The sequence below is a fragment of the Gracilinanus agilis genome, chromosome 1 (genome assembly GCF_016433145.1).
Source record: "Gracilinanus agilis isolate LMUSP501 chromosome 1, AgileGrace, whole genome shotgun sequence".
Taxonomy (NCBI): domain Eukaryota; kingdom Metazoa; phylum Chordata; class Mammalia; order Didelphimorphia; family Didelphidae; genus Gracilinanus; species Gracilinanus agilis.
Window position 1 is genome coordinate 731,284,635 of NC_058130.1, and position 101,408 is coordinate 731,386,042.

The window sequence follows — 101,408 nt, forward strand, 5'->3', positions numbered from 1 at the left end:
GGGTCTAATTACTCAAATATACAAGGAGTTAAATCAATTGTATAAAAAATCAAGCCATTCCCCAATTGATAAATAGGCAAGAGACATGAATAGGCAATTTTCAGGTAAAGAAATCAAAAGTAACAATAAGCACATGAGAAAGTATTCTAAATCTCTAATAATTAGAGAAATGCAAATCAAAACAACTCTGAGGTATCACCTCACACCTAGCAGATTGGCTAAAATGAAAGAAGGGGAGAGTAATGAATGCTGGAGGGGATGTGGCAAAATTGGGACATTAATGCATTGCTGGTGTAGTTGTGAACTGATCCAACCATTCTGACTGGCAATTTGGAACTATGCTCAAAGGGCTATAAAAAAATGCCTGCCCTTTGATCCAGCCATACCATTGTTGGGTCTGTACCCCAAAGAGATCATAAATAAACAGACTTGTATGAAAATATTTATAGCTGCACTTTTTGTGGTGGCAAAAAACTGGAAAAGGAGAGTAGGCCCTTCAATTGGGGAATGACTGAACAAATTGTGGTATATGCTGGTGATGGAATACTATTGTGCTCAAAGGAATAATAAACTGGAGGAGTTCCAGGTGAACTGGAAAGACCTCCAGGAATTGATGCAGAGCGAAAGGAGCAGAGCCAGAAGAACACTGTACACAGAGACTGATACACTGTGGTAAAATCGAATGTAATGGACTTCTGTACCAACAGCAATGCAATGACACAGGACAGCTCTGAGGGATTTATGGAAAAGAACGCTACCCACATTCAGAGGAAGGACTGCAGGAGAGGAAACATATAAGAAAAACAACTGCTTGAATGCATGGGTTGGGGTGGACATGATTGGGGATGTAGACTCGAAACTACCACACCAATGCAACTATCAACAATTTGGAAATAGGTTTTGATGAATGACACATGATAAAACCAGTGGAAATGTGTGTTGGCAATGGGTGGGGGAAGTGCGGGGGGTGAAGGGGAAAGTAGGAGCATGAATCATGTAACCATGTTAAAAATGAATATTAATAAATGTTTAAAAAATTTATTAAATCACTTTTAAACTATTACCACCAAAGTATACTTATGATCCTTTATTTCCTAACTCTAGAACTAAGACTAATCAAATTACTCTTTAGCTCAAAGACCCTTAGTAGTTCTTTACAGTCTATAATATAAAACATAAAACTTTATTCTGTCAATAATACCTCTCTTCTATCTAGTCCCAATCTACCTTTCATCTACTATTTCAATCTACTATTTCATAGTGTTCCTTCTTGAACACTGTACTGGGACTCCCTGTTCCTTGATCTTGTCATATTCTTATGTATTAGTATCCTTTCTCCTATGCTTGGGATAGACTCTCTTCTGATCTCTGCTAATGAAATTCTTTTTGTTCAAGACCTAAAGGTGCCACTTCCTCAATGCAGCCCTTCCTTTAGACTTCAGCTAGATTGTGTACCTTTCCTCTCCCACATTTGCCCACTCTGATGCATTTATCACACTCCAATAACCATTATAATTATATGTGCTTATGTCATTCTGCTTGTAGCAGGTTGACAGAACATGTAGCAAATACAAAAGGACATGACCCTTTCATTTGTAGAAACATTAGATGGGAGTCTGCCCACATTCACTTGTAGGTCAGCTTATCACTGACTCACTCTTATTTACTTTTATCCTCCCAAGCTCTAGAATGAGCTGTGGCTATGTTTGGATGTTTTATTTCTTATGAATAAATATACAATCTCAGTAATATTAATCAGTTCAAACTCTTACCCCAGGTCATTAGATATTACTTAATAAACTGGAGAGTGCCCCCTTTCCAATGATAATTATTCTTACTCCTCTATGTTTAAATATAAAGTTAGACAATATATCCAATGTATAGATGAATGGACACAATAATAAACATAAGGACATATATGTATAATTAATTACAATATCTTGGCTATGACAAATGTCACAGACTAAATCACCTCAAATTCTTAATTGAATAGTAGCTGACTCCTCTTTACTTGTATTCAATTCATTTCAAAAATACTGATTTAAGTCTTGAAAGGATCTTATTGTTTCTTCTCAGGATGGTATTGCTATCTTCTCTTTTAGTAAACACAAGAATCAGTCTTTCAGCTTCTCCCAAGCATTTCTTTATGTGATTTCCTCATAAAATAACATAAGTTGGTTCTTACAAGACAAAAGCCAATTCTTACTGTCTTTCTCTCTTTTCTCTCTGTGGATTGCTCACAGATCCCCATGTTCACAGATGACACACACTCCATCACCCTAACTCTATAGAGATTGTCACACAGATATTTTTCAACTGACTTTTTCAAACTGTTCATACAAATTCTTCATAGAATTCTCTTTATGAGGTGTTTTTTTTAATAACATCTTACAGAAGATTAAGAAGTTTCACATTATTGTTCTCTGTGTGTTTTCCATTGATTCCTCATAGAGCCTCATAGATCTCAGATAAAATATTTACCTTTTCCTAACTCCTTAGGGTGGCATTTTCTCAATTGACTTTTCAAATTGTAAGCGCAAACTGCTTTTTTTCTTCAGTGTTTTCTTTGGCTCTTAAAGCAACAGTGATAACATCTACAGTATCTTAAAAATATAGAATTGAAACAAGGGATAAATTTGTCCCCAAAGCAAAAAATTTCCAGTTCCTTGAAAAATCACATTGGGAGCCTATAAAATTCTGCATGAATATTACATTACCATTAAGCTGCATGACATTATTGCAAAGCACCACTTAGCAGGCTGCTTTAAATCTTAAGATAATATAACAGCAATAATAATAGTAAGATAAAACAATATATGTTCATAAGACCATAAGCTCTCTGAGGACAACTACAATGTTATTTTTTACCTTGTATCTATAATGCATTGTTTAATATTTGGTTGTTGAAAAAAATGAACTGATAACCAAAGAAAAGTTGTGGGAAAAGGAAACAATATAACCAAGTTAAGGCTGATATATTGAAATAATATTACATTAATTTAAGCTAGCTAAAAGGGAAAACTTCCAAACAATTAGAGGTCTCCAAAAGTGAAAAAAGGCTAAGTCAGTAAGTTGTAAAGACTCTTGTCTTTTTTTTTTTTAAGAGAATTTTAAGCAAAGACTGAACCCTTTCTCAGGTTTATTCTTCAAGGGACTCTAATTTAGTTGAATTAAATGGTCTTTTAGGCCCCATCCAGCTTTGGAATTCTACAATACTAACTTCCACAAAGGTGTTAAAATGTTATTATTGGCAGCAGGACAGTATTAGGTAAAATTATGTGGACAAAATTTGTTTTCTGAATGCCCATAACTTCTAATGAGATCACCTTATCCCTCCTAACAAATATACCTTTTCCTTCTTGTCAATTGTCCTCACAAAACCAAAACATGTCTCCTGTTTCATAAGATCTTGTTAGGTTAACTAGTTTGATAAATGAGTTCACTGATAAAAATGTTTAATGGATAATATTGCCTTCAAATTCCAGGTCTACTATTTACCAGCTGTGTGATCCTTGGCAAGTTGCTTAAACCTCTGTGGCCTAGTTTCTTCATCTGTAAAATAGTGCTAATAAATCAATGAGCAACTATTAAGTGCTTACTATGTTCCAGGCAGTGTAGTAGCACTGATTTATGCTGTCTATTTCCTGGGATCATGAGGAAAATATTTTGCAAATCTGAAAGTTACATATAAATGTGAAGTATTATAAGATCTGTATCAATGACCAAGCCAATGGCTCATTCTACCATTGGCTCATTCGGCTTCCAGCCAGCTGTCTATAGTTCTTAAAATACAGTAAAGAAAGCAGAAGAAAAATCATTCCTAGCACAGCAATCTATTTGGCTCCAATCAATTTTTTCTCTGAGAATGCTATTGAAAACGGTGTCCTAAGTTTCTGAAAGAGAAACTCACCAATTTGACTCTTTAGGGAGAGTTACAGACTTAAGACAGAGTTTTTAACACCCAAATATCCAAAAGAAGGTTGGCCTTTTGCAATAGCCTGTTAATGGATCTTCCTCCCTCAAGGTTGCTCTTGTCACACATTGCCCCCCCATCCCAACTTCCAAACAACTCTAAGAATTCTCTATCACCCAAGATTATATAGAAAATGCTGTTTGCCATTTAAAGTCCTTCACAATGTGGCCCCTTCCTATCTTCTTGTGGCTTATTTCTCCTACAATTTAGTTGGCCTAGTTATGGTTCTACACATCCCATTTCCAGAGGCTGTGCCTTTATACTGGCTATCCTCCACACATGGATTTTTATCTCTCGTCTCCTCCACCCTCCTGACTTCTCTGACCTCTTTCTAGACTTGGCTCAAATCCCACTCAGTTGCTTCCACTGCTAGAGCCTTATTTCTGAAATTACTTTCCATAACACTGTATGTAATTTCTATTTTATTTTAAGTTGTCTTCTTCATTAGAATGTGAGCTATTTGAGGGCAGGGAAAGCCTTTCATCTTTCTTTGTTTTGTTTTTTCAACCCCTTACCTTCCATCTTCACATCAACACTGAGTATTGGTGCTAGTGCAGAAAAGCAGTAAGGGCTAAGTAACAGAGGTTAAGTGGCTTACCCAGGGTCATATAGCTAGGAAGTGCCTGAGGCTAGATTTGAACCCAAGACCTCCTGTCTCCAAGTGGTATTACTGTGTCAAAAGACAGGCATAGTTGTATAGCTCTTTGGGAATCGTTCCAAACTGTCCTCCAAAATGGTTGGATCAGTTCACAACTTTATGAAGAGTGCATTAGTGTCCCAATTTTTGGCCCTTTCTGACAATTATTATTAGCTAATTTGATAGATGTGAAGTGGTACCTCAGAGTTTTTTTAATTTGCATTTTTTAATCAATAGTTATTTAGGGTATTTTTTTCATATGACTATAGATAGCTTTGATTTCTTCTTCTGAAAACCATCTGTTCATATCCTTTGGTCATTTATCCAGTGGGGAATGATGTGTAGTCTTAGAAATTTGACTCATTTCTTTATATATTTGAGAAATGAAACCATTATAAAAAATAATACAAATGTTTTCCCCTGTTTCCCACTTTTCTTCTAATTTTGGCTGCAATAGGTTTTGGGGGGTAAAATCTTTTTAATTTAATGTAGTCAAAATTATCTATTTTATATCCCTTAATGCTCTCTCTTGTTTATTCATAAATTCTTTCCTTATCCATAGATCCACAGACAGGTAAACTATTATTGTTCCATGTCCTCTAAAAATTGCTTATGCCATCAACCTTTATTTCTAAATCATGTACCCATTTTGACCATATTTTGCTATACAGTGTGAGATGTTGGTGATATTCGTGTTATAAGATAAAAGGAAGAGGGCAGCTGGGTAGCTCAGTAGATTGAGAGCCAGACCTAGAGACAGGAAGTCCTAGGTTCAAATTTGACTTCTGACACTTCCCAGCTGTGTGACCCTGGTCAAGTCACTTAACCCCCATTGCCTAGCCCTTACCACTCTTCTGCCTTGGAATCAATACATAGTATTGATTCCCAGATGGAAGGTAAGGGTTTAAAAAAAAAGTTAAAAGGAAATTGCAACTAACTGGAAGAATGGCTTATAGACCCTACCTACCTGTGGAACCAAAGAAAGAAAGGGGAGAGGAAAGTAGAGCAATATGGCAGAGTGATAAGAAGCAGCACAGTAAGCTTTTCTTTACATGTTCTTCCTAGCAGATACAAAAAATACACTAGGTCAAATTCTGATGAGGAAATCCAGAAAAAATCCAGATTTAATAGCTACTACTATATAGGAGTGGATAATTTGGGATATTATATTTTAGAAGATGAAAGATACATACTTATAGCTAAGCAAAACTGAGTATAATGCTACAAAGGAAAAAATAGATTTTTAATAAAATAGAGCACTTTTCTACATTCCTGAAAAAAAAGATTAGAACTATGGAGAAGCTGAAGTACAAAAAAGAATGAAGAGAAACATAAAAAGGTAAACATGAATGAACAATGATGAATAACTAAATGGGAACAAACTGCCCACTTGTTCAAATATGAGGAAATGATATATGCATCCCTCCCATGATCAGGAGCCAAAGAAGGAATATAATTAGACAAGGCCTGACTTGATGATATTAAAAAAAGATTTAAAATAGAGGGGAAGAAAAATGGAAGGTGGGGGTAGGAGGGGAAAGAAAGATTAGGGAAAATCATCTCATAATAAGGATGCACAAGTAGATGTCTATACCAACAAGGAGGAGAGAATGATGGGAGTAGGCTGATATCTGAACCTCATTTTCATTCAAACTGGTCAAAAGAAGGAAAAATAAATACCCACACAATTGGTACAGAAATACATGTCATTCAACAGTGAAACAGAAGGGAGAAGGAGGACAGGGAATTAACAGAGTAGATTAAGGGAGGGATTAGTCCTAAATAAAATAAATTCTAAGGGTGTACAAAAATATTTTTAGCCCTTTTTGAATGGAAAATTCAAGCAAAGAATTGAAATCTGAGAGACTGTCCATAAATTGCAGAATGAACAAACAAATTATGGTATATAAAAGTGATGAAATACTATTGTGCAGAATTTTTATCATTATAGGGACTTACCATGATTCTAGAGGACTAATAAAGAAACATGGTACCTATCTCCTGATAGAAAGGTGAATGACTTTAGAATCCGGCATAAGAATATTTTTTTAGCACATGGCCAATGTGGAAATTTGTTTTGATTAACTATACTTGGTAATGAGTGTTATTTTTCTTGTATTCTCAGTGGGAGAGGTTGGAAGGTGAGAAAGCAGATCTTGATGACCATGATCATCATGATGACCAACTACAATTCCTAAGGACTCATGATAAAACATGCTGTTTACTTCCTGAGAGAGAGAGAGATATGATGATCTCAGAACATGAATTAAGATTTTTTTTTTAGACAGGACCAATAAGAAATTTTGTTTTGCTTGACTATACATGACTGTAACAGGGATTTTATTATTCGGGCTTTGTCAACAGGTAGGCTGGGGTTGGGAGGAGGGAAGTGAAAGGTTGATCTTTGTTTAAAAATGGAATAAAATTTTATTAAAAAGAAAAGAAGTAAAAGTTGTTTTTATTATATGTCCAAAGATAACAAGAACTTTTTTTGTGAAACATCTAGTCCTCGTGCTCATGATAAGCATTTACAGAAAGACCACTATAAAAATAATTAAATCTTATACATCAACATCTGTAGTAGAGAGAAGAAGTTTAGAAAACCTCCAGAGAACCTTGTAAGAGTCTCCAAATTAAGTCAATATATATTTTAATATTCATCAATTTTAATGCAAAGGTTGAGATAGAGAATGGTAATGCAAAAGGCATTAGAAAACATAGGTTAGAACTTAGAAATGAGAAAAACCAAAAGCTTTAAAACTATGCAAGAGGTCCTCAAACCATATCATAAATATTCAAAAAGAGAGTTTACAGCACTAGACATGGCAAGCACCAAATAATATCACCAAAAAAAAAATCAAAGAAAGGAAAGAATTAGTTACAAACTTTTCCAAAGCTATCTGCATAAAGTCAGACTAAGGATTTGTTAGAGCAAAGATCAAAATTACAACGAAAATGAGAAAACATTACCCAATGAAGCAATACCAATTTGAACTAAACAAGTTATAAACCAAAAGTACTATAAATGTTCAATAAGATATCACTACATTACTAATAAGCTGAAGGATTCAGTGTCATTGTACACATACATCTCCACCTTCTTCAGGAAGCCATAGCAAGCCAGGTTATCTGAAATACCATGCCCATGGAATTTGAAAGCTGTCTGTGGGGAGGGTATATCAAAATAATAATAGCTGGTATTTATATGGAGCTTTATAGTTTACAAGATTATTTCCTCAGGACACTAAAAATTAGGTAGTGTTTATTATTATGACCACTTTAAAGATGAGAAAACTGATGTTTACCTCAGGCTAAAATGACTTGCCCAAGGCCACAGAGCTAGTAAATGGAGGGGAGAGAATTCAAAGCCAAAAGCTCTTTCAAGTGGCCTCTCATAAATACCAACAACTCTCAAAGAACAAGAAGAAAGTGTTTCCAGAACCAGGAAAACAATTTCATGGTTGATAGACTTTATAGGTTGGTAGTGAAACTGATCTATCTCTATGACTACTCTATAAAAGGAAGCCAATAAACAACCTATTTGCTCATTGATAATTAATGTTTTCTTTTCTTTTCTTTTCTTTTTTTTTTTTAAGGAACAAAACTTAAGAGATTCAAAATACTCAACTGCCTTCATTCAACCCTTTCTGGCTCAAGCACTAGGAAAAATTTTCCCTACCTGAACATGTAGTTTGTTTTTATGTGTGGATTTTCAAAAGGCAGAACCTAAAAGATATGGTGCTCCACTGGAAGAGTTTTAGAAGGCCCAAGGGTCACCTCCACATCATATAGTCAGGAGATGAACATGAGCAGACTAATGCTTTTCACTACTTTGACACCCAAGGGGCATCTTATCTAAGTTCAGATAGGTTTATTTCCAAAAGGTTGATGATCACATTGGCATGGGCATTGTACCCCAAATTATAGAATTATTTTAGTCCAAACTTAAACAGGAAATTCCTTTGCTCCCTTACATTCTTGTGACTCCTGATAAGACCCTGAGAGGAATATTCTCCTTGCTTTGTCCTTTAGATTTGAGATGGACAGAGAGAGACACCTTGATACCATTGGGTTGTATCTCAGATATCCAACTGTCCCCTAAACTTATGAGGGTCACCCCCATGTCTTCAGGTAAACCTTCCCGTCACCCCACCACCACCACCCCACCCCTGCCCTCAGTGCATACCATCCCCAAGTGACATATCAACTTGTTGCAAAGAGGATAAAAACCCCAGACTTGATGTTCTCTAAAGGCAACTTTCCATCTGTGCTGTCCCAGCTAGGAAGCAGTTTTCTACCTATGCTGTCCTCCTGGCCAGATTCAACATTATCTTCTAAATTAATAAATTTCTCTTTTTATTCTTAAGCTAAGCTTCAGAGTCTTACATTCTTGCAAAAGGTACCCTTCCTGAACCCAGGGGGTTCACCTCAAGCCCCCCACAACAAGATGATGAATTTTATCATCTGCAATAACTCAAAAAACCTTCTTCTTAGATGTACGGGGGGTACAGTTTGCTTTGGGGAAAGTAGTACCCAGAATCAATAAAATTTTAGATAAAAAAACAACAACAACCCTTACCTTCTGTCTTAGAATGGATTATAAAGCAGAAGGGGGGTTAAGTGATTTGCCCAGAGTCACAATGCTAGAAAGTGTCTAAGGCCACATTTGAATCTGGGTCCTTCTGACTCCAGGCCTGCAGCTCCATCCATTGTGGATGGATGTTTAAAGTATCAAAGACAGTCATAAGAGGCAATCATATCCTGCAAATAAGTGTCATGTGTTCAAGCCTATTCACTCTACCTTCTAGTTATTTTTTTAAGGTGCTTAATCAATCAAGCAGCTACTATGTGCCAGGTACTGTGTTAAGCATTGGGGATACAAAGAAGTCTGAGTCCCTTCCCTAGAAGAATTTACATTCCAACAGGGGAAACAACCTAGAGGGGCAAGTTCATTGAGAATACCTATGGAATGAATACAGGAAAGTTTGAGGACAAAGGACACTAGGAACTGGAGGGAAGGAGGTCAGGAAAGGTTTCATGTGACCTTGGCAAGACAATTTCAATTACGTGACTAGGACTCAGTTTACTCATCTGTAAAACAGGGGGTTGGACTAGATTGCTCTGAGGCCCCTTTTAGCACTGCATCTATGATCCTAACACTTGAATTGAGACTTTAAGAAAACCAGAGATTCCAAGAAATATCATGAAACCCATATTTCAATAATGCTATATTACCCAAGTCTATATCCTCATATTGTTGTCCCTTATTGTTGAATTTAACGACACAAATAGATTGCTATTATTTATATTGGCTTAACTGAAAAATACTCATTCAAGTCTCCCTGTCCCCAATCCTTTTCCATCTTTTCAGAGGTAGGATTATTGCAAATGTCTTCTGTTTAGGTCTTTTGCTCCTTTCTCCAACTCTTTCCATATATTGTGAACAAAGATGATATAATATTAAAACATCATTTTCACCTAAATTCCCTACCAGCTCTAAAAATCTATGATTATGTTACTTCCCAACTCAAGGATCAATAATGGCTCCCTAGAATCTGGGAATGGTTTTCAATGTGGAAGTCATGACCTGTCACTGTGCCCCTTCTTCTTCCAGTGCTGACTCCTTAGGACAGTTATGATCTAAATGATACATACTTTCCAACATTCTCAGATCCTATACCCCAAATCATTATGTGGCTGTGAATACCCAACCTTACCCTCTTTGCATGTTTGGTGTAATAGTGTGACTTGCAGAGGCTGAGTAGGCATGGAAGAATTATTATTTACATCACTGATTGTATTACATTAGAAAAACCTAGGAGAGGCAGCTAGAGTATCAGGCCTGGAGTTAAGAGTTCCTGGGTTCAAATCTGTCCTCAGACACTTCCTAGCTCTGTGACCCTCAGCAATTTCCTTAACCCTAACAGCCAAACCCTTGCCACTCTTCTGTCTTAAAATTGATACTAAGAGAGAAGGAGGAGAAATAGAAGCAGCAACGACTAAGTAGAGAGTAGATAAAATATTGGACTTGAAGTTAGGAAGACAAGTTCAAATCCCACTTCAGACACTTATGTCTCTGAACAAGTCAATTAACCTCCTTTACCCTTAGTTGTGACAAATGTGAAATGAGATAACAGTAGTACCTACCACATTGGGAACTCCTCATAAGACTTTGGTAAAACCATCTCTCTTCCATATGGCCTCTGTCAAGGGAACTTTAATTCTTCCAGTTACTGAAGTTCAAAACCTTGGTGTCATCTTAGTGTAGTACTACACATTTAATTTATAAATAAGGAAAACTACATATTTTGGTATGAGTGTTGAATAATTTTTAACAAAGGGGAAAACAATTAAAAAATTTGGAGACTATTAAAAAATTAGGGACCAAATTTCTCAACCTTATCAAGCAACAAGTATATATTATACCCCTGTGTGCATGCTAATGTCTAAAGTCTTTCACTAACTTCAATCTCATCCTTTACTACTCTTCCACATGTGAATCATCTAGTAAAGAAGTCACAGATCAACGGCTGAAACAATGTTTAAAATTGACTTTCTGATCTAATATAAATGCTAAAGTAGCCTCTAAACTCTCAGAATCTCCAGAAGTATCTTGTATGAACCAATATGGATTATTTTTTCATAAGAAAACTACCATGTCTTTTTGACAACTATCCTTTCCTTATTTAATTGCTTGCCACTGGTACCTCCCTAGTCTGGACCCTTAATAGCTGAAAGCACTTGAATTTGCTTATTGAAAGGCAAAGTGGGGAAAAGTCCTGGCCACAAAGATCTACTTTCTCTCCCATCAGATATAGTATAACCATGAAATTAATGAATGTTAATCTCTCTGAGCCTCAAGTTCCTCATCTGTAAATTGGAGATAATACTTTTATTATTACCTGACAGGGTTATGAGTCCATGTCTGTAAGATGCTTGGTAATCTTTAAAGTGCTATGTAAATATTAGTTATCATTGCAATCACTTCCTAATGTAATTCCCATATGTCAGTCCCTCCCCCTTTAATACATTCTACACAATCTGATTCCGTCATTCCTCTACCATTGGTGGCTCCTGATCTTTCCAATTTAGTAGCAATCCTGGATTCTAGTCTTTGAGTCTACCATTAATTAGGTGTTTGGGTGACTTTTGACACATGCCTTTCTCTTGAAGCCTTAACTTCCACATTAGTAAAATAAGATGCTAGAGGCTGGGGGCAGCTGGGTGGCTCAGTGGATTGAGAGCCAGGCTTATCGATGGGGGTCCTGGGTTCAAAGCTGGCCTCAGACACTTCCTAGCTGTGTGACCCTGGGAAAGTCCCCCCATTGCCCAGCCCTTATCACTTTTCCACCTTGGAACCAATACACAGTATTGATTCTAAGACTGAAAGTAAGGGTTAAAAAAAAAAAAAGCTAGGGACTATGCACTTTTATTTATTAATCAAGTGTTTATTGAATACAGATTCTCTGCATCAATTTGTTTTGTTATTTCACTTTTCACATGCAGATTTCTTTTATTCTAAATAAATTAGAATAATTATGTAAAGATAAAGAGGAGGTAACTTTCCAGACCTAAAGGCAATCCTGTAGTGCCAGTAAAATACTGGGAATGTGCCTCTATGATGTTACTGGGTAGGAAAAAGTGATTAGGTTGAGGAAAAGCAACAGATGACTGATTGACCCTAAACAACAGTAGGCAAGGAGTGAGGAAAATTAATTCATTTCCTCATATAACAAATATTTATTAAGGACTGACAGAGCACAAAATACTGTACTCAACAGTGTTATATAGGTATTAGTAAAATTGTTTTAATGGAAGAATCTTCCCTCCTCTCTTAGAAATATTAAGAAAGGTTCAAATCTGGCCTCAGACACTTCCTAGCTGTGTGACCCTGGGCAAGTCACTTAACACCCATTGCCTAGCCCTTACCACTCTTCTGCCTTTGGCTCCAAGACAGAAGGTAAGGGTTTAAAAAAAAAAGAAATATTGAGAAAGCATTTTAAAATTATCCAAATCTGAAGTCTATACTAATCTGAAAGAAAAAATTATCAGTCTTGAACCATCCATTCAAAAGCAATATCTTGTTCCCTTCTTTCCAGAGCTGCCCAGAAAAGGATTCTTCCATGAAACAATTAAGGCAGTGACCAGAGAAGACAAGAATTCCTAGAAAGATCCAGCTTGACAAGATTACAGTAATGATCATCAGGAAGAAGACTCTCACCTTTGACAAAACTGGAAAGGGAAATTCTTAAAGAGTTTGATGAAAAACTGATTTTAGGAAAATAATTCTCCAAGAGTATGCTAAAAGTTAAGTGATGGGGGCAGCTGGGTAGCTCAGTGGATTGAGAGTCAGGCCTAGAGATGGGACGTCCTAGGTTCAAATCTTGCCTCAGACACTTCCCAGCTGTGTGACCCTGGGCAAGTCACTTGACCCCCATTGCCTACCCTTACCACTCTTCTGCCTAGGAGCCAATACACAGAAAGTTAAGGGTTTAAAATTTAAAATAATAATAATAATAATAATAAAAGTTAAGTGACTATTGTTCTGTTTGATGAAGTAAAATGTTAGCTGAACCTCACTTGTTACTTTGTAACTATGTTTTATCCTATTGGGGAAATTTTTCTATTGCGTGAGAGTGCTATGTTAACTGGAAAATGGCTTTGGAAGAAAGATTTTCGGAGCCATGGGATGACTCTTTCCATTTCTGGCATTTCTTTCCTAAGAAGAAATGCCTGGATTAGAACAATCTGAATTAACAATAATTTTTTGGTAGACTTGTGCCTAAAACCGAATTTTCTTCCAAATTATTCTCAAGCTTAGAGGAAGAGAGAACAGATTAAATTATTTCATGTTGAGGATATTGTGGTAAGGATTTTTGTTCAGGTAAGAGTCAATAAGGTAACCTCTTAGAAGGCATATCCTTCTAAGGTAAAAATAAGCCAATCATCTTGATCCCCAAAGAGCTTACATGCCCTCATAAGTAAAGCCTAAAGAATGTTGCTAGAGGAAGAACACTTAACCTAACAAATTGGAGGGATGTGAGAGACATTTTAGAATTAGAATCTAAAAGACTTGGCAACTTACTAGAAAAATGAGAAGACTAAGAGTAAAGATTAATGATTTCAAGGTTAGAAAGAATAGTGGTGTTTTTAAGAGAAAAAAATGAAACTTTTTTGGAGGGAAATGCAAGTTGATTTTGGGAAAAGTTATGTTCTACGTTGGACATGATAAATTTGAAATGTCTGTGATAATTAGTTAGAGAAATCCAGTAGATTTAGGACTGGAACTCAGACCAGGATGGAAATGAGATCTAGGGCGAAAGAATTTGGGAAGCATATCCATAGAAATAATTATTGAACCCATAGGGATTGAGGAGTTCACCAAGAATATGGAGAAAGAAGAGTATATTATAGGACAGAGTATGGTTAGGGGTGGAGGATGCAGACAAAAATTTAGTAAAGGAGACAGGATTGATCATACTTGGAAAAGAAAGTCGAGAATGAGAAATGACAAAAATCCAGAGAAGAGATATTAAGTAAGGGGTGGGGCAGTTTGATAGTGTCAGATGATATAGAGATGTCAAAAGGGAAATGAGTTAGTAAATATCACAGGATTTAACAATTAAGAAATCACTGGTAACCTTGTAAAGAGCAGTTTTAGTCAATAAGAAAGTCCCATGCCAGATTGAAGAAGGTTAATAAATGAGATAAAAGCACCTGGAAGCAATGAACATAGTCAACTTTTTCCAGGAGTTTGACTTGAAGGGATGGCAGGATCAAGTGAAAGTTTATTAAGGATAAAGGAGTCCTGGGCATGTTTTTAAGAAAGAGAGAATAGATCAGGATAAAGAAAAGATTGAAAATTAGAAACAGAAAGTGGATGATTGAAAGGGCAAGCTCCCAAAGAAAACAGGAAGGGATAGGATTAAGGGAACAAGTAGGACTGGCCTCAGAAGAAAAAAACTACCTTCTTTTCCCAAGACTGGAGCAAAGCAGAACTGAATTGGAGATGATGCCAAGGGGTATATGAGGTACAGAATTAAAGAGGAATCCACGAGAGACAGCTTCAATTTTCTGGGTGGATATAAAGTTCTCTGCTGACTGAAGGATAGAAAGGGTATGGTAAGTGGCTGAAGGAAAGAAGTTTAGAACAGTTAATTTGGGGAGTGACCAGGGGAAAACAGGGAAAGGTAAAAGGAACAGTGTGCAGCTATGAAGGAACAGAGCTGAGGCAAGATAAATTTGTACTGTACTCAGTATGGCTGTGTGATTTCTTACCACATTATTCATCAGCAGTCCATAGAAGCAAAGAAGGTGGATGGATGGTGGAGAGGGGTGGAGCAATTTAGGGTTGGGATTTGGAAAGGACTGAATGACAGGACGGGGTGGTGGTGGTGGGGGTGGTGGTGGTGGTAAAAGATTTCAAGGTAGAAATAAGTAAAACTGGAATGGTTATCTATAGCATCAAGATGTTAAAGGGAAGAAAGGAAAGCCAAAGCATGGCTGAGAAAGCAGGAAGGTGGGATGACTAGAGGCTCTGGTAAGGACAAAAAAATAGGTTTAGGAGGAGTGAAGTGAAGGGAGAAATGGAAGGAAATGAGAATACTGTTAGAAGACAAATTTCTGACTTCTGAATCATGGAGGTGGGGCATTTTGGGGTGATAAGATCAGGTGAGAGGGTTATGTGGAGGAGGCAGAATAAAGGAACAGATCATGGGAGTTTAAAAGGTTGATGAACTGGAAATCCAGTGAATCTGAAGCCAGGTCTTTCAGTACCTGAGGATGTAGTTAATCTGGCACTAGAGACCTGAATTCATCATGGGCAATGAGGTGCTCTTTTACTCCTATCTTCTTATTTATGTTAGTGTCAACTCCCTATTAGCCATTTTTTGTTCTATTCTTTCTAGTTCAAAGGTTATTCTCTTAGGCAAGTAAACAGAAGTAAAATAATAACTGAGTAGCTCTACCTTCTCTCTATTATGTTATCATCCCTTTAACCCTAGCAGTGGCCCTATTCTTTCTCTAATTTTTATTTTTAATGTTTAATATTTTAATAATTAATATTATGTATTAATATAGCTTAAAAATTCTTATTGTCTTAAATTTCCTCAACATCCAGTACTCATTATAAGCTTACTCATAAGTCTTGACTCTATAGTTACCATCATCTCTTATATCTGCTCCTGCCTTCAGAATACATATTTTTAAAATCTAATTTGGTTGGTGAGTTCTCTGCATATCAACATTGGTTCCTTGAGACAATTCCCCTTTTCCTCTCCACTGATGTAGGTCCAACTTCTGAAATGTACTAGGTGATTATTTTTTAATGCACCGAAGAGAACAGAAGGCCAGAAAGAATTATAGATAAGCAGGAAAGCTTTGAAAGTTACATGCTGAATTTACTGTATATTTTAAAAGAAAAAACAGGCTATACATAATAGAGATCTAAAGTTTCCACGTACAATTCCCTTTCTGCCCTGTTAAGTATTTGGAAATTCCCATTTCATTTGGTGTTTAAGTTTATTATAATAAAATATAAATTTTTAAAAAACATAATAGATGTGACTATGGGCAAAACAATTATGACTAATTACTCTTTAAGTGCTATGGAAAGAATAATGGATTTAGGTTTAGATTCCAGAAGACATGGAATCAAATCTTAGCTCTGCTATCTAGGAATTAAATGTACTTAGGCAAATCACAGCCTCTGGGGCTCAATTTCTTCAACAGAAAATGAAGGACTTAGACTAGATGATCTCTAAAGTCTCAAACTCTAAGTCACACAAGGATTCAATCAAACTTAGAGCTGAAGAGGTTAAATGACTTGCCAATGCGACACAGGTAATAAGTAGTAGATCTAAAATTTGAGCTCAGGCCTCTTTTACCTCTCAACAGTAAATGTAGTCTAGCTATTTATCAACACAATTTACTTAATTCTGAAAGTTATAAAAGAATAATTGGCCTCTAAGACTTCACTTTGGTGTTTTTTTCAAAATGCCTATCTCTAAACTTCTTTGGGTCCTCAGAATAACTTGATGAGGTACCACCACAATTTACTATAAAGGGAAACTAAGAGACTTTCTTTGGGACACAAAGGAAATTTCCTAATTTCTGGTCCACTATTTCTTCCACTACCTTAAGTTAAAAGAATTCAGCAAAACGTCTTCAATCAAATCTTCACAAGTATAGCCCAGTAAACAAGGCAGAGCAGGAGAAAAAGCTGATGTTCAATAACTGGATCCTCCAATAAATTTGAAAGCTAAGTCAAAAGCCTGGGGGAAAAAAATTTCAAGGTGACCCTGATGTACAGCTGGACAGAAAAGCCAGTGACATGATCTAAAGGACTACCCTTACACTACATCATTTGCCAGTAACAGACAAAGGAAAGTTAAAAGGAAGGGTTTTCTTTCATCCTATAGAAAATGAAATGTGATAGCTTCTTGCTAAAAAAAAAAAAAAAGGTATTGTAGTAAATGTTGCTGAGCTTTAAATGGTATGCACCTTTAAGTTAAAGGTAGTCTGGAAGACAAAAAAGTCAAAGGGGAAAAAACTACTAGCTAGAGAAACACAGCTGATTACACTATTCCTTACCGGGGCTAAGTAGCTGAAACATTAACTTTCAATCAGGAGAGTAGGCCCTTTTCTCCTAACTTCCCAGGTCCAAGGACCACAAACCCAAAGTTTGGAGCGGGGAAAGCAATTAAGCAAAGCTGAATAATCAAGGCTGGGGATACAAGTGCCCCTCACCTATCTACCCAAGAGTCACAACGACGAAGTGCAGTCCATATTCAAAATTCAAATCCAGTCAGTACTAACAGCGGTCAGCAGCAGTGAAATGACCCAAGTCTTCCCCCATCCCATGCCACCCCTAAGTTCCCCGCTATTCTGTGCAGTTTTTCTCTGACGCTCACCCTAGCATTTTATCAGTTGCCATTAGCAGTTTTACCCCATCTCTTCTACAGAATGACAGTGGCAATGTGTGTGTGCGTGTAGGCTGGGGGACACAAGGGATAAGAGATGAAGGAAGAAAGGGGAGGAGTGGAAAGTGTCCCAGGACATTTTTAGCAGTGGAGTAGGGTGGGAGGAGGTACCTGCGCGCTTGGTACAGTGCCAGGCATAGAATAGGTGCTTAATAAATACTTCTTCCCTTCCCCTCTCCTCCCCTCCCAAATAGGATTTCAGATGTTTGAGGTTAGGGAGAGAAAACTAGTAGGAGTAAATGAGTAGTAACAAATCAAAGTACTGAGGGGGCCTGTGAGGGCCCCTAGAAGTTTGGGGGGGAGGGGCGGAGCGGTTGAGTCGGATTGGAGGGCAGAGTGGCCACAGCTCTGGATGTCAGGGGAAGGATCCGAATTCGATGTAGTAGGACATTAGGGAGAAGCAACATCTGGATGGGGGGAGCGTGAGGGGCAAGAGATCTACGTTTGGGTGCGGAAAGCGCAGACGTCTGTTTACACTTAATTATTTGGGGGTGGGGCAAAGGAGGAGGCGGGACGCCCAGTGGTCTTTGGGCATTGACAGGCCGTCACCGAACTGGCTAGAGGGAGGAGGGTGAACAGGGCGCCGCAAGAACGCGCCGAAGGGGGGAGCGAGCTCCGGCTGTCAGGGAGGACGCGCCGCGGGCCACCTGCCTTGGGGTCGGAGGAGAGAAGAGACGCCGCGGCTCCCACCTCCCGCCTAAGGCCTGTCCCAGCCCCTCACACTCACCCCACGGCCGCTGCTCCCGCTACCCCCTCGACTCTGCTGGGCCTGTCACCCGCCTCAGGGCGCCAGTCGCTCCCTCCGCCTCACTGGCCGGGACCAGCCGCCACAGCCATCCAGCCCAACCCAGCCCAGCCCCGCCTCACGCACCCTGCGCCGGGGGCGGTGGTGGAAAGAGGGCACCCCCGCCGCCCAGCGTTCCTATTTGTTGGCTTTTCCAGCCGAATCCACCCATGAACCAGTGAGAAAGCCGCCTCCGTGGGGCGGGGTGTCGAGGTGGGGCTCGAGGCGGCAGCTTCTGGCTTGCGAGGGCGGGCACAGGAGAAGAGGGTGGTCATTGGTGAGAAAAACGCGGACGGCAACGGGCCGTTGACCAATTGCCGTGCTGTGGGCGGGGCTACTATCCAAGCCGCCCCAGGGTAGTGGGGAAAAGGTTAGTGGGTGCTGTAGCTAGTACTGGGCAGCGCACGTGTGCAGGTGCTTGGTGCACTCGGGGTGTTCTGCGCTCAGAACTGGGGTCGTCTCTCTCTTCTCCAGAGGAGAGCGGATTTCGTTCGGTTCATGTATCGAACCGGGTTCTGGATTGCGGCCTCCATTCTACTGGGAACAACACACTGCGTGGACACAGTTAAGTAACTATGAGATACGTAAGGAGTAAGAAACAGCATGCACCGGTACGTAGAGTAGTCGCCTTGGACTCCGGTAGACTTGAATTCAAATTCTGCCTCGGACACAATAGGTGGGTGATCCTGGGCAAGTCACTTCACTGCTCTCTGCCTCAGTTTCCCTATCCATATAAAAATGGGAATAATAATAGTGCATCTACTTTCTAGGGTTGTTGTGAGGATCAAACGATAACATTAATAAAACTCTTGGCTTAATATTAATAGTGCCAGGCGCATAGTGGGTGTTTAATAAATGCATGTTCCTTTGACCAAGTGTTCCAAAAGTCTTACATTTCCAGTAAGAATATACACCCTTCTGTTTGCTTCAAGCAGTTCCTCTGCCACTCTTCTCCCTATGTGACGTACAAACCACTTATTTCCAGGGGCAGCTGGGTGGCTAAGTGGATTGAGAGCCAGGCCTAGAGATAGTCCTAGGTTCAAATCTAGCCTCCGATACTTCCTAGCTGTGTGACCCTGGGTAAGTCACTTGACCCCCCATTGCCTACCCTTACCACTCTTCTGCTTTGGAGCCAATACACAGTATTGACTCCAAGACAGAAGGTAAGGTTTTTTAAAAAAAAAAAACACATTTCTCTGGGCTTCAGTTTCCTCCTCAGTAAAATAAGGGGGTTGGACTAGAAGACCTCTGAGGCTCCGAGGAGCTTTAAATCTGTCCTAAGAAATCTTAGATGTGCCACTCAAATGACAAAATCAGAGATATTTTTAGTGAGATATACTGAGTATGAAGGGCTAGCAGGGTTTTCAAGATGTCCCTGCATGCAGACAGGACTCTAGCCAGCCTCACTTTACATTTTGTCTCTCTGAGACTCCAGTAAAGCAGGTGGCTTTTTTCATTACAGCAAAAAAGCCAACTGTTTGATGGCCCACCATTTACCAATCTGTCAGGCCAAGGCAGACCCTCATTTTGAAAGTCTGGCCACTTACCCCTTCTCTGTACTTGCTTGACCCTCCAAACAGCCAGCCTCTCTATAGTCTTCACTCTCCTTCCTAAGTTCTCATGGTGCTGCATTCCTGGTTTTCTTACCACATGTCTGACCTATCCTTAGTCTTTTCTGTTCAATCTTCCTTCAGATCATGTCCACTAACCAAGTCTCCATCCTGTGCCCTTTCTCTTCTCCTTTATTCTATCTCTTAATGATCTCATCAGCTCCCATTGGCTCAGTGATCATCTATATACAGATGATTCTCCAATCTGTTTGTCCAGCCCTGACCCCTCTCCTAACTTTTCTCACTTTTATCTCTGGCTGCCTAGCAGACGTCTTGAACTGGATGTCCCACAGACACCTCAAACTCAACAGATTCTACACAGAACCCATTCTGTTTCTCACTAAACCTTCCCTTTCCCCAACTGCCCTATTGCTATTGAGCAATCTTGGTAAAATGAGGGATTTGGATTAGATCCTGCTTGAGATACTGGCTACCTCTAAATCTATGAGAATCCTATGTCCTCTGGAAGCTGATGAGTCCTCAAGCTTCTCTCCTTTTATAAATACAAAAAAAAAAAAAAAAAAAAAAAAAGATTTTAAAGGTATCCTAAGCAGACGTTCAATAAGTACTTACTATGTACCAAACACTAGTCTAAGTCTTAAGGATTCAAAAAAGGGCAAAAAACCAGTCCCTGCCTTTAGGGGATAGTATTAAGGGGGAAGATAACATACCAGCAAGAATGGAGATATAGAGTCCCAGCCCCTACATTAAATTCTTTCATGGGTTTAATCCCCTGTAGAGAGGAGCTAAGACTGGGAAAGCAATGGGTAAAGATTAAGGACTAGAGAGAATGATACATAGAAGGAGCAAAGAGACAAGGAACACAGAGAAAGAACTTTAGTGTTGTGTCAGCAGGTCAGCACTCAGAGAATCCGAGAGCTCCCTGACCACCCTGGACTTTTTTATTATAGGTTTCAAGGATTGGGGGTTTGCGGGATGTCAATCAAACAAGTAAAACAACAGAAGCATAACTGTAATATTGACAACCAATTATAAGATAGATCGGATAGCAACATAATTGTACAATAGGGTGCCCAGGAAAGACGCTCTTTTGAAGTTGCTTCTTGACTTTGATCAAACCTTCCTCCAGAAACACTGACATTACAAAGGACTTTTCAGACTGCAGATAATAGTAGAGGTTTAATTTTTAAGTTCCACAAAATTTAAGTCTCATCCAATTTAAGGATTCAGAAATCAATCATGTGAAATATTAGAAATATATCTGTAAATCTGGTCCATGAACTCTTTGCTCATCTTTTGAATACATCTTTAATATCTTCATGACTTGTTATAACTGAAACCCTTCAGGAGAAACAAGATAGAGACAAAATAAATGGGAGATAGTCAATTGAGGGAAGAAATTAACATTAAAAGACTAATTGGAAGTCTTTGAAAGAAATATTTATCAGTTGTTCTTTAACTATCTGTGCCCTACTCCTCTGCCATAAAAACAGCTGAAGAGTAGGAAGGAGTCCTCATTGAAGTAATTAAAGAAGTGACCAGGACTAGCTTCACCAGATTGATCCACAAGAAGGATTAGAGCCCAAAGTTTGAAACCACCTCACCCCATATTACCTTTTTTTAAAAACTTTTATCTTCCATATTGATTTTATGGCAGAAGAGTTGTAAAGGCTACACAATGGGAGTTAAGTGATTTGCCCAGGATCTGTATTAACTTTAATAATTTATCTAGATGAGAACAGGCATCAATCAGAAGACCCTAGATTAAGTGTGCAAAGGTCTTCCTACTAGAATGACTTTGTACAAGAATCATGTTCAGGGGGATAGCTCCATGGCAGGGGTAGGACAGCAGGCCTGGAGTTGGGAGGTCCTGGGTTCAAGTGTGGCCTCATACTTCCTAGTTGTGTGATCCTGGGAAAATCACTTAAACCAAGTTGCCTAGGCCTTACCCCTCTTCTATCTTATAACTGATACTAAGACAGAAGGTAAGGGTTAAAAAAAAATAGGAATCCTTTTCAACTAGGCCCAAGGATCATCAATAAATTATCAAATGAGTTGAGAAGAGAAGGAATCCCAGAAATCAGAATGTGGAGTTCTTTCAGAACCTTCTGAGAAAAAACTGCCTAAGGAGGAAGGAGAGGCTGAACCTGAGGCCAGCTCTTCTTCCCTGCCTCTTTCAACATGGGTAGGACTTTTGTTTCAAGGGTCCAGCAGAATGATGATGAAATAATAAGAATCATCTGTGGCAGACTTGTGCCAAGAACAGAGGGTAGTGTTAATATTGTTTCTTCAATATAGCGCTTTATTTGTACCTCTCTAGTGCACTGACATGTATTACTGTTTATTAGAGTTACACATGGTGTTTTTCCTTACCCCTCCCTCTACTAGAATGTGAGTCCTATAAGGGGAAGAAATATGTTTGATCAAAATTTTCTTTCTCCTCTAACACTTAGCTTCATGTTTTGCCTAAAAGCCCAAACAAAGTCCCATCACTCTTCACTGTCTCCCCTCCTTTCTTACCTCCAGGGAAGGAACTCAAATGTAGCTCAGACAACCTTGGCATAATCCCTGGGTGCCTCAGTCTCCTACTCACCTGGTGTGACCTGGATCTCATCTGTGGGAAAAACCGTTAGGATTGGAACTGTTCACATTCCTAAGACTTGATCATTCATTTCCATTTTTTCCCTTCCCTCTGATAGTACAGCAGAAGTTGAATTCAGACCTTCATCTTGGAAGACCTGGCAGAGTATCTGGGATATAATAGGTACTCAGTGAATATTTAGATTTGGCAAAATGAATTGCTCAAGGGGTGTAGGGGGAAAGAAGTAGCCAGGCCTAGTGAAGATTTGGATTAAGGAGACATAGGTTCTGACTCCAAAACTATTACTCACAGTTTTTGTGACCTTGGACAAGTAACTCATCTTCTTTGGGCCTCAGTTTCTTTATCTCTAAAATGGAGTTGGACTAGATCAAGGGGTTCATCACTTTTTTTGTGTGTGATAATTCCTTTTGGTGGCCTGGTAAAGCCTATGGACCCTTTTCAGAATAGTGTGGCTTTTAAAAAAACTTTATGGTATAAAGAAGTGCTGGGGCAGCTAGGTAGCTCAGTGGATAGAGTGCCAGGCCTGGAGATGGAAGGATCTGTGTTCAAATGTGGCTTCAGGCACTTCCTAGCTTTGTGATCTTGAGCAAGTCACTTAACCCTGATTGCCTTGCCCTTGCTGCTTTCTGTCTTAGAAGTGATACTAAGATAAGAAAGAAAGAAAAATGCTAATTTTCAGTTAGAGGGATATTTAATTTTTTTCCATCAAAGTTCATGGGACACCCCCCCCTGCTCCCCCACCCCCCCATCTGTCACAGCCTATGGATCAGAAAGCCTGGACTAATTGATCTTTAGGGCTCCATCTAGCTCTATCTATAAGCTTTGGCTACATGTAAACCCTGGAATTTACACCAAACTTTACAATTGACAAGTTTACTAAGCACTTTAGAGTTGGGTTTCCTAGATGAGGCAACAAAGACTTAGCCAAATGCAGTGATTTAGGCCAGATCTTACATTACCAAAGGAGGCTGCTGTACCTTTCTAACCATGGCTTCCACAGGGAAGCAGGTCTCTGGCAGGGCTCAGTGAGGTTCTCAGGGTGGCTGCCAACTAAGGGAAAGGTCAGGAACAGCCCTGCTGCCTTCCCTTTCTCCTCTGGCCCTGTCAGTCTATTCCTGGGTTTAATTTCCGTCATCCAGAATAGATCCTGACTGAGCAAGACCCTAGCGTGCCTGGCATGGGTAGGTAGGAGCAGGGGAGATGCTGAGAATGGGCCTCATGTTCCCTTCCTGCAGCCTCTGAAATAAATCCTTTTTTAAAAGATTCTCTTTTCTGAGAAAGGATTGAGAGGTTCCTCCCTTTGTCACCTAAGGACAAAATTCCCAACTTTTTCCTCCTTTTATCAGCCATTTAAAGCTAGGAAGAGTCTCAGATTCAAACAATCCATAAAATGTTAGAGTTCAAAAGGCTATTAGGACACAGAATGTCAGGGCTTGGAAGACCTTTAGAGCAGAGAATGTCAGAGCTGGGAGGGAGGTTAGAACAGAGAATGTCAGAGCTGGGAGGACCCTTACGACAGAATGTCAGGACTGGGAGGAATCTTAGAACACAATGTCAGAACTAGGCATGCTTCTACAACAGTGTCAGAGCTGGGAGGGCCCTTAGAGAATAGGATGCCAGGGCTGGCATAGTGGATAGAGCTGGACCTGGAGTCAAGAAGAATGAGTGTGAATCCTATCTCAGACCCTTACTAGCTGTGTGACCCAAGGTTTGTCATTTAATCTCTCTACCTTAGTTTCTTCATCTGTAAAATGAAGGAGTTGGAGTTGATGGCTTCCTAAGTTAGATCCCTTCCAGCTCTAAATATAGAGGGGCCCTTAGAATATGGAATATCAGCATTGGGGGATTCCAAGATCATTGCATTATTGAGAAGAGCTAGTTTTCACAGATAATCACTGTCCAATATTGCTGTTACTGTGTACAATTTTCTGCCATTTCTGCTTATTTTGCTCTGTACCTGTTCCTACAGATCTTTTCAGCTTTTCCTGAAATCATCTTATCAACCCCTCATTTTCTAATTTTTTGCCACCACAAAAAGCAAACTATAAATATTTTTGTACAAACAGATCCTTTCCCATTTTTTCTTATTTCTTTGGGGTACAAACCTAGCAGTGATATTGCTGGATCAAAGGGCATGCACCCTTTTAAAGCCCTTTGGGCATAATTCCAAATTGCCTTCCAGAATGTTTAGATCACTTCATCTCTACCAGCAATGCATTAGTGTCCCAATTTTGCCACATTACTTTCAACATTATTTTCCTATGCTGTCATATTGGCCAATCTGCTAGGTGTGAGGTAGTACCTCAGAGTTGTTTTGATTTGCATTTCTCTAATCAGGAGGGATTTAGAACAGTTTTTCATAATATTGTTGATAGCTTTTATTTCTTCATCTGAAAACTGCCTATTCATATCCCTTGACCATTTGTCAATTGGGGAATGATTAGATTTCTTATAAATTTGACTTAGTTCTTTGCATATTTGAGATATTAAACCTTTGTCAGAGTTTTGTTATAAAAACTTTTTCCCAATCTGTTGTTTCCACTCTAATTTTGGTTGCATTGGTTTTGTTTATACAAAGCTTCATCACCTTTTTATCATTCAGTACTTCCTGACTTAGCTCCTCCAGGTTCTGGTCCAATCAGGAAGTGCTGAATGATAAAAAGGTGATGAAACTTTGTTTGAGAAGTACCTACCCTTATTTTTTTTAGCAGCTTTTTGTAGTGGCAAAAAATTGGAAACTGAGGGAGTGTCCATCAGTTGGGGAATGGCTGAACAATTGTAGTATATGGTTGTAACAGAAAATGGCTGTGCCTAAGAAATGATGAACAGGATGAGTTCAGAAAAACCTAGAAAGACTTAGATGAACTGATACAAAGTGAAGTGAGCAGAACCAGAACAGTGCATAACAGAAATATTGTACAGTGATAACTGTGAAGGACTAAACTTATCAGCAAAACAAGGTTCTAAGATAACCTTAAGGGACTTATGAAAAAATAAAAAAAAAAAACCACAAAAAAAACCACCTCTATCCACAGTCAGAGAAAGAAGGGTTGGAATCTGACTGTAGATCAAGCATATCATCCTTCACTTTATTTCCTTAATGAGTTGTTTTTTTTAAACCCTTACTTTCCATCTTAGAATCAATACTGAATATTGGTTCCAAGACAGACTAATAAAGGTTAGGCAATGGGGTTTAAGTGACTTGTCCAGGGCTACACAGCTAGGAAGGATCTGAGGCCACATTTGAACCCAGGATTTCCCTTCTATAGGCTTGGCTTTCAGTCCAGAGCTACCTAGCTGCCCTCTCCTTCATAAGTTTTTTATTGTATGTGTGTTATGTCTTCAATCACAACATGGGGAATATGGAAAAATGTATTGCATGAAACCACTGTTATAACCTATGCCAACTATTTATTGCCTTGGGGAAGAGTTAGAGAATCTGAATCATAAAATGTCAGATAACAATTGTCAAAAATTGTTTCTACCAGTAATTGGAAAAAGTAAGGAAATTTTAAAAAAGAAGTATCTCACCTTTGGCTAGCTTGGAGGGCGAGATGTGGCCCATCTTCTAACTGGTTGGTTCCTCTCATCTTTATGACATGTCTTGTGTGTCTAACTTTGGAGACACTTCTCTAGAGTAATGAGAAAAAAAACACACTGCTTTTGGGGCTTTTGGATTTTCAGCACTTTTAAGCAGAGCTTAAAGCTAGAACTGTCCAGAGTTGGAAGGAGCCATCTTTTGTACTAGTAAACCCTCCATCACCCGAAGTATTAAGTATTCAAGCTGGAGGACCACTTGTCAAGAATATTTGTAGAGGTGACTTTACTTAGTGAATGAGATTCTGTGGTGATAGATTCTACCTAGTCTTCCCTTACCCTACCGACCACTACTAAAAATGAAAACTAAAATGAACAGAATTTATTGTTTTTGTTGAAGTGATTAAATTTTTTTTTTGGAGGGTGGGGGAAAAAGTATTTAAGTGCCTACTACGTGCAAGGCACTATGGCCAGCACTTTATAAATGTCTTATTTGATCCTTAAAACAGCCATGCAAAATAGGTACTTTTATGATCTCTGAACTACATTTGAGGAAACTGAGGCAGATAAGGTACTTGCCCATGGTCACATAGTCAATTTCTTGAGGCTAGATTTGAACTCAGGTCTTCTTAACTCTAGGGCCAGTACTCTATCCACAGTGGCACCTAATTATTCTGACACCTATCTACATAATTTATTAGTAGCTACTTTTGTTTCTCCTGTGAATCAAATTCCAGCAGACCAGTCCAACAATAGGATTTGAAGAACTAGTTCCTTGGTGCTAAATGGTTTAGAACTGCCACAAATGAGCTGGCATTTGCTTCTGATGCCATTGGTAATTGGTAGATGGTTAGTGAAGCATAAGTAGAGCTGGGAGGTGGTAGTGAAGGAAGAGGAAGAGTAGAGAAGCAGACTTGCCCAGCTCTCCACTTCATGACAATGCCATCAGAGAAGCCTAGTACCTATTGTGGGGACTGCTGTCCCAAGCTACTTTGCTTTCTCATGAATGAGGCATGGGGCACAGGACATAACTAAATCTGCAGCATTGACAGTCAATTAACATTTATTAAAACATCTACTTTGTGCACCAGGCACTGTTTCTAAATTCTGAGAATACAAAGAAAGGAAAAAAAACAGTCCCTGCCCTCAAGGAGCTCACAAGCTAAAAGAGATGATAACAAGCAAACAGCTAAGTGCATACAAACCCTATACAGGATAAATATGAAATACTCATCAGAGGGAAGGCACTGGAATTAAGAAGGGTTGGGGAAGGTTTCTAGTCAGGTGAAGATGAGAAGGGAAAACTTTCCATGCATGAGGAGACAGCCAGAGAAAATGCCTGGAGCCGAGAGATGGAGGGTCTCGTTCAAGGAACTGCAAGGGCATGTTAAAATTTTCTCCACCTTCATTCAGCAGCATGGCAGTGGATGGAGGGAGTGACCCAAAGGCTGAAGCTTGTTGGCAAGGCAAGACTGGTACCTCAGGAAGAGGGCAGCCAAGAGGTAAACAGTTTCCCCAAAGGGTGATTTTGAAATATCAAAAGAATGAATGGGCAAGCATGTTTTTACTAGTTATCCTTCAGTATCCACGAAACACTTCTCATATAACCTTCTTCACTATGCTTTACACAAGTGAAAGTTAAGTCAAGATGATAAGAACACCCTCATGGCATTCCATGGACCTGCTCTAGCTGTCCCACCTTCACAGGAATATGCATCTTGACCTAAAAACTATAAAGCAGAAAGACACACAGGGCCACCAAGAGACTGTCATATTAAAGCAAACAAGAGAGAATAGCCAACACCACTGCAGAAGGAAGGGAGCTCACTGCATCCAAACCAGAGCACACATCTCTGTCTGTTCCTGTATATGGCCTTCTGGAAGAGTATGCAGGACAGAAGTAGGGCCCAGGTTAAACCAAGGGGGCCAGTGTGTTCCCTGAGGCATCTCTGCCCTCAGGAGCCAGAGGTAGAAGACTTTACTTCTTGACCAGTAGAAGTAACAGACTCTTCCATGAGGCCTCTGAGCAATATGGTACCCCAACATTTTAGGGAACCCAAAGTTCCCAGCTCAGCTGCTTTCATGGACCCAGTGTGGGTTTTGGAATGTTCATGAAGCCTTCTGGGGTGGGGTGGGGGGACCCTCAGAGAGCCAGGTTTCCCTTTTCTCCTGTCCAGAGCTCCCGAAGCTCCACCTTACAGCCCAGGTCCCGCAGGGCAGCCTTGGCCACATCATCACATTCCCGGTGTTTGGTTCGAGCTTCAATGATGAGCCTCTCTGCCCCCATGTCCAGGATGGGTTGGGAGAAGGCCTGTGTGCGGGCTACAAGGTTACGGATCAGCAAGCAAGCCTGTTTCTGGGGAAGAAGCAAAAGTTATCATCAGAGAACATGGAGACAAATGTCAGAAACTAGGGGAGGAGGAAGATGGGAAGGAAAAGCCTAGCCCTTTTGCTCTACTTTTCAAAGCATCAGACTGATTTCCCCTGCTGTACAAGGCAATACAGATGTTATGCACTGTGCAAGATATAAGGAGAGTTCAAAGAAGGCAAAGTTCTGGGCCAACAGTAAATGAAACATTCTACATTTGTGTTTCTCTTCCAAGAAGGCAGGCTTCATCATTTGTTCTTTAGGTCTAAGTCCCTATTTCACACTTGTCCTATACCTCCTTCCTCCAAGTTCAGAGAAAGTCATGGCTTCTATGCCATGCACTTTTCTACTTAAACTAGTGAAGTATCTACCTGAATGCCATTTTAGAACACTGGACTAAATGTCCTGAAACATGGATTCAGATCCCAGCTCTACCATTTGTTAGCTTTGTGCTCTGACAAATCATTTACCTTTTTGGGTCTTGGTTTCCCCATAAGTAAAGTGAGGGGAAAGGGAAATTCAATGATTGGACTAGATTATCTTGAGGGTCTATGAATAAAAAAATTTAAAAAAAAAGAGCTTCAAAGCTTCTAAGAAAGTGATTTCTGAAATATTTTACTGCTTCCTCTACCTATAATCTGATATAATAGTAAATACACAAAGGAGCTTCATGAAGTTGGATGACATATATTATTTTATAAAACACTAAAGGGGCTTCACAGCACTGTTGAACTTAAAACTAGAACTAAAACTAGAACTTAAAAAGGCATTCCATTTGGGAGCTGGAAAAGAGGTAGCTCAAAGATCAAATCACAACTCCTTACCCTAGGTCAGCCCTGAACCCTGGGTTTTCTGGATTCTTCTAGCATTGGGGTGAAAGAGTTAGTGTCCAGAAACCAATCCAAAGGTTTTGATTAACCTGTGCTAAAGTGAGAGCCCACATTCTAGAGGAGTGCTGAGGGATTACTGAAGGAATCTGAGATGCTAAAGAATAAAATTTTGAGGAATCCCAGGAGGAAGAGGATCTCTAGAATCTCAGTGGTAGAAGAATGCTCAGAACCTTCTCAGCCTGGGCCCGAACAGTAGTAACCCTAGCAAGTAGTAATCCAGCCTCTGCTCTGCCACTGATTCCTCAGGTCTTCTAGGCCTTATCAGCTGCCCTGTCTCTATGTACTACAGACATTTGACATTGTCATCTGGCCAAGGGCCCCTAGGCTTTGACATCTGTCCTGCACTTCCCCTTTAGAGTCTCAGATCTCCAAGAGCAAGGACTTTCTCTATTTTTCTCTTTGTATCCTCAAGTCCTTAGCACAGCACTAAACTTAATCATCTGTTCACTCATTCATGTTATAAGGCAGCCCATTCAACTTTTAGACAATTCTTTTTTTAATATCACTGTTTTAATTTTTTTTTACTTAAAAAAATATATAATTTATTTTTCAGTTTCTCTTCCTACTCTCTAAACAATCCTAAAACATTATTAGGAAGTTTTCTCTTCCCTCAAATTTCCCTGAATTGCTTCTAGGGCTGTTCTTTGGGGATAGCCAGAATAAGAGTTAAGTATGCCTCCCCAGAAGAGCCTCTTCAGTATTTGAAGAGTATTTGAAGAGAACTATCATGGCCTCTTTCCTCTCCCCAACTTTCTTTTTTTCCAAGCCCAACCACTTAAGTTCCTTCAGTCCTCTCCAGACATGGTTTTCTGTCCCCTCATCATTCTAGTTACCTTCGTCAGGACTCCAGAGAAGGTCTGGCCAGGGTAGAGGACAGTAAAGCTTTCACATCTCCCAATAGGCAATCAGGGTTAAAATAACTTGCCCAAGGTCACATAGGTAGGAAGTGTCTGAGGCAAGATTTGAACCTAAGTCCTCTTGACTTAAGGCCTAGCACTCTATCCACTGTGATACCTAAACTGCTCCTACTCAGCCTCTCTTAAAAAGCAGCCTAAAACCATGTTAGCTTTCCTAAGAACTTGGCCTACACCTGACTTATTTGATTTCTGATCAAAATGTAGGTCTTGACCTTCACCCCTAATTATATTCCATCTTATTGACCTACATCCATTATTTTGATATGGAAAGATCAAAAGGATTGGTGTCATAGGAACTATTAATCCCTAAAAGTTACAGACTGGACATGCCCACCTTTGCCCTTTGGATAAGATTTTCAGCTATTCTGTCCCTTTACATAAGTCATAAGAGTGCAGCTTGTTCTAAGCTAACTGCTTCCTTTCTTTGAGTCTCTCCCTTCTCTAATTCATCTTTGTGTGGCTTCCTAAGTAATCTTCTTAATGTACTGCTCTAATCCCATCACTCCCCTGTTTTAAGAACAAAACCTCTCAGGAGCTCTTCGCTGGCTCCTTGGATAGACTAAGAACTTCTTGGCAGTATCCAAGGCCCTTCAGAATCTGGCTCTAATCTGCAAATCTGACTTCTCACAGGCCTCCCTTTCGGGCACTCAAGTTCAGCCAAAGTAGATGACTCATTGTTTTCATTGTGCCCTCTCCCATCTCTGCACATTTGTTCATGTCCATCCCTAGACTCCATCTCTGCCAGTTCAGAGCCCTTGGCCAAGGCGCCTCCCATCTCCTGCCTGACTGGAAGTGATTTTTCCCACTCCATACCTCTCTCACATAACAGTCTGTGTAGGTCCTCCTTGACACAAATATTGTTCTGTCTTTCATTATATACTTCCATTATTATAAACTCCTTCAGGGCAACTTGTGATTGGCAGTCCTAGTGCCAAACACAGGACCCTCTGACATATGAAACATTTAAGAGTCTGTTGTGTGGAAAGGAGGTAAAAGGGCTGGTTGGACTTGGAGTCATGAAGACTCCATACTGATGCAGTGCCCTTAGGTCAGTCACTGAACCTCTCATGTAGACATGTGGCTGATCTGCATTGCTGGAAATTCCAACATCCAGTGAAATCCCAGGCCCCTACCAATTGTTAGTTGACTTGAATCAAGCCTAAGCAGGCTGTTGTTTCTGAACATAATCCCAATAGTTGTGGGAATGAGTGAGGGAGAAAAGCCTCAAGAGACTGACCCAAACCTGCACTATGAGGTGCCGTTGGGCAGGCAGAAGTAACAAGCTAGCCTAAGACTGAGGAACTGACCATCTGGAGTGATGTGAATACTGAGATGTAGTCTGGGCCATAGTGAAGTGGACATGAAACTTTGGCTACCAATGTGGACTCCATGGAGTGGGGTAGGACTGGCAGAGGAAAGCTCCAGTCCCTTGCCAGAGAACTAGACTCACTGCCTCTTTGCTGTCACATTCCCCAGATCTTGGCTCCATTTGCTAGCACCAGTGAAGATGTAGATATGGGAGAAGTGAGGCTCTAGGGATGAGACTCTTTCCCTACATGTGGTGGTGGTATGATCAGGTCAGGAATATCATCCTAAGCAGGAAGGAACAGATCCTGGGGCCATCCCCACCCCTACAATCCCACAGGGATGAGAAAGAGAGGCAGAGGTCAGAGTCAGTATCCCTCTTCGTGCAAAACCACAAGAGTGACCCCTCGGAGATTGTGAGAACAGAAGCTGGCTGCCTACCTGAACACTGACTTGCTTCGGGTGGGTCTTCATGGCCTGCAGGGCTGCCAAGGCCCCTCCACCCTCGACTATCACCCGGCTGTTGTCTGGCTTACGAAGAGCCAGCATGCACAGGGCTGCACAACTCTGTTCACAAATCTGCAGGGATCAGCAGAGGACAAAGAAGTCACTTTTTCATTAGGTGACACACATAAACCAGACCAATGAAGACACACCCACGCCTTGGGAATTGAAGGCTTTTACTGTTAGCTCTTACAACAGTGATGGGCAACCTTCTGAGCTTGGTGTGTCAAGATTTGCCAAAAAAACGAGCATAACTCAAGAGGTGTGTCACTCGGAGAAAAAACACCATAATTTCACGATATTTATAGTTTAAATAACAAAAATGTATAATTGTAATATGTAACTGTATTTGGTAAACCAAAATAGGTAAATTAATATAGGTAGATTTGTCATCTATAGTGCAGAGTATCTACACTACAGCAAATATTTCATCCTTGGTATTCGGCCCCATACTTCTCTGTATGTGGCTGCGTGTCATCGAAAATGGCTACATGCATCAGTGGTGACATACTTGTCACAGGTTTGCCATCACCGTATTACATCCCAGTGAGGAAGGTGCTTCCGGTTTGAGATGACTGTCTCTATTTGACAGACCAGGGAGTGATTTGGAATCAAGCTCTGTGTTCTTCTACTCAACCATAATGGCACCCAGGCCTTTTTGGGCAGATGCTGTTCTGCTCCCAGTTCCTGGCTCAAGCATCCTGACCCCAGCGGGTTCAGCCTCATGCCTCAGAGACCTTAAACTTGGGTAAGGCCAAGGGACATGTGACTATCCCAGGTCAGAGACCAAGGTTTAACCATTCATAGAGCTAACCAGTGAGTCATTTCCCTTCTTTGGGACCATCCAGATCAAATTCAGACTGCCTAAGAACCAAAGAAACCCCATGAAGATGAGACAGAGAGCCTAGTTATCACAGCTGGTACCTGGGGACTGGAGAGATGTCTGGTCATCGCCATTACAATGAAGTCTGTTCCACCTGCACTGACGATAGCATCCTTTACATCATCATTACCTGCAATGGCTCGGAGGGCGCTCAGCACCTGCCATACCAGCTCCTGTATGGCCATCAAAATGAGCACATCAGAAAGTAGGAAACTGTGCTCAAGCTAGCCACCAAAGCACAGTGGTTCGATTCATTTCCAGAAACTACTTTCATGTTCTTGATTTCAGAATCCTAAATTTTTAATCAATCACCAAATTCTACCCTGCCACCCCAACCTGGGACATTTTACAGAAAGGAAACTCAAGCCCAGAACAGCAAAATAACTTCACTTGCCCAGGGTCATATAATTAGTAAATGGAAGAGTTAGGACTAGGACTCAAGAACTTTTCAGGACACTGTGCCCACTTCACCAAGAATATTCATCATTCCCTTTTGTGTAGGTACTCCCTCCCTCCATCAGTGTAGACTGTCTAGGGAAACATGGGGCTTCTAGAGTCACTGTAGCTCCATCCCCTCATCCCCACTCTTCCTAAGCCAAAACCACAGGACAATAGATTTAGAAGTGGCAAGGATATCAGTGGTTATTTAGAATCACTTCATTTTACAGAGGAGGAAACTGAGGCAGTCACACAAGAAGCAACTGACAGCTAGGGTTCATTATCAGATCCTGTGACTCTAGGCTTAGTGCTTCTGGAGACTGACTTTGTGTGGTGCACACTTCAGGGACCTTAGTCAGACTACATAATACCAGCGGCACATCCCCAAGCTGGGAGCCTTTCCTACTATTCAGACTTCCCAAAGCTTCAAGTCTGCTGCCACAGCCTTTGAGAACTCACAGATGCACCTTTTAAGAAAATCTGATTTTTAGCAATACCTTTTGTTTTTATCATCACCTTTATTTCTGCATAGAGCCCTCCTCCCTCCTATACTGTAAAGAAGTTATGTTAACCCAGAAAAGGATTTCAGTTTCCCTCCAATGCTTTTTAGAAAATATGTAACTGGGGTGGGGGGGAGGGGAAGGGAGCTGGATCTGTGATTTAAAGATGTAGGGGAACTCCTATTGAGAGAACTTCCCCAACCAATGCAGATCAGTAACAAGAAAGTTTCCTGGGGCAGTGGCAAGTTCTGCATCAGCCCAGGACCACAAAGCAGACTTTGAACCTCCATCTTCATAATTCCAAATCTAACTACTACTGCCTGTGCTGGGCTAAACTTTGAGCATAGAGAGCCTTGACAAGTCCCACTGGATTGAGGGCTTCCAGAGCCCTTCCTTCATGCACAACAACCCTGGGAAGGCAGTGCTCTAGAGTAGTTATCACTCTCTCTTTTACAGAGGAACTCAAGGATCCAGAAGGTGACATGCTTTGTCTAAGGTCTGCTGACCCAAATCCCAGGGCTCTGGGCACAGAAACTGGCACCTAAAGGGAATCCTTCTGAGACAGGGATGGTTTAGTTCCAGTCTGAGGGTCATATGAAGAGGGTATAAGGTGGAATGCATTCCTGCCCCTGGCCCCTTCCCTTCCCTAGGGGGCAGTAGGATGGGACAGTAAAGATCTCAATAGCACAGAATTCTCATAACATGTCCTCTGTAAAGAAGGACTTATTTGTCACAATGTCTTGATACCAGCAAGTGGCCCTTGGGTGAATTCTCTTTTTAATTTTTTGTTTTTGCCTTTTTATCCTTACATAAGTGAAACTATAACTGACATGAATTTGAATCCTCCCTGTTTCTTTGTGTGTGGTTCTCATTTCACTTCAAACTTTTCCAGAGGCAGCTAGGTAACAGAGTGGATAGAGCACCAGGCCTGGAGTTGGGAGAGCCTGGGTTCAAATTTGGCCTCAGACACTTCTGAGCTATGTGATCCTGGGGCAAGTCATTTGACCCTGATTGCCTAGCCCTCACTGCTCTTCTGTCTTAGAAATGATACTAAAGCATAAGGTAAGGGTTTTAAAGAGGAAAAAAAAATCTTTCCCATCATTCCCTGGGCTAAGATAAGGTTGTGCCTATTGCTTCACCCGTAATAAGGGATAGGAATTGGACCTTGACGACTTTAGCACAGGGAATCCAAAGTTAGGAAACCCCCCTTCCCTGCAAGGTCATTCTTAAGAGGCACGTGGGGCACTAGTGACCCACTGACTCAGGATCACTCTGCCAGAATGAGTGTCAGAGTCTGACTGTGAAGCCAGCTCTCCATGCAAGAGTTAACACTGCCTCTCATTATTCAGATTTCCAAGGCCAGATAGACAAAACCCAAAAGGCCCTCAGGAGACCCACCCATCCCTGGAAGGGGCTCCTCACCTGGTGGTCAATGTAGTCAGCCAGAAGGGTCACCATGATGTTGAGGCCCCCTAGGTCAACGATCTCCTGGCAGAATTCATTCCGAACAGCCAGGCGGGACAAAGTACCACACAGCTCACCAAGAAGAGCAGGGTTGTCTGGGAATGCTGCCAGAAGAACAAGCCCCAGTGGACAGGAGAGGGGGAACAAGGAATGAAAACCTCTCTGCTCAGAGAACAAATACCATTCAAAGCAGTCACTACCCAAACTGAGGGAAGTTGGCATTGGCCTAGTATCTCAAGAGGTAGGGTGTGTTTCAGGAAAAGCTAAAGTTTCCCTTTCCTGGGGTCCCTTCTAAAGAAAATTGGCACAGGATTTGTGGGATCCACTCAGGACTACCAATGACCTCCTAACTCAGCCCCAAGAATGGATTTCTAATCAGTACCTTTAATTAAAGTATGAAAAAGAGTTAATTCTCCCACTCAAGCTAACCAAGAGTCAACTTTGTTGTTTTTCAGTTGTTTTCAGTCATGTTTATTAACCTCTTTTGGAGTTTTCCTGGCATAGATACTGGAGTTGTTTGCCATTTCCTTCTCCAGGTCATTTTTATAGATGAGGAAAGTGAGGCAAACAAGGTTAAGTGAATTGTCCAGGGTCACACAGCTAGTGCCTGAGGCCTATTTGATTTCAGGTATTCTAGCCTCTAAGCCTGGCACTCTCACTTTGCCACCAAACTGTACCTTTCTCATTACTCTGGCTAAGGCAGAGTAAATACATGCCCATGGGCAAACTCTAAAGTCAACTATTCCTAGAGGCAAATTCCTCCAGTAAACAATCTGATACTCTGAACTAGGGACTCCCACAGTCCCATTTGGAGAGAATCAGGCTGCTTTTGCTTATTATCATGGTAGGGAACCAGAGAGCCACAAAACTCACATAGGGAAAAGAGGAATATGCCTGTTCCCATAGAGGGATGGCAATGACATTGATCTCTGGCCCAGTTCCTTCTGCTGGCTACTAGACATCTCCTATGTGATGCTCTCATTGGTCTGACTCTAGAAGCAATAGGCTGATTTACCAATAGGATTCATTACTTCCCCAAATTCAGGAGTTCCCAGTTGATTTCTATCAGTAAGATAGAGGCTGGAATCTGCTGTTTACTGACACTAAGAAATAAACTGTCTTCCTACCTTTGGCTGCTTCTATAAGAATCTTTAAGCCCTTATTCTCTTGTACTATCATCTTGGCATGATCATGTGCGTGGCCAAAGGGCACTCGAATGTCATCATCAAAGGTCATGATTCTCAGAGCGGAGCAGGCCTCCTTGACCACATCAGCTCGGCAGCTGTGCCTCTCGATGGCCCCAGTAAGCAGAGGCAGGATGCCAGCTCTTACCAAGTTCTGCCGGTTCTGCTCATGCTTGAGACAGACATACCGAATGCAACGGAGCCCAGAGCATGTCACTTCAGCCATTGCCACATGTTCCTTCAATGCGGCCACCAGTAGCTGCAGCCCCTTGGCATCCAGCAGGTCTGGCTGACCATCAGTCAGAGCAGCAAGGGCGTTCAGGGCCTTTACCAAGAATCCCTGGTCTTCTGTCATAGCTAGATGACAGGCTGAAAGCACAAGAGGGTATGCACCCTTCTGTGCAGCTAGGTAGCGGGTAGCAACCTGCCCCTGGCACTGCTCACTGAAGCTCACCAGGTGTTCAGCGGCCTCTTGGAGGGCTGCAGAGCCAACAGACTTCTGGAGGGCATCCAGCGTCTATAAAGCACAAGGGGAAACACAGTGTTACTGTCCTTTCCACTCAGGCCCCTAGATCTCTCAGTTGCTCATCTTTATGCCCTCTTAGAATTGCTTTGTTCTATTTGTTATTGACATTGTGTTTGCTTACTTGCACAGCTTCATGTCCCCCACCCCATTAGAATATAAACCCCATGAGGGCACGATTTGTGTTTTGTCATTGTATCCCAAGCCCCTATCTGTTAAGAAGGCACTTAATAAAAGTATCTTATGACTAGAGCAGCCTATTCTTCCAGATTTCATTTGTTGCTTATAAGCAAAGAAAATTTTGCCTAAATTCATTCATTTAAGATTAGATGCCTATACAAGGCAGTGTGCTCAGTGCTGAGACACAGAAATCCATCAGCTATGCCTAGGGTCAATTATACATTGATAAATACAATATCCACTTAGAGGTATGCAATAGACTATTAGATTATGAAGTGACCTTAGCTTCTCACTTAGCAGCTTCATGGAAATGCAAAGGCTCTTGCCTCTCTGATCAAACTTGCTTAGCATTTCTAGTCTTCCTTGAGGCCAGAAATATGAAAAGAAATTCCCAGGCTTGGCAAGTCCTCAGGTGCTCAACTTGGACTCCTTGAAAAATGGAGTCTATTGCCAACTTTTTTCCCCAAAGACATTCCAACAGATAATTTTTACTTTTAACTGCTGATTCAAACGGGCATACAGAATTCTGCAAAATCTATAAATCTTTTAACTAGAAACATACTCAGGAATACTGGACATAAATGAATGAAAAGAAAGTGGATTTATTTCCTACAATACCAAAGGAGGAAGGTACCTGACAAGCCCCATTTCCTACTGTCAAGTGAAAAGACTCTGGATCATTGTATGGCAGAACAAGGGGAAGTGTTAAGCTGCCCCTCTGCCTGGGGGAAAGATAAAACAGCCAGACAAGGCAGCTCTCCATCTAGAAGTATAGTTACTCAGATTTTTTTCTTCCAGGTAAAATGCAAGCCAGTTCAAGACTTTCCTGGACACCAATGTGTCAGAATCCATCTTATACACCATGGAAGAAGCCAGGAAAAAAAGACCATTCATGCACTTACACAGTCTGTTATCTGTGTCGGTATCTTGAGACCAAAAGCAGGCTTAGCTTCACTTTGTATAGCTGCCAACACCCAGTGCTTAAAAAATGTTTGCCTGGTGATGGAACCACTTCCAATTGCAGTATCAGGCTTCATAGAGGAAGAAGTTTTTGGACATTTTTTTGAAGAGATGGGAGAAAATGCATTTCAGGCACAGGTTGCTGTCTGAGCAAAAGTTTGAAGGGAACAAAGTTTAAGATGTGTTTGAGGGATGGTGAGGAATCCAGTTTGGCTGGAGCACAGGATGTGTGAAGAAGAGTGTGAACAAAAGCTCGGGGAAAAGAAGTTAATTCCCTGTTATGGAAGTCCTTTGAATGCCAGACCAAGGGCTTTAGATGGTCAAAATCTCATGGTCACCAACACTGCTGTTCCTTCCTAGGGTCATTTTTTTTTAACTTAAAAAACAGAGGAGGGAATTTTAATTAAATAAAAATCTATTTTTTCTCCCACTTTCCATTAAAGAAAGAAAAACAAAACCCTTTTAGCAAATATGCAGTTAAGCCAACAAATTCTTGTATTTGCAAAAAATGATGACTTGTTCTATACCCCTACCATCATTTCTTTCCATACTACTGCCTAACAATTTGGAACTATGTCCAAAGAGCACTAACAGACTGCCTGCCCTTTGATCCAGCCATACCATTGCTGGGTTTGTACCCCAAAGAGATCACAGGGAAAAAGATATGTACAAAAATATTTATAGCCACAATCTTTGTGGTGGCAAAAAGCTGGAAAACGAGGGTATGCCCTTCAATTGGGGAATGGCTGAACAAACTGGTATATGCTGGTGATGGAATACTATTGTGCCCAAAGGAATAATAACCTGGAGGAATTCCATGTGAACTGGAATGACCTCCAGGAATTGATGCAGAGTGAAAGGAGCAGAACCAGGAGAACATTATACAGAGACTGATACAATGTGGTACAATTGAATGCTGTACTAGCAGCAATTCAATGACCCAGGACAATTCTGAGGGATTTATGGAAAAGAACGCTGCCCACATTCAGAGGAAGAACTATAGGAATGGAAACACAGAAGAAAAACAAGTGCTTGAACACATGGGTTGATGAGGACACAATTAGGATGTAGACTCTTAATGACCACCCTAGAACAATTATCCATAAAATGGAAATAAGTCTTGATCAATGACACAGGAAGAAACCAGTGGAAATGTGCTTTGGCTACTGGGGGGGTTGGGGGGCTGTGGGGAGAGAGAGCAAGAACATGAATCATGTAACCATGGAAAAAATTTTTCTAAAAAATAAAACCATACTACTGCCTAGGTAGGGAAATGCTTTTATGCCTTTAAAAAGTACAAGATCTGGGGAACATCTAAGTAAACTCTGCTATGTGAATGAAACGAAATATTACTACACCAAGGAATGCCAAATATGAAGAATTCAAAGAAACACGAACATGAACTGCTGCAGAATGAACAAAGCAGAACCAGGAAAATAACATTCCCTATGTCCATGGAAGGAACAATAAAATATAACTGAGTATTATAAAGTGAAAATGACCAGGTGTGGCCCTAGAGAAGAGCTGAGAAAATGGACTACCCGCCTTCATTGCAAAGCCAGAGAACGTGGCTGTGAATATTGCATGTGCTGTCACATGTGGTCAACATGCTAATTTTGCTGAGCGGGGATATGTTTATAAATTAATCCAAAGCAAATCTAAAAGGCATCCATAAAATACAAAACAGAATGGGCCGGCTTTATCCTTTGGCTGTGCTTGATGAGGCCAGCTCCTGTGAATTCTCAGTTCCGGTCTTCTTAGACAGCATCATTCACATCACGGCCCAAGAATTTAAGAACTACTCCAACAACTCATAGCATATCCCAGGCTGGATATGAAAGGAAGGCTACTGATACTGTCCTGGGCTGCTAAAAGCAGGTATAACTTTATCATTTCCTGTAACCATCCATTGGCCCTACCTGCAAAATTTCATGCTTTGGCCCTTGATCACCACAAGCAGATGCTTTGGGTCTTGTTTTTACAATGTTGGTCAGATCGACCCCTACAGAGAAAGAGAGGGAGAAACAGAAAGGAGGAGAAAGAAATGAGCTGTATGTCTTTCCAATTAAATTCCAATATTCATTCAATGTCTTTTTGAAGGGAGAATACCTTAAATAAGGTCCCTGTTCTAATGGGGCTCAGAGTCTTGTCAGGGAACAAAAGATAATTACAACATACCAAATTAAATGACAAGTACATCAGAAGGGGGTGGAGGTCATCACTTACTGAGGTGGACATAGATTATTAGGAAAGGCTTTCTGGTGGACCAGGCACTTGAACCAGATTTCAACAGTTGAATAGCAATTCAACATGAAAAGAAAGAAGGAGGTTATTTCAAGAACAGGGCAGCAGTGAGCTAGACAACATGTATTTATTAAGCACTGGGTTAAGTTTTAAGGATAGAGCTCATAATCCACTGAAGGAGACAACATAAAAATCACCAGGTCCTTACATGATACATACAGGAAATAACAGGCAAAAAAGGGGGGGAAAGACTAGCTACTAGGGGAATTGAAAAACTCTTCTTGCAGAAAGTAAACTTTGTCTTGAATCTTAAAGGAAGCAAAGTAAGTCAAGGGGGACAGAGCATTACAGGCATGGAAACAACCAGTACAAAGGCCTTAAGCCTGAAGATGAAGTGTCAAGTTCTAGGAACTAAAAATGCCCAGATGAAGTACAGTATGAGATGACTGGAAAGGTAGGATGGGTCTAGGATACATAGTTTTAAACACTAAACAGAGAACTATATATGATGATGGAAGTAATAGGGAGCCACTGGAACTCCCTGAGTAGCAGAGTGATAAGACCTACCCTTTAGAAATAAATCACTAGGAAAATCAAGTAGGAGATGGTCTGAAGTGGAGAGACTTGAAGCAGACTTTAGCAATAGTCTGGTGCCACAAGGGTGGTGGCAAGGTAAGTGGAGAGTAGGAGATGAGCATGAGAAATGTGAAAGGAGCCACACCAAGATTTAGCAATGGATTTGTGTGTGAGTAGAGGAGTCAAAGGTGATGCCTAGCTTGAGAGACTGAGCGCAACATGGGAGAAGGGCAATGCCCCTTGAGAATAACAGGAAAGTATAGATGAGAGGAGAGTTTTGGGAGAAAGGTAATGAGTTTTGTTTTGGACATGCTGAGCTTGAGATACCTATGGAACATAAGTAAAACATAGGCCTCTGAAACACTTTGAAATGTCCAAGAGGCAACTTGACTATAAACTTAGGAGAGATATTAGTGCTGGGTATATACATCTGAGAACCATTTGTAAAGAGATGATATTTGAACCTTTGGGATCTGATAATCAAGTAAGGCAACAAAGATTAAAAAGAGAAGAGAGTGCTGGGGGACTTCCAAAGGTAGGGAGAATAACATGGCTGGAAAGCCAATAAAGGAAACTAAGAAATAAGAGGAGACTCAGGAAAGAGCAGCATCATGAAATCCTAGAGAAAAGTATCCAGCTTAAGTGATCAAAAGTGTCAAATGCTGCAGTGAGGTTCAGAAGGACCATGACTGAGAAAAGGCCTTTAGATTTGGCAATTCAGAAATTACACGTAATACTGAAGAGAGCAGTTGTAGAAATGATGAAGTCAGAAGCCAGATTGTAGAAGATTTAAAAGGAAGAAGCAAAGACACCAAGTGTAAATGACTTCTCAAAGAGTTTAACAGTAAAAAGGAAGAGAAAGCTAGAATACAGGATGGAATGGGATGGAGGGCACATCTAAAGGGACTGGCCTTGGTAAGAAGGGCCACTTCTTAAGATGAAATATCTGAATGATGTAAGACTAGGAAAGGAGGAATAGGAGCTCTGGTGAAGCCTCATTTTTTTCACTGATATATGAAGCAATAGGATAGAGATGTGTTGGTTTATGAAGAGCTCAAAAGAAGAAAAAAGAATGTAGAAGGGTGATGTCATAGGAAAGAAGGGAGGTATAGAGGGACTAGAGACCACTTTCAAGACAAAGCGCAACAGGAGGAGGCTGTAAGGCAGAGAGAAAGATGGACTAAAAGATGATGATTAGATAAAAGAATTCGGAATTTGTGAACCAGGAAATGGCAGCAAGTCTGACTCCCAAGACTTTCCCTTGTACCACAATGCCTCACAGTAGGGTTTAAACAATGGGAAGTCAAAAAGAAGCCAGGCAAAGAAGTCTGAACAAAGTCTGAATGGTATGACCAAATGTAACCCATAAGAAAAATAATGCAATAGTGATATGAAGGATGGATTAGAATGGGGAGAAGATGGATGTAGGAAATCTTAATAGGAGGCTACTACAAATAATCTAGGCCAATAGAGTCAGAGTCCAAGTAGAAATGGATCTCAGCATAATGACTTAAAAAAATCACAAATTAACATTATCTATGATGTACTGTGTACTTTTATATGTTTTATTAAACATCTTCCATTTACATTTTCAAGAATGGAATTTAATACCCCTGATCTAAGTAGCTATTAATAAGAGCTTTTACTAAAGAGATGGCCATAGGAGGGAACAGTGTCTGAGTGTTTTGGTAGCTGGCTTGCCTAAGACTCAGGATGGGCAGACAGATTTTTCTTTTTCCTCACTCCAAGGTAGTCCTCTTTAAGCATATAGGATCAAATGAGATAATATATGTAAGTTGCCTTGTGAGGATGAGCTATTATGATTAAGATTTTTATTCTATAGCAAAGAATCTCTCTTAGGCTACCAGTGTTGGAGAACAAGGAAAGTTATCTCCAGAAATGAAGGAGAAACCCAGAGTGAAGTCAGGCAATAATAAGAGCAGCCCTGGGTTGAGTGACTATATAGCCTGAGGAGAATGAGAAAATTGGGCAGGAGTGAGGGTCTTACCCGAGTTCTGTTCTTTCACTGTGAGACATTCACTTACCCTGCAACTTGGAGGTCATCTTCAGTTCCTCTCAACTCTCCCTCAGCTTTTATAATTGATCATTTGCTGAATCTTTTTCTATTTCTACAACATCTCTTGCTTTATTTGTTTTTTAAAATCCTTATCATCTGTCTCAGAGTCAATATCAGTTTCAAGGTAGAAGAACATGTAAAGCCTGAGCAAAGGAAGTTAAGTGACTTGCCCAGAATCAGACAGCTAGGAAATCTGAGGCCAGATTTGAATGCAGGTCCTCCTCATCTCCAGGCCTGGCCACCTATCCACCACTGCTCCACAACATCTCTTGTATCTCCTGCCTTCTCTATACTTAGTACCAATATGCAAATACCACCCTAAGTTAAACCTTCATCAATTCTTACTCTTATGATAAAAATTATTTTTATCACTTATGATAAAAAATAATAAGAACTCTTATAATAGCCTCCTAATTGTTCTTTCTGCCTTGCCCCATTTAATCTATCCTCTTTACAGTCACCAAAATTATTTTGTTAGAATGAATATCAAACCATGTCACTCTCCTGCTCAATAAATTCCAATGGCTCCATGTTACCTTGAGAGTGCTTGTAAATGTGTAGACGTGTCTATTTGGTTTGTTTCAAGTGCTTCTTGTTATTCATATGACTCTCTTTCCTGTACTATGCAGACCAGCTTGGCTGGTCTGTGTGCTCTTCCTCCCTTTCCTGCATCCAGGCTTTCATACAGTACAATACAGACTGTTTCTCATGAATGGAATGCACATCTCTCTCATCTCTGCCTCTTAAGAGTTCCTCATTTCCTTCAAAGCTCACCTACCCCTTTCAATATAGAACTTTTCCTAACACCACCCCTGCCAGCTACCAGTGCCCCTCCTCTGAAATGATCTCATATTTATTTTACAAATCCAATTAGTTTTACATGTTGTCCCTCTTGACCGAAGGGAAACTTCTTGAGGGCAGACACTGCTTTCATTTTGTTTCTAGCAAAGAGCTGTCTGGCACACAATAGGTATTTAGAAAATGCTTGCTGATGACGTAGATTCCTTCTAGATTTATGGTCCAATATCTTCCTGTATCTGAGCCTAAGCAAATGATGTATTCCCCAGAAACTTGGGTTCTTTGTGCCTTTGAAGATAAACAGATACTGATGGGTAGCCCTGGGCACGCAGATAGTCTACATCCCACCACCAGGAGTCATCCACAAGAGTGAAATGACAGTACCTTGAGATTCAAACTGCTGGACAGCTTCTTTCACAGCCTCCTCAGGGTCCATGTCAAACTCTGTGATGTTTTCTTGTACCACATCATCAAAGGTCTCCTGGCTGATGCGTTTAGCCATGCTGACTTCAGGAAGATTTCTGCAATTCCAGTCCCCAGAGCTAAAAATCCAATACAAACCATTGGATGACTTATTAAAGCTATAAGATAATAGGTAAGAATGGGCAAGGAAGGCCTTGTTAGACTATATTATAGGACTATCAGGGTTCAAAAGTGTGTAGTTTGGAATACAACCCAACTACCACCATTCTTGGCTAGAACCCCATAACACATTACCCCACATACCCAGCAAATCTTGGATCTACCTCTGATGTTTAAATACATTCTATATGTGACAACAATAACAACAAAAAAAATTGTCGCTACTACCTGTGTACCTGGCACATGAGTACTTATGGACTTGTGTGACTTAGAGCAAAGTCACTTAGAGTCAAGATGAGCTCTAAGGCTCTTGTTCTACAACTAGGTTCCTATGATCTTAAAAATTTGTGCCACACTTTAAAGTTTTCTATCTATTGTCTAATTTAACCTAAGGATCAGATTGTCAGCTCTGAGACCTCCTTTGGATAAGATTCTTATATTTGGTAAGAAAAAAGATAATCAATTAGACTTTGTTTTCATTGGTAGAGAGAACTTTCAATGAAGAAAACTTTCCTTGCAGATCTGCTCATGCTAGGCAGCTTATCAATTTGAAGGGTTACCTGTCTGACCCTCAGATGTCCACAGCGATTACATCACCTTTTGGACAGATGAGAAATTATATGACTTGCCCATGGTCACAGAGCTAGTCCCAAAAGGGATGTGTACCCAGGGCTTACTTACCCCAAGACTGCACTCTTGTCTGTTTTGTATTATGACTATAGACAACTCATTTATTTTTTTTCCCAGCCTCAGCCCATTTTGTAAAATGATGCTTGCAATAATTGTCTTGTCCTTTTCTTTCTTTCTAAATTCATACCTTCTGCCCTAGAATTGCTACTAAATACTGGTTCTAAGGCAGAACAGCAGTAAGGACTAGGCAACTGAGATAAGGTGATTTGCCTAAGGTCACTAACACAGATAGACTGTGTCTGAGGCTAGAATTGAACCCTGGTCCTCCTGACTCCAGGTCTAGCTCTCTAACCACTAAGCCGCCTAGCTGCCCCCTTACCTTGCTTATTTCATAAGGTTACTGTTAAGGATCAAATTAAGTAATTATCTGTCCATGATACAAATGTAAGGTATTAACTTTGCATCTCCCATAGTGTCTAGCAGGGGCCTAAGTACACAATCATAAGAAAAGCTCAAGTTCACCTCTGACAAAGGTCTGATTACTCAAATTTATAAGGAGCTAAATCAATTGTACAAAAAAAATCAAGCCATTCCCCAATTGATAAATGGGCAAGGGACATGAATAGGTAATTTTCAGATAAGGAAATCAAAACTATCAATAAGCACATGAAAAAGTGTTCTAAATCTCTTATAATTAGAGAAATGCAAATCATAACAACTCTGAGGTACCACCTCACACCTAGCAGATTGGCTAAAATGACAGCAAAGGAAAATAATAAATGTTGGAGGGAATGTGGCAAAATTGGGACATTGATGCATTGCTGGTGGAGTTGTGAATTGGTCTACCCATTCTGGATGGCAATTTGGAACTATGCCCAAAGGGCTATAAAAGACTATCTGCCCTTTGATCCAGCCATACCACTGCTGGGTGTATACCCCAAAGAGATAATAGGGAAAAAGACTTGTACAAAAATATTTTTAGCTGCGCTCTTTGTGGTGGTAAAAATTTGGAAAATGAGGGGATGCCCTTCAATTGGGGAATGGCTGAACAAATTGTGGTATCAGTTGGTGATGGAATACTATTGTGCTCAAAGGAATAATGAACTGGAGGAATTCCATGTGAACTGGAATGACCTCCAGGAATTGATGCAGAGTGAAAGGAGCAGAACCAGAACATTATACACAGAGACTGATACACTGTGGTACAATCCAATGTAATGGACTTCTCTTCTAGTAGCAATGCAATGATCCAGGACAATTCTGAGAGACTTATGAGAAAGAACACTATCCACATTCAGAGGAAGAACTCTGGGAATAGAAACACAGAAGAAAAACAACTGCTTGATCACATGGGTTGATGGGAATATGATTGGTATTATCCAATCATATTGGATTCATATAGCCAATCATAGATTATTGACTCTAAATGAGCACCCTAGTGCAAATATCAATAATATGGAAATAGGTCTTGATCAATGACTCATGTAAAACCCAGTGGAATTGAGCTTCAGCTACAGGAGGGGGTTGGGGAGAGGGGAGGGAAAGAACACAAATCTTGTAACGATGGAAAAATATTCTCAATTAATCAATTAAATTAAATTAAAAAACCTCACGTTCATACAGCTTAAATGACACCACCTCCTCTAAAATCTTCCATCAGGAAAAGCTCAGCACTCTATAAGATTCTTTTATAGTCACAGAATTTAAGAATTGGTAAGAACCTTAGAGATCATTTTGCCATATTCTATTTCTTTGTATATACCTCTTCTGGAAGGCAGGAAATATATCTTAATTATGTTTGAATCTTCTTTCTATGAGAAAGTGCTTTGTGTACCTTTGCAACACATTATGCCCCCGAGATTCCTTCTGGTCTCTAGATGTAAGATTAGCACCCCTGGGAAACTGATTTCTGCCCCTGAAGTTTAAGTCCTTTTTAGAAAATACAAATAATTCTATTAAAATTAAAAACTATGTGAATCTACTGAATGGAGTGGTTCCTCCTGCTTGCAGTTTTACAGACCACATAAAAGACAAATAAATAAGAATATATAATATATAGGCAGGGAGGGGAAAGCATTTATTAAGGGGCGTATTATGTGCGAGGCACGTTTTGCAAATAGTACCTCCTTTCTCCGGACCTCAGCTTTTCCCATTTATAAAATGAGATGGCTGGAGTCTAAATTTTAGTCCTAACTTTTTAGGTGCGTGGCCTTGGGCAAGTCACCAAGTCTCCCTAGGCCTCAGTTTCCTCAGCTGTAAAAATGAGGGGAGGGGGATGAACTAGATTTCTAAAAATCCCATCCAGCTCACATCTGACGCTTTTTCTTTAGAACAGTCTCATATGTTCTTGGGCCAGCTTCTCGAAGGATAAAACTGAGTTCTGGGGAGATTGGAGCAAGGGGGCAGGTGGAGCGGGTTTCCACCATCCCCACCCCCACCGCACCCCACACCCCAGAGATCTGCTCATGCGTGCCTCGGCTCCCGTCCTGACTAAAGCCAGCTTCTCCCCACCCCACCCCCACCTTCGTGACAACAGGTCCCTCCCGTCTTACCAGCTCACGTCCACCGACGACGTTACCCACGCGCGGAACACTGCAGGCGCAGTTGGACAGAAGCGGGTTGCCTCTGACTCTGGCTCTGGGTGGCCACCGTAGCAGCAGGGCTGTGCCGCGCAGGCGCACTAGCCCTCTCCCAGTTCCCCCCAAAGCAGGCGGAGCTTTTGGGGGGGAAAGAGGCGGGGTGGTGAACCGTAGAAAGGACTGGGAGAGGACACAGGCGTGCAGCTACATAGCTGCCATACCGTACGGCCTCTCTCACCCAGTGTTTTCAGCTCTGTAGAGGAAAGGTTAGTCTTGGTGAGCTTTCGTAGGGAATGGATTCACGGCCCAAGGGCCTGGGTAGGGATGCTTGACGCATGCGTATTGAGGCGAGGCGGTGCTTGAATCTGAGAAAGGGTTGGGAAGACCGTTAGCTAATTTGCATACTCCCGCCTCACCAGGGTCACGTGGGTATCCGGGAAGCGGTTTCCGGCGCATGCGCAGTTCGGCACCTAAAGGACTTGAGAAGTGCTGGGGTTAGCTCAGTGTCTGTAGCTGCTGCTAGCTGCCAGACCCCCCCCCCCCTTCTCCCTGGGGCCTGTGCCTGTGCCGCACGGCGGTGGTTCCACACAGGTCCGGCCTGGCCCTGCCCAGCGAGCCGGCCGCTCTTTGCATCCTAGTGAGGGCCGGTAAAGGGCCTTGGTGGGAGAGGAGCAGGGCGGGGGGTGGAGGGTTAGAGCTGCGGCAGCAGGGGTCGGGGAGATGGCGGGGGAGGGCTCGATGGGAAGAGCGGGGGCCGGGAGCTGAAAGGAACCAGGCCTGGGTCGGAGGGGAGTCCAAGAAGGCCAATGTCCTCCTCCTTCCTCCCTGCATCCTTGGGGAGATGCGGACCCTCTCCCCTCCTCTCGCCTCCCTCCATCTTCGTTCCCCTCCGTTCCTCTAGCCGTGACAGCTTGAGCCCCGGGGCTTCCTCTCCTTCCAGGTTCCCAGGCCTGGGAGTCTAGACCTCCGGGGTTCATCCTTCAATACTTTGATTTTGGCTTCAGGCCCGGGTAAGCGGGTATCATTTGCTTTTGCCCCTCCCTCTTGTGCTTTTCTCTAGCCCAGTAGTTTGCACAGGGCCTTGAATGAAAGAGGCCCATATTGCATCATTGTAGATGCTTCTTTCTCTTAGGCAACCCTTATACAATTCAGTAGACAATATTTGATAATAAACTGTGGGCCTGAAAATGCAGTACTCCGTGGCCAGCCAAATCAGGAGCTTCCTCACACCTCTTTGCCTGGCTAGTCTTTAGATGACATAGCCATGGACAACATTTCAGCTCAGTAGAACACTGCCCAGTATTTGAAAATTCACAATAACCCTTTAACTGAGACATTGGGCTACATACAGGTGGATACCATCTACTTTACCCTTCAAGCCCTGTGTGCTTCACTTGAAAAAAAAACATCTTTTCAAAGGTCAGGCCAAAGAGTTTGGGCTCTGCTTTGTAAGGGTTTCAAAACTAACATTTATTAAATACCTGTTGTATGGATCCAAATATCTGCAGAGATGAAAAAGATACAGTGCCTCACCTCAAGAAGCTTCATAACACCCAAGTATATTTATATATGTACAACATATATATAGTGCATATATAAATATAAGGTAAAACGTGAAAAAAAATGTGGTTGATTAGTGTTCTCAGAACATTTGAAGGAAAAGTGATCACTGTGAGATTAAATAAAAGATTCATGGAAGAGGTCATAGATGAACTTAATTTGAAGAAATAAGTTTCCAAACTGGCAAAGATAAGGAAGGTTCCAGAAGTAGGAGAGTTTAAACAGAAGCAGGAGACTCTGGGGAGAACTCAAGGAGTTGGTCATTTGACATGTTTGGTGTGTTTCAACAAAATCTGAATTAAGGCCACAAGACTTTGTCTAGATTTTCTCTTGTACTTAAATTTATACTAGATTAATATCTGATATAAGGTACTCTGAATGAAGCTTCTGAAGCATTCAGTTAAAAGCACAACAGACTATTGAATCTTTTGATTTAATATATTAATATATTTCTTTCTTCTAGCTGGGCTGAATAATGGCATCTAGGCGAGTCACAAGGGAAACTTTTGATGCTGTAATACAAGAAAAGGTTAAGAGATATCACATGGACCACAGTGATGCTATTGAAGACACTCTTCATCAGTTTAAGTCCCAAGGTAAACTAAAAAGATCTGGGGAAGGAAGAATCACAAGTTCTCCAATAATAGATCCCATTTCTGTAGTGCTTGTCAGAAATCTGCAGTTTGTTTGTTAATAATGACTTTCTTTTTTTTATTTATTTTTATTTTTTTTAAACCCTCACCTTCCGTCTTGGAGTCAATACTGTGTATTGGCTCCAAGGCAGAAGAATGGTAAGGGTAGGCAATGGGGGTCAAGTGACTTGCCCAGGGTCACACAGCTGGGAAGTGTCTGAGGCCAGATTTGAACCTAGGACCTCCTGTCTCTAGGTCTGGCTCTCAATCCACTGAGCTACCCAGCTGCCCCCAGTAATGACTTTCTGAAGTAATTAGTGCATGTATCTCTTGTGATTCCAGTTTGCAGACAGGAAACAGGCTCAGAGTGATAAGTGACCCTGTCAGGAAACCAGAGGCAAGGCCTAGACTTTAGCTCTAGGGTTTCTCATTTCAGGTTCACTAAATTTTTCTACTATACCATGCTATCTTTCACTAAAAGGAAAGCAGTTAGAAGACATTCATTTTGAAATACTTGGTCACAGGAGCGGCTAGGTGGCTCAATGGATAGAAAGCTAGACCTGGAGATAGGAGGTCCTGGGTTCAAATGTGGCCTCAGACACTTTCTAGCTGTGTGACCTTGGGCAAGTCACTCAGCCCCAGTTACCTAGCCCTAATCACTTTTCTTCTTGGGAACTAATACTCAGTTTCAATTCTAAGACAAAAAGTAAGAGGGTTTTTTTTTTTTTTTAAGTAGAAGAAATACTTGGTTATAAGCCATTAATAACAATATAAAAGATTGCTCAGAATCTCTAATAATAAGAGAAATCAAAACAACTCTTGAAATTTCCCCTACTATCTAACAAACTGGAAAAGATGACAAAAGATGAGAGTCATCAGTGTTGGAGAGATTATACTACCCAATACATTATTAGTAGGGCTTGATACCCATCATTCAGCTAGGATTTATTAAGTGACAGTGTACTAGCTGCTGGGAAGATAAACTTCAAGAAGTTTACACACTATTTTCAGGGAAAGTACATAAATTTTTTTTATTATTATTATTCCTATTGACTCCCAGAGGAGCATAAGGCTGCAACCATCTCACGCCAACGGACTCTGTTCTGGGCAACTTCCCCCAACTGGGCATCTTACGCCAATGGACTCTGTTCTGGGCAACTTCCACCAACTGGGCATATCTTTGCCAGGTCTGTTTTGGCCTTCCGATTTTTCTCCTCTCTGGAGGGTTCCATATTTTTTTTTTCATAGCGTCCTGGCTGATGGGATACTGAATTGTTCTTTCCCAGAGTCTGGTATTGGAGATCTTTTCAGGCCATCTGATGTTCAAGATTTGACGTAGGCCTGGAGTTTGTTGGCTTTTGCCAGCACGCGTCGTGGATTCTGTTGGAGAGCAATCTTCCAGACTAGACGATCGTTGGTTTTGTTGGTTTAATGAGGTTGCAGTTTCTATAGCAAGTGAGATTTTTACAGGGTGAGGTTGCTAGCCTCGCGCCTAACCCTCCTCCTTTTTCAGCCGGGCTTGGGACCGTCCTTGGCGGAGTTATAAATATATGCAAAGTAAACCCTTTTTTGGAGGGCAGCAGCTGAGGAGATAATGAAAGGCTTCAGGTAGAAGAGGTCACTACACAGAGTTTTTAAGGAAACATGAGCTTCTAAGAGGTAGAGGGTCCATTTCAGGCTTGGGAAATAGTCAGCACAAAGCAATGAAGACAGGAAATGAAAGGGTATATTTGAAGAATAGGAAGAAGGCCAGCTTGGCTGGGCCATAGAGTCCTCATTGGTTGAAGAATGGCTAAACAAATTGTGGTATATGAATGTAAAAAAAATTGCTATATCATAATGAATGATAAATAAGAATACCAAGAAGCACAAGAAAACATACAAACTAGTGCAAGATGAAGGAAGTAGAACCTACTGTATACACGGTGACCATAGCAGTGTAGTAAAAAGAAGAATAAAAACCAAAACTGGGCAAACTTGACTCAGGAGAAGAAAGAGAGGAGGGGTTGGTTTGACCTTGATGTAAAATTTTTGTATCCTGTCAGACTTGGTCGATGTATTGGTTCGTTTGGCTGAACTATCTTTTCCCTCCCTTTTTATTCTTAGTTCCTTTTTTATTCTTAGTTTCAGAGGGGTATTTCTCTGGGTAGAGGAAGGGAAAGATATATTTGGATGTAAAGTTGATAAAAAACAAAAAGTAGAGGAAAAAATTTTAAGCCCACTCGGAAATTTCATTCAGCAAATTGGCAAAGATAATGAAAGATGGGCAGCTGGGTAGCTCAGTGGATTGAGAGCCAGGCCTAGAGACAGGAAGTCCTAGGTTCAAATCCGGCCTCAGACACTTCCCAGCTGTGTGACCCTGGGCAAGTCACTTAACCCCCTTTGCCTACCCTTACCACTCTTCCACCTATAAGTCAATACACAGAAGTTAAGGGTTTAAAATTAAAAAAAAAAAAAAAAAAGATAATGAAAGATAGTATTGAAGAGGCCGTTGAAAAAACTTAGTATATACTGTTAATGGAGTTATGAATTAGTCCAAACATTTTAGAAAGCAATTGGAATTAGGCTATAAAAAGTGACTAAAATGTTCATACCCTTTAACTTAAGGATCAAATTGTTAGCTATATACCCCAATACTTATAATAATACTTTTTGTCATAGCAAAGAACTCGAAATCACGTATAACCATCTATTGAGAATGGCTAAAGAAATTGTAGTACATGAAAAATTTAGAGAAGCATGGGAAGGCTTCTAAAATACTGATGCAGAGTGGAGTAAACATAACCAGGATATTCACAATAATTAACGCAATAGAAATGGAAAGAATAAAAAATAACTGAAACTGAAAATTATTTTAAGTGTAATAACCATGTGAGAGCCAGACCTGGAATTAGGATGACCTGGGTTCAAATGTGGCCTCAGACACTTTCTAGCTGTGTGACCCTGGAGACCGTCTAGCATTTACTGCTCTTCTGCCTTGGAATCATTACCTAATATCAATTTTAAGACAAAAGAAAGGGAATTAAAAAAAATTTTTAAGGATACTAACCAAGTGTGGCCCTGAAGAAGAGGTGAAAATATGCTCCCTGCTCCTTTCTTTGCAGAGATGGGAACGATGAGTGTGAAACATTGAATATATGTCAGATGTAGTTATATGGTGATTAGTTTTGTTAAAGTCCCACATATACACACCCTTTTTTCCCTCTTCTTTTTTAGTAGGGGATGAAACCCTGGTAAAAGAATGGGGTAGGGGGCAGCTGGGTAGCTCAGTGGTTGAGAGCCAGGCCTAGAGATAGGAGGTCCTAGGTTCAAATCTGGCCTCAGACACTTCCCAGCTGTGTGACCCTGGGCAAGTCACTTGACCCCCATTGCCTACCCTTACCACTCTTCTGCCTTGAAGCCAATACATAGTATTGACTCCAAGACGGAAGGTAAGGGTTAAAAAAAAAAAAAAAGAATGGGGTAGAATATCTTTGGAAATGAAAATGTAAAAACAAAAGATGACAAATTTTAAGACTTTTTTAAAAAAATAAATGCTTAGCAATATTTGCATGTTTGTCTTTTGGGTTTATAACAATAGTTTAATTCTATACCTAGAGACCTATTCAATGATTATACATTGTTAAACAAATAGAAACATGTGAAATAAATATAGACATTCTATTACAGTGTGGACAATGAAATCCAGAGTGGTTAAGGGAAAAAATATTCCTTGAACCTGAAGTATCCTTTCTGTTTCCTTTTAAATGTTTCATTTCAGGTCATTCAAGGTCAATCCCAAGATCAAGAGCAGACAGATATGATGACAATTTTCATGATGATGGAAGATACACTCATGATCCAGTACACCATCCTCGTGATACTTGGCGAGAAGACCTAAGGGATGATGTATTTCCTGGACCTTCCTTTAGATCCAACAGTCCTCCCATAAGTGAAGAAAACTACTATCAAGAAGATTTTGGACGAGATCGAGAATTTTCTCGTGCCGACTCTCGGGACAGGGACTTCAGCCGGGTTAGCTCCAGAGAGCGGGACTTTGGCCACCGGGACTTTAGTCATTTTGGTTCTCAGGATCAGGAGTTTAGTCACACTGAATCTTGGGATCATGACTTTGGCCACCCAAGTTCACATGAACCTTCTTGGTCTCATGAGAGTGACTTTGGTCCTGAGATACTGGGTGATTTTAGATCACCTGGTCTTATGGATGAAGAATATGTGGACATGGATAGTCAGGAGTATGACTTGGACTTTCCAGGAGAGGCAGATTATGAATTCCAGCAGCCAGTACATAGGGGCAGGGGAAGAGTGCGGAGTAGGGGCCGAGGCCGGGGAGGTATTGACCGGGGTGGAATTCTTCAGAGTAAGAGGGCAACCAGAGGTACACTTAAAACCAAAGTCATTAAAGGAGATGTCAGAAAAATTCCCACCCTAAGAAAAGTAAATGCCAAAAAACTGGCCCCTGTGATTCCCTATCGAGTTATCCCCAAAACTCGAGGTACTAATCGAATTAGAAAAACTATTCTGAGACCTGATCTGAGTCCTGTTGTCACCCAAAGGACTGAAGATGCCCAGCGTCCTGTTCGAAAGACACTTTTGCGCCCTAATCAGAAGACTAGTCGGCCACCTAGAGGAGAAGTCAGTTTTGACTTAGTTGACAAATCTGACATTTTTTCAACATTTGGGATAGAGATAATCAAATGGGCTGGATTTCATAAGATAAAGAATGATCTGGAGTTTTCACAGCTGTTTGCAGCTCTCTTTGAGCTGGAAACTGAAACCTGTGCAAAGATGCTCGCCTCCTTCAAATGTTCTCTGAAACCAGAACATAGAGACTTCTGTTTCTTTACCATAAAGTGTTTGAAGCATTCTGCTTTAAAAACCCCCAAAGTTGACAATGAGTTCTTAAATATGCTCTTAGACAAAGGTGCTGTGAAAACCAAGAATTGTTTCTTTGAAATCATAAAACCATTTGACAAATACATGATGAGGCTCCAAGACCGTCTTTTAAAAAGTGTTACTCCCCTGCTCATGGCTTGCAATGCCTATGAGCTAAGTGTTAAGATGAAGGGTTTTAGTAACCCTGCAGAAGTGGCAGGTGCCTTGGAGACAACCAACTCCCTCTGTCGTAAATCTCTGGCACTTTTGGGCCAGACATTTTCCTTAGCCTCCACATTCCGACAAGAAAAAATATTAGAAGCTGTTGGCCTCCAAGAAGTAGCTCCAGTTCCAGCAGCTTTTCCTAATTTTGACGACTCAACTTTGTTTGGAAGAGAGTATATAGAGAACCTAAAAGCCTGGCTAGAGAAAAGTGGACATCCCATCCAAATGAAGAAGACTGAGACAAGGTCTACAGAAGAGGTGACAAGTGTTTCTTCTCCAAATTCAAATATGATTCCTGAGGCTCTAAGTGGAGGTAAGCAAAGAAGCAAACATGTTTGCTTCTATGTTTATTCTTTTCATTTTTGAAAATGTTTATTGTTTCCTACTTAGGAGATATGAACATTGCTTAGTTTTTTAGCCTTATGTAAAACATATTGAACATACAATGATTAATATTAATAATTCCCATTTCTATAGCAGTTTAAGGACTTACAAAAGACTCTTCACAACGACCCTATGAGGTAGGTTGTGCAAGTATTATCATCCATCTCCATTTTACAGATGAGGAAACTGAGGCGTGGGGGGTAGTATCTTGCCCAAGGTTAAATACCTGTCAGGTGGCAGCCTGGATCTTCTGACTACAAATCCAGGGCCCTTTCTACTAGGCCATGCTATTCCTCAGGATGCTACAGTTAATATCAGAGCTGCTCTGGGTACAACCCTTGTCTTTATCCTCTGTACCCTTGTCTACACTAGCTAAATTGTCAAATCCTGATAATATGATGCTTCCCTGTTCCAAAAGACAATTTTTATGTTGGTATGATTCTACCAATGTAGCTTACAAGATTGAAATCTGGAAGGGAGCCAAATGATAATCTAGTCCAACCCCCACTTTTTACAGGTGGGGAAGCCAAGTCCCTGAGACTTGGTTGAAATCACATTGTCCAAAGTCAAATAGGTAGTGAGGGAAATGTTCCAGCCTTTTCAGTTCTCTTGGGCTTCCCTTCTCAAACTCTGTCAAGTACAAGGAGTTGGATGAATCTTTCACTAGCAATAACCATGTTCCCTTCTGGTTTTATAAGCATTTGAGTGTCAGGACTTAAATCAACTATGAACTTCTTCATTAACTCTAGTGTTTCAAAGATAAAATACAAACTTATTTTTAAATTTTAAACCCATCGCATTCTGCTCTGACTTAACCTCACAGTGCTTCTTGCTTCTCTATATCCTGTCTTCTTGACAACTAGGTTTTCCTGCTGCATTCTTCCTTCTCTCTCCCTCTATGCCTTTGCCCAAGCTCTCCTTCATTCCTGGAATATACTCCCTCATCTCTGTCTCTTATAATTCTTTGCCTCCTCCAAGGCTTGGTACACACATTACCTCCTATGAGAAACCTTCCTGATTGCCTGCTTATCTGTGCTCTTTTCCTTCTCAATATGTTTACATAATTGTTTACATGTTGCATTTCTTAATAGACTCTAAGCTCCTTGAGGGCAGAAACTTTTCACCTAGAGCCACTTTTTAAACCTTTACCTTCTATCTTAGAATCAATATTGTGTATTGGTTCCAAGGCAGAAGAGCAGTAAGGGCAAGGCATTGGAGGTGAAATGACTTGCTCAGGGTCACACAGCTAGAAAGTAAGAATAGATTTGAACCCAGGACCTCCCAAATCCAGGCCTGGCTTTATCTACTGTGCTACCTAGCTGCCCTTCCTAGAGCCACTTTTAATAAATGCTTATTGAAATGAATTGGAGAAACAGTGAAGTGCTTGTTACGTTCAGAGCTATAAATAATACAAAGATAAAGAATATTCCCTTCCCTGAAAGACCTTATCTAATAAGGAGATAGGCAAATAACTATTAAGAAATAGAATATAAGTAGAAGGTGTTGATCCATGGTTGTATATCTACCTCACTTCTTAAGGAGATGGGTAATGGGTGATTCAATAATGTGGGTACTCCTTTTACTGATGAGGATCCCAGCCCCTTCGTGCCTTAGCAAACCATCTCAGAAGTTGTGTGATCAAAAGAATTTAGTCTTTGCTGACATCTAATGGCCATAAAACTTTTACAAATCTCAGCTCATTTGGCTGTTGGACAACAGATATATCTCCTGGTCCATTCTTGATGCCTTTTGAAAACACCTGAGTTTAGGTCATACCAGAGTTGGTGCTTTACTTTGGGTGTCATGACTTTCAAGAATATCAGAAGTGGCATTTTCTTGGTTACAGAATTAAAGGATTAAAACTTTTTAGAAGATATTGCACACATTGAAAATTACTCTGCAGAAAATCTTACTGCATTGAACTTTGAATAGACAAAATAAATCTATTTTCCCTAGAGAATAGATAATAAAATATTTCCCTTTCTTTGGAGAGAGGTAGGGGTGAGCTGAGCAGAATGTTGTTTACCTTGTCAGAACTGCAACGAGTGATTTGTATGTGTGTAATAGGTTTTCTTTGTTATGATAAAGGTTTCAGTTTGGAGGGGAGGAGGGAATATTTCCAGAAATTACCTATTTGTATAGCTTCAGTAAAACACTTTTTTAAAAATAGTCTCCTTGCACGTTAGTTTTGTGGCTTACCCTTAATAATTGTGCTATTTAACTTGCCCTGGACATTCTAAGTTTTTTGGTGTCTTCCTACCATTAAGATGCCAATCCCTGCTCCCAATCCTATTTCAGATGTTAGTCTTTTAAGAATTAGTGCTTCAGAATAGCTGAGAAGAGTTGCCTTGAAATCCTTGTCAGATAGCATTGGTTTTATGAGACCTAAACATTCCAGTGCCTCTGTCAAGCCCAGTCTGTTTGTTTATTACAGTTCCTCAGCGAGCAGACAGAAAGGTTGTTGAGACAATTGAAAAATTTGTGAAGAGTATAATTGAAGGCAACTTGTCCCCAAAAGAAAGAGCATCACTAAAGAAGAACCCTACTTATTGGTAGGTATTTAAGGAATGATTGAGTACATGAGGACAAACATTAGGACACAGAACTTCCTAAGGTTTGGTTAGGACTCATATTGGAAAGATACTCCTCATGAGGAATAAGGCCTTCAATAATAGATATTAGAAGGAGTTCTTCCAAGTTACTGTCTAGGAAATTGCCCATTCCTGTCGAGTCAATTCATTCAGTGCCCACCTTGTGTAAAGTCCAGGGTTAGGTACTGGAGAAGATACAAAACTGAATTGTATTGAACCCTGCCTTCTAGAGATTTATAGTCTAGGAGCTGAGACAAAATACACCTAAATAGAATACAAAATTGAATTCAGTAAGTATGTAAAAGAGGTATACAGTATTATGCAAATTAGTTGGAAGGAGAAATCATTTCCAATTGAGGGAACCAGAAAAACATCATGTGGAAGTGGTATAGGATCTGGGTCCTGGAAGCCAAAGAGATTGAAAAGAATGGTCAAAAGGGGGTATTATGCATTCCAGGTATTAGAGTGACTTGTGAGCAAACACACAGACATGGGAAAAGGTGGAATAGCTTTGGGGAACCACAAGTGGAATAGTTTGGCAGAATTGTATCCAAGAGGTTAGTGTGAGAGAAGGCCAGCTTGGAGATTATCTGGTCCAACTCTTAGCATTTTTCAGGAGAGAATGAGGTCTCAGATAGGGCAAAGTGACTTGGTCAAAGCCAGGTAGCTTATAAATAGCAGAGCTGGACTTCAGACCCAAGCCCATGACTCCATAGCAGCACAATAAAAGCATTGTGGGCAGTGAAGGAGCTTGCTGAGGATACTTGGACAGAGCAGAGATTATCCCTCCAGTGCCCAGTGCCAGTGCCTTTCCCACTCCTCCACACTGCTTTGGGTTGTCTTTGCTACTTTCACAAATGAGCTAGGTGGTTATTTATATACATTGTGCTGTGGGTATTAGTGTTGATGCTTCAGAAATACAGTATGAATAAAGTAGACTTCATCTTGATGTTAGCACTTCAGAGATCATGAGAATTTTAAAAATTGTTTTCTAACCCTGATTTTGCTGTGCAAGTATGTCTATTAGTCATACCATGAAATAATGCAAAGATTCCATAAAGATAACCATAAAAGCATGTGATACCTCTTTTCAGTATGGGATTTTGTATAAAATAACATACTCTTGGGGGGCAGCTGGGTAGCTCAGTGGATTGAGAGCCAAGCCTAGAGACGGGAGGTCCTAGGTTCAAATCCGGCCTCAGACACTTCCTAGCTGTGTGACCCTGGGCAAGTCACTTGACCCCCATTGCCTACCCTTATTACTCTTCCACCTATAAGTCAATACACAGAAGTTAAGGGTTTAAAATAAAAAAAAAAATAACATACTCTGTGTGATGTACAACTTTGCTACTTCACTCTCTAGTGTTAAACTTGTCAGTATTTTGTGAATTGAAATCAATTAGAAGAATAACGTCTAATTAAAAATACTACCTAAAATCAAGGAAACAAAAGTCAGTAGCAAAAACTCTGGTGTGATATATTTCTAGGGGGAGACTCTCTGGATCCAGGGTTGAATTTTGTTTAATTGAGTGTACCCTCGGCAAGACATTAAAGGCAGTTTAATCACTGCCCTCAAATATCTGAAGGTTTATTACATTGAAGAGCATTTAGGCTTAGAGCTTGTCTTCAGAAGGCAGAATTGGGATAAGTGGGGTGGAAGTTGCAGGGAATATTTCAAGTCTACATAAAGAGAAATTTCTTAACAATTGGAGCTATTCACAACCAAAAGACTTCTTTTAAATGTAGTGATTTCTCCATCATTGGAAGTTATCAAATAGAGGCAACCACTAGTTGAAGATGTGGAAGATTTATTTTTTCATGAGTGAGACTAGAGGACTTCTAGGGTCCCTTCCCAATCTGGAAGATTCTAGGCAATCTTGTAATTGATAGACTGATTTGTTAGAATTGCAGATTGAACATGGTCTTAATGAAACCTCATTAAATACCATAAAATCTACCATGTGCAAAATACTGAGAGAGTTACAAAAACAAGACACACAGTCTCTACTCTTATGGAGTCTCCTAATGTTTGTTAAGAGAAAGGAAGATTTCTAAAAGATACACAGCAAGACCCAAATATGTGAAATTGTAATAACATGACTAAATGATAGTTATCTATTCTACACAGCTGGCAAACTAGATGTATTATACTGAAATGTGTCATTTTCTCTAAGGTATACTTGACATATGGATTTGAACTAAGGTTTATATGGAACAAACATTCCTTCCCACAGAGGAAAAGATTACTTTTTTTTTTAATTAAAATTTTTTTTATTAACCAAGAGGGCAGCTAGGTGGCTCAGTGGATTGAGAGCCAGACCCAGACATGGGAGGTCCTGAATTCAAATCTGGCCACAGACACTTCCTAGCTGTGTGACCCCGGGCAAGTCATTTACCCCCCATTGCCTAGCCTTTACCATTCTTCTGCCTTAACATAGTATTGATTCTAAGATGGAAGGTAAGGGTTTAAAAAAAAATAACCAAAATCTTTTCTTCCCACTGCTCCCCATTGAAAAAGAAAAACAAAATCCTTGTAACAAATAATGTAAAATCAAGCAAAATAAAATTAAATGGTTAATTTTAAATCATCCTAAAATATTTTACAAAGATGGAAGAGGAGGGGGCAGCTGGATAGCTCAGTGGATTGAGAGCCAGGCCTAGAGACAGGAGGTCCTAGGTTCAAATCTGGCCTCAGACACTTCCCAGCTGTGTGACCCTGGGCAAGTCACTTGACCCCCATTGCCTACCCATACCACTCTTCTGCCTTGGAGCCAATACAGAAATACACAGTATTGACTCTAAGACCGAAGGTAAGGGTTTAAAAAAAAAAAAAAAAAGATGTAAGAGGACTAAATAGATTGTGAACAATTCAGTGTTGATCTTCATAAAAATTTTAATGTGTTTCCTACCTCTCTAGGTTTTTATCTGACGAAGATAGTCTGGAGTACAAATATTATAAGTTGAAGTTGGCAGAAATGCAGAGGATAAAGGAGATTAAAAAAGATGAGGAACACTTGCCAACTTCAGAGGAATGTGCCGTGAGAGCAATGTTGTATGCAAGGAAGGTGCAGAGCCTGAAAAAAAGATTGATTCCCCGGAAAAGGCTCAGGCTTCTCTCATCTTGGGGGATCAGTAGCTGGAAATCAAGAAAAGCAACCGTGGGAACACAGACCCTTCTTTCAGCAGGAACGATGCTGAAGCACCAGGTTAGACATGCCCATGGAGGGTTCCAAGTAAAGCCTTCTTTGCCTGACATAAACCGTCCTGAGAAGAACTTGCCATCAGAGGAATCTGAATCTCTTACTTGTGACCTCAGCCCAAGACCTTTGACCTGCCGTCCAGGAACAGTTGAGCCTGAAACCTCTGATGCCTTGCCTGAGTCACACCAGACTCCCCCACCTTCTCAATTTGCCAGTGGTAGGTGAAGATTTCATATTGAATTTCCAAAGCCTATGGGACCTAAAGAAAGACAACAGCAAGACTACTAATAAAATAATTCTGAGGGATGGTTAAGCAATTTTATCGAAGAGGGATTAATTAGGCCTATTTGGCTTGGCCCCAGGTGGTGAACCGAGGCCCAGTGGGAGGAGTTTTTCAAGGAGGCATATAACAGCTCAGTTTAATGAGGAATTTCCTAACAGCCAGAGCCATTCAGCAGTAGAATGGAGCGGCCAACTAATCATAACAACTCTGTTTTCTGTGGGTGTTTATAAAGTACTTTCCTCACAATAATCCTGTTGGGTATTTAGTATAAGTATCATTACCCTTACTTTACAGATAAAGAATTTGAGAATTAGAGAAGTAAAGTAAGCTACCCATAGTCAAACAGCTAATAAGTGTTAGAGGCAAGATGAAACCCCCTAAAACAAATTCCATCTGTTTCCACCCTACCAAGCCAAGTCAGCAAGCATTTATTAATTTTTTTTATTTTTATTTTGAATAATTTCCCATAGTTACATGTTTCATGTTCTTTCCCTTCCCCCCAAGCCTCCCCCAACCCCCCTTAGCCAACACACAATTCTACTGGGTTTTACATGTATCATTGATTAAGACCCAATTCCATATTATTAATAGTTGTACTAGAGTTATCATTTAGTGTCTACATCACCAGTAATATCCCCATCAGCCCATCTGGTCAAGCAGTTGTTTTTCCTTCTGTGTTTCTAGTCCCACAGTTCTTCCTCTGAATGTGGCTAGTTTTCCTTCTCATAAATCCCTCAGGCTTGCTCTGGATTCTTGGATTAGCAAGCATTTATTAAGCACCTATTGTGTGTCAGGCATGTTGCTATGTTCTGGGGATACAAAAAAAGGCAAAAAAGAGTCTCTGCCCTCTAGGAGCTCCCCAAGTTCCCTGCACAGGATGTTTTAGGTAGAGGCTAGATTACCACTTAAAGGATCATGTGATTTAAAACTGGCAAGGACTTTAGAGGTCATAAGAAGATTTATGAATAGATTAAAATAGATCAGAGGTCAACCATCTCTAAAGGAAGAGGAGGCCTAAAAATATTTTTAGGATATTGGTTGATTCAGTTCTTAAAAATATTTATATGTGTATTCATTTTCTCCAAAAGACCCTTGTTAGGATATATAGATATCCTGAGCACCAGGGCAAGATCCCTGAAGACATCCTACAGTTTTCTATCAGTGTCTTACTACAATCAATTTACCAGGTTATTTGAATGTCAGGAAGTCCAGAGGGGATGAAATATGGGATAGCTGGGAAGAGTAGAAGAAAAGAGCAGAGCTGTTGTAAGCTCTGGGGTTTGGTTGTAAAATCATGATTCTAAGAAAAGGATTCTCTGATGGGGGTGCTTTCATTTGAGGGAGAAGGGAGGGGAGCCCATTGGGACAAGAAAATTCTGGTTCTGTGCTTTGATGCTAGAAAAGAGACCACCCTGTGGTTTTCCCAGTAAATGAGTCTATAAGTGTAAACTCATAGATGCATAGATTTAGTGCTAAAAAGGACTTCATTTGTCTTGCAATACAAACCCCTGTGGAGACGGGTTCAGGTAGCCTAAGTGATTTACTCGGGGTGACATCAATGCTGGTTTTCAAACCAGGGTTCTATGAACCCAAAGCCAATAATGTTTCCATTTGCCCTCTGTTACAAACTCATCATGTTCTCTTCCTTTTTCCCTTAGTTTCTGTGCAGATGGAAAGCTTCCCATCCCCAGTAGAATTTAAACTCTTGGAACTCCCAAACTGTTTTGGTTTTGTCCTTTTTATCCTGTCTCTAACACAAGGTCTTGTATGGAGAATAGCATTGCAAAATACTTAATAGATGTTGATTGTTTATTTTGGCCAAAAATGCTAATTTTGCATTCAAAGAGCTGTTGGCCTTTGGTCTCTTTCAGCTCTAATATTATTATATATTTTAAAGACCTTTTCTATCCCTGACATTCTTAAGATTCTCTGAACTCAGAACTAATAGATGATAACTGTTTTGCATTTTGCAGTTGATGCTAAGACAATGGATACTGCTGAAAAACTAGCTAAATTTGTTGCTCAGGTGGGACCAGAAATTGAACAATTTAGTATAGAAAACAGCGCAGACAACCCAGACCTGTGGTAAGTAACTGCTTTGTCTTCTTGATTATAGCATAATAAAATACATTGAAACTTTCTTAAAATTTCTTAAAATTGAGGTCTTCATTATAGGGTCATCTTCTGAGTGAGATTGCCTTGGCCAAAGTCCTATTGGATTTCACAGTTCAAGTCACTTTGGGTGATCCTGGAATAGGCTTGGTTCATTTTCCTTCTATACCAAATGGAGCTTAAAGCAGTCGTTCAGAGGCAGTATGATGTTGTGGAAATAGGCTTGGAATTCATCAGATCTGGGTTTGCCTCATAAGCTCTGTCATAATTCTTGGGACAAAGACCAAGTCTTGGCCTCAGCTGTCCCTCCTTAGCGTTTTTGGCCAAAATAAACAATCAACATCTATTAAGTATTTTGCAATGCTATTCTCCATACAAGACCCTGTGTTAGATATGACTTCTGTTTTGAGGAAATGTGGTCTGCTACTGTTATCATTCCAGGTTCTACTCCACTGTGGGGAATCTTGGATCTCTTGATTATACTCTGTGTAGTAATGACAAAATACAGCAGGATTGGGATAGAACAATGATCCCAGTCATCTCTGAAATGGAATTTGAAGCATTGAAAGCTGGGCATACAACCTTACTATATTATCAGTCAGCAAGCATCACTAAGGTCTTTTTAGGATCATAGAATGTTAACAATAAGAAAATTAACCTTAGAGGTCATCTAGTCCACTTCCTTTATAGATGCAGAAACTGAGACTCAGAAGTGAATTGACTTGCCCAAGAACATACAACCAAGAAGCAGAGGCAGGATTCAATCCAGATCATCTCAGTCTTTTCATTTTATTCCCAGTCCAGTGCTTTTCCCATTATACTAGACTTGCCTTAAGTGCTCTACTTTATTGTTGCCAGTCTTACTATTTTTTCATCAGTGACAGCATAGTGGGGATGATGGTGACCACAATTAACGATTATATATTACATTTGTGTAGTGTTATGGTTTACAAAGTACTTTAAGACAGATACTTCTTTTTACCATGTTTCCTATAATTAATACATTATTTCATTGACTTTATTATTCAAACTGAAAGGAACTGAAAATAACAATTCATATTTCTGTAGCTAACAAAGTAATTTCTTCATAAGAACTCTGTTAGGTATGTCATGTTTTATTTTGCTGATGAGAAGAGGCTTAGGCTTGTAGCACTGGTGACTTTTCAACAATTACCCAGCCTTGAACCCAGGGATTCTGATTCCAGTTCTAGCACTTTTCTCCAGTATGATGCTGTCCCTCCTTGTACAAGAAGCATAGGTTGTGCTAACAAAATCATTTAACCTTTTTTTGCCTCCCAGTTTCCTTATTTATGAAAAGGGGAGAAGGTTAGCTGCCTTATTTGCCTTGCAGTATTTTTGTGAGCATCATATAAATAAATGATTTCCAAGCAAGATTATAAAATGTCCCCCTAAAATTGTTCAGCAACAGCTCACCTAGAAGTCACTTATTCCAGAAGTTTAATTATTCAGAATACAAGAGGGAACAATAGCAATAACAGAAGGCTATTTGAGCCTTGGTTCAGGGCCTGCTAACTTTGTAACCTTTTAGACAACAGTTGTAATAAAGTTGATTACCAAATTTCCAGATTTGTATCTGTCCTCTCTAGGTTCTCAAATTTTTTCCTATTAAATGGAGGTGTTGACCTAAATGGTCCCTCAGGCCTCTTCTAACTCATTCTGTAATTCTGTCTAAAACAACATACTTCCTATTTGCTAGGAGCCCAGTTTCTGAAAGACAAAGGGCCAAGGATAGAAATATAGATAGCTATGTGGTTGTTCAGAAAAGTATCAAATACCCAAGAGTGTTTCTCTAATTCTGTGTCTTATCAGGATGAACATTTGAAGATAAGTGAAAATGAAGGATTTTTCTTTTCTTATCCCATCTTTTTTTCCCCTTCAGAATATTTGCACTTTTTCCCAGTGAGATAAAGGTAGACTTCTTAGGTATTTTTTTGGTATTATTTTTTGGTATTATTATTGACTTCTCAATATTAAAGACAAATTAAACTGAAAAGGACATCTGAGATCATCCTTATTCAACCCCCTCATTTAACAAATGGGGAAACTAGAGGTTTAGTGGCTTGCCCAAGGTCTCAGAACCAGAATATGATAAGAACTGAAACTTATCAAGTCCAGTATTTTATTCACTACAATACCCTTTCATTCATTGATAAAATTTATTTCATCATCTAGATTACTCCCATGGTTTCTATCTAATCTTTCCCAGACATATTTTAGCAGATGTGCCACCAAAGTAATTCCATTCCTTTGTTCTCTGAAAAGTTATTTCTGGAGACATCCTCTAACTTAACTGAAATAATTTTAATTTATTTTCAACCCAGGTTTCTACATGACCAAAATAGTCCTGCCTTCAAGTTTTATAGAATGAAAGTGTATGAACTGTGCCCTTCCATTAATTTCGCAAAAGCTCCTCTAAACCTTAAAGCAGAAGAGAGTCTGAAATCAAGGAAGGCTTCAGATCATGGGGAAGAAGAAGAGCTTGAGGGAGATCATTCTCAACAAGGGACTGAACTCGAGTTAGAATTAGGGCCTGAAGAAGAAGAGGAAGAGGGTACAGAAGATGACACCTCAGTTCAAGAAACATCCTCCAGAATTAGAGAAGAAACTGGGAGAGTTTCTCAGTCAGAGGGGATCACCTCTGAGGAGGCACAGAACACAGGAGCGGAGGGCGATGGTGTCAGTTTAGCAGCTTTGTCACAGGCCTCTGCTTCAAGTGCCTGTTTCCCCCGAAAGAGAATCAGCAGCAAATCACTAAAAGTTGGCCTGATCCCGGCTCCCAAGAGAGTGTGTCTTATAGAGGAACCTAAAGGTACCTGATGTGTCTTTGCATTTGTCTCTGCAGCAAAGTGTTCGCATTTAGTCCATGAGAATGATGTTGTTAACTCCAAGACTCTATGTTCCTAATGATAAAGTGACATAGTACATTTGTACCTTGCTTTATTACTGAAAAGTTGTTTGTGAAATTAAAGTTGTTTGTGAAATTAAATTCTTGTAAATTGAACCATATTTTAAATACACTAGGAAAACATCCAATTTAAAGGCACTGCATAGATTAATTATATAAAGCAAAAACTTTGCAGTACATGAATAATCACTTTATATTTTAAACTCAGACTTTGCATGTTGGGTTTATAGGAATCACCTACAGTTTTTTTCTGGTCTATAGATGTTACGTTGAACGCAACTGAAATTATTTTTAGTTACTAATCAGTGGGTGGATTTTAAATGTCTTAATGGCACTGGACAAACTATTGATACTCAAAATTTCAAATTTTAAACTCTATTATTGGGCATCTTCTTAATTTCACACTTCAGCATAGAGTAGTACAGTGACCACTAATTGAACAAAGATCTGAATGCCTACTATTTGAAAAGTCAGGATCTAAGAGAAACACAAAGTTGGAATAAAGCATAATCCCTGCTCTCCTGGAACTCACTATCTGGTAGCAGGAGAAGACACCAACACAAATAACTCTTAACATAAGATAAATAGTACATAATGGGGCAGCTAGATATCCCAATGGATAGAGAGCCAGATCTAGAGATGGGAGGTCCTGGGTTCAAATTTGGCCTCAGACTTCTAGCTATGTGACCTTGGGCAAGTCATTTAACCCCAATTGCCTATTATTGCTCTTCTTCCTTGGATTCTAAGACAGGAGGTAAAGGTTTTTTAAAAATAGCATATGATAAATTACTTGAGAGGTATAATAAACAAAGGCCTTTAGGAAGAAGCGATCATCATTACTGAAGCACTGCCAGGTCCTAAAGTGCCTTATTATCAGGAAGATTGAAAATTCTGTGATGTACATTTTGTGCTTAGGTGTGTTTATTGTTCTGTGTATTCTAATAGTTTAAAACTTAGTGATGCACATGTAGTGTGTATGTGTGTACCACATTTGAGAAAGGGCATTGACAAACTGGAATGTGTCCAGAGAAGGGCAACCAGGATGGGGCAGGGATTCAAAATCATGCCACTGGAGGATTAGTATAAGGAATCTGGTATATTTGGCCTAAAAAAATGAGTGATTCAGTTGGGGGGATAGGGGGAAGGATAGAATTCACTTTTTTTTTTCTAAACCCTTACCTTCCGTCTTGGAGTCAGTACTGTGTATTGGCTCCTTGGTGGAAGAGTGGTAAGGGTAGGCAGTGGGGGTCAAGTGGGTCAAGTGACTTGCCCAGGGTCACACAGCTGGGAAGTATCTGAGGCCAGATTTGAACCTAGGACTTCCCGTCACTAGGCCTGGCTCTCAATCCACCAAGCTACCCAGCTGCCCCCTAGAATTCACTTTCAAATATTCAAAGGGTTTATCGTATAAAAGGGGAATTCAATTTATTCTTGGGTCTCAAGCTTGGGTGGAAGTTAAAGGAAGGCAAATTTCAACCCAATACTAGGAAGAGCATCTGAACAATTACAGCTTTCTAAAAATGAATTAGGCTTTCTCCATTACTAGAGCCTCAAAACAGAATCTGCATGATCATCTATCTACTAGGGATGTTGTGGAAGGGTTTGGGCTCTAGGCAGGGGTTGGACTATTGTATTGACCTCAGGTCCATTGAGTCTTGGAGATTCTAAATAGTAGCTTTGAAGATTGGATATATCTGACTGTGATAAAGAGCAGAAAGTTTCTTTTATCTTGAGAAACTACATATTAATTAGACTGCTTTGTGTCACATCTCAATATTTAATTCAAAAAGTAGTAACCAAATAGAATCAAGAAAATTTAATTACCAGCGCCTTTGTATTTTGATGTCATGACCTTACAGAGCTACAGTTCACATGGCCCCAGGGATCAGAAACTTCCTTTATTAAGTAACTACTTCAATGTGCAAAGCAATATTTTACTTGAGTGCTAGGTAGTTAGGGCCTGACCCCTGGCCTCAGGAAGCTTGTACTTTTATATACCTTATAAGTAGCATGGAGAAAAGATGATTATCCCCTGATTTATATATTTTATTTTTTGGTCTTATAGTTCATGAACCTGTGCGAATTGCTTATGACAGGCCCCGGGGACGCCCTGTGTCCAAGAAGAAGGTGAGGTTCACCAACATAAAATCCTCAACAGTTTATAGTTTGGAAAATTCTCTTTTGAATCAGCTATTATTTGAACAGGTTTCTCATTCCTTCCTGTTTAAAAAAGAGCTGTTTTTAAAAACAATGTTTGTTTTTTTAAAAAAGACTTTGTTGAAGTGTTCCTAGGATGCCTTGTGGTGTGGTGAAAACTCAGGGTTCTTGGAGTCTGTACTATCAGAGCACAAACTACCATTAAGTCTGGGGAACCTCACCACAAAAAGTTGGCTTGCCAGGGAACTTTTTGGCTCCAAAATCTCATGAGTCAATCTAAGAGTTGCAGTTTACTTTATTGCAGGCAATTCTCAAAACTGATCAAATCACAGATCTTTTTTGAAGTACTGTGGCATTGTGAACTGAGAAGAGGTAGTGTGGGTTAGTGGGAAGAGAATTTCCCATAAGATCAGGAAAACATGGATCAAGGTTCTGCCAATAACATTTAATGGTGACATGTCCCTGGGCATCTTTCTGAGATTATAAATTGAAGAGTCAGAAATCTTCATTGGAGGGCAGCTAGATGTCTCATGGGATCGAGAACCAGGCCTGGAGATGGGTTCTGGGTTCAAATCTGGCTTCAGACACTTCTGGCTAGGGAACTCAGGACAAGTTATTTAACCCCAATTGCCTTGTCTTTACTGCTCTTCTGCCTTGTAATTAATACTTAATATTGGTTCTAAGACAGATGGTAAAAGGTTTTTTTAATCTACATTGGTAGAAGGAATTTGCTCATGGAGATATCTGCATCATTGAAATTTGGTTCTAGATCCCCCCAAAATAATCACCTGATGCATATATAAATTGAAGTGTTTAGACATGTACTTGTAATTTTGCATCATTCAAATCACTTAGCATCTTCATTAGAAAAAAGGAAAATTGCTGTGCTTAAATCCTAGTATATACTAAGCACAATTTGTTTCTAAAGTATACTGTTACTTCTTCAACAATTAATTTAATTAATTAAAAGATCTGTGACTTCATCAATTTGTGTCCTCCTCCCTAATCCCCACCAGTATAGATTGTACTTCCCCTATAATTTAATAAATTTCTTCTGATACTTGTTGTGACCAAAAAATTCAATACCCTTTGACCAAACTATTGATGAGCCTCTGCATACTTAGCTTGGCTGATCTTCAGAAAACATACAAAGTTGGGGGCAGCTGGGTGGCTCAGTGGATTGAGAGCCAGACCTAGAGACGGGAGGTCCTGAATTCAAATATGGCCTCAGACACTTCCTAGCTGTGTGACCCTGGGCAAGTCACTTAACCCCCTTTGCCTAGCCCTTACCACTCTTCTGCCTTGAAACCATAATATTGATTCTAAGACAAAAAGTGAGGGTTTTAAAAAAAACATACCAACATATGAAGTCACTGGGCCATCATCTAACCCCTTCCAGCTTAGTGTGATCTACTGAAAGAATCTTTGAGAACCCTGGGTCATCTCTGTATCATGATAGGCTTTGGGGACCTCACAAAAGCACAATTTAGCTACACAGTGCTTGACTATTCTATTATGAACCCACAGATCAGAAATGAGTCCTGAAGGCTGTATCCTATGACTATAACAACTCAACTCGTGTGTAGCCGTGAAGCATCGGCTAACTACCATATACTCAACTTCACTGAGACTATCTGATTTCATGATTTTTGGTCTAGAAGTTTGTAATACTACAGGTTTTTTCCAAATGAACTACTGTCTGCCCAAATTACTAACATCCTATAATTGCATAGTTTTCTGAACCCAAATGATAGACTTCACATTGTTCTCTATTAAATTTCATCTTGTGTAATTTAGGCCATCCTTTCAAACTTTCGGAGTCTTTTTGATGTCTAATTATAGGACCCAAGAAAGTAGGGTAGTGAAAAGAGTCCTGGATTTGGAGTCATGAGGACCTGGGTTCAAACCCCACCTCAGACTAGCTATGTGTTCATAGGCAAAACCATATAACCTCTCTTAAGCTCCTACATCACAGGGTTATTGGAAGGAGAAAATAAGAACTATACTATACAAATGTTAACTTATTGTTTTTATTATTGCCACTTCTTTTTTTTTCCAATGAGGTTCAGATAGAAATAAGTTCTAGGACAGGTTCCTATCCTGTTCTGTTATGTTATTTAATTATTGTACAGATGGAAAGAATAACTGCTTTTTATAATTGAATAAAAGCATTAGGATATAAGCTCATCCTGGATAGGCTCACTGAAAGAACCTGTGATAATAATTCTAGTAGCAGATAGGACAACAGTGATAATATGCATCTCAGTCTTGTGCCTACCTGATTTTGATTATTCTTGTCTTGATTTTCAAAACAAGGAAACCATTTATCCTTCTTGAACCCAGAGACATTTCTTATTCTTCACAGGTTTTGGAATATGGTGTTTCAACAATCACATTTGCCAGTTCTGTCAGTACCTGAGGGTATAGTTCCTCTGCACCAGGGGACTTAAACTTCCCAGGGGACAGCCGAGTTTTCTCTTACTGTTTCTTTCCTTGGTTATCAGTCAGCTCCTGTTTACTATTTTTGTCCTTTCTAGTCAAGAGCAGAAAAAACAGAAGCAAAGTAAGAATTGGCTCACTCTGTATTCTTTGTCATAAGTAATTATCCCATTGACATGGAGCAGCTGTCCTTTTTTGTTTATCCTTCTTATCTTTCCCAGTATAACTTTTAAAAAATCATTTTGTCTTCTTCAGCTTTCTTCATCAGCTGAAAATTCTCATAGGATCATAGATTTATACCTGGAAGGGGATTTAGATTCCAACCCCTTATTTTACAGATGAGGTAACTGAGGCACAGAGAGGTTCATTGACTTGTCCAGGTCACCCAACAAATAAGTGTCTGAGATACTGAGGCAGAATATGAGCTTAGGATCTACTGACTCTAGGTTTATTGCTCTATCTCCCATGTCACTTAGCTGCTGACTTTTAGCACTTCTGACAAAGTTATTAGAATACCAGGCCAGGTCTTTTTGTATTTAACTTTTTGCTCTTCTTGCTTCCAGGTTTTATATGTGTTTTTTAAAAACTTTTTAACTGAATTTTGTGATGCTTCTTTTGAAAATTCTTTGTTCATATTCTTTGACTGAATCTCATAGTTACTGAAATAGTTCACATTTCTATAACACTTGGAGGTTTATAAAGCACTTTATTCACAGCAACCCTGTACAATAGGTAGTATCTGTATTATTTTCACTTTTCAGATGAAGAAACTAGTTTAGAGAGAAGACTTACCCAAGGTCATACAATTAGTAAGTAGTCTGAGGCTTCTTGACTCTTTAAGCTCACATTTATTCTACTACCACACATTGTCCTGATAATCCTTTGTCATTGTCTCTCCAGTGCATAGCACTGTCCTCTCTGCTTTTTTAGGAAACACTTAATAAAGGCTTTTTGAATAAAGTAAGCATATTGTAATTCAGAAAGACTTAACTTTTTTCTTTTTCTCTTCAGAAACACAAAGACTTGGAATTTGCTCAGCAGAAACTGACTGACAGGAATGTGGGTTTTCAAATGCTTCAGAAGATGGGCTGGAAGGAGGGATATGGCCTGGGCTCACGTGGGAAAGGAATTAAGGAGCCTGTAAAAGTGTATGTAATGGTAACAGACTTCAGAAATGCAAGAACAATAAAATAATAGGGACAGGTACAGTGCTGCCCAGAGGGAGCAGGAGAAGGATGTTTAATAATAGTCAACCCCAAAAAGGCTCATTGACTTGTGGAGAGCCAGTGTGGTCTGGTAGAAAGAGCCCAGGGCTGGGACTGTGGAGCTACAGGGAGTAACTCCCTCTTCATGGTCTATTCTTTGTGTATTACCTTGGGCAAGTCACTCTAACATCCAAAGCTTCTGTTTCCTCATCTGTAAACTGAGGAAAATACTTGTCCCACTGACCCTTTGGAGCTGTGGTGAGAGTCAGATGAGATAAAGGTATATGATGTGCTTAGCAGCTATAAAAGTAACAGTAGAAATGTGTGTCCATTGGTGATGTCCAGGAGATCACATCAGCTTCTTTGAAATTTGAAAATCTTAGGAGAAAAATGGGAAGCAGTCCCCAGGAGCAGGAGGGCTCACTTACCATTCACCATCATGGGAGATTCCAGTTTCATCTTCATAATGATAGAATTTTATGAAGTTTTTAAAGTCCTGGTTCTTGCTCTCTTTAAAGTGGGATCATATACTTCTTGGTACTTGCTTTCAGAGTCAGGTGTTTATAAGCCTGACCCCAAATAAAAGAAAAGGGTAATGGGTATTTTTGTTTGTTTTTTGTTTTCCCTGACTCTGGATATCTATGGAAAGCAGAGGGATTATAGTACAGAAAAGAGGATCTGGAACCAGCACCACTTACTACCTGTATGACCTTGGACAAGTCACTGGGCCTCGGTTTCCTCATCTTTAAATGAGGGAGTTTGACCTTTAAAATAGCTATTTCTCTCCTTATATCAGAAGTAAGAATTTTAGGTTTTAGGGCTTTGTATTATTTTTTAGAATAAAAGTCAAATTAAGGTCAAAAGCTCTTTTTAAATAATATAAATTTGGGAAGGTCAGCCAAGGATTTAGACTGTATATTTAACTTTCCTCTTAATCCTTGTAATTTTCAGTCTCATTTGCTGTTTTTAAATTCCAGGACATGCAGAAATGTCCCCAGGGTTAAAACATAGAACCCCTTTTCATTTGTAGGGGGTAATCAGAGTCTTAAAGTATAAATCCTAAGTAACTTTCAAGCATCCATTGTGTCTAGCAAGTATTTAATTAAAAAATAAGCTTGAGATCTGCCACATAGGGCTACACTAAATTTCTACATTGTAAACAAGGGATTTCTAAGTATCTCCTACCAATAGGTAAGTACAGCAGTGAATAAGGTAAGTACATTTGTTTTTCTTTGTAACTTTTTTTACTGTCATGCCATATATCCTCTGCAGAGATAGTATACTGTATACTTGACTATACATGTTTGATTATTTAAAAAAATTTTTCCTGTACTTAGTCATGTAATTTAAGAAAGCAGAGTCCAATACTAATTGTCCATTTTACTCCCATAGGGGAACTACCTCTGAAGGGGAGGGCTTGGGTGTTGAAGGGGAAGAAAATAACGAAGATACATTTGATGTTTTCCGTCAAAGAATGATACAAATGTACAGGCAGAAACGAGCAAGTAAATAGGTATGTGCCTGGGCACGTTCATTTCATGAATTCCTGCCCACACTGAAATTCTAGTTTTGGAAAAAAAAAATTCTGAAATATTACATTTCAAAAAACAAACGAGTTCAATTAAAAAAAAAAAAAAAAGACCTCAGAATGCAGATCTGTTCAACTTCTTACCCTCTAGGTTTGCGGAAGAAATGTGTTAACAGGCTGAAAACGCTGATGTTTGACAAAGCTGCTGCCCCACAGGCCTTTTGATGATTTTTAGTTCACTTCAGCAATGTGCAAAGAGATTTTCTTTGTCATGGTGAACTCAAAAGTTGATGTTACTCATCTAGTTTGCCAAGCTTCAGTATTAGCCTTGTACTTGATGCACAGGCTAACAGTCTGGGTGCTAGCTTACCTGGAAGAGACTCTTTTTGACTTTCAGAATTTGTCCCATCTTTTTGCTGAGGCTTTATCTCACAGATGAAGAAGGCCTGCATCAGAGCACATACCGGAAACAAGACAATTCAGTGGTCAGAAGAAGACAGTTCCGAACAATTGAAATGAAAACGTTTAATTTCCCATTTTCCTCATCTAATTACTACTGACATTTTTTCCATTTAATTGTCCTATTCTTTTTTCAGATGCCTTCTTTTTTTCCACCTATTTCCCAGCCAGACTTTGGACAAAATAGTTGTCTTCAAGGAACAACTGAACAACATTGATCAAAGATACAGCCTTAAGATGGTTAATCTTGAAATTCCTTTTTCGGTAACCTGCATTATCAGCAGAGCCAGTATATCTTGAGTGGATGGTTGTAATTTAATGTACACAAAGGAAATTTCTGTTTTGGGGACGAAGATAATTTTTTTTTCTTTTTGGGGGGAAAAAGAACCCAGCATTTCCAGAATCCTTTTGTTTGTTTTTATTCTTTATTTTAAGTACTTTTAACTACAAGTCTTTTTTCAAGTCTTTACATAGTTTTCTTTTTTGCTTCTCAGGAAGCAGAAATGAACAAAGTCAGTTTCGTGTTGTCCTACCAGAAGGTAGTATTTAAATGAGATTTAAAATATCAAAGAGCCCAATTCTCTGATTTCCTATCCTGTGTGCTAAAATAAAAATGCAATTGTTTCTGATCTGATTGAACATTGATTGACCTCCAGAAGCTCTGTCAGCAAGCTTCTCCTTTGCTCATGAGACCAAGTATAACCCAGGAATGATTACGAATTTCACTTTCTAATCGCCTTTCTGAATTTCAGAAGACAAACTTCGGTGCCAAAATGAGTCCACTGGAGAATGTGTGGAGGTGGTTCAGAAGACAGGGAAGTCTTTGGATTTGACAAGTGTTTTACCTATGGGCAAGTCTTGTAACCCTTCAGTGTATCTTAGACCTAATATGGTTTTGCAGTAGTCTTAGATAACTTTTCAGTGGGGAACAGTCCATTAGGCTACTTAACTTCTTTCTCCCTACTTGGCAAGGGTCCTAGGAATTCACAATCAGATTGTGCCACAGTTGTTAAAAATAAATTGAAAAACACACTTTTGTGTCCTGCCCATCGCCTCTTCTATGATATATTTTGAAAACTGATGAGGACTCTTCCCTTTTTTGCATGTATGGCAATGGGTAAGGGATTATTTTATTACAGTCCTTGTGAGGGCAAGGGGGGGAAAAATCCTGTCTTGGGATTTCCCATGCATCTGCTTCTTATTTGAAAGACTATGACTACAGTCTTAATCCATCTAGAAGCATATACTTCTTGTACCTACATGCAAAATTCTTAAGCCTACCAGAAATTAAGTCCTTTATGATAAAGTGTCAGTGTTAAGGTTTTAAATAAGTGTTAAAATGCAAGACAACTTGGGATCCTCTTCAGTAAATTAATACAATTGTCCCGATGATTCAGCTGTAAAGCTAGAGGACAGAGATCAATTGCTTCTCCTTGGAGAGTTACAGAAAAGAGAGAACTGTCTTCATTTTGAGTTTGTTAAGGAATCAATGCTTCCTCAAAGCAAAAAACAAAAACACCCTCCATGTTTCTCTCATTACCTTGGCTGTCAGTGACACCATTAATCCAACCCTCCAGGAACATAATACCACAATTCTTTACAAGGCTGGACCCTTTTTCCAGATGCTATCTTGAAATTGAACCAACTGCCAAAGCAAAATACCAGTAGGTATACAGTGTATTTAGTCTCGCTGGTACAGTGGCATCTTGTTTTTCCAACTAGCAAATGTCTCTGTCTTTGAACACACAGAAGTTTGAAATGCCAAGACTGGTGCATCTGTTTCAAGACCTAAAGACAATTCTTGCTTTTCCTTTGGGATTTGGTTTGGAGTTGCTGAAGAGTTTGGCTTATGGGATGAACGAATGTGCCTCATCCAGAAAAGTTGAATAAAACATCGAGTTATGTTAGAAGATTCAATCTAGGTTTCTTCATGAAATTTGGGAACAAGAAGAATTTACAGGGCTTTTTCTGTACCCTTAATACAGAGGTGCATTCCTGCCTTTTTTTCTTAACTCTTAATTGACCATTGTATTGACTAATTGAATTAATAATAACCTTTTGGAATTAGGCATTCATCAGTTGTGGTCAGTTTTCAAATGTGGCTCTATGGAAGCAATGTGATTGGTCTCTGAAGACAGTTTTCCTATTTCCTCAATGTGGATGTAGCTTGCTCTTTGCAACTCATCCATACAAGCCTTTGATACTATTGCCACTTCACCTCTTCTTCCATATTGACTTTTTGGAATCACTTTCATTCTTTCAACTAGTTAGAATTCTGTTTACAGTTAAGAGAGCTTAATTCAGTGTGTGGCTTCCCATGTTGGGGCAGTGCCACTTTCTCAACCACCTGGTCCCTAGTCATTCTGGGAATGTTTTGATTTGAACTGAGACTGCTAGTACAGTACCATTTTGGTGTACCAGAAAATAACCTATAAAGACTCAGGTTATATTCCCTCCTGATTGCAATTCATTGGAAAGCAGTTTGCTGGAGTATAACCCACTCTTGGAAAGGAATGTGAATTGTGATTCTCAAGGGAGTCTTAAACTGCCATCCTGGATAATTAGTGTATTGGTCGGTCTTTCTTGTACCAAACTTCCGTTTGGGACGAGATGCCAGACGAGCAGCACTGGTGCTAAGATTCTAGTGTGGCTCACCTTCAGTTCCCACATAACCCCTTTATTTTGCTGAGGATGGCCTTGCCTCTCCTTTGTGAAAGGAGCCCCACCCCACCCCCCTTGCATTGCCCTGCTTCTGCAGGCAGAATTGAAAATGCAGTACATATGATGTTGCACAAATACACTACTTTGTTGAAGTTACTAGTTTCTTTTCTGTTATTTTAGTTTCCAGGGTCTCTTCGTGAAGACTACAAGCATCAATGAAAAATTTAACTTACTTCCATGATGTGTTTACTGTCTTTTGGTTTGTTTTTTTCTTGGGTAATCTTGTAGTGAATTTTGATATGTTCCATGTAAATTGAAGCACTAAAACCTAGAAGATGCTTGTGATGATGGAAGTTGTTTTTCTTTTTTTTTTTTTAGTTGTGAACCTTGTTAAACCTTTTAGCAGCTTTAATAAATGTGGAAAGAAAACATTTCCAATGGTTTCAATTATGAATTTGTAAAATGGACCAATTTTGAGGAAAGCAGCACATATCGGGGTAAAAACAAATGGAATTTGGCTTCTTTAAATGAAATAATACTTGGAATAATATTATTTGATTATGTGTGGAAGAGAAATAAGACTGCTTGGGACTATGGACAGAACTATTTAGAGCTTCTCAGCAATGAAAGGGGCTGGCCTTGGAGAGAGGGAATAAAGTTTTCCCTCAGTGGAGGCCAGGGAGCAGGGGTGCGGTAATGTACATGCCTCGTTTAGAGGGTTAGAGTGAAAGGCCTAGGAAGTCTTCCATTATTCAAAACCACAACACTTGTCTGGAAGGAAGAATCCTTTGAATTTTTGCTTCCCTTTTCTTCACATTCACAATGAAGTTTCCCAATTATTCCATCTGGAATCAAAAAGAACAAATAAAACATGTCTTGGATAATATGTATCCTGCCTGTAAATGATTTCTGAGATTGATTCTGTTTGTGCCTCTGTGAAAGTGAGGCAGACCACCAGAACAATTTCTCTGGTTTTAGTCACTGTGACCACAAACAAGGCATGTCCCCTCCATGCACCCCAGTTTCCTTGTCTAACAGGGGAGTTGGGCCTAAATGATCATTAAGATCCTTGTCAGTGCTAACATTGGGTTCAGAATTCATTTCTAGCTTGAAAATGACTTGGTTAAAGGATTCAATTCCATCTACCACTCCACTAACCACTACTTGCTTCTCCACTCTTGAAAACTTAAGGGTTATATAGTAAAAAGAGCTCTTCCCTTAACAAACTAACTAACCTAAGGGAAGAGAAATTCAAGACATGACTTTGAAATCTCTGCTACTTAGTTGTAGAATTTTGGAGAAGATCCAATATCTCTGAGCCTCAGTTTCCACTTTTATAACATGCCCACAATTTATGCCTTACCCTTGGTACAAGGCAGTAACTAGATGGTGCCATACACAGTAAATGTCATCTGTTATTAATGTTCATATACATATATGTGTACATTTATATATATATATATATATAATACTTTTGACTGTTGGGAGGAATCTCTTGAAGGCATCCTACCCCATCCCACAATCAATTTTGCAATTCATTAGCAAACTGGCAAAAATCTATTTCTAGTTAGAGAATTGTAGTGTTTACACAATTATCCTAGGATGACAAACATTGGACTTGGAGATATGCGGAATGTTAGATGGAGCAGGGATATCAGAGGCCTCCAATTCCCCCCCATCCCCCATTTGTGATTTGAGGTCAAATGAATCCATGGCAATCAGTACTGGAACCCAGGTCTCCTAATTGATCACCTAACAGGAGCTAGAATGGATTTTACTAAAAATACTTTCATTGGACACAAGGTTTTAGGTTTCAAACACTGCCATTCATTTGCCCTGTGACTTTAGACAAGTTACTAAATAAACCTCTGGACTGGTTTTCTCAGTAAGATAAGGATAACAAGGTTGTCATGGGGATCAATGGAAGTAGATGTAATGATAAAGCATACCCATAAATGGCTGATAGAATTTCGTCTTCTTATTTAGTTCTTTCTCTTCCAAGGCCCATAGGACTAACTGATGAGCACTGCAGTTAACATGCAGCATCTATAAAATTTAAATATTGTTAACTGAGGATTGCTTCTGGGAATTTGAGTTGTTTAAACAGTTTAGCTAATCTGGCCCCACTCTTTCACTTTTCACTTTACTACATCCAGATTCCCTGCATTCTTATTCCCCTTGGGAATACCAGTTCTTCCAAGCTAAATGTCCAGGTACTGCCCCTCAGCTCTTCCTCTTAACAAATGTAGTGGTTTTAGAATGTCAGAGCTGGGAGACCCTTTAGAACAGAGGATGTAAAAGCTGGCAGGGTCCTTAGAACAGAGAATGTCAGAGCCAGGAGGTACTTAGAACAGAGAATGTCAGAGCTGGGAGAGACCTTAGAACAGAGAATGTCAAAGCTGGGAGGGTCCTTAGAACAGAGAATGTGAGAGCCAGGAGGTAGCTTAGAACAGAGAATGTCAGAGCTGGGAGAGACCTTAGAACAGAGAATGTCAGAGCTGGGAGAGACCTTAGATAGAACAGAGAATGTCAGAGCTAGGAGAGTCCTTAGAACAGAATGTCAGAGCTGGGAGGTTCCTTAGAACAGAGAATATCAGAGCTGGAAGGGAACTTAGAACACAGGATGTCAGAGCTGGGAGGGCCCTTAGAATAGAGGATGTCAGAGCTGGGAGAGAACTTAGAATAGAGAATGTCAGAGCTGGGAGGGACCTTAGAACAGAGAATGTCAGAGCTGGGAGAGTCCTTAGAACAGAGAATGTCAGAGCCAGGAGGTACTTAGAACAGAGAATGTCAGAGCTGGGAGAGACCTTAGAACAGAGAATGTCAAAGCTGGGAGGGTCCTTAGAACAGAGAATGTGAGAGCTGGGAGAGACCTTAGAACAGAGAATGTCAGAGCTAGGAGAGTCCTTAGAACAGAGAATATCAGAGCTGGGAGGGAACTTAGAACACAGGATGTCAGAGCTGGGAGGGACCTTAGAACAGAGAATGTCAGAGCTGGGAGGTTCCTTAGAACAGAGAATCAGAGCTGGGAGGGAACGTAGAACAGAGAATGTCAGAGCTGGGAGGGTCCTTAGAACAGAGGATGTCAGAGCTGGGAGGGAGCTTAGAACAGAGAACGTCAGAGCTGGGAGGGAGCTTAGAACAGAGAATGTCAGAGCTGGGAGGGTCCTTAGAACAAAGAATGTCAGAGCTGGGAGAGAACTTAGAATAGAGAATGTCAGAGCTGGGAGGGAGCTTAGAACAGAGAATGTCAGAGCTGGGAGAGTCCTTAGGACAGAGAATGTCAGAGCTGGGAGGGAGCTTAGAACAGAGAATGTCAGAGCTGGGAGGATCATTAAGACACATGTCAGAGCTGGGAGAGACCTTAGGATACAAGGTCAGGGCTGGGAAGGCCCATCCAGGATGTCAGGGCCAGGAAGATCCCCTAAAGAGAACATAGAGCAAATGACTTGGGAGTGAGGGTCAGAGTCAGCCTTGGGTCTCAGGGTCTGACATTTATCCTCGTGTGTCCTGGGGCAAACCGTTTTCTGCGCCTGGGCCTCGCTTACTTCCTCGCAGAACGAGAGGGCCTCATGGTCTCCAAAGTCCTTCCTTCAGATCGAGCTGGGATTCTGAATGCCTTGAATGCCCCGCCCCGCGGAGGGTGGGGGGGGGGGGGAGACTTTGGCGCATGCTCAGCAGATAAGGTGGAGGCTGGCACGCGGGGGTCACGTGGGCTGGTTACACCCAACTGCCCCCATCCCCCACTGCTGTCGACGCTGTGTCCCCAGTGTCCCGAGGGTCTCCTAAGAGGCTGTGTCTTCATCCGCTGCCAGGCCTTTGGGGAACTTTCCCAAACTGAGGGTGAGTCTGGCCCGGAGGGTAGAAACTAAAGCCTGTCCCCTCCTCTCCAACTTCCCTAAGGGTCCTCCTTCCGGTGACATGGCCCCACAAGGTGAGCTTCAGGGCCTTTAACACCCCCCCCTCCACTCCACCCCCGCTCTGGGAAGCCTCCCTACCCCTCACCCCCTCTAGTACCGGGGAACCTCTGGGCCCTGCCTCCAGGAAGCCTTCCTTGATTTATTCCCAGTATGTCATACTCCATCCTGCAGCTATGGTGGGACGACCCTGCTGCTGGAGGGTAACCGAAGGAGAATAACTTTAGGCCAGTAACTTCCTCTCTTTGGGTCTTAATTTCCCTCCTCTGTTTAACAAACGAAGGTCTTTCTGGTCAAGGCCACTTGCTAGGTTCTGAGAATGCCCTTGAGGGTGGGGGGAAGCCCCCGGGGGACTACGAGCTGGCATACGCCAATCCTAAAGCATGCCAGTTCTGAGAGAGCTGTGTTTGACCGAAGTCACTTCGAGTCTCTAAGCCCCAGTTTTCCCTTTGTGAAATGGGAATAACAAGCCTTGCACCACCCACTGTCCTGGATAAACGTTTGGTTGTGATTCAGTCGTTTCAGCAGTGGCCCACTCTCCGTGACCCCATTTGGGTTTTTCTTGGCAAAGATACCAGTCTAGGGGAAGTCATTTTTAGATGCAAGCTAAACTCCCGATCACCATCCCTTAATAGGGTAAAGAGAGCCCCAAGCCCTAGACCCAAGACTCCTTTTCCGCCAGTTGCCAGTTTCCTATATAGGAAATGGATAGCAAACCAGAAATCAGAATAGATAGATCCATGAGAATATGTACCAGACAGTGCAGATTGAAGAAGCTCTCTCGTTGAGAGCAAGATAGCAACTCAATCGGTGCTCCCTAAAAGGGACATTCCCCAAAGTCTAATGTAGCAAGCTGAGGATGAGGAGATGAATAACTATCGACTATTCTCATATAGGGCTTCCTCCCAGATTCTTTCTTTCTCTTCGTCAGTAGAAGAAACGTTAGAATGAATGGCCATTTCCCCTCTTAATACTGAAAAGCCAGATGAATCCCAGAACACCCAAGGTGTGTGGGGCATTGAGTAATCAACTTCCACTATTGAGGGAGAGAATCCTATTCCAACGGACTTTAGGCTCTTGATTAGAAATAAAATGAAGAGGTGGACTGGAGCAGGGGTTCTTAACTAAGGGGGGGGGGCATGGATAAGATTGGGTAGGGAAAAAATTACATTTTAATTTTTTCTAACCTCTAAGAGTTTGTTCAATTATGAATGTAGGTAGATGGACTCAGGACACATAATAAAACATATTTTTTTTCAGACATATCCCATAGCAGAATTTGTTTGGCTAGATTATACTTGTTTAAAAGATTTGGGTTTTTCATTTTTCCCCATTGTTGGGAGGGGAGAGAGAAAATCAATTTTGTTCATTTGAAAAATGTAATTTAAGAAAGAAAAATTATAGACGAAATATGCATCTAGTCAATAAATCTCAACAGTATTACCAATTCCTGTGACTTTGTTACCAGTAGAAATCAGATATTTTCACATCATATTAAAGTTATTGCAGATGTCTTGAAATATTGTTTATGCTTATTACAATTACTAATAAACCCAGTGCTGGATATAGAGCATACATTTTGAAAAATATTCTGATAATTGCATAGCAATAATTTTAGATTTTTCAATTTAATTTCCTTTGTAAGTCTATGTACTTCATTTTATACATTTAAAAACATTCTGAGAATGAATGAATCCATAGGCATCCCCGGACTCCCAGGGGGATCCAGGACACAATAAAAGTTAATAAGGACTCTAAGGTCCTTAACAATTCTAGTTTTGTTATACCAACCCCTGCTCTGACTTCTTCACTGAGCTGCTGCAAACACTCTGTAAAGCACTATATAAGTACATATGAAGTACTGTTTTAGATTAAAATCCAGGCGAAAGAATTTTTGCTCCTTTTTATGCCCAAAGAAATGATTATCTGCCCCTTCCATGCTTATAGTTGGCAGAGATAGGTATCCTCATTGTTGTACTGTTTTTTCTGTTTCTCACAAAAACAATGCCTGCAAATTTTGATGTGCTCTTTTGTGAGATTAATCCATTTGTAATGAACTGGCCATGTGAAAAGGAGCAAATGACCCTTTAGGGAAAACTCTGGCTTGGCAAAGCAGTTCTTGTTCTTGATACCAACCTAGTTTTTCTTTGGCTTAAGTCTCAAGAGTAACCAAAGGGCAAATTTATTAGTCAAAGATTTACTGACAGGTTTTCAAGCAGGATGCAAAACTTGAGCCTAATTAAATGGAACATACATGAATTTACTCATATACATAACACATATCCTTGTGTCTCAAGTATATATTAATGCTTAATTCAACATTTCACTGAAGATGTGAGGCTGGTTTACTTGGTTGTTATAAAGAAGCTCCTTGTCATATATTCACTCCAAAATAAAAAATTTTAAAAAGGTTATCCCCAGCATATACACACAGCATAACAATATAGTAATGAGGAGAATTGCCATTAATCACATAAAAATTATTCCTGTTACTTTGTTAGACATGTAATTGTTTAAAAATTAAAATCTTAAGTATTAGAGCTAGAAAGGACCTTAGAGATAATCTAGCAAAACCATCACAATTGACAGATGAGGAAACTAAGGCACAGAGAAAGGAATTGATTTGTTTAAGGTTACATGATTTAAGGGCAGCTACAGTACTGAAAACCAGAGCTCTTGACTCAGGTCAAGGGGCCCTTTCCACTGTCTTGACTACTTTAGCCTTTTGCTTTCATGAATAAATTCGCTCAATAAATACTTATTGAATGTCTTCTCTACAATGGGGAACAAGAAGATTTTTTTAAAATTGAACTTAAAAAATTTTTATTTTTATGTCTTTTCCCATGGTTACATGATTCCTATTGTCACCCTCCCCTTTTCCCTCACCCCCTCCCAGAGTTGGCAAGCAATTCTACTGGGCATACATTTATTATCATTCAAAACTCATTTCCATATTATTCATATTGTAATAGAGTAATATTTTTAAAACCAAAACCCTAAATCATACACCTATATAAACAAGTGATAAATCATGTTTTCCTCTGGATTTCTACTCCCACATTTCTTTTTCTAGATGTAGACAGGATTATTTTTCATAAGTCCCTCAGAATTGTCCTGGATCATCACATTTAATCATCCCACAATGTTTCAGTTTCTGTATATAACATTCTCCTGGTTCTGCTTATTTTCACTCCAACTCAGTTCATGTAGGTCATCCATTTCTTATAGAAATCCATCAATTCATCATTCCTTATAGTATAATAGTACTCCATCACCATTCTATACTACAATTTGTTCAATCATTCCTCAATCAACGGGAATCCCCATATTTAACATGATTTATAGCACAGCCATAAATATTTTTGTACAAACAGATCCTTTCCCATTTTTTTTTAATCTCTGGAATACGAACCTACTAGTGGTAATGCTGGATCAAAGGACATGCATTCTTTTAAAATCTTTTGGGTGTAATTCCAAATTGCCTTCCAGAATGCTTGGATCACTTCACAACTCCACCAGCAATGCATTAGAACAGGGGTTGGCAACGTATGGCTCTAGCCATATCTGGCTCCACCTCCTGACTGGCCAGTCCGGGCAGAGCCCCAGGATGTGCTCCAGGAGGCCCTTCAGCCCTCCCCCCCCCCCATATTCCAGCGCCTTCCGCCTCCATCCTCCTCCTTCCATAGGCGTTTATAGGTCTCATGGCCAAAAAGGTTGCCGACCATTGCATTAGAAGGACAAGATTTAGAAGAGCACCTGACCTGGAGCTTTGAATATAATTTAAGAGGAGGAATTCATGATGACATCTCTTAGTATCTCCCCTCACCAATCTATTCTTTATTCACCTTCCACAATAATCTCCTCCAGTAGGATTCTAATTCCTAAACAATCTTACCCCCAGGGAAATAGGTGCTCCGTTCAGTCTTGTTTGAGTCCCTAGCGCTATTAGTAATAACTAACATTTTTATGGTACCTTCTGTGTTCTAAAAGCTTTTACAAATATCTTACTTGATTCTCACAACAACCCTGGGAGGCAGATGCTATTAATACCCCCCTTTTACAAATGAAGAAATTGAGGCTGGGAGTTTGAGTGATTTGCCCAGGATCACTCAGCTTGTGTCTGAGGCTAGATTTGAATTAAGGTCTGCCTTAAGGCTCAGAATTCTATCCATTGTGTCCCCCTAGCTGCCCTGTGCTTTAGACTTGGTAGGCACTTGAGAAACATTTTTTGAATTGAATTGAATTATAATATACCTGTTGGACTATGAGTGTGCAATAAGAGCTGTAAAAGGTTCTGTGTCCATTCAGATAGGTAGTAGTATCAGGGAAGGCTCAATTTAGAAGGTAGCATCTTAGTTAGGCCTGGAAGACCAACATGATGGGCAGTGGACAGGGAGTACCAAAGAGGCTGGAATGCCTACTGAGGCCCAGGGAACCTTGGGGGTTTTTCAATGGTTTTGTTTGATCCAGACAGAAAGTACATAAAGGAAAATGGTGGTGATGAGGCTAAACAGATAGCTAGTCATGTATGGAACTTTGTAGAAGGACTTGAATCTCCAGGTGTGAGAGGTTAGGGTCTTTCATTGTTTCATCCTCATTGTGTCAGAGAAAAAGCACCCCCAGTCTGGTTCTCACCTACCTTTTCAGTGTGATTTCACATTACTTCTGGCAGCTATTCCTTGTACACAACATTCCATCTCCTGCCTCTGTACACAGAGACTGATACACTGTGGTACAATCCATGCAATGATCCAGGACAATTCTGGGGGACTTATGAGAAAGAACACTATCCACATCCAGAGAAAGAACTGTGGGAGTAGAAACAGAAGAAAAACAACTGCCTGATCACATGGGTCAATGGGGATATGATTGGGGTTGTAGACTCTAAGCGGATCACCCTAGTGCAAATATCAATAATATGGAAATAGGTCTTGATCAATGACACGTGTAAAACCCAGTGGAATTGCTCATTGGCTACAGGAGCCGGGTGGGAGGAGGGGAGGGGAAGAACATGAATCATGTAACCACGGGAAAATATTCTAAAGTAAATAAATAAATAAACTTAAAAAAAAACATAAATTCCCTGGAGGCAGGGATTATTGCATTTTTATTTTTGTATCTCCAATCCCTAGCACATAGGAGCTTATCCAGTGCTTGTTGAACTCAATTTAATTTGATCTTCATAACAACCATTTAATGTAGATAGTTGGGCCAATTTCATGAACAGGCCCCACTCAGTATAAGAGGGATTCCGACAATAGGCTGCTCAATGTTTTGTAAAAGATGACCATTTCTAGACAAAAAGAAATGCTCCCCAGCTAGATAGCTGTTTTGATGAAGAGGTCTAAGCACTGTGTCTCTACTGGAGAGAAATGTAAAGATCTTAATTGCCCAGATTGAAGCCTTTGTCAAAGGTTTTGTGTAACAAGGCCATTGTTTAAAACTACTTTCAGTTTTTAGGGCACATCTGACTGATGTTGCTAAAAGCAATTATTTTCAGAGGAAATGGGAGCAAGAAGACTATTTTCTATTGCTCCCAACTTTATAGAAATCATTCAAATTGCCACATGTCTGCTTTTGAGATTTTGACAGGATTGTCACGGTCCAAGAACAGAGTCTGGGAAAGTTTTGTTGGAGCTGGATACTTGAAAATGAACATTTGGGCTGCTCTCCTTGCCTTTGCTTTTTGTGAATTAATCCGACAGATGGAAGCATCTCTTCTCAGCTGCATTCCTAGAAAAACCATAAACTATCAAAGTAAGTGACCTACTTGGAACCCCTAACTGGCTTTATTGTGGAGTAATTGTTACTGAACTCAGGTTGGCAGGTGTCCTGCCTCCAGTGTATCCCAGCACTGTCCACTGGGGAAGGAGGATGCCTCCAGCCATTGCCATTCAATGACTGCTCCTGTTGGAGATAAAGAATGTGGAACTTTATATGCAGACAGCTTAGACCTTGAATCCAAAGACTTGTCCTTCACTCTACCACTGAGTAACTAGGTGGTGGAATAGTGGAAAGAACTCAACTTGGAGTCAGACAACCTGTGTCATTGGGTCCTGTCTTTCACATGTTCAGTGACCTCAAGCCCAGCACTAAATCTCTCTGGGCCTCAGTTTTCTAATCTCAAAAAGCCAGGGATGAAGATGCTGAAACACACTTCACTCGTTCAGTTAGAAAGGTAGACAGAAACACTGTTGGGTATAGTCATTGTGCCAGGAGGCTTTGTTTTGGCTGTTTTTCTTTGTTACCAAAAATGAGGGTCATTTTATGGGGTAGAGGTTGAGGAGTGGGGCTGGGGGACATGGACACCAACATAAAAGCAAAAAGCATCAATAAAACTTTTTTAATGTTTATTTTTTTATGGCATTGAATTAAATGATCTCCAAGGTCAGTTCTGAAATTCTAAGATCCTCTGAGTTTGGGCATGTCTTTCCATCTCAGTGTCTGTAAAATTAAGGAGCATTTGACTAGGTTGATGTCTTAGAATCTCTTCCTTATCTCAAATCCTATGATCTTAGGAGGCAAAGTAATCATTTTGATTCTTTGGACCTTAGTTCTTCTCATCTTTAACATAGGGGAGTTGGACTTGATGTTCAAAAGTTCTTTAATTTTGTGCTGTTAAATAAGACATAAGGGAGTATATTTAATCTATTGGACAGATTCGAAGGATTATAACTATATGCAAGTGACAATGCTAATCACAGATAAATCTCTTTTAATTAAAGTAAGCCTGTCAGAATGTCTTATTTAGAAATTTTCTGTTAAGAATTAAAATCACTCTTCTTATGTAAAAATATAAAAACTCCTCTTCAAAACAATTCTGTACAGGCAACCAGGTGGCTCAGTGGACAGAGGTGGCCTAGAGATGGGAGGTCCTGGGTTCAGATCTGGCCTCAGGCACTTCCTAGCTGTGTGATACTGAGCAAGTTAACTTAACCCCAGTTGCCTTTCCCTTACTGTTCTTCTGTCTTGTCAATTCTAAGACAGAAGATAAGGATTAAAAAAAAAAAATCTGTGCTTAAAAATTTTCATCTTCCCCTACCTAGTTAATTCAAATTAGTAAAAGTAGGTAGGTGTGTGTATACATATGTATATATATATATATATATGTGTATGTCTATACATATGTGTGTATACAGCTGCTTTACCTACACATAGTAAAATTTGATAAAGAATATTGGCTTTATTGTTGTAGCACTTCAAGCTTACAAAGTGCTCTCCTCACAGCAGCTTTGTGAGGTGGAGAGTGCAGGGATTATCATGTTCATTTTCCAAAGGAAGCTGAACAACTTGGCCACTGTTATACAGAGAGTAAGACAAGCCAGGCTTAAACCTAGTTCTCTCAGCTTCCCGGTCCATGTCACATTTTTTAATAAAATATGGAAGTTTAAATTTTCCTAGTGCTGCATTCAATAATAATAATTGTAATGTAGGTGTAATTAGCTTAATTAAGAAGAGTGTAGTCAAATGTATGGTTCATAAAAGTTTATAAAATCATCATTACAATTCTTTGGCAAAGTGAGTTATCCTCTAATATTTTTGTTTTATAAGTTTCAATTTTTATATATGGGTTTTTCTTCAAAAGGATACACCTCTGTATCACTTCCCATTTCTAATCATCATACCTGTTGCTCAAGTAAACTGACTTCAGAAGTGAGAGAGGGTTGGCCTTATTTATACCAGTTTGCCTTACTTCATGTTGTAGAACTGTTCCTGATATATAAAATGTGAATCAGATTTTTACAAATTGAATTCACATTTTCCAGTGATATCTGTTTGACTTCTCTTGGCCTTAACTTCCCTGACTGTCAAGTGAAGAATTTGGATTAGATGATCTGGGGCCTAGAAGTAGATAAGTGGCAAACTAAATGGAATGATGGATTTGGAGTCAGAAGTCCTGAGTTCAAATGTGGTTTTGAACACTTACTATGTGGCACTGGTCACACAGTCATGTAACCTCTAACTGCCTCAGTTTTCTTAATTATAAAATGAGGATAAAAATAGACCCACCCTCACCTGGATTGTTTTGAAGGAAAGAGGAGAGTTTAACATAGTGCCAGGCACATAGTAGGTCCTTAATAAATGCTTGTTCTCTTCCTTCCTGCAGCTCTTCCAGCTATGATGTTCTGTGTTCTATCTCCCTCCTATCACTAATGTGCTTTCTTTTATTAGGACCTGTCCAGCCCTGATCATCCTTATTCTAAGGCCTTTCCTATTCTGACATCCTTGGGATTTTTACATAATAAATCTAGGGATTATCTCATTTCAAATTTATTTTCAATTGGTGATAATAGCAGTTAATGTTGATATAATGACACATGATTATACCCTATAACAACACTGTGAGATATACAGCAAGTGTTACTATCCCTGTTTTAGAGATTGAAAAAAACAAAACTGAGAGGCTAACCAAACCTTCTATTAGTCAACCAACTGGTAGGAGTCAAAAGCGGGAGTCAGAACTCCAGGTCTGTCTAAACTCCAAGGGCAGCACTCTTTCTACTCGACTGAGCTACCTTCTTCCTCCCTCTTTGGGTCAAGTTATTTATAATTTTAAAACATGTTTAATTTCAGCAGAAGAACTATTTAAGAAACCTATTTATTAAGGAAAATAATTTTAAGACTCTAATATCATAATTCATTTTATATTTTATTTTCATGTCAGTTTTCTTTAAATCGAGACATATGTGTATTCATCAAGAAGAGAAATTCTTGAAAGAACAAAAAGTACATTTTAAAATGAGACTGATGTGTTCTCTGAAGACAGCAGATCCAGTAACAAAATATGGAAAATAGTAAAGGCATGGCTAGATATTGAAAAATGAGGGCAGCCTTCTTTTTTAAAATGAGCAAATGCAATAAAAAGCTAAGAGGACAATATTTTTATTTTGAGTTCATATTTCTCTTTTGGACTAAATTCATCACACACAGCCTTTCAAAATGTTAATAAAGGGAAAGCACATTTGAGGTCTTCATGTCCATTTTTTACAACTTTGTTCTGCTTTTCACTATAGTCATTTATTATGTTTTGGCAGGAATTTATTTAAAAGTGAAGCTATCACTAATGATTTTTAGTTGCTGTCTGCAGAACTGGCAGTCCATCAGAAATGGATTCCTAAAGTGGATACTGATTTAGGAGAAAAAAAAAATCAGTAATTCGTTTTTTTTTACATTTTCATCTCATTAGGGAATTTCTAAATGGAAACACCCTTTGAATTGTATTGTTTTAGATGACAGCAAAGAATTTGGAAAATCAGGATTCTCCAACTTTTCAACATTCTTAGTGAATAAAGAAACTGAAACCTTATTTATTGGCGCCAGGGATGCTGTCTTTGCCGTTGACATGAATGACATCACTAGAGAAGTGGACAGTGTAAGTTAGTTGTTTTTAACCTTATTTTTTTTCTAGGTGTTTTCACTTAGGCTCCCTTTGTCTGAATTAAGTTGTACTTGTTTGGGGCAGGAGTAGGTTAGAGGCTGGGTACAATAAAACCCTTTTAAAGTACAACATATTATTAAACATTTAGATGTATAAAACATACTTCAGTACTACAAGAAGCTAAGCCTTTGTCAGTATGGGGATTCCCTCCAACAATGTAAATATTCTCCCTGTATATATTAGTAGATAGTTTACCCCCCCACCAAAATCCCCCAGTAGCCAAGTGTCTGGTGACGATGCTTTCTGAACTTTAGCTAGGCTGGCTGTCTTCAGATGATAGGTGTACAGTCTGTTGCTCAGTCTAAACTTGATGCCTTTCTAGTATAATAGAACATTCTAGAGTTGATGTTGAACTGACATAGTATTCAAGCATATAGGTTCACATACAAAGAGCATAAGGAGGTATCCGAGGAGGTCTTTAGTGGAATCTTCATCAAAGGACTCTATTCACTCTGTTAACTGGAGTTAGCACCCACCTCACTCCCCCACTATTTAGTAGTATCTTAGTGTATTGAGCAGTTTACTCATTTGCTGTATGATTTTGGTCGTGCCTACTACCCTTTGTTTCCTCAACTTAAAAACAAAAACAAAGAGATTTGAGGAGAGTCATCCAGGTCCTCTCCAACTTTAACGTTTGGCCCCTAGGGTTGGGGGGTTAGGTGGTTACAGATGGGCCCAGGACACTGCTTTGATGATAGTGTGGCCTTCATGAAAGAGTCCTGGTAAATGCTCGTGGTGCTGGTACCTTGCACTACCTAAAGTACCAGCCATTCAAGTTAGCCAGATGCCTTGTTTTTGCCTTTCTTTGACTCCTCATTACTTAACATGCTTGTCCAGCATGGAGTAAGCATCTAATTAATTGTTGATTGCAAAAGGCAATCACAATAGTGATAATAATCCCCTACCAAAGATCTCATCTGAGGCACCACTGGGGTATAATCTTTCAAACTCCTTGGAAAAACTTTAAATACACTTATAGTGGTAAACTGAATTCTGTCAGACGAATACCAGCAGAGCCAAGGATAGTGAGGCTCATCACAATAAAGTTGACTACCAGGGGATGAATTTTTTCAGTTGCAGAAACTCATTAGGACTGAGGCATAGAAGAGGCAATAGTCTGCATTTATGAAAAGAATTCTGATCACATCACTAAGTAATAGTAATAGCTGCCATTTATATTGTATATTTAATCCTCACAATACTCTGGGAAAGTAGTTGCACAGGTAATTTTTTTTCAGATGAGGAAACCAAGGCATAACAAGGTAAAGTGTTTTGTTAAGGTATCCTAGATAGTAAATAGTATAGCTTGGAAGGAGGAAAGGAAGAACATTTATATAGTGCCTGCTGTGTGTCAAGCAATGTGCTAAACACTTTACAAATATTATCTTAATTAATCCCTACAACAACCTTGCCAGTTATGTGCTGTAATTGCCCTATTTTACATTTAAGGAAACTGAGGTAAACAAAGATTTTTTTTAAGTGACCTTCCCAGAGTTACATAGCTAGTTAAGTGTCTGAGATAGGATTTGAACTCAGGTCTTCCTGTCTCCAAAGCCCAGTGATTTTCCAATGCACTACTTAGCTGAGATTCAAGTAGAGTCCTGGGACCATTTGAACAGTCAAATTTCTGACTACAAATCCAGTATTCTTTCTACCAAGGGCCACTTTCATCATTATAGTTCATAATACCAATGACCAGAATCATAGTCCATTCTGAGTTATCCATGCCAAGGCAGGAACATAGTGATAGGGCATAACTAAATAGAAGATAAATAAATTCTCAGAAATATATTATTTTCCCCCACTACATTTATGCTTTATTTCACCTAGATCAGATGTTTGTGGTCCCGGTATACACATACAAGGTGAGAATTAAGTAAATTGGGTTAATGACTCAGGAGAATCAGGAATTCATGTGTATTTTGAACTGGGCCTCTCTCGTAAATTTTTGTGAATGCCCAATCTCAAGGACTCTGGGTTCTTGAAGGCCATTCCCAGGAGACACAAATTGTAAAGACTTCAGGAAGAGTGCTGGTGACAAATGGTACCTACTGTCCAAGAATCAGTCTAGCTTAAGTACAGAGAGAATCAGCCTCTCTAGACTGACCATTGCTTGAAGTGGTAGCCTGAAGACCCTGCTCCTGGCAATGGTGGCGGTATCTTGAGTTTGAAGATCTGAGTTCAGAAGGACTAAAGCCAATTAGGTCTCCCTACTAAATCTGGCAATAATATAATGAGACTCTAGGAGTGGAGCCCCAAATGCCTAAAGAGGGGCAAACCAGCCCTTCCTAGAAGGAGAGTTAAAGCTTTCATGCTGCTTAGTAATGGGATCTTGCCTGTGGTTATTTACTGTATTTCCACCCAGAACAAGATTGGGAGACTAAGGAATGGGATAGAGAACTCATTAGGAATAAAGGACTTGCCTTAAAGTGGTGAGAGCCTGGTTATGATTAGATAAGGTATCTTTGTTTATGTTTGTTTTAGCTAGCTTTTTATTTGCCAATGCTTCCTGTGACTTCAGGGACCTTTGTAACTAAGGTGTTTCTGGTGTCTGGATTTCTGTTTTTATGTGTAAGATTAAGTAATGAAGGCTATGGTTACTTCTTGGTAAATTGGTTATTGTTTGTTGTTGATGATGTATATATGTTGAATTTGCCACTATAGCCTCCATTTTGGGAGATTATCATCCTATATAAAAGGACCAGGGATTAAGTATATGGTGTATATCACCCTTGTTTATAAACCATGGCATATAAAAGTGAGTTAATAGTTTTCTTTTTGAAAATTACCATAACTACTTAAAACCTTTTAACTTCTCTATAAAAGTTTAACAGCAGTTTTTGTAACTTCTGCCCCTACTGTGCAGGGTCCTCCCCCCATTTCTTTTCCCACTTTAATATAACAGTAAGAAAGAAATCTTCAAGGTCATTCTCAGTATAATTATTAGCACTTGCACTGGGCTAGTCATTGACTAAGAAAAAAACAGGATGAGATAATGTGTTTCATCTTTAAACTAATTGGTAGAAAGTATCAAGTACAAGCCCACATAACCCAGATAGCAGCCTCTTGTGTCTGAAGCTGCTGAGGATTTGAATGTATGCCAAGGCTGAGCTGTCCAAAAGAACAATTATGAGCTGAGAAAGACTGTCCGTGAGTTCAGCCACCATAGGTTTGCATATAGGGGGTGCCAAAGCACTCCCTTATGAATCTGTAAAATTGGTATTTTGTGCCTCATTTTAAAAGTTTGTATTTTAAGTAAAGTTTACAGTTAATTTAATAAGTTAACTTTAGTTTTAGTTTCTTTATTTTGTGAATAATGGTCCCCTTTATGACAGTGTTCAATAAATTCTTGCCTTTCAAAATAAATTAAAGTCCCTTGGTGAACACTAATGAAATATGCTGTTTACACCTATGTCAACTACACATACCTTACAGAGTCCACATTCTCGAAATCTTCAAAGACAGGTAAACTGTCAGAATAGAAGCTTTTTCTCATTCTGAGATGGACTCACTCTCTGGACTTCTTTACTTCCTTACCAATAGGTTTATCCTTCTCTACAGCCCTTCTAACTCCTTTTTAGATATTGTCTTCCCCAGTCAGAATGTAAGTTCTTTGAGGGTAGCAGCTGTATTGTTTGCTTGTATTTATATTTCCAGCTCATAACATAATGCCCAAAGGATAAAGTACTTACTTTTAAAGTACTTAACAAATACTTTATCTATCCAAGCCTCAAATTATACTGCTCACAAGAGAACTGTGACTTAATAAGATCATTATTGCTGAAGATTCATGATTTCTCACCCTCCATACATATAAAGCTGCTGAGACAAGAGGCTTTTCTCTGGGGAGATTGTATCTTAGTACCTTTCTCTATCATCTTAGGGCCCAGGCAGCTGTATTACATCCCTCAGTAAACCCCATAAATCAATAATGTATTGGGTTCTTCTTTACCTTTTTAAAAAGTAGCTCAGACTTCTACTACACAACTGCCTTTTTAGAGACTGTTGACAAATGTTGAGAAATGCAGGAAAGTCTTATTACCTCTTCAGTCTCTGAAATTAGCTTCTCAACTTAAGCCATGAAACAAAATTAACCTATTAGTGCAAAAGCCAAGTTAGAAAAAATGATAAAAAGAAGACATGGAATATAGTTGAGATAGTTCCAACCCATCCTATTCAAACAAGCTGTGGATAGAGAAAAATGGATAAAGGAAAAGGCATTGAAATAGTCTGTCATCACTTCATATAAGGAAACTGCCACAAGGAACTGGACAGTAGGGCCTATTTTGCCTCCTCCAGCAAATGCCTGACACCCTTGAAAAGTATTCAGGGAACAACACTGGTTTAGAATGCAGATAAATTTGTGAAACATGGTTGAGGGTGGTGAGAGATTATGATAGGGAAGAAAACAAGGTTGCAGAAAGCTTAGTAGTAGACCAAGTTTGATCAGATCATCCCAATAGCTTATGTAGTTGAAACAAGTAGGAAGCTAACAAACCAGAAATGAGGCAGTTTCGTTTAATGGATAGGAGGGCAGAAGGGAATAAGCAGTCATTAAATGTCTATTATGTACCAGACATCATGCTGAGCACTTTACAATTATTATCTCATGCAATCCTACTAACAGCCTTGGGAGGAAGGGGCTTATTGTTACCCCCCATTTAATAGTTGAGAAAACTGAGACAGAGGTGAAGTGACTTCCCCAGGATCATACATCTAAGCTGGCATCTGAGGCTGGATTTGAATTCAGGTCTTCCTGATTATAGACCTAGCATTTTATCTATTGTGTCACCTAGCTACCTCATAAGTAGAGTGTGAGTCTTGGAATCAGGAAGATCCGAATTTGAATTCTGCACCAGATACTTAATGATTGAGTGGCTTGGGCCCTTACTTTATTTGGAAAAATAGGAGGATTGAACTTGATGATCTAGAAGTCCCTTTTCCAACCTTAAGTCTGTAATCCTGTTTATTTATAAATCTGTCAGCACTTCTACTGTCATATGTGATGCCATATTTGAATTCTAAGGTGAATTCCTGTGATATTATATGAAGAAGTAGAAATGGCCAAGAAGACAGGGTTAGCAGGATCAGATTTATACTAAATTTATACTAATTTATACTAATACAAAACAGATTTATACTAAAGGCAACAAAATGTTGAAGGCACTAAGGGATCAATTTTTAAAATATCTGAAAGTAGAAAAGATAATGGAATGATTAGAAAAATAGACTTTCTGTTAAAATGTTGTTCAAGAGAGTATCGATAACTTCAACCCATATCCCTACTTTCTTGTTTCTACAAAATCTCTATAAGTATAATCTACTCATTGAAAATATTCTGGGTGAAATGTGAGAAAAGAACAGAAAGATTTTTAATAGATGATTGATTATAACATACTGATTTCAAATACAGTATTTTCTTAACTTGAAGTATTTATTTTAGTCAGCACATCACATCTTCATAGTCACATAGTTGATTGAGATAAACAATACAAAAGCTTGCTATGTTCCTTGTTTCTTCACCCAAAAAAACAAAAAACCTTGATGCAGGAAAGCAAACCTTTAAAGGTTCCCCCACATGCCTCTTTCTTCTAAGTTTTTAGGACTCCACTCTTTCCTGATTCTTTTCCTAATATCTGACCCTTCTCCTTTACTGGATTCTCTTTTAGAGGATCACACCTTCTAACCATAGGTGTTCGTTAGGATTTTGTCCTAGGCCTCCTCTTCTCCCTCTTGTTGATCTCATCAGCTTGCATGGATTTAATTATCATCTTGAGGCTAATGATTCACAGACTTACTTATCCAGCTTTAACCTCTGTCCTGACTTTAAGATCCTATCTCCAACTACCAAGTAGATATCACAAATTGGATGTCCAGAAGATATCTTAAGGGCAAAATGTCGAAAACTAAACTCATTCTCTTTTTCCTCAAACCCTCTCCTTTTCCTAAATTCCCAGTAACCGTTAAGGGTACCACTATCTCCTCAGTCCCTTTGGCCTTGTGACCCATGTATCATCCTCAACTTCTCACTCACATCCCATATCTACTGTGCTTGCCAAATCTTTGATTTTACCTTCACAACATCTCTTGTATTCTGACACTGCCACCAACATGATACAAAACCTCATCACATTATGCCTGGACCATTATAATATCCTGCTGGTGGGTTGGCCTGCCCCAGGTCTCCCTCCACTCCAGTCCATCTTCAACTTAGTTATCCAAGTGATCTTCCCAAGTACAGATCTGAACATATCTCTTTCACACACAACCCCTCCACCCTCCAACCCATAAATTAATTGACTATCAGCTTCAGGATAAAATATGAAATCCTCTGTTTGCTATTCAAAAAATGCCTTTAGGGGGCAGCTGGGTGGTTTGGTGTATAGAGAGCCAGGTCCTGGGTTCAAATCTGGCTTCAGACACTTCCCAGCTGTGTGACCCTGGGCAAGTCACTTAACCCCCATTGCCTAGCCCTTACCACTCTTCTGTTCTAAGACAGAAGGTGAGGGTTTAAAAATAAATAAATACATAAATAAAATCCCTAGTGGATTCGCACAGTGTCTAGAATATAGTAGATAGACCCTTAATAAAATACTTGTTGACTGAGTTGAATCTAGAAGGAAATTTAGGTCTTCCAAGAGACACTAGGAAAGGCGGAGACAGAAGGTAAGGGTTTAAATTGAAAAAAAAAATGCCTTTATAACCTTCCACTCCCAAACCTGTCTACACTCCTTATACCTTATACCTCTGTCCCCCAACTAGTTTGCACAGTGTTGGACTTAGAGTCAGAAAGTCTTGAGTTCAAATGTGATGTCAGACACTAGTTGTATGATCTCTACCATGTTATTTGATCTCCATCTGCCTCAATTTCTACAACTATAAAATTAATATAGTAGCACTATCTACTAGGGTTATTGTGAGGATTAGGTGAGATAATGTTTTTGTAAACCCCTTACCTTCTCTCAGAATCACTACTGTATATTGGTTCCAAGGCAGAAGAGCAGGAAGGGCTAAGCAATAGAGGTTAAGGGTCACATGGCTAGGAAGCAGATGAGGTCAGATTTGAACCCAGGACCTCTTATCTCCTCTTATCTCCAGACTTGGTTCTCTATCCACTGAGTAATCTAGCTACTCACAATAATATTTCTAAAGTACTTAGCATAGTGCCTGGTAAATAGTAGATGCTTAATAAATATTTGTTGACTGACCATGTAAGATAATACATGATTCATGTTAGAATAATTTAAGACACATAGAATCAGCCATAGAAACAACATTTTAAAACCCTCTGGTTAACAGCAAAAATCAAGGCATAAAACAAGGAATCTGTATTCTTAAAAATGAATAAGAAAAGGAGATCAAGACTGATCATGTAGTGAGAATCAGTGATACCAGACTGAAAGAATATTGTTGCAGTGATGACTCATGAAATATTAAAAGACTTTCAGGATAGGTTTGTGTAGCTGCATCACAGTCTGCACCTTTGAAAGTAGCTTTCAGATTAAAAGGAATCTTGTAAGTCATCTTGTCTGATTCCCTCATTTGACAAATAGGGAAATTGGACTTATTTTTTCCTCTTTTTTCTTTATCTTTTTTCCTTTTTAAAAATTTTTCCATGGTTACATGATTCTTGTCTCCCTCCCCTCTTCCTTTCCCCCTCCTTGAGTTGACAAGCGATTCCACTGGGTTATAAATATATTATCACTCAAATCCTATTTCCTTATTTTTCATTTTTGTAATAGAGTAATCTTTTAAAATCAAAACCCCAAATCATATACCCATATTAACAAATGATAAATCACATGTTTTCTTCTGTGTTTCTACTCCCACAGTTCTTTCTCTAGAGGTGGATAGCATTCTTTCTCATCAGTTCCTCAGAGTTGTTCTGGATCACTGCATTACTTTTAGTAGCAAAGTCCATCATCCCACAATGTTTCAGTTACTGTGTACAATGTTCTCCTAGTTTCACTCTGCCTTAGTTCATGGAAGTCATTCCAGTTCTTATAGAAGTCAAGCAGTTCATCATTCCTTATAGCACAATAGTATTCCATCACCATCATATACCACCATTTGTTTAACCATTACCCAATCAAGGGGCATCCCCTTATTTTCCAATTTTTTGCCACCACAAAAAGCATAGCTATCAATATTTTCTTACAAACGGATCCCTTCCCATTTTTTTTTTATCTCTTTGGGATACGAACCTAGCGTGGTATTACTGGATCAAAGGGCATGCATTCTTTTAAAGCCCTTTGGGCATAACTCCAAATTGCCTTCCAGAATGGTTGGATCATTTCACAATTCTACCAGCAATGCATTAGTGTCCCAATTTTGCCACATCCCCTCCAACATTTATTATTTTCCTTTACTCTCATATTGGCCACTTTGCTAGGTATAAGGTGGTACCTCAGAGTTGTTTTGATTTGCAGGAATTGGGACTTATGACAAAGAATGCTATCTACCTCCAGAGAAAGAACTGTTGGAATCAGAATGCAGACAAAAGCATATGATATTTCAGTTGTTTATTTGGATTTATGTTATGGATTTATTATGGATTTATTTATTTTGGGGTTATGATTTTATAAGATTACTCATAAAAATGAACAATGTGTAAATATATTTAACATGATAATACATGTATAACCCAAATCAAATTGCCTGCCAGCACCAGGAGGTGGAAGGAAAGGGAAGGAGAGAGATAAGTTCAGTCATATATATTGGGAAAAGTTGTGTGAAAATTTGTTATAACACGTAATTGGTAATAAGTAAATATTTTTTAAAAGATAGTTACTAGGGGCAGCTGGGTTTCTCAGTGGATGGAGGCCTAGGCCTAGAGACAGGAGGTCCTGGGTTCCAATTTGGCCTCAGACACTTCCTAGCTGTATGACCCTGGGCAAGTCACTTAACCCCCGCTGCTAGCCCTTACCACTCTTCTACCTTAGAACCAATACACAGTACTGATTCTAAGATGGAAGGTAAGGGTTTAAAAAAAAGATAATTACTAATGTAAAAGAATAAAAAATCTTGGCCAAAATTATGAGCTGAAAATTCAACTTTACTTTATTGTGGTCCTCACCACACCCAGGTGTGTTAATACCCCATATATATGTTCAACAGTATGTTTTTAGGGTTTTTGATAGCTAATTAGCATAAATCATTAACACAGAAGAAAGTACAAAGGAAGTTAAGAAACATGCAATGGTACTTGATAACAAAGGTTTGGAACATTTGCTACAAAGTCCTAAAAGTTCAGTACAAGATTGACTATCATACTATTTAAATCAAAGTAACCTTTCTTGGCCTCAATACTCTGGGGAGCCTATAGTGTCATGATGGTGAACCTGTGGCCTCTCCTTGGGCATGCCCAGGCCCCTGGCCTGGCCTGCTAGGAGGTTGACCCCGCCCCCAAGTGCAGGGGGTGGGACAATCTAGACTCTCTCCACTGTTTCAGGGGCTGAGCAAGTGAGGCTGAGCCTCTGGTGTGGCCGCTGCCCCCCAGCCACCCCCAACCCTACTCCAAGGCTCCTGAGAGCTGCAGTGGAGGCTCCTCACTCCCCTCATTGGCACCTATCACCCTGCAAAAGGTACAAAATCTTTTTTTTTTTAAACCTTTACCTTCTGTCTTGGAATCAATGCTGTGTCTTGGTTCCAGGCAGAAGAGTGGTGAGGGCTAGGCAATGGGGGGTGAAGTGACTTGCCCAGGGTCACACAGCTAGGAAGTGTCTGAGGTCAGATTTGAACCCAGGACCTTTGGGCCTGACTCTCAATCCACTGAGCTACTTAGCTGCCCCCTACAAAGCCTTTTTAGTCTTTGTGGGCACCCTTACTGGGTGAATAGAACAGATAACAGTCCTGCTTTTGTAAGCAAAGAATTGATTGGGTCCAGGCCCTTTGGATTGCACTGACCCTAGTTAAAATAACCCCCTGAGCAAATCTAGGGTTGAATTTAGGTATAGTCTTTCCTCCTTTCTATTTTCTATCAGTAGTTTTTCTCAAATTAAACTAAGTGTTTTATCAAACTGCCCTCCTCACTTTTGGCAAACTCCCTACCATTTAACGCTTACACTGACATACAATGGGGGGATAAGGGTGGAATGGCAAAGAGTCCCAAAAAAATTTCAAAAGGTTGCCCGTCACTGCTATAGTGGCATAAATCTTTTTTTTTAAACCCTTAACTTCTGTGTATTGGGTCATAGGTGGAAGAGTGGGCAATGGGGGTCAAGTGACTTGCCCAGGGTCACATAGCTGGGAAGTGTCTGAGGCCGGATTTGAACCTAGGACCTCCCATCTCTAGGCCTGACTCTCCATCCACTGAGCTATCTAGCTGCCCCTGACATAAATCTTTAAAGGATAAAACAACACCTGAGCAGAACAAAGTTGTTTTCATATTAGCTTATCAGGCCAATTATACACTCTACTCCCAATGAACCCAGCTTTTCTACATGGGTTTCAGCTTTCTTAAGTAACTACACAGACCTAAAGTTTTATTCCTTAATATTATTCATTGCTATAATATTCTACTACATCAAGCTATATTATATTTTCTAATACTGTAATTAATATTGTATTACAAAAATTGATATATACAGTTTAATAACTGAGTCTAACTTTCTAAAAATTATAATTACAGTTACTTATTGAAAGGATTATATGTGATCACTTTGTTCTTCACCAATGGTCTTGGTTACCAATCTAATGGCCTCTTCTCAGTCCTCATCCTTCTTGAAATCCACAGCCTTTAACATTGTTGATCATTTTCTTTTCAAATGAGATAATATCTGTAAAATATTTAGCACAGTTCTTGGCACATAGTAGGCATTTAATAAATACTTGGTTGTTTTTTCTCCTTGATACTCCCTTGCTTCTAGGTTTCTGTGACACTACTCTCTCCTAGTTCTCTTCCTACTTATTGGATAGCTCCTTCTCAGTCTTCTTTGTAGGATCTTTTTCTAGGTCATGCCCATTAACTGTGGGTATCCTCCTGGGCTCTATCCAGGACCCTCTTCTCTTCTCCCTCTAGACTATCTCATTTGGGCATTTCATCAGCTCCCATGGATTCAATTATCTCTATGCTGATGATTATCAAATCTGTATATATATATATATACATATATATATATATATAATAA

General features: G+C 39.9%; 3 protein-coding genes and 1 long non-coding RNA gene across 4 annotated transcripts in view; 2 read left to right on the forward strand and 2 right to left on the reverse strand.

Annotated features, from left to right (window-relative positions):
* Positions 1–19,578: 19,578 nt before the first annotated feature.
* LOC123244014 lies at positions 19,579–26,494 on the reverse strand. The gene is made up of 3 exons (XR_006506063.1): positions 26,079–26,494; positions 22,466–22,559; positions 19,579–21,286 (listed from the first exon to the last, which is right to left on the reverse strand). It is a non-coding gene; the product is annotated as an uncharacterized LOC123244014 (long non-coding RNA).
* Positions 26,495–27,354: 860 nt separating this feature from the next.
* On the reverse strand, positions 27,355–44,397 carry ARMC6 (armadillo repeat containing 6). Its single transcript, XM_044672235.1, has 7 exons — positions 44,280–44,397; positions 40,120–40,202; positions 36,481–37,054; positions 35,312–35,457; positions 32,993–33,124; positions 32,006–32,143; positions 27,355–28,440 (listed from the first exon to the last, which is right to left on the reverse strand). Exons 1-7 carry the CDS (start codon positions 44,395–44,397, stop codon positions 28,228–28,230), a joined length of 1,404 nt encoding a protein of 467 aa, XP_044528170.1. The 3' UTR covers positions 27,355–28,227.
* Positions 44,398–49,721: 5,324 nt separating this feature from the next.
* On the forward strand, positions 49,722–74,360 carry SUGP2 (SURP and G-patch domain containing 2). Its single transcript, XM_044658624.1, has 10 exons — positions 49,722–49,842; positions 53,639–55,278; positions 57,630–57,666; positions 57,797–57,914; positions 60,871–61,370; positions 63,410–63,521; positions 65,891–66,378; positions 68,540–68,601; positions 72,082–72,218; positions 73,668–74,360. The coding sequence occupies exons 1-10, from the start codon at positions 49,722–49,724 to the stop codon at positions 73,786–73,788; spliced, it is 3,336 nt and encodes a 1,111-aa protein (XP_044514559.1). The 3' UTR covers positions 73,789–74,360.
* A 12,131-nt stretch (positions 74,361–86,491) lies between these two features.
* The window catches only part of LOC123256789 (semaphorin-4D-like), a 68,197-nt gene continuing 53,280 nt past the window's right edge, over positions 86,492–101,408 (forward strand). Inside the window, exons 1-2 of the mRNA XM_044685353.1 lie at positions 86,492–86,597; positions 90,071–90,213. Coding sequence (XP_044541288.1) covers positions 86,492–86,597; positions 90,071–90,213 — 249 coding nt within the window. The remainder of the gene's footprint in view (positions 86,598–90,070; positions 90,214–101,408) is intronic.

Coding starts and splice junctions, on each gene's coding strand:
- ARMC6 (XM_044672235.1), bottom strand. CDS start 44,397: ATGGCTAAACGCATCAGCCAGGAGACCTTTGATGATGTGGTACAAGAA. Junction 35,458..36,480: donor TCTTATAGAAGCAGCCAAAG/GTAGGAAGACAG, acceptor TTCTTCTGGCAG/CATTCCCAGACAACCCTGCT. Junction 33,125..35,311: donor CTGACTACATTGACCACCAG/GTGAGGAGCCCC, acceptor ATGGCCATACAG/GAGCTGGTATGGCAGGTGCT.
- SUGP2 (XM_044658624.1), top strand. CDS start 49,722: ATGGCATCTAGGCGAGTCACAAGGGAAACTTTTGATGCTGTAATACAA. Junction 57,667..57,796: donor CAATCCTATTTCAGATGTTA/GTCTTTTAAGAA, acceptor TGTTTATTACAG/TTCCTCAGCGAGCAGACAGA. Junction 72,219..73,667: donor ATTAAGGAGCCTGTAAAAGT/GTATGTAATGGT, acceptor TTACTCCCATAG/GGGAACTACCTCTGAAGGGG.